We start from the raw sequence: 144,179 nt of genomic DNA on the forward strand, positions 1-144,179 counted from the left end.
TTAATTGATTGATTCTTATATCTAAATCTGAATTGTTTTCTTTATATCTTTTAGTGCTTGTTCTTTATATCGATATTGCATTGCATTAAATGTTCCCTGAGGTCTGCTAAAAAACAATTTGATTGGCTCCCACCTTCTCACCTCCATGTACTCGTTTAGTCATTACTGGTAATAAACCTCTACTTTTTCTTGGAGGTGCACTTTTCCTCGCCTCCTCTAATCTGCAGAGCTAATCAGATTGCCATAGTGACTCGGCATGGCCTTGGGTGGGTGACTCTGAGAGAGGGTGACCTGTCCTTGGGGAGTAATTAACGTGATTGATGTGTTTGCTTTTATCAGACTCCAAGCCACGGTCCTCTAAACTGCCAAATTTCCGACACCAACACAATGCTTCAGCACTGCTTAACACGCGCAACTCTTATATCTGGGGCAGCAGCACCCACGCGCGCGTTCCTGTGACCAGCTATTTCGAGACAGCTCTAAATATATCAGCACGCTCCTGCGCTGTCGTATTTTCATGAATGGGCTCCATTCTACTTCGTGTGGAGCTATTGTTTCCTTCAGAGGCGCCGCTCTTTCATGCTTTGGGCCGCTTTCTGCAGGTGAGAGGATGTGCGTCTGCTCGAGAGCAGAGACAGCTGGCGTACTTCTGAAGGAGAATGTCAGTGATGCGCTCCTTGGCCCAAAGAGATGCAAAGCATGATGGGATATGTTTTAACAATGGAAGGAGGATGCTACAGGTAAAGGAAGGGGCCAAACCATTCAGTGAAGCTCTCTATGTTGTGCCACCGTGCACACCCTCTCTTGGGGCCTCACACAGCAGGGATTTATAAGGCATAACCAGGGCAAAATGAAAGATTATGGCATGGCACATGCGAATGATGCATTGCCGTGTAGCCTGGTCCACCTTGCGATTGAGTGAAGCAGCATTATCAGCAAAAGCCTTTTTTTTGTGACAAATACCCTATGGATAGGGTGACCAGAATTTTAAAGCCAAAAACAGGAACATTTTACAAAAATAGAAGAAGGACTACAATTTTACTTCAAGCGAGCGCACAGAATGACAGCGCTTCTCAGCAGAGAATTACAGAACAGGCAGTAAGAACATACATAAAATTCAATTTTTAAACCCAGTAGCTTGCCTGTTAATTAAATTGCTTTCTTGAAACAACTGCTAACTATCCCTGCTTTGTAAAACATAAAAAAGCACCTCCTGCCATTTTCAGTCGACCTTTTTTAACAAGCATTGGCATAGCCAATAGGTCTCGCTTTTGGGACCTTATAAGTATTTAGTTATGCAGCACAATATCCTTGGTGCAACAACTGTTGCATGGCTAAACACTTATAAGGTCCCAAAGGCGAGACCTATTGGCTATGCCAATGCTTGTTACTGTTTTTATGTGTGCTGCATTAAGCAGCTCACATAGGAGTTTCAAATCTGCATTCTGGATTGTTTTGGTGCAGGAAGGGACACCTTCCTGCACATACACAATCATCCCCCCAACACAGACACACCCATGCACTATTGTGAAAGGGTGCCTGCTTTGACACTGGGCAGCTAGATTTAGTGCCAGTGCTAGGGGAAACGCAGGGGTGCGCCACATTCTTGTTAATACTGCGCATCACTGCGTTTTCAGAATGGCAAAATCTGTAGTTAGCAATTTTTGCTTAATGCTACGCTTCGTCATTCTGTTGTAAATATGGCCCAACAGCTCTTAAAAACACAAAGTAAGGGAAAACCATAACCGAGGTCAGGGATAGAAGCCATTCATAGTAAAGGAGGCCTAAAAGATAAAATGATGAGAGAGAGAGAAGTAAAGCGTGTTTATGGGCGTTGCTTTCATTAGTGCAACAGTTGCAATGGCACCAGGGCCAGAAGCATGAGGGGCCCACTGAACTCTGCTCATTGCTGTATTTTATCATTCAAGTAGCAGTCAGGGGTACATTCCCTTCCTTGCATTAGGGCCCATGTTACACTGGCTACGCTACTGAGCTTGTGAGAGAGAGGGAAAGGTCGTGAAGGAAGAGTGGATGTAAGGACGTATGGAAAGAAGAAAGAAGCTTTGAAGGGTCGAAAGCATTATGAGGTGAATGCATGGGTGACAGGACTGATGGGTGAAGTGTAAAACAACATTTGTATGGGTGGTTGAATGAAAGAAAACCGAGAATAATAAAAGGTTGGATGAATGAATGGATAGGTGGATGAAAGCCTGGGTGAACTGATAAAAGGAGGGTGAAATAATGGACGGATGATCATGAATGGATGTATAGATGGGGAAACGATGGATGAATGGCTGGAAGTGTGAGTGAAAGGATAGATGGAGGGACGGAGGAGTGTAATGATGAAAAGGTGGATAGACAGAATGGTAAAGTAAGGAGGGATGGAAGCATGATGAGATGGATAGGTGGATGGATGTACGAAAGGCTTAAAGGATGCAGAGAAAGGACAAAAGGTGGGATGAAGGATCCTCATATAGGGTGAGTAGGGCCAACTCGGTTCGCTCACCAATGGCATGCGTGGTATGAAAATCCGATTGGCCGCACTCTGCTAGTCCTACCAGCGTGTTACCCCAAAGAATTGTGGTCCATGAAGTAGCGTCGGCGGGTACGCCTATGCCAAAAGTTTAAAATGAAAAGTGTCGCGTTAGCCATCCCTGGACACGTGTTTCGAGGTAGTTGCCTCTCGTCAGCAGGGAGTAGGTATGTGTGTAGGGTTGCTGCGTAGGCTGCCAAAAAATATTCTCAGGTAAAGTACCACTCAAGGCGCGCAGGTGCGTAGCCATGGGCTCGTCAGCCCCACCGGCTCAAGGGAGCCTGAATGTAAATAAAAATCCGATTGGCCGCACTCTGCTCTTCCTACAAGCGTGTTACCCCAAAGAATTGTGGTCCATGAAGTAGCGTCGGCGGGTACGCCTATGCCAAAAGTTTAAAATGAAAAGTGTCGCGTTAGCCATCCCTGGACACGTGTTTCCAGGTAGTTGCCTCTCGTCAGCAGGGAGTAGGTATGTGTGTAGGGTTGCTGCGTTGGCTGCCAAAAACATATTCTCAGGTAAAGAACCACTCAAGGCGCGCAGGTGCGTAGCCATGGGCTCGTCAGCCCCACCGGCTCAAGGGAGCCTGAATGTAAACAAAAATCCGATTGGCCGCACTCTGCTAGTCCTACCAGCGTGTTACCCCAAAGAATTGTGGTCCATGAAGTAGCGTCGGCGGGTACGCCTATGGCAAAAGTTTAAAATGAAAAGTGTCGCGTTAGCCATCCCTGGACACGTGTTTCGAGGTAGTTGCCTCTCGTCAGCAGGGAGTAGGTATGTGTGTAGGGTTGCTGCGTAGGCTGCCAAAAAATATTCTCAGGTAAAGTACCACTCAAGGCGCGCAGGTGCGTAGCCATGGGCTCGTCAGCCCCACCGGCTCAAGGGAGCCTGAATGTAAACAAAAATCCGATTGGCCGCACTCTGCTAGTCCTACCAGCGTGTTACCCCAAAGAATTGTGGTCCATGAAGTAGCGCTGGCGGGTACGCCTATGCCAAAAGTTTAAAATGAAAAGTGTCGCGTTAGCCATCCCTGGACACGTGTTTCGAGGTAGTTGCCTCTCGTCAGCAGGGAGTAGGTATGTGTGTAGGGTTGCTGCGTAGGCTGCCAAAAAATATTCTCAGGTAAAGTACCACTCAAGGCGCGCAGGTGCGTAGCCATGGGCTCGTCAGCCCCACCGGCTCAAGGGAGCCTGAATGTAAACAAAATTACGATTGGCCGCACTCTGCTAGTCCTACCAGTGTGTTACCCCAAAGAATTGTGGTCCATGAAGTAGCGTCGGCGGGTACGCCTATGCCAAAAGTTTAAAATGAAAAGTGTCGCGTTAGCCATCCCTGGACACGTGTTTCGAGGTAGTTGCCTCTCGTCAGCAGGGAGTAGGTATGTGTGTAGGGTTGCTGCGTAGGCTGCCAAAAAATATTCTCAGGTAAAGTACCACTCAAGGCGCGCAGGTGCGTAGCCATGGGCTCGTCAGCCCCACCGGCTCAAGGGAGCCTGAATGTAAACAAAAATCCGATTGGCCGCACTCTGCTAGTCCTACCAGCGTGTTACCCCAAAGAATTGTGGTCCATGAAGTAGCGCTGGCGGGTACGCCTATGCCAAAAGTTTAAAATGAAAAGTGTCGCGTTAGCCATCCCTGGACACGTGTTTCGAGGTAGTTGCCTCTCGTCAGCAGGGAGTAGGTATGTGTGTAGGGTTGCTGCGTAGGCTGCCAAAAAATATTCTCAGGTAAAGTACCACTCAAGGAGCGCAGGTGCGTAGCCATGGGCTCGTCAGCCCCACCGGCTCAAGGGAGCCTGAATGTAAACTAAAATCTGATTGGCCGCACTCTGCTAGTCCTACCAGCGTGTTACCTCAAAGAATTGTGGTCCATGAAGTAGCGTCGGCGGGTACGCCTATGCCAAAAGTTTAAAATGAAAAGTGTCGCGTTAGCCATCCCTGGACACGTGTTTCGAGGTAGTTGCCTCTCGTCAGCAGGGATTAGGTATGTGTGTAGGGTAGAGCAGTGTGCGACCAATTGGACTTTTGGCATGCGTGGTATGGATGAAAGTGGTGGATATTTTAGGGTTCTGGCTACTCCAACAGTTGTGTTTGCTTTGGTCGCCCTAAGTTGGCAGATGATTCAAACGGCGTACCTTTCACGGATGGAACATAGCATCCTACCTGCAGTATTTTCCACATTTGTATTTCAAAATTGGCCGGCTCTATTAATATTTTTTTAATCTGCCTCACAAACTTGCTGGGACACCTTTACTGCGTGCAAGCAGCGCGGTGTGCATGACAGGCACACACATGGCATCAGTACACCTTTACTGTATTGTATGATAAGATTAGCAGACGAGTTCGCATCATTAGGAACTCTGGGGCAGATTTACAAGCCCCTTGCGCTACTCTTGTGCCACTTTGAACACGGGAAAAGTGACGCAAAAGTAGCGCAAGGGGCTTGTAAATCTGTCCCTCTGTGTTTCTGTCCTGGGTTTCCCCCTTCAAATCTTCGTCCAATATGAGCATCGTGACTACAAGTCCCAGGATTCATTGCAGAGTTAAATGAAATCTCAGGACTGCAACATGGTGTCCTTGATGACACGGGGTCATCTGGTAAATGGTCCTTTATTCTCAGAGTAGACATGTTACTTAAACAACACAATGTGACCTTTTCCCAAAAAAACGATTGGTTCTTTAATTACTCGTACAATTGTCGGAATAGGAATTGTAATGCGGCAGCGCTGGCTGCAATAAAGGGGCAGGAAGGCGGATTTCTCGTGAGTCAGCAGGGGTGCGAATCTATTTGTAATCTGAGGTACAATGTCTGCACTCGGAGGCCTTAATTGCATTTTCTTCCCTACAGTTCTGTCACCTAACCGCATTCCTGTGCTCGGCAGATTACAGCCAATCAGCGCATGCAGATGAAGCCCTTTTTCTCAGCCTCCCCGAGGGCAGGGGTTAAAGAAGAGAGGACAGTGGACGGGGCAGGGGGGATAGCGCTCGAGGGGTGGGTGGGATCCGCAAATGAATCTCAAAGCCATTGTGGCTTCAAAGGCGCCAGGATGGGGGTGACGCGGCCTCGCCTCTCACAATCAAGGTCAGAATAAGACCCTGTAAGTGCAAATGGCGGAGACAAAGCCCCCTCAGCGGGAGTGTTGGGGCAGGGGTGAGTGAGGGTAAATGGACTCTTATGTAAAGCATCAACAATCTCAAGGGTTTTTAAGGCGGCATGCAGATTGGGGTGTCAGAGATCACACCCTACCCCAAAGAATTCAACGAGACATTGTACTACAAGCCTAGGTTGGATGTAGCAGAAAAATGTAACCGAACCTTCAGGACATGATTTGATAAGTATGGGACCACACATTTGGTCATGTGTGAAGTAAAAGTGGGAGGCCTTGTTATACAGTTAGCACATAATAAACAAGCAGGAAGGGGGTGGCAAATGGTGTGCACGTTTGCGGCCGCTTTGATGTCCTCAGTTGCCGCGCGGCACGCTGAGGACATCAAAGCGGCCGTGAAAGTGATTAGGCAGTGCTTTTTAGGCTGCCAAATGGTGCGCGCGCCCGGCGCACATGCACTGTATTTGGAGGCCTGAAAAGCACTCGTTTGCACTTCCAGATCCCCCTTTTACAAAAGCTCTCACGAGAGCAGCGCTAAAGCGCTGTCTCAGGCGAGACCTAAAAACAGGGACATGAGCTAAATTTCATGATATTTCCCGGGACAGGTGGTGAAAAACGGGGACCGTCCTGGCAAATTCGGGACGCCTGGTCACCCTACCTATGGATCTCTACTAATATCATATTCTAACCTATGTTAGATTGACACCATAACATCGCTTCAACTACAACTTTTCAAGAAATTTCAATTTTTCTAACATTTAAAAAAATATAAAATAAAAACCTAAGGGGACTAGTCACAATGCCATTTAGGAAAATGTAGAATAGTATTCTTTTTGTATTCTTAAATGCCTAGGTGAACTGACCCCAGACATCTAAAATGGGTTTAGTCAAAGGATATTCATATACAGTTAGTACAGATCGAAAGGACTGTGCGTTTTCTGCTCTTTTGCTAAAATGGACTTGAGCGTTTAGGGGCGATTCACAAAGGCATGTAAGAGTACGTTAGAGACCAGTCCACAAAAGCATTTATGAATACAGAATACTCGGCAATCCGGCGAGCACAAGGTAAGTGTTTTTATTTTTTTTATTTAACTTTACCTCGTCGTCGTCTGTCCACTCCCCTCCACCCAGCCTCACAGCTCTTACTTGTTCGGGTCGGTCCTGTCCTTTAGTACTATTTTCTGTAGTTATAAATGCTTTTGTGAACCGCTTCCTGGGCAGTTCATGCACTCTGTGGAATCAGACCTCCTGCCGGCTGCACTGCTCAGGAGCTCACAGATGACATAACAGATGGAACTGTCCGCACCACCCATAACACATGCATTAATGTAAAAGACCACATCAAAGGCACCGCTAATGTAGCAGCGGTGGCTCCTCCACTAAGGAGAAAGAGCGCCGCTCCACTGCCCAAAGAGCAGTGCAAAGAGAAAATAAAATGATAATAACAGAACAAGACAGGGAAACAGTCTTTGCAACGCGATTTTTACATCGCTGTGCCTTTACTACGTATTTGTTACCCCGCATTTGTTTAGCACATATAGGCCTTTACGACGCATGCCTTTACCACACATTTAAGGTAAGCATGGGGGTCTCCCACTCAAAAAGATAATAAATAAATACATATATACACATATATATATTTATATTTAAACTTACCTTAGTAATGCGAGGTAATGGCATGAAAGGTAAAAGCGTATGCGTGCTAAACAAATGCAGGGTAACAAATGTGTTTTAGAGGCATGCAATGTTTTTACTAGCCATGCAACCAACAAGACATAAATCATGCACTGGAGGGACTGCATTTTTGTGTAAATGGGCTTACCATCCTGGTCTGCACCAGACACCCTTAATGAGGGCATGCACCACTGAAAACCAAGCACACGATTTGTAATGGGAGCCCAAATAGTGATCTCAAAATGTTTTCCAAAACTTTTGCTGATGGACGTTGGCAGGATGTCAATAATGTTGAGAGGGGAACTAAGCGGAGAGTTTGGGTGGACTGTTCCTATTTGATCTGGCCATAGTCTGATTTGCATATGACTGGTTTTGCACCAATAATAACATACTGGAAATCAGCTCTAAGTAATTATCAGTAGATGAGATTACTTTATGGATTCCACACAGTTTAAGTTTACCTTACTACAGTTTCCACACTTTTGTATTAGGATTTCCCAAAAAACAATACTAAAGGTCACAAACTATAAGCTTGAAGTACTTTGGAAAAGTTGGGATCTATTTGTTCAAACACATCTCCTTGATTTCTACTCTAACATGTCAGAGAGCTCCATTCATATTCACCTGAGCTGATGCAGATAAAGAATGTGCCCAGAGTGATGATGAAACTCTCAAACCAAGAAATGAGCTTCTTAAATGGACTATAAGCTTCACTTGGCCTTGAATTGTAGTGCTCAGCAAATTAACTATTCCTTTTCTTTTTAAAGTACTTGTCAGGCATACACTCTATCTCAGTGACTTTGTGCTTCATTTATTGAGCTCATTAATTACACTGGCAGAGAATCAAGTCTGTAAGCTATTCAACTAAAACGCTGTTAGGACTAAGACAATATTCTATGCCTTTGATTAATTGGGAGGATAGTGATTTAAAGGACTATGATTATTACACCCGTGATTATTTCTATTTCAGGTATTCATTGAAACACACAATACTCTCTTACATTTTTACTTTGTTGAAGCTTAACCACCCTCCTGCCATAACATCCCGAAGAAAATGTGTAGGCTTTCCAACAGAAAAAGGTACAACTTAGCAGAACATTTGCATATAATGTATTTGTTTCATAGTCTCTCCTAAGTGTTGAATGTGTTTCTGAATATACTCATTCCCCTGAACCTTAACATTATCTTCTTAGGTCTACTAATTCAGCTTACTTAAAAAAAAAACTGATTGAATACGGTATTTTTTTCTTACTTCAAGGTGAAGAAGTACTCTGTATTTTGCAATCAACGTTTTACATCTCTAAACCATGGAAAAGAGTTCTCAACCTATAATGTAGCCCATATTATTTTCCTATTCTAGGCGCATTCTGTAATTGGAATACACTTGTAATAAGAAACATAATGTCAGTAATGACTTGTGATAACTTATTACTAGCTAGTAGTGATGTTCTGACAAGTCAGGTGCATTTCCACCTTTGGCTTACCTGTGGGTAACTAACCACGCACATATATTACATCATGCTGTACATTTCAGTAGCTTATGGTTTGACGTAATACATGCTTTCTTTTGGCCACAGGTTTTATTGAATAAAGCATCCCCTACTAGGTACATCAATAGGATATATCAGTTAACACAGTAGCTCCATGACCTTAAAAAACTCTCTCGGTCTTCGGCCTCATACCTCTCCAAGGCCAAGGAACTCGTTGATGACTTGTAATATCCTTATTGTGTACAGCTAGTGTAAATTATCCCATGACTAATTTGACATTGGAAATCGGACATTTCTGCCTCTATTTTAAGGGTTTTAAAAGGAGTATGAATGGCTGTATAAGGCTTAATTGGTGGAAGACACTAATGACAAACTAATTTTGAATGATATACTACCTTTTGCCCTAGCGAACCTCTCGTACAACAAACGCTTCTCCATTAGCGAACATGTACTAAACATAAAATAGAATTTCAAGAAAAACTGTTGCTCCTTGGACCTTGTATTCTCTTCTTACAGAAGCCCACATTTGGATCTCTTATTAAAATAGAGCTGGGTTTAACAGCATCAGTGATGACAACTGTGGATTCAAATGTGGAAAAGATCTAAGCCCAACTATTAGCCCATATTTTGAACAATGGGTATACAAAAGGTGCATACAGTTAGACTACCTGTTTCACGAAATATACCCATGAATATGGTCTTTGCTCTCTTTAGGTCATAACTGGAATACATATCAAACATACAGTGGTCTTGAAATATAATTGCTGTATATCTAAGCACTCTGGCACGCTAGTCCACGTCATCAACACATGCCCAAGATAGACAGATTCAATAGTGAAAGTGGAAATGCGGGCATCTGAGGTTGATGCACTTCTTTCTGGCTCCCTTGTGCACTTTGTTAACTAAATGGAAACAATCTCAGATCTCTTTTTATCTTGCACATGTAAACTAGTATATCTTTTGTTATTTATTTATTTATTTATTTATAGGTGTTATATAGTACTAGGTAGACCCAGAGCACTTTACATTAAAAAAAAAGAAAGTAGCTTTACATATAATGCGAGACACTTAGATTCAAGTACAAGCATAAGTAGAGATATCTGGAGAGTGTGAGAAGTAAATATTCAGGTGCTTTACCCAGGTCATCTTTTTTTCTATTCCATCACTCTTCAAGACTACCGGGCCCAAAAGAAGCAGTTCAGTAACTTCAGTTTACGAAATGACTTTCGATACAGAAGATAAATCATAGACAATACCAGCATGTTGGATGATACTTTGTATACCAATGCAAGACTTTTGAGGGAATTGCACGCATATGCCAATTTAATATCGATGCAAGTTGTGTCACACCTCTACATTGAAAAATGATGAAAAGGTGTGTCAATTTTCTAAGAATTGTGAAGTGGAAATTGTTGTATATTTTGGTCAGCGCACTTCATGAACAACGCAAACCCAGTTTTAGAATTACAAAGCAGAGCTCTTGACCGTGTTCCAGAGACGGCCATACACAAAACAAGGAAGTCAATGTTTTAATTAATTTGATATTGCATTTTCAGAGAAAAACGAATCCAAAATGTTGTAGCATTTTTCAGCGTGTTTTGTATGCCTCGTGAAGACTATTTTAGCAGTCCAGACAGAAAAGTGCCAGATAATGGCAGCTGGGTGCCCTTTTATGATGAAGTTTCTAGAGCCTGGATTAATATTGAGAATCCTGCTATATTTTAATAGAGTGTGCCTATCTGAAGAAATTTCTTAACGATGGTAATGCAATAACAATATGGCAAGCTCAACGCAAGTCTGTGCCACACGATTGTAACACATATTGTTATGCTTTAGTTGGTTGTGTCTACTTGGAGTATGACATGCACAGTATTTACAAGCATTTTTCTGTGACCAGCTGGATACCATGTATGAGCACTACAAAACTTGGATGAGACAGCACAAGCAAGGCCAAATCTGATAGATTGAAGAAAAACAACACTCTACAAAGAAAAAATAAAATTATGAGAAATGACAAAATTGGATGTGGGTGCTAAGTATGATTGACTAGCGGTTCTTAACCTGTAGTGCGGGGACTCTTGGGGTCAGTGACACATACACAGGTGGTCTGCGAAAGCTTAGACAATCAAAAAGTTATATTAACAGACTAATAAAGTGTACAGACATAAAAACATGCATATTTGTTTTCATCAATGCTTGTTTCTGTAATTGCGTGTATTGTTTTACACTTCAAATCTTCACAGTTGCTAAGACCAGGGTCCCCGAATTCTGCGAAGGACTCTATGGGGGTCCCCAGATTCAAGTAATAATGAACTAGGGGTCCACCAAAATCAAAAGTTTAGGAACCATTGTGCTAGACTACCGAAGACTGATGCAGGCACCAAGTCAGGTTTGGCGGTACATGCATGTTTCCCCGTTTTAAAGAAATGATTGCCAATCCAGATGTATTCACACTGTATTACTGCTTTGTTACTTTTATGGTCAATTACTGAAATAAAGTATTTAACGAAGTGAATAAGATTGCCAATGCCAACCATGGAAATCATGAATGATCAGTAAACTATTGTCAACCCTGCTTCTAGTGCACGAGTGACACATGGATATCCGCTTATCATTGTAGGAAACTCCCCTTTTTCAATATTAGGAAGCATTCAGGATTCAAAGATGTCAGAATTTTCAGTACAAAAGCGTTATAGCCAGAATCCATGGTCCCCACTAAATCTGCTCTCCCTAGAAAACAACATTGTTTTACTTGAAATACCCTGTAGGTCCAGACCTATAATTGGTGGATTATGTATCCTAAATCAAGTAATGTATGAGCAGCATTCATCCTCAAAGACAAACTGCAAAAGGTGGTCCTGGGATTCTACAGCCTCCTGTGACTTTGTTGGTTTGTGGTGTTCCCTTGGTATTGCACCCCATGTTGCTCAACAATTCAGCACTACAAAACACCTGAAGGTATATGAATGGAGGCTGTGGCACCAGCCTATCATTGTGGACATTCATGTAGCTAAGTATAAGTCTATGGATTGATAGAGTTAGAAAATTGACATTAAATTTAATGACCGACAATAAGAACTTGCCTTTGGTATTGATATAAAAAATGCACTTTAAAATGGCATGTAGTAGAAAGGTGCAAACTGCACCAGACACTCCTTTTCACTGGTAGACCTCAGTTAGACTTCTCTTTCATAAATAGAAGCTTTTAGAAATTTCTGAACCATGCACACATATATTTGATAGCTTGCTCTAAATGTGACTTGCTCAGATTTTGTCATAACTGCAGAATGTCCTGAGTTTATAAAATGTATTCCTTTCTTCAGCTACACAATTTTGATGAGCCAAGCTTGAACTTCCTATATCATTTTCATATAATTCTGAATAGAGACAAACCCATTTAACAATTACATCTACTTATAAGAAAGACAAAAGCCATTACTTAGTTAGAAATCTGCCAGCAAATTTGCCTGCCTTTATTGTAGTTCGTTGTTACTTAGTGAAACATTTAATAAATGATAGAATAGACACTACACTAGACTTCCCCAGGAACCAAGGTTAAAACATTCCCGGTTAATCAAATGTTTAGTAATGTCTGTTACATATATGTTAAGTAGACTATGAACTCCATGTGTTTTTTACAGTCGGAAAGGATGAACGAAGCTGCTCACCATTGAAAGACGTCTTCTCATTGGACCGCAGTGACCAGATTCGCAACAAAGTTATTAGCACGTTGTTACGTCTTTTATATTGGTGCATGTTTCTAGTTAGGGGATCAGAGAACTCAACTCACTCATTCCTTTTTGAACTCACTTCTTTGTGGAGACTCTCACTTTCCCTTACACCCAGAGCTATTTACTGCAAGCTACTCCTGACACCTATGGTTGTTTTTTGACACCTTTTAGGGGATTAATTTTTATCCTTTCCTATGTAGACAGGTGTAGCTACTGCTGCATCTGTTTCCTCTATTTTTCTGTTGAGGCTTATTTTTGTACAGCTTGCTATTGCAAAGATATTTTGATTATTCTTAAAGACTAAGCAGGTAATTACGATGGCAAACGAACATCGTGTCGGGGAGTGGGACCGCCTGCCTACAAGGCGGCGGTCCCACAGGGAGTATTACGATGCCACCGCAACCGTGGCAGTCGCATCTGCTTTCTTTAACATTGTGGCGGGTGCTGCTAGCTGCAGCACCCACCACAATGTTGAAAATGCACTGTTTACCCTTTTGAACATGAACACAGCCCTCTCTTCAAGTTGGGAACCAGGCCAGCTTCTTCATCATCCTATTGCCGCAGGAGTGAAAGCGGGACTGGGAGTGTAGTGAGTGAGAGGACTACACTCCCCAGGGTCCTTAGCGGCAAATCGCTCCGTCGCGCACCTGTTGCCACCATCGGAGCGCCAGGAGGCGCGCTTAAAAGTGCCCAGGGGCTCCTGCAGCGCGGGACGCCTTTTTGAACCTGAACACAGCCCTCTCGTCTGCGCCCGTCCAAGTCAAGAGGTGGCAGGGCAAGACATTCTGAGCGCTGGATAAACTGTAAGGACATCTTATTGTTATATTATATTTTTCCAGGTAGACTTGCTTGTCTAGAAGTTGGTGCCTTATACTGAAGCCCTGGTCATGACCACTAAGGGGAACAGCCATTACAACGCGGTTTTTACCACGCAGTGCAGTTACATCGCATGCGTTACAACGCATGCGATGTTACAACGCTATGCCATCACAACACAAGTCTTTACATCGACTTGCGCTAGATGGCGTGCTAACATTACAAATAGTGTAGTTTACTATCCCAACACCTTCCCTACTGTTAAGTGGACTGGAGTTGGAATAGTAAATTACACTTTTTTAATGTTAGCACGCCATCTAGCGCAAGTCGATGTAAAGACTTGCGTTGTAATGGCATAGCGTTGTAACATCGCATGCGTTGTAACGCATGCGATGTAACTGCACGCGTTGTAAAAACCCGCGTTGTAATGTCATACATCCGACTACTAAACGTAAGGCCACAGGTCTGAGGGCTGGGGGAGTAGCGGGATCTCTGGACGCGTTCCTATCTAGGGCGGAGTCAGTATTAACACATGAAAGACACCTCACTGAAAAAAGGCTCTCTCTGGGCACTTACGCAGGGCAAAAAAGATCATCTTTGGGGGCTATAACCTTGGCCAAATCTCCCCTGGGTGCTATGCAAATTATGGATCACTTAAGCGTGGATACTATAGCTACAAGTCCGGCTGGGGAACTAGTTGATGGAAAAACCTTCAAATCAGGGGTACCGGAGGCGGACTATTCAGGCACTTTGGAATTTACCCAAAATCCGAGACTGAGTATATCAAAAGAACTGTTGATTATTCCACCTGAGGAGAAAACAGATATGCTCGTACCGCGTGTTCCATCCCTACCATATACCTTAATTACGTCCTGTGTGGCCCAAGGTGACTCTGCTACTAGATCTAAAAGAGCTGCTAGGGAAGGGGAAAGTGTGGTATGCTCTTCTAAATCCAGGTTAGGAGGGAATGGTGAGGGATGAAATGGTGAGCCGCCAGCAAAACGCACAAGGGGAAGCGTGGCATTGAGGAATAAGGCCAAAATTAAACCTAAACCTAAACCACAAGTTTTAGGGACACGTGAGATTAATTCCCCGAAACCTAATGGTGATACGCCTTTTTTTATAAATATTGACTCCCACACCATGGTGGATCTTGGAAGGCGATCCTGACTCTTGCAAACATTTGGAGACTTTAATATCTGCTCTCTTAGTGCCTTTTTTAAGTAAACTAGGGGTGATAGAAGAAAAACTGTTACATCTTTTAAAATCTGGTAATGTCCCAGTTATTCAGGAGGCATGTGGGTGCCAATGTGTGGCACGAGGGGTAGTTAAAGCACCTGTGGACCCGGTAATCCCAGAAGCCATTGGCCTTGTGGAGGGTAACAACAGGGAACTGGTCCACAGAGCAGGAATTGAGCTCACTGGTAATGTGAGTCCTGCTACGCCTCGACCATTATGTGCAACATCTGCCCCTGGGGGGAATACCGTACATTTGGGCACGGGAGGCCCGGGGTTAAGTGGTATGGTTAATTCCCTTTGTCCAGCTGACCAGATCCCACACCAGCCACTGGGTCTTTCGAGACCTTTACCTATTGATCAGGCAGAGGCTATCGCGAGAGCTGGTTATCACCACAGAGATGGCCCCATTGCGCTGAATGCTGTGAATATTAAGTACTCTGGAGATGTTTTAGATTTGCCCCCGGCCGCGTGTCCTTATGTTATGGTTCTGGCAGGTGTTCCTCCGCTCAGAGCAGACCAAACTGAATCTTGGATTCAACTGCAGAATAAAACCGTAGATTGGTTATCCAAACACAAGGGCTTTAGGGTGTCCATGAGCAACAATATTATCATGGTGCGCAGAGTTGGGTGGGTGGGCCGATCTGCAAAGAACTTCGAGGGGGACTGTGTGGTTATTAACTTTCGAAATCCTGCGGTTGTTCAGACGATGTTAAGGGCACAGGAACCATGCCCCATGTTTGCCACCTCCATCTGGGCCTTGCCACTGGGACATTTTTATAAGCCTTCTGTGAGAACCTCAATGTTGACTGTTCCCTCCATTCCCCTGTCCAACAGGTTTCAGGCACTTTCTGGTTTAGATGCTCAAGACTGACTGCCGGTCAGTAATGTAGTACCTTGTTTTAGACAATTTGGTGGAAATTTCAGATGATGTAACACATGTTCCCTTGGTTAGCTCATCGAATTTTATTGCGCCCTCTCCTGTCAAGCACCAGACTTCATCAATTGGTATAGTAAAACCTAGTTTTACTTCTACAATAACTGATGGGGGCATAATAAAAGTTTTAACATGGAATATTGCTGGTTTAAGGGCAAAAAAGGGTGATGCCAGTTGGTAACTTTTCCTTGCCACACATCATATTATAGCCCTTCAGGAAACGTGGGAGGCTAATGAAACCTACTATCTGGATGGGTTTTTATCTTTTTGTAAATTTGATATACCATCCATTATAGGCAGAGCAAGGGGGGGTTACTACTGATGATTAACCTCAAGCTGTCTTACAAAGCAAAGTTGATAGAATCATGTTCTCCCCATATCCTAGCAGTAGAATTGACAGGGAAGAATTTGCCAACTCTTCTATTGGTTAACTTTTATAATTCTTTCACCAGAATCGATGAGCTGGAGCATCTTAGAGCCCTTACCGTTTTCTTGGGTAATTATGGAGACAGCACCGAAACACACTATGGCACATTAGTCCTGGGAGATTTTAATATTCATTTTTGTCCTACCAACTGCCTAGCAAGCCTGGAGGAGGATTATGGCCCTCGGGGGCTAACCCATTTTGAACACACCTCTTCGGGTACTTTTAAAGAAAGTTTTTTATCAACCCATAACTTGATTTGCCCTGTGCTGTCGGTCAGACTAGACCCTGTACCTACATATGTTGGTCATGGCCGCCACAGCATAATTGATTATATTTTGGTCTCTTCCTCATTGATGTCGACACTAGGCACATTAAGTGCAACAAAAAATTGTTTTAGTGATCACAATCCATTGACACTGGACCTCCATATATACGCTGTAAACAGAGATAGGACCATGACCCAACTTACTAACGCAAATATTGTGCTTATGGATCAAGCACGTAGAGTGAGGTGGGAAAGGATTACCCCTGACAGTTTTATTGACTGTTTAATTACCAACTGTGCACAGAAGTTTCGGATTTGTTTAGACCAGGACTCCCAACCACTATCTATCCTTGATGCCTTTGACCGAATTACAAAGCAGGTCGCTTTGAACTTAACTGTTTCCTGTAGACGGAGGCCCCCAAAATTTAAAAAATGGTTTTACGAAAGCTGTAAGAATACCCATAAGGAACTCATGTGGGAACTTAACCAAAAACCCAGGGTGGTCGCACGGGTTAAGAATGCAAGAAGGGCATACAAATCGGCAGTGGAAAGACGGAAAAGGCAATTAAGGGAGATAGCGTGGGAGGAGCTTAGTCAGGCCAGCGTGCTGGCCAACAGCTCTAGATTCTGGTCTGTTGTTAATAGCCCCTTGTTTGACGACATACCAAACTCCAGTAAAGATTGTTTAGTTCCTACTGAGAGGTTGGTGCAACACTTTGGGAAAGTGTACAGTGATGTGACACCCGGAACTCCCGCAGGGACATTAGAAAGTGATTGTGCATGCCACCCTCTTGTTTTTACTATTGACAAAGTCAATAAGGCGATCACATCAACCTTAGGGCGGAAAGCTCCAGGTACCGATGGAGTACCGGCTGACCTTTACAAGGCAGATCCTAAGCTATGGGCTAAGGTTTTAACCTATGTTTTTAATGCAGCTTGCCTGTCCAGTTTTCCCCTGTCTTGGGCTAAGGCGGTTATCATACCAATTTTTAAGAAAGGAGCAAGGGACGATCCGACTTGTTATAGACCTATTTCGCTCCTTGACTCCGCGGCCAAAATTATGGGGAAAGTTGTCCTGGCCCGTTTAACAGATATGCTTGATCAAGCAAATATTATTTCCGATCTCCAATATGGTTTTAGGCAAGGAAAAGGCACGCTGGACCAATGCCTTAATCTCCATTTGGTGATAGGGAAGTATACAGTCGTAAAACGTAGGGATCTCCATCTGGCCTTTATGGATTTAACCTCGGCTTTTGACCTTGTTAACAGATCAAAACTCTGGGTGATCCTTCAGGATATAGGGCTAGATGCTGATTTAATTTCATTTCTGGCAGCCATCCATGAAAATACAACAGTGGCTGTGCGCTCCAATGAAGATGGTAGCCTGACTGATTCATGGGCAGTAAAAAGAGGGGTCCGGCAGGGGTGCATTTTGGCCCCTTTGCTTTTCACTCTCTATATTAATAAGTTAGGGGATTCTCTAATTTCTTGCAGCAAAGATATCCCCAGAGCCGGCTCCAAAATGCTTCGCGCATTTCTGTACGCTGATGATGCGGTGTTGGTGGCCAGGACTGCAAGGGGGCTGCAAACGCTTTTAAATTGTTTTATAAATTTTATGGAGTCATTGGACTTAATTACCAATTTTAAAAAATCACACGCTATGTCCATAGGGTCAAAGAGGGCAAGGAAGGTCAAATTCTATTGCAAGGGTCTAGAGTTAGTAAAAGTCCCCGTGTTCCCATATTTAGGGGTACTTTTTGATGACCAGCGCTCATGGTGCACGCAGCGTGCACACAAGAAGAATGTATTAGCTAGAGCATCGGGGGCCACTCTAGACTTTGCAAAAAGAATAGGTTCAAAACCAATCCCCGTACTTATGAAAATTTATAATGCTAAGTGTCTCCCTATGGCGACCTATGGGAGCGACATCTGGGGTTATACAGATTTTAGAGAATTTCAGGGGGTTGAAAACATTTTTTTCCGTAGATTAGTTTCGGTCCCTGCTTCTATGCCAGCTTTTAACATACAAGAGGAATTGGGAGCAGGCTTTATTTCTGACCAGATTGCGGTTGCCCCGTTATTGCGTTGGTTGAGAATTTGGGCACAACCTACTTCAAATCTTAATCAATTGGTTATCGGAGATTGTCTTACCCTGGAAAAGGTGTTAGACATTCCGTGGTTTGGATACATTAAGGACCAGATGGAAATTCTTGGCCGCCCAGACTTATTTTTGAGTCTCACAGCACTGGGTAAATCGGCCATTAGAGACCTCAAACAGCAGTTCTTAGATAGAAGAAGAGTACTAAGGGAGGAGAACGAGTTGAAAAAACCCATGGTGAGAAGATTTGTTATACTGAGCCTGGGTCGACAGATGCAACCATATTTATCTTATATAAACAAATCGTACCACCTTTTTGTTTTGATAAGATTTAGGTTGAATATGGATCCCTGGCTCCTTGCATTTCCCAAAGGGTATTTCAATGAGGGAACATTAAATCCTTGTCCTTGTGACAATTTCCCGGACCAGAATACTCTTCACATAATATTTTTCTGCGCATATTACAACTCACTGCGCAGAAAATGTATTATTCCCTTGCTTAGAGGATGTAACTTCGAGCAAGTCAGGCCGGCGCTGGTATACTTACAAATGCTGGCCTCACCCATGGTCTGTTTTGGGGTAGCAAGTTTCATAACAGGTGCAATCAGGTTATCTATGAACCTCCCTGTGGACACGGCCTTGAATCATGTTATTTAAAAATTTATTTTTACGCTTTTTTCTATGTAATGTTGGATAAGTCCAAGCTGGGCTAATTGTATCTTATTTATTTATCTTATTTATTTATTTATTCCCAGGCCTAATTATGTGTTAGTGGGCTGTATTTTCATTTTTTGTTGCTATTTTCTTCTGTCATGGATTCTTGAGGTGTGTCCATTTTTGTATGAACTGCTGTATCATTCGAAGGAACGTATTTTGTCCTATTGTGGATAATGAACTTTGAGTGGAGCAGGACTCTACGAAGAATAATAATAATCTTTTTATGGTTTTTATTGATTGTAGATTTGATTTGTCTTGTTTTGTTATTTGTACTTTGATGGCTATAATCAGCCGAATAAAGTTAAATTTGACTGACTGACTGGCACTTTTTACATTTCCCTGCACTACGTGGCAGGCACCAGGCGGTGCCTACCACATGGTGCAGGAAAATGTGCAAATCCATAGTGCCACTGCCCATGGGGGGCCTGCAACGGGCGCCCGAAGTCAATGCCTGCCAGACTTTCCATGGCAGGGGAACCACCATGGAAAGGCTGGCAGGAATCCAGCATCCAAATCTGGCGGGTGGTGCCTGCTAGGCACCGTCACCATTCTGAGGACGCGGGCGGGTCCGACAGGCAATCGTAACAATTGCCTCTGTCAGACCCGTGGCGGTCGGGCTTTCTCCCCGCCAGCACACTACCCTCCATCACAATCTGGCAGGCGATAAATGGCCTTACGATGGCGATGAACCCACCACCGACAGCCTGTTGGTAGCGGGTCCACTGCCATTGTAATCAGGCCCTAAGACTTGGCTGAGTTTCACCAAATTCTCTGTAGGTGGAACTTGGCTACTAAATTTTGAATTTGATGCTCCTTTGATCTCACTTCTTTTCCTGAATTCTTTATGAGTTCCATCAGTTTGATATTAAGTCGTTCGAATAGGGACTATTTCCTTTATAGAATACGGTTGTTGATTTGTATTATTGATGACTCTAACCATATTCTTCTTGATAATTTCTGTAAATGGACTTATTTGACTTAATAATTGAAAAAAACTAATTTATTAATTTCCTAAAGGGAATTCAGCTTTTAAAAGCTACTAAAAACTCTCATCATTGACTGAACTTAAATTGTAAATTATGATGATGATTGACTTGATTTGATTTAGCTTCCAGTAAAAAACGATGGCAAAGATCTTTCACATTGAAGAAGATTTAGCATGGAGTTAGAGTCCATTCTCGTAAGTCACTCAGTGAAATGGTCTTTGAAAGTACATTTTGTACTCTTTATTTCAAGATATCGGGATCGCGCACAGGCCACATGGTACATAAACTGTGCGGCATACATGCCTTCAACGTTCTGGGACCCTGTAGATAGTTTGGACTGGAATCGATCAACTGGAACTCTGACTATGAGGCCCCCAGATGGGATTCCTTCTGATACATTTTCTGTATCATACAACAAAATGACCCTCTAAAACTACCGATAGAGACTGTTGTAACCGCTATCAATATTTTGGAACTCATACTGAGGGGTTTCCAGTAGGGATTCAACTAATATCCCTCCGTGATTTGAATTCGATAGGACCACTGCTGACTGCCAATATTGCCCTGAAGAAGTTCTTTTGTAAAGAACGAAATGCGTTGGCTGATGTCTGACTGCATGCATTATTATAAAGAATAAAAGAAACTTAAAGGACTTCCTTATTAACTTTTGGACTCTTTTCCTGGTGCACCTTCCATTTTCTTAAAATTTCTTGTCTGGATTCCAGTGGAGACCAACTGCGGCAGACTTCGGAAGTGTAATGCACAGGACATTTACATTCATTGAACGGGGATTGAGGTGCTGAACCAAGGGTCATCCACAGTTTTTGGAGTTTGTTATGTCCATAAACTGCAATGTGTGTGCATTCATCACATTGCTCGTGCTGATAGCAAGATGGCCGCCCTCTTCCTGCCTTGAATGTGTTTTCACTAATCAACTGGGCATCTTTTTGTTCCTTGAACAGTTTGGGTTGTTACCTTTCAATTACTATTTTTTATCAGTACCCTTTTAAAGATTTTCAGAAATTATGTGAATCACTCCAGCTGTTGCATATTGAGCAAAATAAGGGCCATATTTCTGGTTGCATTGTTTCCTGTTTTAAATAATGAGCACAGACTTCTAAAGGGTTATTCAAAATGTGACTTTGTATTTGGGCAGCACAATGCACCTTGTTTCCCTGTTCGATATGCTCCAGTTGCGTAATATGTAAATTCCACCTCAGAAAAAGTCTTATTATGACCACAACATTTTTCATGAGCCAGAGAACGAGACCTTCAAATAAGAAAACCTGAGATGCAACTCTTAAAGAAGTCGACGCTGGGCGTCTTGTTGAAAGGTTAACTGCTTACCTTAGAAATTTATGGACATTTGATATGAAACTTGAAATGTCAGTTGTGTCACGTGGCACTGCTAAAGCGGTTGGGCAGCCATGGAGGCGGTGTTGTTTGTGAAAGAGGGAGTACTCTTTCCCTCCTTGATCTAATTTGTCATTTGCTCTGTGTTGATAAGGGATGGCAGCTGTCAAGAGTAAAGACAAGTTTGGAATAAACCCCCATTGAAGAACCAACCTAGTGCAACATACACTGCATTGTTGACAGCAGGTGCTCTTAGTTGACAAAAGGTTGGTAAAACTCATTTAGTAGAATTGAATGTGCAGGCGCCTCCCAATTAGCCGTCAAACACACAGAGTTGGATTCATAACCATTTTGTGCACCTAAGTTTAACTTAGAGGCATTCACAGAGACATTTGGGATTGTAAATTTCGCAATCCTGAACAGCAGACAGGAATTTTACAGTCGTAAAATGCTCAAACCATGTTGACAAATGTGTCTGTATGGATCAGCATGTGCAAGCAAGGCATGGCAGATTTCCCACCATCGTGTGTTTAGGGTTAGGGGTGCAAAGAATTTGTACTGGGGTTGTCTACTTAATTAACACACCTAAAACTTCTCCAGGGAAAGGCTGGAGTAACAGTAAATTCGTTGGAAAGGATTTTACTATGACCTTGCTTCGGACAAGGACATTCTCTGTAGGAAAAAATATTTTCCCACAGGAAAACAAACATAAAAAAAGATTTATGTGCAATGGCACACTCCTGCATTATTCAAAATATTTCCCACCTGGAAGACAATCTGCACAAAAATACTGGCTAGAAGGAGTAGCATTGGAAATTATGTTTTCCAGGACTAAGTTAGAGATGTATCGAAATTCCCTAAACGTTCGAAATAGATTCCAAACGAAGGAGGATACGTGTAGGAGTAGATTTCCCACTTTTTGGTAAATTTTTAGGATCAGGCCCAAAAATGTTGCTTCTTCTTCAGAATGATTCTTAGGGTATCAGAATAGCTGAATTGCGTGAAGACAGAGAACATGTTTGATTTCTTTATAGCATGCTAATTAAATAAGTATTGAGTGACTTAGAAAGTATTTGGTATACAGTGAGTGCTGCAAAGTTTAGTTAAATGTATACTGGTTGCAGTCTGCACCAGGTTTTCTGATATCGTGGGACAGATCTGGGTCGCAGACATACTGTTACTCATAGCACCCTGGCCCCAAAATATAGGAAATACTGGGAGCACTGTTCCTACATTTCAAAATAACAAAACCGCTAATACTGCTTATGCATGGTGCAAAGGGAAGCTGGAATGGATACAGTAGATAGATCATCTCCATGTGAATCTGGTGAATAGGAAGGTGGTAGGGACACGATAAAACTCGTTGTTTCATATCCTAGACTTGTACTCTGCAAGGAAGCCATTTTTGCCCCTGGAGGATGCAGCCATTAGGAGGCACTAACTTGTACACCAACATTCTTTAATATTGGAAAACTCTGATCCAGTACCAATCTTTTATATTCAACTGTAGTGCAGACCCCACCATTACCTCATATTGACACAAAGGTCTACACCAAACAGTGCAAGATTTCATTTACATAGAGGGAACTTTAAGTCCCAGCAACTGAGGTGACGAGGGAGGAAACCAGTCCGACGGAGTACCTCATGACCAAGCCAAGTACGAAGGTCCATGAGGAAATCAGTCAGTCTCTGGCAATGTGATTGCCTTTCTCTGTTTTGTCAACCTTCTGATGCAACAAAGCCGGAAGAAATGTTTTAACAATGTTACACACTGAGTTAGGGACATATTCTTCAAACTCTGTTGAGAGATTCTGGCTACTGGAGATGGTCCTGCACCTGCCCTCATGAAACATACCTGACTAACACAGCACCTGCTACCTTTCAGTCTCGGAATTCACCACTCCTTTAATACCCAAGAGCTCATCGTGCTGAATTACTCTTATTAGCTGGCTGGCAGTGCAAGAATATCTAGTATTTTGGCCACTCAGTTCTATATAGACAGTCTCAATACTACCAGTCCAATAAGCCATCTTAGAGTTCAACCTGGGGGATTCCAATCCATCGCCATTAGCAGCACAAAAAATAAAAATAAGAAAGGCCTAGCCCCGAGGGATGGGGTCCCGGGGATGAAATTGGCATCAGGAGGGGGGTCACGCGCCCCCTCCCTTTTAATTTTTTCATTTAAAAAAAGGGCTCAGGCCCCGGGGAATGGGGTCCCCGGGTCCCAATAGGGTCAAGGGATGGGGTGGGCACACAGCCCACCTTCCTAAAAAGAAAATGAAGCCAGCAACTCGCCAGAGTCCCTGCTCCCTTTCTCCACTAATCTCCAAACATGTCTCCCAGTGCGCTCTTGTTTGGGGGATGAAGTCCCCGTCGCTGCTGAGTGTCCTTAGGGGCCAACTAGTCCACCAGGTACCTCCAGTAAGCCCCACACAGTGGGATTTCTGAGTGGTGGTCGGAGGCCACGCCCCATTTTAAATAAGCCTGGGCAAAGCACTACGCTACGCTCGCGTAGTTTGCGAAGTTTGCGCTACTTTGCACTACGCGAATTGCACGTAGCACAGTGCAAACATGCGTAGTGTTGCATTGCGTAGTGCAGCGGTCATTTTTTGCTTGCTCGCGGTCCTCAACATCAAGTTGGCGACCGCGAGCGAGCAAAATGACATCCCGGAGAGACTTTTTCCTTGTTCGCGATCAGCAACATCAAGTTGCCGATCGCGAGCGTGGAAAATAAACATCCCGGCGAGATTCTCAACGCGAGGAGGTCAGGTTTCTCATTGCGAGTGGTCGCGTATGCTCGCGACTGCTCGCGATGAGAAACTACCAGTCCGCGTTGAGAAAGCTGCTGCTCGAGTAAAAATCTACTCGAGCGGCAGAAAACTACAGCTCGCACTGTGCAAGATGCCGTTTACAATGGTTGCACAGTGCCGGATGCTTGTCTGCACTGTGCAATCATTGAAAATGGCATCTTGCACAGTGCGAACAGGGTACTACGCAGTTCGCGAAGTGCTACGCGTAGCTCGCGTAGTGCGAAGTGCACTTTGCGTAGCTTTGCGTAGTGCTACTTCACGAACTACGCCCAGGGTTAATTTTAAACCACTCTGCAAACGCACCTCTTGGCACACTGCTGATGGGGTGATGAGGTCCCCTTGAGTCCTGAGGACCTTAGGACTGAGGTGGACTCCATCCCCCAAGCAGATGTGCGCCTGGAGGTGTGTTTGCAGAGTGGTGTAGAAAGGGGACGTGGCCTCTGACTATCTCTCAGCAATCCAGCTGTGCGGGGCTTGCTGGAGGTAACAGGAGGGCTAGTTGGCTCCCAGGGACCATCAAGAGGCAACGGGACTTCATTCCCCATCCAAGAGCATGCCTGGAGGCACGTTTGAAGAGTAGTGGAGAAAGGGGGCATGGCCTGCAACCACCTCTCAGCAACCCCACAGGTAGGCTAGTTGGCCCCTAAGGACCCCCAGCAGCAAAGGATACTCCATCCCCCAACCAAGAGCGCACCAGATGGAGTGTTTGCAGAGTGGTGGACAAAGGGGCATGGCCTGGTATCAGAATCCAGCAATTCCTACTGTGTGGGGCTTACTGGTGGTAATCAGAGGGGTAGTTATCCCCCAAAGATGTCCTAGGGGGCCAACTACTTCTCCTGTTACCTCCAGTATGTCCCACACAGTGGGATTGATAAGACGTTTTCGGAGGCCATACCCCATTTCTCCACTACTCTGCAAATGTGCCTGTTGGCGCACTACTGGTTGGGGGAAGAAGTTCACTTTACTCCTGAGGGACCTTGGGGGCCAAGAAGTCCTCCTGGTACCTTCTGTAAGTCCTATGCAGCAGAATTCCTGAGTGCTGGTTGCAGTGAATTTGAGTTTAAAAAAAAAGTTTATGAGTGTGCAATATACATACCAATGTGTATTGGTGAATCAGTGGGTTTATGAGTGACTGTATAGATGACTCATTGTGTGCATGACTGACTGTATAAGTAAGTGATTAGGTATCTCAGTGAATGTATGGGTGAGTGACTGGTTGTATGAATGTATCTATCTGTCTGTCAGTTAATGTCTAAGTTGGTGTATGAGTGTATTAATGGGTACGTGAATGGCTATACGGGTGATTGGTTGTTTGACTACGTCTTTATTTGTCTGGGTGTCTGTGTGTGCGTGAGGAGGTGTATGACTGCCTGTATGGATGAGTGAGTGGGTCAGTCGGTGGCTGTATGTGGTACTGTTGCATGTGTGAAAAGTTGGATGAGTGATTGAATGTCTGTATGGATGTGTCAGTGATTGAGTGCATATGTCAGTATGGGTAAGTAACTGAATATGTGAAAGGCAGCATACATGAGTTATGAGGCATATGAGTGACTGTATGCGTGAGTGAGTGAATGTGAGAGTGGCTATATAGACGAGTGCGTGCTTCTGTCAGTGACTGCATAGCTGAGTGAGTCCTATTTCTATGAGTAAGTATGTGGGTGGGTGTGTAACTATTTGGTTGAGTAAGTGGCTGTATTATTGACTGTATGGGTGAATGTCTAGGTATGTGAGTAGTTTTATGGGTGACTCAGTGTGTCAGCACCTGTATGCCTGTATGAGTGGATATGTCAATGGCTGTATTAGTGAGTGAGTGGGTCTATGAGTGGCAGTATAGGTGAGTGAGTGGATGTGTGTATAGATCAATGAATCAGTGAATGGGTGTGTAAGTACTGATATGGATTTGTGAACAGGTTTGTGAATGGTTGTGTGGGAGCGGCAGTGGGTGTATAACAGATTCCACAGTGGTATGAGTGAGTACATCTTCGGAAACACAGTGAGACTTACAACAGTGACATGGGAAGGGTTGCTGTTTTATATTTGTCTAGGCCCAACATTCTGAACAGTCAGTGAATAGTGAAGCTGCCAGAGAAAAGTGAGGTTTAAAACATGTTGGCAGAGGGATTTGGGATTAGGCTACTTCGTATGAGTCTCTGGAAAGGTACAATTCAAGTAGGACGTAAAAAATTAAGATGTCTGCTTGCAACAGGAAGTGCACTCTGTCAAGTTTAAAGGTCTACGTGCTCTCGTGACTCAGGTATGTGTCTACTTGTACATGTATTCTGACACATGCTGTGCATCTGAAGATCCTAGCTTCAAAAACTGGTAGCTTCTCACACAGGTGCAAACATCTTCTCAGTTCTGCTCCATCATTCGATAGCAGAGGAAGACATGTCTTATCTATGTAGGTGTCACAGAACCCCTCGAATAGGCTGTTGAATACCCATGTGCCCTCTATTATGAGCAGAAAGGAACACATACACCTACTACTACAGAAACTTAGAGAGCATGCGGTCTGAAACACAGGTATTCTACTGTTTCTAGGTTTCTTTTTATGTATCATGTCACTAGGAAAAGGCACAGACACACACATTGGAGCCTTCAGAAACATGGTGAGACTTACAACAGTGACATGGGAAGGATTGCTGTTTATTTGGCTGGGCACAGCATTCTGAACAGTCAGTGAATAGTGAAGCTGCCAGAGAAAAGGCTCTACTATTACACTCATCCAATCACTCAGGCACTATTCTTGCACTAAGTCATTCACTTAGGTACTACCCATGCACTTATCTGATCACTCATGCACTATCCTTGCACTCAACCATTCACTCACGCACTATGCATACACTCCTGCATTCTCTCAGGTACTACCAATGCACTTATCAGTAATCTGGGCACTTCCCATTCACTCTTCCAATCATTCAGGCACTACCCATGCACTCATCCAATCATCCAGGCACTATCCTTGTACCTATCCATTCACTCAGGCACGATGCATACACTCCTGCATTCTCTCACATACTACCCATGTACTTATCCAATGATGCAGACACTAATCTTGCACTCATCCAGTCCCCATGCACTATGCATGCATTCATCCAATCATTCAAGCACTATCCTTGCACTAAACCATTTACTTCAGCACTACACACGATCTCATTCTATCACCGAGGCACTATCCATGCACTCATCCATTCTCTCAGACAATACCCATGCACTCACCCTGTCATGCAGGCACTACCCATGCACTCATCCAATCTCTAAACCACTACCCATGCACTCGTCTAATGACTCAGGTACTACCCATGAACTCATGCTTTCTCTCAGGCACTATTCATGCACTCATCCAATCACCCAAGCACTATGCATGCATTCATCCAATCACGCAGACACTATCCTTGCACTCATACAATCACTAAAGCACTACTCTTCAACCCAAGCATTCAATCAGGCACTAACCATAAATGTATGCATTCTCTCAGGCCCTATGTTTACACTCATCAAATCAACCAGGCACTACGCATGCACTCATCCAATCAGTCATGCACTACTGATGCACTCATGAAATCATCCAGGCACTATCCATGCAATCATCCAATCACTCAGGCATTACCCTTGCAATCAACCATTCACTGAGGTACTACCAATGCACTCATCCTTTCTCTCAGGCATTACCCATACACTTATGCAGTGACTCAGGCACCACCCTTGGACTCATCCGCTCAGTGAAGCACTACCCATGCACTCATTCAATCACCCAGGCACTACCTTTGCACTCATGCATTCGATGAGGCACAACCCATGCACTCATCCAATCATTTAAACATTATCCTTGCACTCATCCATTCTTTCAGACACTACGCATACATAGACACTACCCATGAACTCATCCAATCAACCAGACACTACGAATGCACTCATGCAATCTCAAACACTCAAGTCATTCACTCATCCAGTCACCCAGGCTCTATTATTACACTCAACTGTTTACTCGGGTACTACACATGCCCTCATCCAATCACCCAGGTGCTAGCCTTGCACTCATCCATTCACTTATGCTCTACCCATGCACTCATTCAATCACCCAGGCACTACCCATGCACTCATCCAATCACCCAGGCATTACTGATGTACCCATCCAATCACTCAGTCAGCATCCTAGCACTCATGCATTCACTCAGGTACTACCCATGCACTCATCCAATCACTCAGGTACTACTCTTGCACTCAATCATCCACTAAGGCACTACCCATGAACTCATCCAATAACTCACGCACTATCCTTGCACTCAACCATTCACTCAGGTACTACCCACACACTTACCAAGTCACCCAGGCACTTCCCATGCACACATCCAATCACTCAGACACTTCCCATGCAGTCTTCCAATCATTCCCCTGTATCATGGCAAGGTAGCATCTTGCAGCCCATTTTTTATGGCAATTAGCATTTAAAAAAATGTAGACATTCACAGAAAAAAACGGGTTTCAGGGACGTTATAGTTAAGAATTAGCATTTAAGAAACCTTAGATATTCACAGAAAAAAACACAGGTTACAGGAACGTTATAGTTAGGCTGACATTTCACTCATACGAAACCAGAGAAATTCAGCTAATATGGTTAGCTGAGCTAACGATAACTCATGCTTTGCAATGCACTGATGATGACGTCACATATTACATTACTCATGACATCGTAGGTGACATCACTGATGACATTTCAAATTAAATCACTGTTGACATCACTGATGACATCATCCATATAATCTCTGATGCACCAACTCACACCACAATATAAACTTTCATACACCCACTCCAAATTTCAGACTACCATTCTTGAAACCATTGACGCACCAATAACAAAACATACATAACCACTCACTGATTCATAGGTCTACAGACACATCCACTCACTCACCCATACAGGCACTCTTACAGCCAGTCACTCACCAATACAGACACTGATATATCCACTCATAGGGCCACTCATATATCATCAGTCACCCATAGAGCTACTCACATACCTACTCCCTCACCCAAACACTCAATCACACAGCCACTTACTCACCCACACACACTTACTTCTCATACAGATACTAACAAATACTTACTCTCCTATACAGTCACTGACACAAGCACACACTCACCCATACAGCCAGTCTCACAATCACTCACACACACATACAGTCACTTACAGTCACTACAACTCTCACATATGCAGTTACTCACCCATATACCACTGAGACATCCATTTACTCACTGACACAGCCATACACATACTCACTCACCCATACAGTCCCTCACAGAAGCACTCATGAACCCATACACCCAGGGATTTACCTACTCATACATCCATGCAGGGAGTCACACACTCCCTCACCCACCCACACAGACACTCAGGCACCCATACAGGGACTCAGACAACTAATCAATAACCCTTATAGACACTCATGTACCTACTCACCAACCCATGCAGCCACTTACACACCAACCGACAGACTGATACACACATTAGTCACACATTTACAGTGATGGAAATGCTTCCGTTTTGCCAAGTTTAAGCTAACAGTCGCAATGAAATAATGTTAGACGCTGAACATACTTTGTTTACCTAACACTTAGACCATTTAAAGATGGCCGACTGTTTCTGTACCATGAAACGAGAGTGTTGTAACTCTCTAATATGTAGTCCGACCTCTATGTTTATGTTTTTTTGTAATCACATGACTTTATTTAAACAACATTGATCTTTACTACCACACTCGTGAACAAGGGTTTTTCCCGAAACGCGTAGAGTGGCCATCTGTTGCTAAAATAAGCAAGCGCATTTAATTTGAAGAGCCCGTGGTCGCTGTCTCTATTTTTCAGCATTGAAGAATTCAGCCCGAGCATTTTATATATATTCAGCATTATAACATTGTCCCGAGTGCATTATGGAACATGCAGGCTCACAGATGGTCACGTGACTTTACATTTAAATGCGTGCATCAATGCACTTGGCGGTCAACTTCCTTCCGTGACCAAGGCTCATCCGCCGAAACATGTTGGAACTCAGGAAGCTTTCGTATGCCGCATGACCCTGAAGAAAACCTCTCTCCTCAGTATTGGGCTTCTTCTTGTTTCATTGGAGTGATGATTTGACGGGACCTCTCCGTGCCCGCCTTAGAAGCCGCCCTGAAGGGTCAGGGACTCCATACCGGAGGTTCTTGTATGGATATGAATTAAGGAGTATGACCCACTCGCCGCGCTGGAACTTACGAAGGCAAGCTAATACAGCAAATCTCAGTGCTGCGCTGGAAGGGATTCGTTGTGGAGAACTTCCACACTGATCGTGCTGGGGACGCGATGCTTTGGACGGAGTCCAAGAACAGTAAGCATTTGCGATAACAAACATTCACGTGACTGCATTTATTTTAAGATGAAGTGCACCGGCAAGACGCAGTGAGCACGACATCAGCTGTGCCACAATAATTAAGAACTGTCGGGATACATTCAGCATTATAACATTGTCCAGAGTGCATTATGGAACATGCAGGCTCACAGATGGTCACGTGACTTTACATTTAAATGCGTGCATCAACGCACTTGGCGGTCAACTTCCTTCCGTGACCAAGGCTCATCCGCCGAAACATGTTGGAACTCAGGAAGCTTTCGTATGCCGCATGACCCTGAATAAAGCCTCTCTCCTCAGTATTGGGCTTCTTCTTGTTTCATTGGAGTGATGATTTGACGGGACCTCTCCGTGCCCGCCTTAGAAGCCGCCCTGAAGGGTCAGGGACTCCATGCCGGAGGTTCTTGTATGGATATGAATTAAGGAGTATGACCCACTCGCCGCGCTGGAACTTACGAAGGCAAGCTAATACAGCAAATCTCAGTGCTGCGCTGGAAGGGATTCGTTGTGGAGAACTTCCACACTGATCGTGCTGGGGACGCGATGCTTTGGACGGAGTCCAAGAACAGTAAGCATATGCGATAACACACATTCACATGACTGCATTTATTTTAAGATGAAGTGCACCGGCAAGACGCAGTGAGCACGACATCAGCTGTGCCACAATAAATAAGAACTGTCGGGATACATTCAGCATTATAACATTGTCCCGAGTGCATTATGGAACATGCAGGCTCACAGATGGTCACGTGACTTTACATATAAATGCGTCCATCAACGCACTTGGCGGTCAACTTCCTTCCGTGACCAAGGCTCATCCGCCGAAACATGTTGGAACTCAGGAAGCTTTCGTATGCTGCATGACCCTGAATAAAGCCTCTCTCCTCAGTATTGGGCTTCTTCTTGTTTCATTGGAGTGATGATTTGACGGGACCTCTCCGTGCCCGCCTAAGAAGCCGCCCTGAAGGGTCAGGGACTCCATGCCGGAGGTTCTTGTATGGATATGAATTAAGGAGTTTGACCCACTCGCCGCGCTGGAACCTACGAAGGCAAGCTAATACAGCAAATCTCAGTGCTGCGCTGGAAGCGATTCGTTGTGGAGAACTTCCACACTGATCGTGCTGGGGACGCGATGCTTTGGACGGAGTCCAAGAACAGTAAGCATTTGCGATAACAAACATTCACGTGACTGCATTTATTTTAAGATGAAGTGCACCGGCAAGACGCAGTGAGCACGACATCAGCTGTGCCACAATAATTAAGAACTGTCGGGATACATTCAGCATTATAACATTGTCCCGAGTGCATTATGGAACATGCAGGCTCACAGATGGTCACGTGACTTTACATTTAAATGCGTGCATCAACGCACTTGGCGGTCAACTTCCTTCCGTGACCAAGGCTCATCCGCCGAAACATGTTGGAACTCAGGAAGCTTTCGTATGCCGCATGACCCTGAATAAAGCCTCTCTCCTCAGTATTGGGCTTCTTCTTGTTTCATTGGAGTGATGATTTGACGGGACCTCTCCGTGCCCGCCTAAGAAGCCGCCCTGAAGGGTCAGGGACTCCATGCCGGAGGTTCTTGTATGGATATGAATTAAGGAGTATGACCCACTCGCCGCGCTGGAACCTACGAAGGCAAGCTAATACAGCAAATCTCAGTGCTGCGCTGGAAGGGATTCGTTGTGGAGAACTTCCACACTGATCGTGCTGGGGACGCGATGCTTTGGACGGAGTCCAAGAACAGTAAGCATTTGCGATAACAAACATTCACGTGACTGCATTTATTTTAAGATGAAGTGCACCGGCAAGATGCAGTGAGCACAACATCAGCTGTGCCACAATAATTAAGAACTGTCGGGACACATTCAGCATTATAACATTGTCCCGAGTGCATTATGGAACATGCAGGCTCACAGATGGTCACGTGACTTTACATTTAAATTCGTGCATCAACGCACTTGGCGGTCAACTTCCTTCCGTGACCAAGGCTCATCCGCCGAAACATGTTGGAACTCAGGAAGCTTTCGTATGCCGCATGACCCTGAATAAAGCCTCTCTCCTCAGTATTGGGCTTCTTCTTGTTTCATTGGAGTGATGATATGACGGGACCTCTCCGTGCCCGCCTAAGAAGCCGCCCTGAAGGGTCAGGGACTCCATGCCGGAGGTTCTTGTATGGATATGAATTAAGGAGTATGACCCACTCGCCGCGCTGGAACATACGAAGGCAAGCTAATACAGCAAATCTCAGTGCTGCGCTGGAAGCGATTCGTTGTGGAGAACTTCCACACTGATCGTGCTGGGGACGCGATGCTTTGGACGGAGTCCAAGAACAGTAAGCATTTGCGATAACAAACATTCACGTGACTGCATTTATTTTAAGATGAAGTGCACCAGCAAGACGCAGTGAGCACGACATCAGCTGTGCCACAATAATTAAGAACTGTCGGGATACACTCAGCATTATAACATTGTCCCGAGTGCATTATGGAACATGCAGGCTCACAGATGGTCACGTGACTTTACATTTAAATGTGTGCATCAACGCACTTGGCGGTCAACTTCCTTCCGTGACCAAGGCTCATCCGCCGAAACATGTTGGAACTCAGGAAGCTTTCATATGCCGCATGACCCTGAATAAAGCCTCTCTCCTCAGTATTGGGCTTCTTCTTGTTTCATTGGAGTGATGATTTGACGGGACCTCTCCGTGCCTGCCTAAGAAGCTGCCCTGAAGGGTCAGGGACTCCATGCCGGAGGTTCTTGTATGGATATATATATATATATATATACATATATATATATATATATATATATATATATACATATATATATATATATATATTCACTTAAAAAACCATAGGTTTCACACATGTTATAGTTAGCTGGACATTTCACTCGTAAAAACCAATGAAATTCCCCCGTTATAGTTAGTTCAGATAACTATAACTCGCGCGCCCGCAATCCACTGCTGATGTCGTCACATATTACATCACTCATGACATGGTCAGTGGCATCACTCATGACATCATCCTTGTGATAGAGTGGCGGTCGCGCGAGTTATAGTTATCTGAACTAACTATAACGGGGGAATTTCATTGTTTTTTTACGAGTGAAATGTCCAGCTAACTATAACATGTGTGAAACCTATGGTTTTTTAAGTGAAATTGCAAGGTTTTTTAAATGCTAATTCCTAACTATAACGTGTGTGAAACCTATGGTTTTTTTTAGTGAATTTGTAAGGTTTTTTAAATGCTAATTTATGTATGTATTATTATATTTTTTATATATTTATTTTACAATAAACTACCTATGTATATAGTTATAGATTGACTGTATCCTGTAATATGGAATGGCTCGTTTAAAATGTTTTTTTTTTTTTAAATGTTTTCCACCGTGCGTGCACGGTGCGCGAACGGTGCGCGCACCCCGCGATTTTTAAAAAAAAAATGTAAATTTTGTTTTCAGCCTTCAGGTGTCTTTCAGGGACCCCCTGACAAAGGCTAGGGGGTCAGAAACTCTCTACCCTGCCCCCTTTTCACATTCGCCACCTTCCTTTTTTTCCTGTCACACACAAAGCAAACAAAATGGCGGCCGACACTTCCTGATTTCGACCGATTCGAACGTTGACTGACATGTAACCACCAATCAGAATTACGCTCGCGCACGGTGCGCGCCTATAGATATTTATGTACTTTTAACTGCAATTTTCTCAGGAACTACTGAACAGATTGACTCCATATATGCAAAAGGCACATGCCTGACCTGAGGACTACCTCTCTGCCAAATTTCAAGTAATTTTGTTCAGCCGTTCGGGCTGTACCTTCGACTAAAGGTCCTATGGGAAAATGCATGGGGAAAATGTGTTTTGGGACCCCCCTTTTTTCTCGGCCCCTGCTTGACGAATCACCCCGAGACTTTCAGGATAGGAGCTGAGCGGAGCGCCCCATTAGTTTTGAAAATTTCGGGAGGATTCGTCAACCGGCGCCAAAGTTATTCAAAATAGAATTTTCAGATTTCCTATGGAAACACGGTCCTAACTATAACTATCTATTGGCGACCGCCAGTAGATAATATATATATATATATATATATATATATATATATATATATATATATATATATATATATATATATATATATATATATATATATATCACACATAGATCACCTCTTCAAAAGTAACCAGAGGACACAGCGGGGACATTTCTGGGAGTCCTTTTAATTGAAATGTACGGCATAATGCATTCGGCAGTGTTTCCTTCCTCAGATGCCTTTACCATCATGATCACACTCCCAACCTCCTTTAAATATCCTGCGGCACTCCCATTCGTGGGAGTTGAGCTGGCCCCAATTAGTTGATCTGAGATTTCAGCTGTAGTTCCTCATGTTGGACTGCAGCTCCCAACATGCATCGCAATCGGGTAAGTATCTCCCACGGGGCTAAATAATCCTCATAGTGAGTGCTGTTTTGCCTCATTAAAGGGGGTATCGTGTAGACGGTAGAGCCCAAATGCTGTCACTGTCCTGGGCCTCCTCGAGTCCCCAACGTCCTGCCCCAGTAACAAAAGTCTGCCAGGCCCTGGGACACTATTACAGTGAATGCAGCCCTCCGTGCAGTCACGGACTGCTCCTGGCAGCGGCCTTTGCTTGGCTTGCTCAAAGGGCAGTCCGAGGAAATTCAATACCTTGAATACAAACTTAAGAAACGCCAGCGAAGTCCTCGGACAGCTTGTGGGACGGGTCCTCTCAATGCGCTCCTGGCCAGCGCGTAAATATCACACATAGATCACCTCTTCAGGAGTAACGAGAGGACACAGCGGGGAAATTTCTGGGAATCCTTTCCATTGAAATGTACGGCATAGTGCATTTCGGCAGTGTTGCCTTCCTCAGATGCCTTTACCATCGGGCTCACACTCCCAACCTCCTTTAAATATCCTGCGGCACTCCCATTCACGTGAGTTCAGCTGGCCCCAATTAGTTGATCCGAGATTTCAGCTGTAGGTCCTCATGTTGGTCTGTAGCTCCCAACATGCATCACAATCGGGTAAGTATCTCCCACGGGGCTAAATAATCCTCATAGGGAGTGCTGTTGTGCCTCATTAAAGGGGGTATCGTGTAGACGGTAGAGCCCAAATGCTGTCAATGTCCTGGGCCCCCTCGAGTCCCCAACGTCCTGCCCCAGTAACAAGAGTCTGCCAGGCCCTGGGACGCTATTACAGTGAATGCTGCCCTCCATGCAGTCACGGACTGCTCCTGGCAGCGGCCTTTGCTTGGCTTGCTCAAAGGGCGGTCTGAGGAAATTCAACACCTTGAATACAAACTTAAGAAACACCAGCGAAGTCCTCGGACAGCTTGTAGGATGGGTCCTCTCAACGCGCTCCTGGCCAGCGCGTAAATATCACACATAGATCACCTCTTCAAAAGTAACGAGAGGACACAGCAGGGAAATTTCTGGGAGTCCTTTTAATTGAAAGGTACGGCATAGTGCATTTCGACAGTGTTGCCTTCCACAGATGCCTTTACCATCGGGCTCACACTCCCAACCTCCTTTAAATATCCTGCGGCACTCCCATTCGCGGTAGTTCAGCTGGCCCCAAAATATATATATTTTACCTACTGGCGGTAGCAAAACTAATGGCCTACACAGGTCAGCTCCTGTCTTGAAAGTTTTGGGTTGATTCATCAAGCAGGGGCCGAGAAAAAAGGAGGGTCCATGTTAATTTCCATAGGAAGCTTTTGTCGCAGCTACAGCCCAAACTGCTGAACGGAATTGCACCAAATTTGGTAGAAAGCTAGCTCCGATCTTGAGCTTGACTCTGATTGGCTGCCAACAGTTCCAACCAGGAAGTGTTGGCAGCCATCTTGTGACTCAGTTGAACCGAGTCACAAGAAAAAAGGTGAAAAAACAAGAAAAGGGGGAAGGGTAGAAACACCCTGACTCCCTAGGCCTGCTATGTGGGTCCAACAAGGACCCCAAGGGCCGGAAAAAACATTTTTGAAAACAAAATTCAGCAGGATTCACATGGGGTCCATGAATCCTGCCGAAAATGAAAACAACAAAACAAAGCATGGGCTCTCGCGCTTAATTTTCTTGAAGCCCCCAGGTGGGCCAGGTCCTGGGGGCAATGATTAATTAAGATGTGGGGGCCCGCTGGACCCCTGCAGCCCCGAGGACCACTACCTCCCAGGGGCAATGTTAATGATATGTGGGGGGAATGCAGACTGCCACCTCCCGGGGCTTTTTATTTATAAAAAAATGTATGGGGAGCTTCTGCCTCCCACACTGCCCGAGGAACCACCACCTCCCCTGGGGCTTTAATCATTATGGGTGGGAGGCCTCACAGGCCCCCCAAACACCGGCGACCACCACTGCTCCAGGGCTTTAATGTATTTAATAAAGAGCAGGGGGCTCCTGCCCCCCCCCCACATTGCCCCAGGGACCACCACCTCCCCGGGGCTATGAGGATTAAATGCGGGTGACCATGCTTTCCTCTGCAGCCCCGGGGACCGCCACCCCCCGGGCTTGTTATAAAAATTAAGTGTGGGGAGGCTCTAGCCCCCCTACACTGCCCTGGGGGACCACCACCACCACCGGGACATACTTTATTCAAATATGGGGCACGTTGTGGATCCCGTCCTGGGCACCACCACATTCCTGGGTCTATACCAATGCTGGGAGGGGGCCCAGGTGGCCCTGAGGCCCCTCCAGCATCCCTACTTGGCCCTGAGGCCTGCCACCCCCTAGGGCCGGCTCCAGCAATGTCCCAGGGTGACCACCGCTGGGACATTGCAGGTTGCTATGGCAGGGCAGGAGCACTGCTCCTGCCCTGCCATAGCAAACTTCTGCTTTGCTTTATAGAAGCGAGAGCAGGAAAACTGCTCCCGCTTCCATGAAGCGAAGCAGAATTCCTTTTGGGCAAAGGTCAGCAGCTGCCTTCTCCAAAAAACAATGCCGGCTCCCACAAGAGGCCGGGAGCCGGCAGGGACTACAGGGGCATTAGGGCTCACCCCGTAGGCCCCAATGTCATGGCCATGCCCCGGGGGATGGGGTCCCCTGGGCCAAAAATGACCCGGGAGGGGGGCCACTCGGCCTCCCTCCCTTTATTTAAAAAAAATAATGGGATGGTTGGGGACCCCGGGCCCAAAAGGGTCAAGGGAAGGGGGGCCACACAGTCCTCCTTCCTAAAATAAAAAAGAAACCAGCAACTTGCCGGAGGCCCACCCATCCCTGCACCACTCTGCAAATGTGCCTCCTGGTGTGCTCTGGGCTGAGGGTCCTTAAGAGCCAACTAGCCCACCAGGTACCTCCAGTAAGGCCCACACAGTGGGATTGCTAAGAGGTGGTCCGAGGTCATGCCCCTTTTTACAACACTATGCAAACGTGTTTCTTGGTGCACTGGTGGTGGGGCTATCAGGTCCCTTGTGTCCTGAGGACCTCAGGACTGAAGTGGACTTCATCCTCCAAGCAGCAGTGCGCCAGGAGGTGTGTTTGCTGAATGGTGTAAAAAGGGGGCGTGGCCTCTGGCCACTCTCAGCAATCCTGCTGTGTGGGGCTTGTGAGTGAATGCAGACTCCAGGAGGCAGCTTTAGGATTACAGGCCCCTTCCTGGTCCAGCCACAGCAGACATAACAAATCCCATGTTGAAAGCCATGTATCCCACCTGGATGCAGGCTCACAAGCTCTTATCAGTGAATGCACATTTCATTACAAAGCATGCATTTTGTGATATTGTTCATATCTTGGATTTTCCATCATCCTTTTGTGTTGCTGTAGTTGCCCTGAGTGGCTAAGGGTATGCCCAGAATTGGGCTCCTTAAAAGCTGCACGACTGGTTTCAAGCTAGCCTGGCTGATGAGGGGTGATACCTCGAAACCGGTAATAGGATGAATGCTTTCAGTCCGGGGAGGACCTGGCCTGGCAATTCAGGCTGGATTGTTCCCATGGGGAGCAGGGTCAATACTGATTTGCATATGGCTGGGACCAAACTGGGGTGTTGTGGCGAGCAAAATAACGATGGATTAAACCCAGATCTGTGACTGGGGATGAGTGTTTTAAAGGTTTCAACACACTGCCCATCAGTTTTTTGGGGATGTTGCTAAGCAAGACCTTCTCCAGTGTCACAGAGACACAACTATTTGGCTTTCAACAGAAGAGAACACTGCATCTTCTTCTATATTCCTATTAATGGTCCATGCCTTGGCATTGTTACTAGGAAAACCTCAGGGACTGGCTAGAATCTGTTTTTCCTTTCTGGTCATGGCATTCCTGGTCTGGTAGTTGAATCAGTTATCTATGAACTAAAAATGGCAGGACATGGGAATGTCCAGAAAATAGGCAAAGCCTAGAATTCCTAACTCTAAGCACTCTTAAAAAATCGCACAAAGTGCTGTAAGAATATTCTCTTATAAGTGAACCAGCACCATTGCAGAAAGGTCTTTATTACAATAACAAAGAATAAACAAAGGAGTTAAAACCCATGCGATATGCTAATGTAGGAATTCCACTAGCTTAACATAGCATTAAACATTTCCTTGATTGGACGTTGTTAGTGCAGGTGTTGATGGGGAAGAGCTATAAAGGGAGAACTGTGGTTATGCAGAGTTTGGCACTGAACTTACTGTATCTTCTAAATTATTGTTGCTTGCCTCCATCTGATGGCACAGAGATTCTTGTCATCACAATACTGAAACTCCAGGTCCCTATCCATTGTTCCTTACGTAAAGTGCACTGATGTCTATCTTTTTTTTTTAGATAATCAATTTTATTAACATTTCTAAAACCAAGGACATATGAAGACAGCCAAGGAGTGTACAATATAGCAAAGACCATCATCAGCAGACAACAGGAGGGTGAGCCACGGAGACCGCCCATAAACACAATGTCTCCTGCAGGGAGAAAAGCAGCCATGGAAAAGGAAAACAGACACAAAATTAAAAACAATAGATTTAACCATTTGCCCCATATCTTCTCAAACTTTTCGGGACACCCTCTGGCCTCAGAAAGGGGCTCCTCTTGGGCCGCGCACCAATCCACCCCTCTGCGCTACATACGAACAGTAGGAGGCCTGGCTTGGGACTAGGCAGCAGTGAAGTCTCGCTTGGCGACCGCCACTGCAGTACCCAAGAAACTCATGTCAGCCAGAGAGCCGTCCAAGCCACCGAAGACTCCTAAGAGGAGGTGTAGGGGGTCGTGGGGGACCTCACAGCCCAAAGTGTGTGTAATTTCAGACTCTACACCCGTCCAGAAGGACGTGAGACCGGGACATTGCCAGACCGTGTGGTAAAAATTGGCCGGGGCGTGGCCACAACGGGGACAGTCAGGTAAGGGGCGCAGGTCTGCCTAGTGTAGGCGTACCGGAGTCAGGTATGCTATGTGAAGGTAGTAGAGTTGAATAAGGCATAATTTAGAGAAGGTAGTTAGGGTTTTGGGAGCTATTAGGGCGTCTTGCCAGTCTGCTTCTTCTAGGGGACAGGGCGTCTTGCCAGTCTGCTTCTTCTAGGGGACCCACCCATCCCTCATAACTGGCTTGCAGCATATCTAAAGTGGCAGGGCCGTTGTTCACCAGAGAACATTAGATCGGCGATACTCCCCCTTCCCCCAGGTCGCCCATCATGACCTGCCCCTCAAGTGGGTTGAATTTGGGGAGTGAGGTACTGGGTGGGACAAGTGTATGGAGGGCGTGGCGGAGTTGCAAATATTTGTAAAACTGTGACGGATAAAGGGAGTGACGCTGCTGCAGATCCGAGAAGGCCCGGATGTGATCACCAACCCAGACATCCCCGAGAAGTGTAATCCCGATCCGGTCCCATTGTTGAAACCCTCGGAGAGCCAATACCTCAAGTAGCCAAGTGCCATGCCACAGAGGTGTGTGTTGGGTGAGGTTCTTGTTCCATTGTGTGTAGCGCAGGGCCGAGCGTAATGGGTGGGATAGTCTGTGGGATAGGGGAACCATACAGGTATGCCTAAAGCTGAGGGAAGTCCATAGTCCCGAGCTCGGTCCGGTAAGCTGGATCAGACCAGCCCCCAGAAAACCAGTCATGGATGACAATAAGACAGGTGACCAGGTAGTAGAGATGGAGGTTGGTCATCCCCGTGCCCCCATCAAAGGGAGCTATCCGACAGCGGGCTAGGGCCATACGTGGTCTGCTGTTTCTCCACAGAAACTTGGCAATTGCCCCATCAAACTCGCGAAACCAACTACCTGGGAGATGAAAAGTAATGTTCTGTAAAAGTATAAAACCCGGGGAAGGATCATCATTTTAAAAAGTGCCCCTCTGCCGAGGGAGTTGAGCGGGAAGGACTGCTAATGTTTGAGATCGGATTTGGCTTTCGTGACCAAGGGGGTAAGGTTGAGAGCCCATTCCAGCTCATGGAGCAGGGTTATCCAGATCCCCAGATATTTAAATGTTAAATGATTGTCTCTGCAGGGGGATTGTAGACTGCCAGTCAAAGCAGGATCGTGAGGGGTGAAGGGGGACCAAAATGAAGTTCGTCAGGTTGAGTCTTAGGCCCGAGACTTCCTCAAAGGACCAGAGCACCTCCAGACAACGTGGGCCGGCGATCTCCGGGTCAGGCAAGAAAAGCAGAACGTCATCCGCGTATAAGGCGATTTTGTCAGTCTGATGGGGCTCTCAAGACCACCCTCGGATCTGGGGGTTAGTGAGTATGAGGCACGCCAACGGCTCCATCGCCAGTGTGAATAAAAGTGTTGAAAGAGGGCAGCCTTGGCGAGTGCCTCTTCGGATGGGGAACGCCTCAGAGAAGGCACCATTAGTCAGGACCCTTGCTTGAGGGCTCGAGTACAGGACCTGAATGAAGCACCGAAAGCAGGGGCTGAAGCCCATCTCAGTCAGAACATCCCCTAGGTAGGACCAGTCGACCGTATCAAAGGCCTTCTCGAAATCTATTAGCAGCAGGGCTAGGTATGGGGTGAGCCGGTGGCGATGGGTTAGGGCCAGATGGAGACGGCGTATGCAGTGTCGGGTGCCACGGACAGGCATACAGCCGCATTGATCAGGGTGGATCAAGTCATGTAGCAAGGGGCAAAGACATTGAGCCAGGACTGTAGCAAATTTCATTTTGGTATTAATATAGAGATTGGGTGGAAATCCGTGCAAGAGAGAGAGGGTGGCTGAGTCTTTGGGATGACCACGATGGAAGCCACGTCAGTCTCCGGAGGGAAGGACCCCATTTAAAAAATGTGTTGGAAGAGATCAACGAGATGAGGAACCAACAAGTCTGATAGTATTCCTGCAGAAATCCATCAGGCCCTGGCGTCTACCCGAAATGTAATAAGGAAATAGCGCCCTGGATCTCTTCCAGAGTAAAGGGAAGGTCAAGATTCGTCGAGTTGGATTGGAAGAGGAAGGGGAGTCAGACCTCCGCTCGTTCCAATAGGCCAGCCAAAGTTGTCGTGGGGGGTCGAGCCGAGTAGAGCTGGGCATAGTACCCTGCGAAGGCCTGGATAATGGCTGAAGAGGTACAATGGCGGGTACCAGCAGCATCCCGGACTACAGGGATAATTCTATTAGCTCTGGGGAAGGAGACCAGGTTATGAAGTAGTTTACCATTTTTGTCTGCCCCACCCATAGACACGGTCCACAGAAGAGCGCCATAGCATCTTGGCCGAGTCGAGGGAGATCTGACGAATCTCCTCACGAAGCAGCGCAAGCTGTCTGTCCGAGTGGGCATCCTCCGCATCACCAGAGGTCGCCTCCAGCCGTGTGGCTTGCGCTTCGAGCTGATTCAAGCGAGTGGTTTGTTCCGCCGGTTTCGAGTGGACCAGGCCTATGGCCACCCCTCGTACCGTGGCTTTGCCGGCTTCCCACAGTGTGCCGACGGAGGGGACTGAGCCCATATTGGCCAAAAAGTAGTGTCTCAATTCTATCTCGAGCGCATCCCTGATCCCTGCATCCTGCAGAAACCATGCATTAAACCGCTAAAACCGAGCGCGTCCCTCCGGAAGAAGCACCAAAGCGAAGAGAAATAGTGGAGTGATCCAAAATTCCCCGTGGGAGGATAGAAACACCAGAGACCAGTTGGCAGTCGGTGGCGGGAAGAAAAAGCAAATCAATACGGGAATGGGTGTGGTGAGCCACGGAAGTGTGAGTGTACTGTTTCTCCCGGGGGTGCCAGAGCCTCCAGGCGTCACAGAGCTCAAGTGCAGATGACCAGTCCGAGAGGTATTTTGAACAGGTGAGGCGTGAAGAGGAGGTGCTCCCTGTGGCATCGAGGGTTGGCTGCAGAACCGCGTTAAAGTTCCCTCTGATTATGGTGTGGCCGTGGGGCAGGGCGGAGATCACCTCAGTAAGGCAGTGGAGGGTAGAGGGGAGCATGGCAGGGGGAATATATACTGAGAGGAAGTTAAAGACCTTTGCCTCGAGCCTACCGGAGAGGGACGCGTAGCACCCCTGTGTGTCGGTCGGGACATGTAGAGCTGTGAAGGGGAGGCCGCGCCGGATCAATATAGCTACCCCTCTGGAGCCATGCGCGAAACCCGAGTGTCAGACCCTGTAGAACCCATACCGGGCAAGGAAGGAGCATTGGGTTCCCAGAAGGTGTGTCTCTTGCAGGAGGAGGACGTCAGGGGACTGACGCTGAGCGCTCCTAAGGACGTCAGTGTGTTTAATGCGTTCTAAAAAACCATTGACATTCCATGACTGGAGGGACCTACCTTGTATGTGCATCTGGGGAGTGTCTGGCGTGAAGTGGGAAGGGCCGGGGGAGATCTGTGCCTCAGGCAAGAGGACGCAACATGGCCAAAAGAGAAGGACGGGGCTGGTGTCTGGCTGTGTACCTCCCGTTGGTGAAGACGGTACGTTTGTGCAGTGGGCTGTCATGGAAAACAAAAACCAACAACGTATGCAGAGCTGCATACAGTGACTCAAACAGAGTCAAACTAGACAAGAAATAGAGCCCATCCCAACACCCTCCACCCTATACTCCCAAGCCCAACGCATCTGTCGCCCAGAACAAAAACAAGAAGCTATCCTAAAACGGTTAGCAGGGCAAGTCATGGTCATGGCGGTGGACCCCTCCATTTAGTCGGATAATACATTGTCAACATTTGAATATCACTGCCACAAGCCCCATGAGTTCCAAATCAGTACTATCTCCATGGGACCTTCCTGTCAGAGCCCAGCATTGTATCCGGACTCCTGGAGCGCCGGGCTTCGAGACAGATTCGAGTCAGAGAGAGCCGGGCGCAGCATCGAAGTGGGATCCTGCTCACGGGCTATGTTCAGCAGAGAACTGGCCCGGCTGTGGTCAGCCAAGTTCGGAGGGTCGTCAGAGGAGATCAATATCTGCGAGCCCATCCCAGACGATCGTGAGTGGTCTCCACGCCGCTACCCCCTCCTACGGGAGCGATTGTGCCTCCGCTGCTGTTTGGGAGGAGGAGAAGGCGGTAGGGAAGGGCCCGACATGGGAGGGGAGGCAGGTTGGGCTCTCAGAGGCCGCTCTTCCGTAAGCCATGTCCAGACCGCCTGTGGCGTATCGAAGAAGATTGCCTTGTCCTGAAAAATAACTCCAAGGCGGGCCGGGAAGAGGAACCCATAGCGCAAGCCCAAATTACAGAGTTTTTGCTTAACCTCTGCGTATGTACGACGCTAGGCCTGAACGTCCCTCGTGTAATCTGGGAAGATCATTATGGTACTGTTCTGGTATTATAAGGTACCATGGATTCGGGCTTCTCTCAGGATAGCATCCCTGTCTCGGAAGTTGAGGATCCGGATGATAACAGGACGAGGAGGGGCCCCGTGAGAGTCTTGGCCGCCAGAGAGCGGTGTGCACACTGGATGGCAAACCACGGCGAGAGGGCTTCTTTAGGTATCCATGACCTGACCCATTTCTCATTGAAGGTGTCCCCATGGCCCTGTTCGACATTCTCGGGAAAGCCTATGAGGTGCAGGTTGTTCTGCCTCGAGCGATTTTCTGCGTCCTCCGCCCAGCGATGCAGCTCTGAGGTCTGAGTTTGCAGGCGGGCCACCTGTGTTTTCAACTGGCTCAGGTCATCTTCAGCAGTGGAGAGGCCCGACTCCACCTCCGACAACTGCGCCGTAGCATTGCGGAGGTCTTGGCGGGTAAGGGCCACATTGACCCACACCTCACCGATCTTGCTCTCCACGGAGGCCTGAGAGGTGCCAATCGCCTGTAGGATAGTCGAGAGGTCTCCTCCAGCCAGGGAGGGGCCACCGGACGCCCCCCCTCGACGGGCTTCTTTCGGCAGTAGTGTATTGGTCTATTTTAGTTTGAGTTTGCTGTGCTGGTGTTTTCGGGACACGGTCCCTGCCCATCTTCGCCGTGAACACCGGGCCTGGACGCCCCTCAAAGGTAGCTGAAAGGATTGTAGGTAGCTGACTCCTGCCACGGGGGGCAGACAAGTGCCCAAGCCGTCGATACTCAGGCTTGGGAGTCGAATCCACCCCGGCCAGAGATCGTAGGCCCCAGGGGACGATGGCACTCAGGGATGTGGCTCCTACCCCTGCCGCCCGAATTGATGGCCGATCCAGCAAGGGGACCCACGGAGCCGCCGGAAGCGGCCACCACCCGGCCGGAGAGAGATGGTGAGGAGGAGGGCTTGTTTCATGGGTCACTCACTGTTCAGTGGATGTGGCCATACCTGTCCCGCCACCGCAGCCCACCAGAGGAACGGGGACAATCCCGGGGAGCAATGGACCGGAAGTGAGGGTGAGGCCAAAGAGGGTGAGGAGCAGGCCTGGACGGCCCACCTGGCCAGGACGTCAAGCAAGGGAGGACGATGAAAGAGGTCTTGCCGCCCGATGCTGGATGGAGACTGCAGCACCTCGAGGCCGTCCGATCCGTGCGGCCGAATCTAGGCAGGGGCTCCCTCTCTAGGTGTGCACCTGGGTCAAGGCACGGAGTGGGGACCCCCGGTACGCCAAGGCGGGCCCGGCTGGCTCGGTGGACAGGAGGCAGGGATCCACAGCCCTCCTAGCCATCCGGGGAGTCGGCGCTGTGTCTGTCCGCTCAGCCTTGGTGCAGGTGTGGAGGAATCAGGCAGAAGCAGATGGGCTGTGCACCAGCCGGAAAGAAGCAGGGAGGTCAGGCCAGGTGCCGGCAGATGGATGCGGCCATGCGGTGGAGGGAGGGCACCCGGCCCGGAGGCCCCACCTACCCCCGTCGCCAATGGCCAACAGCCATTTACCGCCTCTCCTGTGGTACAGCAACTACCAGGCCTGGAGCAGGGAGTCAGGAGGTACCGCAGGCCCCCTCCATAGCATCCACACACATCCAGGAGCTCCAAGGGTGCCAGAAATCAGGGCACAGGACACTGGTGGGACAGCGGCAGATGGGGGGCTTTCACAGCCCCGGGCCTCGGATGCACCAAACAGCCATAAGGAGAGGGCCCGCTCCGCAAGTCCAGGCCCAAGCGGGCGATGCGCAGCACTTCCAGAGCCTCGGGCCCCCGCCAACAGCACTCAAGGGGCCAGGCCGGAGCCGGGCCCACGCCCGAGCCGATACGTGTCCAGCGGGCTCCGCATCCACGCCGGCACCCTCTGCCGCTCGACCCAGCGGCCGACTTAACCTCCACCGGAGGGACGATGAAGCAACAACTACCTCATCTCCCAGGCCGGATCACGAGCGACGGACCACAGCCAGGTAGGAGGGGGCTGGGCGTGTGCGCACCCAGGTCGTGTGACACATCTTGTGGCTGAGCAGGCAAAGTCCGGAGGCAAGGCAGAGGCCAGTGGTGGTACACCTCAGGGGGTTGCCAGTCCCGCGACAGGGAGGGCGGGTGGGGAGCTCAGAGCTGGGCTTTCATTCCTGGGAGTCGGGCGCTGCCATATTGAAATGTTGGAGGCCAGCGCCTCGGCAGAGTCAGCCCTCCGCGGACCTCTCCACTCAGGAAGCAGTTCTTAAGGGACCCCACACTCCCATAGGGACACTCAGGAGGTCGCAGGATGCAGTAGGGGCAGCGATGGCAGTGGATTCCAACGCAGATGACGGAGGGGTCTGGAGCACTATCAAAGTGTGACCGCCATCTTGATGCGCTGGCCACGCCCCCCACTGATGTCTATCTTAGGTAAAGCTGTGCCCTATAAAAATGTGAAATAAATACATATGTGGTGTCAGAAGTACTCTGCATAAGGCAAGATGCTTTCTTCGTGACAACTCCAATTTTGTCATCCAGATAACTTGGAGTAAATTACTTACTCTACCCAAAGAGTTAAAGATACTTTCCAGTTGAGAACCAGCAGTTTTGACATCTAACGAACATTTGAGGAGCCTTAATGAACCACTTGAAAGCTAGAACTTTATATGTGAGGGAGAAGTCAGAGTTAATTTACTGGCATTCTCAAAATGATATGGTATTCGAGGGTATAGGTTTGATTCCAAGAAAATTATGGTGTCCCTTTAACATGAGAAGTCAAGAGCAGCTGGTAGTACAGGGAGCAGGCTCTATAATAGAGGAAGGAAGAGCCTGGAGGAGGCAAGAAAAGGTCCAGTCTCAGGACAGGATACAGCAATTAGTAAGCAAACAGGTAAGCTGCATTCCATATACCCCACCTTCATCACAATGGCATGAGTGGGAGGTTAGTTCACATGGCACTCTGTATCCCCTAGACCTATACACGCCTCTTTCTGCTGCACCTTTGGATAAGCATGCTAACAGGCCACATCTGTGAAGGAGGTTTTACTAGCCATATTAGTGGTGACTGCTGATGGCAGAGGCAGTACACAGTCTTATAACTGGGCATATGGAAGAATAGGGGGCGGTGCACAAGCAAAGAAAGTAGTAGCAGGAAGAACATCGCCTTGCACCTGGACAAGCACATGGGAGATTGGCAGCAAACCAATGATGAGAGTCAGGCACAGAGGTCTAGGGTGCAGGCAATGGGAAGACTAAAAGTGTGCCAGCAAGGGCACAACAGTCTGCAAGAGAGGGTAACCGTAGGCTAACAAAGTCAACTTTAGGTTTTTGTTATGGTTTAGGTTTTGCCGCAAATATGTGGATGCCTAATGAGGCTCAGAACTTACGATCAGGCAGGTATTGAAGCAACTGAAGAGACCAGACATGCCTCATGTCCAACGGGGCCCGTGAGTGAGAAGAGGCTACGTTGGCTGGAGAAGGGGTTCAGGCCACAACTGAATAGGCTGGTTGCCTACAGGACAGAGTATGGAAGGACTCATGCACTTGCCATAGATCTAGAGTGTCAAATGAGGAGCAACTTGTGTGCTCTTGTGCAGTTCATTGAGCCTCCACTATGGATGGCAACATACGGTTGGGTGTACGAGAGCAAATGACCCAAAAATAGAGCAAGAGGATGAGGAAAGCCATTGGAGGTAATGATGAAATACTCAGAGGACCATTTGTCTAAAGCACGGCCAGGCCTTTTGTTAAGGAGAGGGTATCCGTGAGTGAGTGCGTAGAGAGGGGTGAAGCATTTGCAGCATCAAATATCAAGTAGGGCTCCAAACATTCAGACAGTGAAGTAAAATGTGTCAGCACAGTGCGTGGTGGGCGAAGGGAGATGGGTCAATGGAGACGCGTCCAAGGTGCAGTAGAAGTGTAGCAGGAATGAAGGTGGTGTCCATATTGCAGGGGTTAAGAGAGGAAGAGTGGAATAGGAAGCAGGCTCTAAGATGCATTCGGTAGGAGTGGCCATAAGGGCGAGAAAAGGGGCTCTATTTGGGGCAGGGCTGCAGCATATAGAATGCCAAGGAATGGTGCAGTAGTCTAATAATGCTATCAGGGCCAGGAAAAATTTAGAACTGCAATTTGTACTGCTGACTACAAGGGTAAAAGTGGAATGGACATGGTTCTGCCCTCTCGCTTTCTTGCTCAAGTGCTTGCTCTCTAACTCTCTTTGTCTTGTACCTTTCAGTCTTTCCTTATGATTCGCTTGCACGCTCTCTCTCTCTCTTGCTTCCTTTCTTCCAGTATCTTCCTCCCACACTTTCTTCACTTTCTGCATGTCTCTTTATCTCTTTTCTTCTGTTTCTATCTTTCTCAGCCAATCACTAGTACCCCCCCCCCCGCCCCTACTAAACCCCATTCATAAATGTATTCCAGGCCTATTCTTTATGAATTAAAAACTATACTCAATGATCTTGGTTTTTTTTGTGCTTAAGCAATATGCATCACGGTGATGCGCTGGAATGTGTTCAAGCTCCCGGTGCCAGATTTAATTTAGGAGTAAGAAAACAGGCATCACAGACCATGTCACAGAGCCTGAGATAACGCGGGAAAGCCGCATGCAAACATAGATAGATTGCCATAGCAACTAACTATGATTAGTCGGTCGGGGCAGACCTCCTGCTTCTTCGGAGACAGGAGAATCTCAGGAGCACCATCTCCTGCGGGAACGTGTCTAAAAACATCGACGTAAGAAGAAGAACCATGTTTTTCCCAGAATGAGTCGCCCTTCTCCCCCGAACATCTATTTTTGTATTTTGCAGTTCTCAAATCCGAAGAAATGATGAAAAATTCTTAGTGTAAGCCAAACCTAAGAACTAAAATGTGCAACAAAAAGTGTTTCGATATTTTTTTTTTGAAAAAAATATTCTGCGTGTTCTGTTTCCCATGCAATCCCAAAGGCAATCCCACAGAACATCAAATGGGAACTGTTAACTTGATATTCTAAATTTTGTAGCTCAAACTAGAGAATGCAGCACCCTGGGGAAAATTGGAACTATAATTATCTGAGCCAAATCTGTGCTCTTCGTTATAGTGTGTAGAGCTCATTATGCAAATATATATTATTAAAAAAAAATATGAAGCATACAGGAAATGCACATTCTCATAACACGCATGCACTAAAATCTGACAAACAGATGCCACCAGATGGTGCAAAAAAAGACTCTATGTACAGGGTCATTTTTAATATTGTATATACAGCTAACCCCTCTGTTTGCTCATTAGCCGTTTGTAACTGGCATCTAGCAATGCAGCGTAATACAAAACATTTTTTCTGAGTCTCATAATCAAGGAAGTGGCCAGACAATTAAAATACCCCGCACTTTGGTCCTGACCTCGAATTCTATCATGTGAGCAAAGCAAGTAAGCAGTGCTAGCCTCGATGAGCCCTTCATCCCACCTTGCGACCATGGATCTCTCCATTATTTAAGACTTTCATGCATCCATCTTTTCATGTTTCCATCGATGCATCCTTTTACCATCCCATCCTTCCATCCTTCCATCCTTCCATTCCCATTCAGTCCATACATCCTTTCATCATTACACTCTCCCATCATCCGTTCTGTCCATCCACTGTCACTTCATGGCATTCAGACACCCTTCCATCCATCCATTCTTTTTCATCCAGGGGGGGTTGGAGTGCAGCCGAGATGTTTGCCACGTCTGGTTATGGCCGATTTCGTTACAGCGGCCGATATTGCAGCTATGCTGCAAAAACGGCCCTGTAACAAAATCGCCCCCCAGGGGCCCAAAACCGGCCCCAAACCCTGGCGGCCCACCGGAGAAATGCCCGGTGCCTGCTACGGCCTCTCCGGCCCTGATCCCGACATTCATTTGTCCATCCACTCATTGATCCAGGCTTTCATCATTCCAGTCATTCATGCAAATATTGTTTTCAACAACCATCCATTTGTACTTTCACCCTTGCATGCATCTTTTCATTCATATTGGTCTTCCTTCTTCTTATTTTTTTTCTTCTTTTAATATGTCATTTATTTCACTCTACCTTCCAGCCCCCGTCTCCCTCTCTGACAGTCCAGTAGCATGCTAGTGTATTGTAACTGTTAGCGCAAGGCAGAAAACAGGCCCGATCTTGTATTTAAATGATAAAATACAAGAAAAATCTGAGTTCAGTGGGCCCCTTTGGCCTTGGTGGCACTGCATCTGCTGCAACTATGGAAGGTATGCCTCTGCAAACACTTTTTACCACTTTCTCTCATCCTTTCACCTTTTGGGCCTCTTTTTCTATGATTAGCTTTTTCATCCTGGAACTCTGTTACAGTTTCGTTTACATTGTTTTTAGGTCGAGCCTAGCGGCAGCGTGCATGTGCTGCTTGCTCTTCGAGGCGACTGTAGTAGGGTATGCACTGGAATCCGCACCCCCTCTCCGCCCATATTTGTCATTGGCTTGTGTCAATGTCCTTCGTAAATACTGGCTTCTGATTCGTAAATAGGCTTGTTAGTCCCTACTTGGTACAGCCTTGTCTGCATTTGTTACCTCCCATAACAACTGGACCTTTTACTGGTGGTGTTACACGGTCTGCTTTATAAGTCGGTGAGCACTATTTTCTTTAATGCTCTTCCCCTATTCCACCCATGACATCGCAGCACCCGCCCGCTTATAATATTAATGTATTTATTAACTTTACAGCACGGTTCGCTGCAACTATAGCGGCTGCACTTATTTATTTATTTAATTTATGGCACGGTCCACTTCCAAGCGGCCACGCACCTTTATTTTCTTCTGAACTTGCCCCTTTTTATATGTATTAATTAGTAAGCAAGGAACGCTTTTAATATAGCGTCTGCGCTCCTTCTTTTCCCATTAAGAAGTAGCCAATGGTGACCCCCACGCCTTTTTTTCAACAACAACAACCCCTCCCACCCACCCAATACCCGAAGGCATCCCTGTGGCAACCAGCAGCTGCAAGTCAGTCACGTTCGGAGTCAGATTTCACTTCTATGGGTAAATACAAATGCTTGTTTTACAAAGGGGTGTGATGTTGTTTTCTCTTGTGTTTGCCCTACTATAAAGGAGGAACCGAAGCCTGCAGTCATTGTTTGGGTTTGTAAAGTTAGTGGGTGTTATTGCGAAGGAAGTCTCCATCTACCCATCCATCTCCAATCATAATAGGGGCAAAAAGCATTTGCAATGCAATAGGTCTCACATTTATGCGAGTTTAAGTTATTGGGATTGTAAATGACAATGCCTTTTATTTATGTTTTAGAAACCAAAACATAAATAATAGGCATTGTCATTTACAATGCCAATAGCTCAAACTCGTGTAAATGTGAGACCTATTGCATTGCAAATGATTGTTTAAGAGCTTCTTCTGCAGAGCTGCAGACAGAAAAGGCTGGTAAATAATTATGTCAACCCCACCCACACTTAAGCTGTGAAACTGGAGTTGGGGTTTACTACACCACTGCCCATAATGACTCATTATTTATGAAATAAAGAACCCCCTTCCTGTACATTACAAGTAGATCACAAGAATATTGCAATTCACAAGGAGTAGCCATATTAAAGAGCACCGCAATACAGAATTCATCAGCATAAACCACACTGGGGTGTATTTAAGTTATTTTACTACATAGTCACACAACCTTTCCTCCACACCCCATTACTTCCTGAGTATCTTGCTCTCTCATGTCCTATGTGTAGGGGCATAAGCCTAGCAACTCTATGGAGAGAGTGACCAATAAGGGGTACCCAAGCATGTTTTATAACTACCAGAATCTCCTTCCACTACCACACAAATAGAGGACCTGACCACCAAATATATATTGGGCCACCACTAAGCCCACATTCCCTCCATCATATAATTTGATGTCCCTGGGAACTTAAGTCTCAGTTTATTAGGGTTAGGTACCACCCTGTCATTACTTTGAAAGTGGATTCTCTGTGTTGAACTGATTTATTACACCTCACTACTTCTCTCCATAATCCGTCCCAGGTCTTTTCCAGTATGTCTCTTTGTACACCCTCTTCAAATTTTAGTGTTTGGCGAATGAAGTAGTGTGCATCAGGGTGGCAAGCAACTTTATCTTTGACATCTTGACGGTATTCCACCCACCAAAGTTAGAGCTATCGGCCCAGAGATCATCACTGCACACTAAAGGGAACCATTAATGCACTAAAAGTTTGGTGGACAGCTGCCATCAGTTTTGACGGCCAACCACCAAAATGTTGACTTTTTGTTTGTTTTTCAGAAACAAACTCACAATGTGATAAAGGGTTTCTTTGTAGTGATGGACAGTGAAAAAAGGAATTACGCCACCCACCTTAAATAGGGCGCTTGTGCAATGTCTTTCTTCCGACAGCTCTGTTCAGCTGTCTTAAAATCTATCCCTCTTTAGATGCAGCCAGCATGACTCGTGGGTGGAGGGGCAGGCAGGGAGGCGGTTAGATTAAAAAAATAAAATAAACTTACCTTCCCGGGTCCAGTGCCGTCTCAGCTCCTGGCCGGGTCCGGCGGAACATGAAACAGGCAGCCTCCCTCCCCTCCCCTAAGCCAATCACAATGCTGCAATGGCAGTGTTGTGATTGGTGGGGACGCCGACCAGCCAGGCGTCTGTGGGGAGGCCATTTTCTCCATGTAGGCTGCATGCAGCCTACATGGAGATAAGGGAGAGAGTGAATGACTGGTTTGGTCAGGGCCCGCAGCATTTGGTAAGCCACTCCACACCCATCCCTAGAGAAGACCCGCCCATCCACCCCAAATAAACCCTTTGGCTTTCTCGCAGTGCGAGAAGCAGAAACATAAAATGGTAGTTTTACCATTTTATGTTTCTGCTTCTCGCACTGCGAGAAAGCAGTGGGCGATGCCCCTCTGCCCTAATGGAGGAGCCGCCCCTGTTAAGATGAGGCTGGTGGACCAAGGGTTTGGCAGGCAGGGTATTCTGTTGCATTTACATTGTCCGCCACACTTCTTAACCAGGCCCTTGTTCATATATTTCCATTTAAATGCACTTTGGGATGTTGTGAGGATTTTATATATATATATGTCATGTGATCAAGGCTCTTGAGGAGCTGAAATGTGTAATGGCGGCACCTGAATAAAACGGAAATATAGCACCTATCCTGTGGTTCATGTCCGTGTGTGGTGGAGGAGAATCCGATTTCCGACGGAGAGCGTGATATATACGTGTATATATATATATATATATATATATATATATATATATATATATTCACTGACATAGGTTTCAGGGGCGTTATAGTTAGGTTTTGGCATTTAAAAAACCTAAGAAATTCACTGAAAAAACCATAGGTTTTAGGGGCGTTATAGTTAGCTGGACATTTCCCTCATACAAAACCCTAGAAATTCCCCCGTTATAGTTAGTTCAGCTAACTATAACTCGCACCCCCGCAATGCACTGCTGATGACATCACATATTACATCACTCATGACATGGTCAGTGACGTCACTGATGACATCACTGATGACATCTCAAATGACATCACTGATGACATCACGGATGACATCATCCAGTGAGTATGTGTTTCTGTACAGTTTTAATATGTTTAATATATATAGGGAAAGGTCTGTTGAAGAATGAGTGGGTGTACAAGTGTGTGAATGGATGATTTTCTAGGTGCGTAACTGACTCTATAAGTGAGTCATTAAATGTATCTTACTGCAGACTAGTGACTAAATTATGTGAATGTCTGTATGTGTCTGTGTGTAGGTGGAAAACTAAAAGTTAGTTGCATTAAATGCAACAAAGTACTATGTTACGGCGAGCAGTCAATTGAACTAATCTGCCGAGCGCAGCAAAACCACAAGTGCTAAACTTGTGTTTATCTTTTTTTTTGCAGAAGTTGACTGTTTTGTTCCCCCTGTTGTCTTTTTCCTTTTGAAAAAAACAAAAAAATAACAAAATTGTTCCAAAAAGTACAAAAAAATTAAAAAACAAAAAAGAAGAAAAAAAAAGTTCTTCTAAGAACTAACTTTCCTGGTTTAAAAAAAGCTATATTTTTTTGTTTGTCTGTGAAAGTTTAGATGAATGTATGTGTAGTACGTAATTGACTGAACAAATGCATTAGTAGCATATGGTGAATGTATGAGTGCAGAACTATGAGGAAGTGCTGCAGCATCACACAGTAACCTCATTAACTACAGTGAGCTGTAGTAGTTCCGAAGCACAGGGATGCAACATATGTACATAAATATGTTGCAAATCTATGCTTCTCTCTGCACGGCTGCTTAAACTGCAGCCATGTGGTGACACAGGCACCCTTGCACCATAGTGCAAGGATATCTGTGTCATGTGCTGTTTGTTTTTGTGCAGGAAGACACACCTTCCTGCCCAAAAACAATCAGTAAAGGCATTTTTCTCCTTCAATGTATGCTGAGCATTTTAGCATGCATTGAAGATGTAAAAATGTGGAGAAATGAAAGCAATTCTCCTTGTTGTGCTTTCCTACACCAATTTTAGAATGGTGCAGCATTCACACACAAATCGAGTTTTATGATTTCTGACAAATCTAGACATGTGTCTTGTTCTATGAGTATTCAGTGCAATCATGCACAACAACACTTATAGAACACCCTTTCAACACAAACTGGTGTGCATAATGAGGTTGTATTTACATGGAGTATAAAAAGTGCACAGAGTGCCTTTTCCTCTCTTTGTAAATATGAAAGAGTGTCTTGCGCAATAACTACATTACAAAAAGTGCCATATTTCCAGTTTAAAAATTCCTTGCGAATGATAGAAGGTAAGCACAGAGTTTTGTCTACAAAGATGTTCAAAGAAGAATGATTGAAATAATTGCGGTCCTTCAATAGCTACAATGGGAAATATTATGAACCCCTCAAATCTCTTTTTTTGCAGGTCACATGATATCTGATTTAGGTCAGATTTCAAAACTACATAGGTATAAACAGAGTATTTTTAGAAACGTGTTTCAACTTTGTAGCTTCTTGCAGACCTCCTCATTCTGCATATTGAAACTTAGTTAAACTTACCTTCACAGTAATAGCAATAAAAAATGGTATACATTTTTTTCAGATTTTCATTGCAATCTAAATTCATATAAATTGCTTATTTTTAAATTTGGATCTGTGAAAGAAAAGAAAAAAAAAATATAACATGTGATAATACATTTTTTACAACACAGCATAATTTCCACAAAGTAATTTGTTTGCCTTTTTTGCTGTTCTCAGAATATATTAAATTTCACTAAAAATAGTGATTTCAATTGTACTCATCACTTAACAGCGGGCAAAAAAAAAAAACAATCAAAAAGATTGTTAAAAAAAACCAACATGCTATTCTCAACAAAATACCACAAGATACAAATCACAGATATATAAAATGCTTACAGCTAACAAAATTTTATAAGTTTAACTTACAAAAACTGTAAATGTTGTCGCTTTAAAATATTCACCGAATCTAAGGATGAATTTTTGGAGGACGCACCACACCCACAACGTTTTCCTTCAGTGGTGTGGAAATTTTTTACTTTTCCCGAGGGGCAAACAAAGATCAATGCCACCTTGGTCACGTGCAAGATTTGCAAAAGAGTTCTGTTGCAAGGGGATTCTAACAAGAAATACTCGTACGGCACGACAAGTATGATGAAACACCGAAGGACCCTTCATCCAAACAATCTTGCACGAGAAGTGTGCAAAAAGATGAGAAACACTCCTGTTCTGTATCTGTAAAAAGGAATCACAAATAAATGTATATGAATAACTTTCAAATTTATACTATTCCATTACTGTACAAACACATTTTATATTAAAACTGACTACGAAACTATAGCCCTGAACCACAAGTGTGACGATGGTTAAAACACTACATGCATAGTGCATACTACTTTGAAACAGTTCATACCCTAAAGCCTACCTCACTAAAAGACTACATGCTAACTGACTGAATGATTACAGTACAATAAGAAGACACACTGGGTGAGTGACAGGGTGTTTGCTAGAAGTGTATGAATACTGACTGGGGAATTGAAGGTGTGAAAGACAACTGTGTAGGTGGTTAGAGGCCTGCATGCATATTGAATAGGCATTTGAAGCAGTCTATGTGCTAAGGCCTGGCTCACTGCAAGAGTACTTGCGAACTGACGGAATGATTAGAGTACAGCAAGGAGAGTGCCTGGGTGAATTTATAAGTGGTTGACTTTTGACACAATGAATGGATTAGTACTTGGTACTGAATGGGTCACTAGAGGAGTGCAAAGGGAGTGACAGGATGTTCGCTGGACTGTATGGATACTGACTAGGGAATTGAAGATGTGAAAGACAAGTGTATAGTATGTTAGAAGACTGCATGCATACTGCACAGACATTTGAAGCAGTCTATGTGGTAATGTATGGTTCAGAACATGAGTACTTGGAAACTGACTAAATCATCAGACTACTGCTAGGACAGTGCGTGGGTAAAACTTTTAAATTTTCAGTTCTGGCACAGTGAAGAGAATAGTACATGGTACTGCACTTTAGTGTCAAACCCTGACTCATTTTATCTATGCATAAGCAAAGAATAGGTTCTAAAGCTACTAAAACTTGACAACATGACCGATTTTAAAACAGTTATCTGTCAGCAAATACACCATGTTACCAAACACTTCTATCACAATCCTTACCCAAATGTACACAGACTCACAGTGTGATTTTAGACAAGCAACACTATCCCTAGCAGTTTACCAAAACTCATTCACTAGTCTAGAAGAGGTAAGGGTACTGCACACAATCTACATATTTAAGTACAGCACATTAGTTCCAAAGCATGACTCATTTAATCAACGCATAAGCAAAGACTGGCTTCTAATGCTACTAAAACTTGACAACATGACAGGTTTTAAAAGAGTTATCTGCCAGAAAATACACAATGTTACCAAATGCTTCTCTCACAGTGGTTCCCAAATGCACACAGACTCACAGTGTGATTCTAGACAACAACCACTATACCTAGGAGTTTACCAAAAATCATTCACTACTGTGGAAGTGATAAGGGAACTGCACACAATCTACATATTTCAGGACTGCACTATTGTGTCAAAGCCTGACTCATTTAATCAAAGCATAAGCAAAAACTGGCTTCTAATGCTACTAAAACTTGACAACAAGACAGGTTTTAAAACAATTATCTGTCAGCAAATAAACGGTGTTACCAAATGCTTCTCTCACAGTGGTTCCCAAATGCACACAGACTCACAGTGTGATTCTAGACCAGCAGCACTATCCCTAGCAGCTTACCAAAACTCATTCACTACTGTGCAAGGGGTAAGGAGACTACACACAATCTACATATTAAAGTACAGCACATTAGTGTCAAAGCATGAATCATTTTATCAATGCATAAGGAAAGACTGGCTTCTAATGCTACTAAAACTTGACAACATGACAGGTTTTAAAAGAGTTATCTGTCACCAAAAACACAATGTTACCAAATGCTTCTCTCACAGTGGTTCCCAAATGCACACAGACTCACAGTGTAATTCTAGACAACAACCGCTATACTTAGGAGTTTACCAAAAATCATTCACTACTGTGGAAGTGGTAAGGGAACTGCACACAATCTACATATTTCAGGACTGCACTTTTGTGTCAAAGCCTAACTCATTTAATCAACGCATAAGCAAAGACTGGCTTCTAATGCTACTAAAACTTGACAACATGACAGGTTTTAAAAAAAGTTATCTGTCAGAAAATACATGAAGTTACCAAATGCTTCTCTCACAGTGGTTCCCAAATGCACACTAACTCACAGTGTGATTCTAGACAAGCACCACTATCCCTAGGAGTTTACTAAAACACATTCACTACAGTGGAAGTAGTAAGGGAACTGCACACAATCTACATATTTCAGGACTGCACTTTTGTGTCAAAGCCTGACTCATTTAATCAAAGCATAAGCAAAAACTGCCTTCTAATGCTACTAAAACTTGACAACATGACAGGTTTTAAAACAGTTATCTGTCAGCAAATACACAATGTTACCAAATGCTTCTCTCACAGTGGTTCCCAAATGCACACTAACTCACAGTGCGATTCTAGACAAGCACCACTATCTCTAGGAGTTTACCAAAAATCATTCACTACTGTGGAAGTGGTAAGGGAACTGCACACAATCTACATATTTCAGGACTGCACTTTTGTGTCAAAGCCTAACTCATTTAATCAACGCATAAGCAAAGACTGGCTTCTATTGCTACTAAAACTTGACAACATGACAGGTTTTTAAAAAAGTTATCTGTCAGCAAATACACGATGTTACCACATACTTCTCTCACAGTGGTTCCCAAATGCACACAGACTCACAGTGTGATTCTAGACGAACAACACTATCCCTAGCAGCTTACCAAATCTCATTCACTAATGTGCAAGGGGTAAGGAGACTACACATAATCTATATATTAAAGTACAGCACATTAGTGTCAAAGCATGACTTATTTTATCAATGCATAAGCAAAGACTGGCTTCTAATGCTACTAAAACTTGACAACATGACAGGTTTTAAAACAGTTATCTGTTAGCAAATACACAATGTTACCAAATGCTTCTCTCACAGTGGTTCCCAAATGCACACATACTCACTGTGTGATTCTAGACAAACAACACTATCCATTGCACTATACCAAAACACATTTCTTCATCTAGAAGGAGTACTACATTTTAATATAGAAACATAACTCATTTCACAAATTCATAAACAATGACTGGTTTCTAATTCTACCAAAATATAAAAACAGCACAGTTATCTGTCTGCAAACACATGAAAAACACAAATGCTTATCACAGAATGGTTTTTACATGCACACACACTGTCAATAAGATTGTAGAGAAAAGTACACCCTACATTTTAGCAGGAGAAATACATTAGTCTGATTAAAAATAAAATCAAAATAGTCTACATGCATCCCCTCACAAGTAAATAACTCACCTTTCAAGTTGTTTTGTAGATTAAGAAGTATATCAGTCACACACCAGATTTTCTTTTACAGAATCTCTGCACTGTGCAACTCTCAGCAAAAACAAAGAATGGAAAAGTTTCCCTTTCATTTTCCACACATATACATGTAAACATCAAATCACAATCCTTCACACATAAATTCAAAAGCAAACTCACATTTCTATTGGTTAAACATTTCAACCCTTTCCAAATGAAATACATTTCAACCCTTCCCCCAATCTGCCTTCTGCCCATTACCATAGAAACAGATCATGGAACACTGTACTGAGCACACAGGTCACAAGTTCAGCACACAATGTTGCTAAACAAGACAGCAAATGTGCTTGACTTCTCAACATATCAGCTTATCATATATAATGTTCCTTACAATCAGTTTTTGTTAACCAATAAGAATCATGCCTTTAAAAAACAGAAATATACACCCTACCTTTCAGTGTAGAAAGTTGTCATACAAAGCGGTACAAAAGGGGGTGGTGATGAACGGAGCATCAGAACCAATCAAACACTCACACCCAGTCAACATATCTGGGTTTGATCCATCACCGTTCTTTAGCCCACTCTGCCACCCCAGTTCAGACATGGCCATATGCAAATCAGTCTGACCTTGTGCCTCATGAGAACAGTCCAGCCCGAACTGCCAAGCCATGCCTTCCCTGGACCGGAAACAAGCTTCCTAGGACCGGTTTCTGGCATTTCAGCCATCTTCAGCCAGGCTTGCTTGAATCCAGTGGTAAAGTGAGCAAGGGACTCACGTCTGAGCATACCCTGCCAACTTATGGCGAACAAAGCGGTACAAAAGGGGGTGGTGAAAGTTGTCATACAACCAATGATTTCTTGTCTTTTTTCAATTTTTTTTTCCTTGGATCTGCGCACCCAACGCGAGAGGATCCATGCACCAAACGCGGTAGGATGCGCGCACCATGTGTGCATTCCGCCGTTTAAAAAAAAAAAAAGGGGGCCCCAGGGGGTCCTTCTGGGACCCCCTAAGCACCTCTAGAGGGTCAGAGTATTTCCACTCTGCCCCCTTTATATGTTTTACACACTTATTCCCCTTGCTTCTTCAGCCTCGCTTCTACCGAGGCAGAAAATGGCCGCCAACAGTTCCTGGTTTCGAATGTAGACAGACACTCGACAGCCAATTAGCATTCAGCGCGCGATCGGGAGGGTGCGCGCTCGGTTCGGGGAGGGTGCGCTTATGGTGCGGGTAGGGTCCGCCGATCCTCCCCGGCCATAGATAGATATGTACTTTTAACTCTAATTTTCTCAGGAACTACTGGACGGATTCACACCATTTATGCAAAAGGCACGAGTCTAAACTGAGGACTACCTCTTTGCCAAATTTGGTGTAATTCCGTTCAGCGGTTCGGGCTGTAGCTGCGACTACAGATCCTATGGGAAATTGCATTTGGAAAACGCGTTTTGGGACCCCCCTTTTTTCTCGTCCCCCGCTTGACAAATCACCACGAAACTTTCAGGGTAGGAGCGAAGCGGAGCTGGCCAAAAGTTTGGAAAATTTTGCGAAGATTCGTCAACCGGCGCCAGACTTATTGGGAATAGAATGTTGCGGATTTCCTATGGAAAATAGGTCCTAACTATAACTATCTACTGGCGACCGCCAGTAGATAATATATGTATATATATATATATGTGTGTATGTATGTATATATATATTCACTGAAAAAACCATAGGTTTCACACACGTTATACTTAGGAATTAGCATTTAAAAAACCTTGCAAATTCACTGAAAAAACCATAGGTTTCACACATGTTATAGCTAGCTGGGCATTTTCCTCGTGAAAAACCAATGAAATTCCCCCGTTATAGTTAGTGCAGGCAACTATAACTCACGCGACCGTAATCCGCTGCTGATGACGTCAGATATTACATCACTGTATTTACACATTTATATACCCATGTCTTCTTCCTTTTTTTTTTAGCATTACATATATATATTTTTTTTTTCAGAAAGACACATATGTCATCAGTGATGTAATATCTGACGTCATCAGCAGCGGATTACGGTCGCGTGAGTTATAGTTGCCTGCACTAACTATAACGGGGGAATTTCATTGGTTTTTCACGAGGAAAATGCCCAGCTAACTATAACATGTGTGAAACCTATGGTTTTTTAAGTGAATTTGCAAGGTTTTTTAAATGCTAATTCCTAACTATAACGTGTGTGAAACCTATGGTTTTTTCAGTGAATTTGTACGGTTTTTTAAATGCTAAGTTACTTTACGCCGTTCGTGCCATGCGCGCACGGTGCGCTTCGCGCACGTTGGGCACGCGGTGAGCTTTGCGCACCGCGCGCCCACTTTACGCAGTTAGTGCCGTGCACGCACGGTGCACTTTGCGCACCGTGCACGCACGGTGGGCACGCAGTGCGCTACGCGCACCGCGCGCCCACATTACGCTGAATGGGCCATGTACGCACGGTGCGCTTCGCGCACCGTCCGCACAAGGAGGACACATGATTCGCTTTGTTGTTAAGGGTTTTGGCATAAACTTTTATTTCAATTAATAAGCAATGCACGCACACTGCGCTACGCGCAGCGTGCGCACACGGGGGGACTGACATTGCAATTTTATTTTTAAGCATTTACACCGTGCGCGCGCGCTGCGCGAACCTCGCGGAATTTTTTTCTTTTCTATAGTGCGCGCACGCTTCGCGCACTCGGCGATTTACCGAAAAAATTTTTTTTTTTTTAATTGCCCTTGGGGGACCTCCTGGGACACCTTGACCCCTGCTAGGGGGTCAGGAACTGTCCAGCGTGCCCCCTTTACATGTTTTTCTCCTTTGTGTTTCACCCCCCTCTCAGTGCGAGAGACAAAATGGCGGCCGACACTTCCTGGTTTCGACCGATTCGAATGTTTACTAAGAGGTATCAACCAATCAGAAGTGCGCTCGCGGACGGCCGAGTGCGCGCACCCTGCGCGCACGCTGCGCTTATAGATATATATATTGATTTAAATGCTATTTTCTCAGAAAATACTGAACAGATTTACACCAAACCTGCAAAAGGCACCAAACGGACCTTATGGCTACCTCTCTGCCAAATTTCACGTAATTCTGTTCAGCCGTTCGGGCTGTAGCTGCGACTAAAGTCCCTATGGAAAAATCCATGGGGAAAACGTGTTTTGGGACCCCCCCTTTTCATCGGCCCCCGCTTGACGAATCACCCCGAGACTTTCAGGGTAGGAGCGGAGCGGAGCGCCCCATTAGGTTTGAAAATTTCGCGAAGATTCGTCAATCGGCGCCAAAGTTATTCAAAATAGAATTTTGAGATTTCCTATGGAAACTCGGTCCTAACTATAACTATCTACTGGCGACCGCCAGTAGATAATATATGTGTATGTATATATATATATGTGTGTATGTATGTATATATATATATATATATCCAAACTTCCGAATCAAAAGCCTCACAATCCCTTGGAGACAGACATGGAAACATACTCCAGTTTTCCCTTGTGGAAAATGTCATTTATTTAATCCAGCTCAGTGCAAAATCCACCATGACGCATTTCAGCCCCTGGAGGCCTTGATCACATGACGTACTTGTGTTTTCTTACATTTTTAAAGTGACAATTCTCATAACAAAAACTGAAAACAGACTGCAAGTCCATTCTGCTACAGCATATAGCATATAATGTATGACTAGCTGTTAAATACACATTTAATTTTTCTGATAGCGGTTTTAAATACCATAATGCACCTGAACATAAACCATCACATTTCCTAATATCTAATTTGAGATGTAAAAATTAGAACCCTATTCCAATTGATTGTTAAAAACCCATGATAGAACTTACTAATGCCTATTCCGAGTTTAAACAAACAAAAATACTCCTTTACAGTAAAATTAGGTTGATAAAACAGAGTAATGTAGTTAAAACTGCCCCATATATAATATTTACTGTGCAAATTACGCATTTATACATAAAACCAGGAGATATAACCATATATCTGTACTTGTTCAAAATAGCTCAAATTCAATGTACAAAAATGCAATTATTTCGTGCAAAATTTTGTCACATTAGAAAAAGAGAAAAACCTATTACATAGATTTTTACAAATTGCAGTATAAATACTATATGTGCAACTGACGCGTTCCATAGTGTAAATTAAGCTATTTAAGATTATATGTTCCTGCTGTATAACCTCAATAAGTGCTCAGTGCAAAAACCCAATTTAAGTGTGTAATTGCAGTACCAACTCATGGTACCCAATTACGTGTGTTAAAAACAGTTTTGGAAACCAAAACCGGGGGAGGAGAGACTCCAAGGATGAAATAGTAGTGTATAAAACAAGCCAAATTGATAAGATTGTATCTATATGAAATTGTCAATTGTGAGATTGTTCAACACAAATTGATATCTAAATGCTTTCATAAAAACTTATTAAAAAATATAGCATGAATATCAGACATTGATCTATGAACTTTAGAGCCATGTATGTAAATCCTCCGTTGTATTTAACCCATTAGGATTCTTTTTTTTTTTTTTTTTTTATTTTTTTTTTTAAAATAATGCTGTGACCAGAAAAGTTTATTGCTTTATTCCTGCATTAACATTATAATAACAAAGTAACAATAAGTTCAGTTGCGTATTTCTATTAGAAATGATTTAAGATATTGAAAGTTCCAGTGACATTGACGGCTTATAATCTACTATTGAATTATATGGTGATACCCTGACAAAGCCCACTGGGCTAATGTTTTATTAATGCATTTCTCCTGTTTTTTTTACCAGGATAGGAAGGATATTTGGTTTTGGTGGTTATGCCTTTCCAGTGTACAGACCATTAGAAGTGCCTCCAACTTAGGATGATCAGTGTAAATTGAGGGGTTACTTGAGCTTGTGACCTGTCTTTATTCTGCATCCCCTGTAGGTGTTGACATCTTTTAGAAGGTATCTCCGTAGGCCTTTCTATATTCCAGAATGAATATATTTATTAATTTGTGCAAAAGGTTCAGTTTTGTGTCCTATGACGTGCTGTTCCTATTTATAAGTTAAAGCTCTCTTTGGCAAGCAATATTTTGAGTGATGTCTGTTGCATTGGTGAATTCTGAGTCTTTAAGTTGCAGAACTTCCCCGAGTAAGGCTTAGACTGCTCTGCTTCATTCCATTGCCTGAGTTGGCTGAAAACAAAACACAGCTAATATTTCTCTTGACTTAAATGCCACCTATAATACTGTCATCTCCACAACCCTGTTGGAAAGGCTGGAACAAAGCATAGGAATACCATGGATCTGCTCTGTCTTTGATTTCTTTTTTTCATTAGAACCACAGCTAAAAAGTAGGATTATACCAGTCTATTAGCTACATTTGTCATATGCCTGGTCCTTCACCCAAAGATCCTCCCTGTTTTGGTTGTTTTTAAATAATGGAAAAAGACCCTTTTGTATGGTCACCCCCATTTTGTGCTAGATTTTATTGCAGTTTTTGTACCTTGCTTGGAGTCTGCTGTCCAGTGCCAAGTATATGTGCTGTGAACCCTAAAACATGTTAAAGTGTCGAAATCCCTGATTAGGAAAATATAACATACCTATAGGTCCTCTGTGTGTGGTACAAAGTGCACCCAAGGCCTGTAAGTTACACAAGTGTAAAATGACAATCCAAAACATTACTGCAGACCTGCCACCAGTAGCCTGGTTGTGAAGGTTAAAACTACCTGTTCGACCTATCAAAACAACATCTTTTAGCCAGCCTAAACCTTCCATTTAAAAACGAATAAGTCACCCGTAAGTAAGACTTAAGTGGCCAGAAGGCAGGGTGCATTGTATGTAAAGGTAGTACATGTAAAAGGTTCATGTAAATCAGGAACCAGATACAAATTAGCTCTTCAACTTTCTTTTTTTTTTTTTTTTTATATTTTTATTGAGCTTGATCTGTTTCATTCAAACAAACAAAATATATATATTCTTAGTACAACAAGAAGTACATCAGTTAAGAAAAACAAAATCATTACAGCACAATACGAATGCACAATTAATATAAAATATAGAAAATGCAAAGTAAATCTCTACATGTTTTACATCATCAAATCATATCAGCCCTTCTCTCTACAGGGGGGTGATCATACATTTGAATACCAGTTGGAAATTGGGGCCCAGATCTGGGTACCCCGGAGTCTTGTTTTCCTGCCTCTTGTACTGTATATAGCTGTCTCCTGCTTATAGATGGCAAGAAATCGGCTAAGCCACATCTGAAAAGTAGGTACATTGGGATCTTTCCAACAAGCAGCCAAAATGATACGAAAAACAGCTGTGCCCAGGAAGACAATCCTCTGTTCCTCCAAGCTGTACCCCAAGGATTCGTCAAAACCTAAAAGAAATAGGGTTGCGGAGGATCTAAGAATCCGCCCGAATATTTGAGTCCAAAATCCTCCAATCGATGTTTGCAAATTATCCAATTTTGGGCATTCCGCAAACATGTGAATTAAGTTTGCCTGTCCCTGGCTACATCTAGGGCAGCTATCATCTAGTCGCATTCCCCAGGTAAAAAGTTTGGCCGGGGTAAAATAAAGGTTGTAAATAGTTTTAAAATATTGTGCTTTGAGATTGGGCGCTAAAAATAATATTGTGTAGAGAGTTAGGGAGTAGTCAATATCTACATCTGGGTTTCCAAGTTTTTGTGCCCAGGATCTCTCCACACGATCTAAATCGTCTTTAGAGGATTGAGAGAAAATATCATATAAAGTGCCTATCCTAGTGGTTTGTTTCTCAATAATAGAAAAAAAGGGAAAACTATCTAAGGTGATATTAAGTTTTGATTTCCGTATATTAGTAAAGACTTGAAAATATTTTAAATAATCTGTAGATGGAATATCAAATCTCTGCTGTAGTCTCTCAAAAGATGGAATAAAATTTTGTCCTAGAAAATGACCAAGTGTATATATGCCTAAATTCTCCCATCTCCTAGAGACATTATCTATCATAGATGATGAGATGATCTTGCTATGCCACAGAGATGTATATCTTGTTATTTTAGGTATACCTAATTGTTTTGCGGCCAGTTTCCAGATTTTCCATGCGTCTCCAATCACCTTGAACTTGGTCTTTTTATAATAAGACGCTTCCAATTGTCTCAGAAATAGCCCTTGACATTTTTCACCCAATCCCAGTTCAAAAATGGAAGGAATATAGGAGTCTATGTTGGGTAGGTTGGCCGGTTTAACTTTAAAGAGAGGGCCCATTTGTTGGAGTAATGTCGCCCAGAGATAAAATGTCAGGTTCGGGATACCAAGGCCACCTCTATGTACGGAGAGAGTTAGTAATGGTAATGCTCTCCTTATTTTACCATAGTTCCATATAAATTTAGATATCGTGGAATCAAAAATTTTGATAATACTAACGTCGGCAATCAATGGAATAGCCCGGAACAGATAAAGTATTCTGGGAAATATACTCATTTTGATATAATTCGCCCTCCCGATTATTGAGAGATGTAGGTTATCTACCCTCTTCAGATCTGTTTTTACTACCTTAATCAAAGGATCATAATTAAGCCGGTTAATCTCATTTACCTCAGGAGAAATAATTACACCAAGATAAGTTGCATTTCTCACTTTGTAGGGACTTTCAAATATGGTATTATATGGTATTATTTGTACATAACACCATAGTTTTGTCTCTATTGAGTGAGTAGCCGGAATAAACACCAAAATCCTGGGTTAATTGTTCTATTTCTGCTACGGCTTCGTCTGGATTCGTTGTAAGCACAGCAATGTCATCGGCATATGCCAATATTTTTGTAGAGTATGAGCCCACCGTAACTGGTTGTATTTGGGAGGAGTTAAGGAGCTTTAAAATTAAAGGATTAATCACTAGGGCAAATAATATCGGGGAACAAGGACAGCCCTGCCTAGTGCCTCTTTTTACCTCAATAAACTCCGACTCAAAGCCATCAATAAATAGTTTAGCTCTAGGGCTGACATACAGAGCTTTTAAAGCTTTGACAAAGCCTGGGCCGAAGTTATTATATTCCATTATTTCCCATAAGAACCGCCAAGACACTCGATCAAACGCCTTTTCGGCATCGAGTAAGACCATTGACATCTCTCCCCCCGTGACGCCCATGATGTCAAATAAGGCAATAACTCTACGGGTATGGTCAGTTGTTCCTCTCCCCGGGATAAAACCGTGCTGCCATGGGGATACAAGATGTTCAATGATCCCCCTCATTCGGTTTGCAAGTATCTTGGAATATAGCTTTGAGTCAGAGTTTATAAGTGAGATAGGTCGATATGAAGATGGAAGCTGGGGAGGTTTCCCCTTTTTTGGAAATATTACTATGTTAGTATGTTTCCAAGACTCTGGTGTAGCTGAGTGATGATTGTATTCCCAAAAAAAAGTCTAATAAATAGGGGAGTATCTGTTTGCCCAGCACCTTATATAACTCTAAAGGAATCTTGTCAGGACCAGCCGCTTTCCCATTGGCTAGATCCGACAAAGCAATTTCTAACTCTACCATTGTGATTTCTTTCTCTAGTTCTTCTCTATCTCCTTGATCAAGTACTCTAGATAGCTCTGATTCCGACAACCACTCGCTAAGAAAGGTTTTCATGTCTCTTGTAGATAGATGCTCGTTATCATTTTGATATAGTTTTTGGTAGTATTTTCGAAAGACATCTACTATATCTTGAGGGGAGGTATACTGTTGACCCTCATATTCTATATTCTTTATTTTGTTGTATGTCTCTTTCTGTCTAGTTTTGAGAGCTAGTTGCCTCCCTACTTTTTCCCCTGCTTCATAGATTCTGTTTCTATTGGCTTGATATATTTCCGCTGCTTTTTGCGTTAACGAGCTATTAATTTCGGTTTTTAAGATCAGTAATTTTTGTAGTATGTCAGAAGTTGGTGTTCCTTGCTGGATTTGTTTGGCATGTACTATTTCCAAGTTAATAAGTGCCGCCTTATGTTGCTTGTTAATATTGTCCTGAGTTTTCTTACATTTAGCAACATACGCTATAGTCTCTCCTCTGATTACTGCCTTAAAACAGTCCCATACACTAAATCTGGATGTACTATATTGATTACAGTCGAAAAAAGATTGAGAAACTGATGTAATATAGTTAATATAATCTGGGTTCACAAAAAGCTTCCGGTCGAACGACCATTGGAAATTAGATCTATTAAAACTATCCAAATCAAAAATTAATGTAAGTGCATTGTGGTCAGAAATAGTTTTGGGATCTTTAATTATATCAATTAAGGCTGTCCTATGTATTGATGTCATAATATAATCTAATCGAGCATACTTATTATGGGGATAGGAGTAATAGGTAAAGCCATTATCATTCTGCCTCAAAGTGTCCCAAGTATCCCTTAAATCATGAGTATCCATCAGACAAGATATTGCCCTATAGACTTTAGGTTTCCGGCCACTGTAATTCCGTGGGAGTCTGTTGTTTACTAATTTTTCTATATTAATGTTAAAATCGCCACACAGGATAAGTGGGCGAGCCCAGGAAGCCAATTCTAGTTCAAGTTCAATAAAGAGTTGTGGGTCATCAAAATTAGAACCGTAAAGTGAGCAAATGGTTATATCCAATTCCAGTTGAACCACAACCCACCTACCAAGTTTGTCGACAAGGCCAAAATAGCAACCCCACGCGTTTTAGATGTTTGAGATGTTGCTGCCATCAGGTTATATCCAGGAAATTTTAATAAATTTTTGTCGCATCCAGCTATGTGAGTCTCCTGAATACACAGAATGTCCACTGGGTCCTGACGTAGCAGTTGAAACAGTTGGGCCCGCTTTCTCCCATCATTGAGACCCGCTACATTCCTGTGCTGGAGCACTCTGCAGGTTCACAAAAGAGTGCTCCAGCACATAAGGGCCATTACTAACTCGGATGAATCCTACCCTGTTGCAAGGCATTTTAAGGGGACTCATTTGAATGACCTTCAACATTTCAAATATTTTGTAATCAACAGCATTCCTGTCTCCAAGCGCGGAGGCAACAGGGAGGCTAGTCTCAGGCACTTGGAGACAAAAAATATTCTGGAATTAGATTGCAAGAATCCTAACCCATTAGGATTCTTGCAATCTAATTCCAGAATATTTTTTGTCTCCAAGTGCCTGAGACTAGCCTCCCTGTTGCCTCCGCGCTTGGAGACAGGAATGCTGTTGATTACAAAATATTTGAAATGTTGAAGGTCATTCAAATGAGTCCCCTTAAAATGCCTTGCAACAGGGTAGGATTCATCCGAGTTAGTAATGGCCCTTATGTGCTGGAGCACTCTTTTGTGAACCTGCAGCTTCGTACTTCCGACATATTGCAGGCCACAAGAGCACTCCAGCACATAAATCGCATATACAGATTTGCAAGTCAGCCACTTGTTGATAATGCAAGGCCTGTCCTTGAATGGGGAAATATATGAAGTTTTATTTATCCCACACTTACAAGCCTTACATGACTGACATTTGGCAAAACCTTTCCGGTTTGATAACCAATTGCTCTTAGATTTAATTTCCGGGCTGTTGTTCACTACCAGATCCCTGGTGCTAGGAGCCCTTTGATAAGTAATGACAGGAGAGCTAGGTATACTCCCACCTATCACGGGGTCACTCTGAATTAGATGCCAATTCTTCTTTAGTATTTTGTAAAGACTGTCTTTCTGTTTATTATATGTGAAAATGAGCCTCGGGTTGGTATTACTGGTGTTGCACGGCCCTGTGTTTGCTATCGCTTGTGAGCTTTTTTTGGCAGATCTTGATTGTTATTTCAAGATCTCACTGCAGGTGATACTCCTAGTGCGTTTTATGGCCTCACCTATGATGTGTGATTAGCATAGCTCCCATAGCTACGCCTCTTATTTGATGGTACACAGTCTGGTCGAACAAAAAATAGTTGTTGTCCAAGCAAAATCTTGTTAGATCAATGAGTAACTTATTATGTGTATAAAACTCCATGGGTCATTTCCCCAAAAAGTAACTCAAAGCTCTGATACCATTGTCATGTCTAATAGAGGTATATAAATTGGATACATCTCATGCAATAAGTAAAAAATCATTGCACCATTCAAACTCATAAACTTGTTTTAAAAGTTTGTTGTATCCTGTACAAATGATGGGAGGTTTCTCACATGTTCTTGTAAAAAAGAGTCTATATACACAGAAACATTTTCCAACAGTCCCTGCTTAGTTATACCTGCTGCTCAGCGTGAGGAAGCTGTGGAATGTTGGTGAGTGAGAGAGTCAGTTGGAGGATGGGCTGAGTAGCAGGAAGGCTGCTACTGGAAGGGCTCTTAATCTTAACATCTATCATAATAAATCAACCTACTTAACATACGTGGACTATGAGGCGTCTTTATTACAACATATTTTTGCGACGATTTTTAAAGTAGAACCAACGCGTGCGAATGGATTGGAATAAGTAAAGATCAAAATGAAGTTTACATCAATCAAACGTGAGGAAACTACTGAAAGAAGATGTTGTAAACCACCATTAAGAAACTTGCAGTTCAGAGAAAGACGATATGCCCTTTAGCCCTACCAATGTCCTACTGTACTGGACAGCCTAATATCCAGGGCATGCTGGAACTCAATTCATTTTTTTTCTACGAGATGACTGGGGCACACAAGAAGCAGATCAAATTGATGAGGTATCATCAGGAACCTATAGTGCCAGTGGATGGTGTCAATTACAGCCACGGAGTAGCTGTGGAGGAGAGTGTAAAAGAAGGGGATGTTGAGAACCAGAGAAAATGGTGAGAAAACTGATGCTGATACGTTATGCAGCATTTGAAATGGCAGCCACATAATATGTTGATGAAGCTGTTGCCGTTAGGGTATGCGGCATTTGAAAGGGCCGTGATATACCGTTAAGTTGACTCTTGCACACCTTACCTGCCACCGGTGTTGCGTAATGGGGCTGCGCAGAAGTCCACAGTTCCGTTGGTTTTCAGCTCGAGCGTGTAACAGCGAACTCAGGAGTGCATCTGCCGCGTCCACGTCATGATGGTAAAAAGCGCTGTTCTTGGCGAGGCTCTATCCTGCATGCTGTTAGGGGACTCCCGGAAGTCACAGTGGAAGCTGCGTGAGGCTGTGCGTTCCGAGTGGTATGCAAGTAAAGACTGGTGTGCGGACCCTCATACATTTGCAGGTTATGCTTTTGCGATGCTGTTCAACCATCACGTGACACGACATATGGCTTAAGTATTGTACACTGATTGGAGCAGAGTGCAGCAGGATTCCTTGTGTCACACTGCATTTAAGGATATCCCAGCAGCACCTTCAGTTTTCATTAGCCGTGTGGGGGTACCGGTGAGATCATATCATTGTGACATTCCAGGCGTCGTAGAATTGGAAACCGGTGTGCTTTATTACAAGGGGAAGTTTGGCAATGGCTACCAGAGTGTTTAATGTCCGACATGAGACACCATTTGGTAGGAGGACACTGTACTTTTTGAAGTTTTTCATCGCATCGCAATGTGAGATACCAACCAGGTGGCGATCACGGTTTATTTTGATGTTTTTATTCATCTTGAAACCTGTGCACTACGGCGTGATGCGCGGCAGCAGCAACATGGAGCTCGTCTACAAGTATTCAGTATGGGTGAGGACTTCGGGTGAGAGATCGCTCACTGGAGTAGAAGACTTTCTATCTACTTTTATTGGAATACATGTATGCTGCATGCTGAGTGGTTGTTTCTTGACTCTATTTTGGGATCCTGCCTATGTGTATTATGCTTTTATGGGTCCCTTTGATTTGAGCTTATGACTTGTAATGGTGTGTGGTATATGTTTCTGAATGGTTGTAGAGTCATGTACTCCATCATGGGGTTGTTTAGTTTTCTATGCTGCCCCTGCCTCGTGTGCTTAATTTTTGTGTGCCTGTGGTTCAGTTCATGTGGTTGTGGAATGGTGCAGTAATACCACCCACTGTGGAGTTCATGGGATGTGCTGTAATATCTCCCAATTTTGGATGTTACATTGATGATGATTAGTGGTTAATGATTGGATGTGTTTTTAAAATTTGATTCCACTCACACTACGGGTTTGGGTGACGGACAGTGTAGATGTCGAATGACTTGGTGTTTAGAGTGTGGAATTTTTCCACCCTGCCTATGGGGTAAGGGTGAAGGGCAGACGGGAAGCCACATTTTTGATGTTTTTCCACCCTTCCTATGGGGTAAGGGTGAAGGGCAGAGAGGAAGTCAAATTTTGAAGCTTGATTGATGCCATATTACTTGTGATTGCAGTTTCCACCCTTTCTACTGGTCTGGGTGAAGGGTAGTGAGTGGCAGAGTGAAGCCACAGTACGTGTGACTGCAGTAAGTTTCCACCCTACTATGGGCTTGGGTGAAGGGCAGGATAGATGCCAAATTGTTTTTGTGGAGTGGTGTTCCACCCTTCCTATGGGGTTAGGGTGAGGGACAGAGTTTAAGCCACACTTGACTTGTTATTGGAGTTTTTTTTGTTCCATCCTTACTAAGGGTTAGGGTGAGGGGCAATGGTATGCCAAGGTGTTTTATCTTTTTCTTTTCGCAGTTGTTTGGACGATTCATTACTGCACTTTGTAGTTGGTACTCTACGTACTACTTTAATGTTAGCCTGGCCAGCAGGCATGTTTTGTGTTATCAGGGTTTGGATTGATATTTTGTGATGTGGTAGACTGTGTGTTTTGTTTGGTTAGCAAGGGAGATGATGAGGGTGAGTGTGTTCTGGAGGGTGGGTGTATTCTGGAGGGTGAGTGTATTCTGGAGGGTGAGTGTATTCTTCTTATTATTATTCTTATTTTCAAGTATTATGTTACGACATGTTGTCCTTATTGCATTCAAAGTTTTCCATCGGTCTTTGTAGGCACATTTACAGTTAATGTGTTACGACATGTCATCCATGAAATATCTTCCATCTTTTATTTTCATGCTTTCACATTAGTTCTCACTGTTACATTGTAAACATGCATTCAAGAGTTCAAATGTTATTCTGTATAAAGAAAGCAGATGTGTTATACCTGCTGCTCAGCCAGTGTGACTGTGATTGTGGAATGTTGGTGTGTGGGTATGCAGGGGAATGTTGGTGAGTGAGAGAGTCAATAAATCAATCAATCAATCAATCAATCAATCAATCAATCAAGGGGGTTGTAAAGCGCGCTATTCACCCATGAGGGTCTCAAGGCACTGGGGGGGAGGGGGATGCAGTTCCGGGTCAGTTGAAGAGCCAGGTCTTGAGGTCCTTCCTGAACATGTGCAGGGTCGGGGTGCGTCTGATGTTCACAGGGAGCTCGTTCCAGGTCTTGGCTGCGATGTAGGAGAAGGCTCTCCCGCTAGCTCTGTTTCTGCGGATGCGGGGGACCTCTGCCAGGGCGAGGTTAGCGGAGCTGAGGTTCCTCTTGGGTATGTGGAAGGAGACTCTCTTGTTGAGGTATTTGGGCCTGATGTTGTTGAGGGATTTGTAGGCGTGGGTGAGGAGTTTGAAGGTGACCCTGTTCTCGACGGGGAGCAGTGGAGGTCTCGTAGGTGTTGGGTCATGTGTTCGTGACGCGGTGTCCCAAGTAAGAGTCTCACTGCGGCATTCTGGTGTTGGAGAGTTCTGTTGATTCTGGCGTATAGGGCGTTGCCGTAGTCCAGCCTACTGGTTATGAGCGCGTGGGTGATAGTCCTTCTGCAGTCAGGGGGATGCATTTGAAGGTCTTGCGGAGGATGCGTAGGCAGTTGAAACTGGTGGAAGCAACAGCGTTGACCTGGTGGTCCATGGAGAGGGAGGAGTCAAGGATGATGCCGAGGTTTCGGCCATGGTCTGTGGGGGTGGGTGGGTTCCCGAGGGCGGAGAGGCACCAGTTGTTGTCCCAGGCAGAGGTGCAGGGTCTGAGGATGAGGACCTCAGTCTTCTCTGAGTTGAGCTTCAAACAGCTGTCTTTCATCCAGGCTGCGACATTCTTCATTCCTTCATGGAAGCAGAGTCTGGTGTCTTCACGATTCTTTGTGAGTGAGAGGATGAACTGGGTGTCGTTGGCGTAGGATACTATGCTGAGCCCATGCTGTCTGGCAATGGCGGCGAGGGGGGCCATGTAGATGTTGAAGCGCATGGGGATGAGCGATGATCGGTGGGGTACTCCGCAGCTGATCACGGTGGGGTCAGAGAGGAAGGGAGGGAGTCTGTTCCTCTGGATTCTGCTGGAGAGAAAGGATTGGATCCAGTCGAGGGCGGCTCCTTGTATCCCTGCGTCGTGAAGTCTGGCTGAGAGCGTGCAATGTGAAACGGTGCTGAAGGCTGCGGAGAGGTCTAGAAGGATGAGGGCCGCAGTGTGAACCTGGTCGAGTAGCATGCGGATGTCGTCAGTGGTGGCGAGGAGGGTGGTCTCGGTGCTGTGGTTACTGCGGAATCCAGACTGGGAGGCATCGAGGATGGAGTTCTCTTCGATGAAGGCGGTCAGCTGGGCGTTTACAAGTCTCTCGGAGATTTTGGCTTTGAAGGGGAGGAGAGAGATGAGTCGGTCGTAGGTTTCTTGAGGAGGGGTTTAACCTCCACCCGCTTCCAATTACCTGGGAAGATGCCAGATCTGAAGGAGGCGTTGATGGTCCGTTCTAGTTCGGGTGTGATGGCGGCAGTGGCAGGGGTCCATTGGGGCTCCTGAGTGGGTTTTCATCATGATAGAGGTGATGTGTTCGAAGGTGGTGGGATCCCAGGTTATGATGGTTGGCTTGTCGGCGGCAGTGTAGAGTGGGGTGGAGTCTGGCGCCTGTTCGTTGTAGTTGTCTTAGAGGGCCTGGATCTTAAGATGGAATTAGAAGCTTGTCACAGAGTTCCTGGGAAGGTGTGGTGTCCGTGGCATCACTGGGGAGTTTGGCAAACTGCTGTATGACATTAAACAGTTCCTGGCATTGGTCGCGCTGGCCTGGACTTTGTCTTTTATGAAGGCCCGTTTGGTGTCTCTTATGCGCTGGTGGTATTCCTTCAGGGCGCTCCTGTGGTTGTTCCATGCTTCCATGGTTTTCTGGTTTTGCCAGGTTTTCTCTAGGTGTCTGCAGGAGCGCCTGGCTTCTTGTAGTTCTGTTGTGAACCAGGCGGACTTCAGAGGGCATTGCTTGGTGGGGTGGCAGAGGGGTGTGAGCTTGTTGGCGCAGCAGGAGATCCAGCAGTGAAACTCTTTGGCTGCGGAGTTGGTGTCGGTCGTGGTCGTGGCGGCAGGGGGCTTGGTGGAGGGTGGTGGTGAGGTGTTCCTCTGTGACCTTGCTCTAGTTCGAGGGTGTGTCCAGCTCTGTGAGTGGCCGTATTGACCAGCTGCTTCAGTCCGAGGTCGGCGAGGTTGTCGAGGAAGGTGGTGGAGTCAGGGTCGTTGCAGTTGTCGAGGTGGATGTTCAGGTCCCCGAGTAGAATGTAGTCCGTGGAGGTGATGGTGTGGGGTGCGGCGAGCTCGGCGATGGTAGTTGCGGACTAGTTGCGAGGTCCTGGGCATCTGTAGGTGGGGGTGCCACGTAGCTTGGTCCTGGTGCTGGTCTAGATCTGGAAGTGGAGGTGTTCTGTGTTGGAGTGGGGGTCACTCATGCTGGATATGGAGATTCGGAGGGGGGTCTTGTGTGCAATGGCAAGTACTCCTCTTGGGCGGTGGGTCGGTCCTTCCTCTGGATCTTGTAGCCTTCGGAGATGGCAGTGGCGATGTTGGAGCCGGAGGTGGCATTGATCCAGGTTTCAGTGAAGAAGGCGACGTCGGGTGAGATGGTGTTGATCAGGTCCCAGATCTCTATGGTGTGTCAGTGCAGGGAGCGCACGTAGAGGAGGATGCAAGTTAGAGTTTCGGAGGTGCGTGCATCAGGCGGGCCTTCGGCGGTTGTGGGGGCTTTGTCGATGGTGAAGGCTCTACGGCAGTGTCTGCATGAGAACTGTCCATGGGTGGTGTTTGGCGAGGATCTTACGCAGTTGGTGTGTCTTCCGGTATTGAGTGCGTGGAGGGTGGTTGAGTCGTAGAGGTGGTGTCTTGGGGAACCAGGGTTCCTGGCGCTGGCCGCGATCAAGGTCGTGGACGGGTGCAAACGGAATTGCCTTAGACGCGCTCTTGGCGCGCCAGCAGCATGACCACACAGCGGCCGTCATTAAGTAGGGGGAAGTGAGAGGGGTGTGCAGCAGGTGGGAGGCGGGGGCAGGAACGGCGGGAACAGCAGGAAAAAAAGATGCAAGGGAAAACGGAAGGCGACCAGAGAGAGGGGCACAAGCGACAAAATTAAAAGCAGGCAGCAAGTTAAATGTAATACAAAAGTTAAATGAAATACAGAACGCAGAGGCAAAATGAATAACAGTTAGGAGGAACCAACGCTGAGACGTGGCAGCTACTGGCACCGGGTCTCGAAGCCTACCAGGGTGGGGCTCTGAACACGGCGCAGTGGCAGGGCACAGCAGAGCTGCTGGGGAGAAGATCGGACCTTAGACCATGGGTCAGAGGTCTCCAGAGTCAGTTGGAGGATGGGCTGAGCAGCATGAAGGATGCTCCTGGTGGGGTTCTTGATCTTAACATCTATCATAATAAATCAACCTGCTTCATATACGTGGACTGCAAGGCGTCTTTATTACTATATATATATAGATAGATAGATAGATAGATAGATAGATAGATAGATAGATAGATAGATAGATAGATAGATAGATAGATAGATAGATAGATAGATAGATAGATAGATAGATGGATGGATGGATGGATGGATGGATGGATGGATGGATGGATGGATGGATGGATGGATGGATGGATGGATGGATGGATGGATGGATGGATAGATAGATGGATAGATAGATAGATAGATAGATAGATAGATAGATAGATAGATAGATAGATAGATAGATAGACAGACAGACAGACAGACAGACAGACAGACAGACAGACAGACAGACAGACAGACAGACAGACAGACAGACAGACAGACAGACAGACAGATAGATAGATAGATAGATAGATAGATAGATAGATAGATAATATTAACCCATGTTGCTCTTAAAATGCTTTACTGTAGTTCAGATTGTATCCCCTACCTATTTGCAGGCTGCAAAGCCCTGCATGAGACTCATAATACCAGAACCTCTTCTTTCTTTTCAGCATGTTGCATATCTTTTTACAAGTTTTGAATGACATTGATAAGACACTTCTCAAATAAATCACTCAAAATTGTTCAATCCCCATCCCTCCATATTTTATTCACTACTCTATGTATTAAGAGGACATGGTTATGCCATTAGTTTCTTAGACATCACAATTGAATCACAAATGTCTAATAGTCTAGGGGTTTTCTAATAGTGTACTGGGTGTTCAAACAGAATATCAAAAACAGAAATATTGTGGGACAAAATATTGTGTCAAGAATATCGAAGACAAAATATTGTGAAGGTAAGTTTCTATAGGTAAGCACCGTTTTATCTATATATAACTCCACATATATGTACCATGCCAATATATATATATCTTCAAGGTACGTAGATGTGGAGTTAAGAATAGTAAATCTATACTTACCTATTTGCACTTACCTTCTCGATATTTTGGTCCTCGATTTTATTTACACAATATTCTGTCCACACAATATTTCTGTTTCTGATATTCTGTGAGTGAGCCAGTGTACCGGTTAGCTTCCTGTAGTAGATCCTTGAACATCTACTCTGTTTAGGAAGCAAAATCAAAAAATCAAAAAGAGTTTATTGTTTCAGTTAATTAAAACCATACCAATACAATTACTTAAACAGAATGCTGCGATTAAAAAGAATTATTATTATTTTTTACCCCTTTTTTTGGGTTTCCTAAAAATAGTGAAAAGTATTTTGTTTCTACTAAAATTACGTGTGAAGAATACCATGAAACAGCGCATGTCTAACGATAACACGAGGATCCTCTGTCACGTCATTGAAAAAGCCAAAATGCTCGCAGCCCCGGCCGTAGCCATCACCCTCGACGCAGAGAAGGCGTTTGACAGAGTCTCCTGGTCTTTTCTCAAAAGCTGCATGTCCGCCTTTAATCTGGGAGAAACTTTCACTGATTTGGTTATGGCCCTATACCGGTCACCTTCCGCACGCATTGCTATAAATGGTTCATTGTCGGACGCCTTTTCCTTAGAACAAGGGACTAGACAGGGATGCCCCCTCTCCCCTTCACTTTTCCTCTTGGCAATGGAGCCCCTAATTGCACATATAAAAAAAAATGATAACATCAAAGGGGTGGAATTCGGGGATAAGTGCGTCAAACTCGCCGCCTATGCGGACGATATACTGATTATAACGGAATCACCAGAATCTTCAATCTCTGCACTAATGTCCACCATAGACAGTTACTCTTCCCACTCTGGATACAAACTTAACCGGGATAAATCCGAGGTCAAACCACTCAATATTTTAACCACCAAAGAGGTGCTGGGAGTCTCAGGGCTATGCTGGCAACCAGAGTTTGTGAAGTACCTAGGTATCGAGTTTGGTGACTCCCTCATGGAGACCCTCCATCGAAATGAAAAAATCACTTTAAATAAAATCAAGACGCAACTAGAGGGATGGTCCCCCCGTTTCATCACTTGGTGGGGTAGGGTGGAAACCATCAAGATGATGATTTCACCTCTGGTTAATTACCTCATATCTATGCTCCCACTAACCCTCACACCAGACTTCTATCACAAATTAGACATGGCCATCTCTAATTTCCTTTGGAAAGGGAAAAGAGCAAGAATCAGCATAAAAAAGCTTTGCTTAGACAAATCCGCGGGAGGGGTTAATTTGCCAGACTTTAAGAGATATGAGACCGCTTTCCTAGCCAAACAAGGAGCCCACTGGCTCGCTCCCTCACCTGACTACACCCCAGTATGGCTCGAAATTGAGGAGGAAATTCTTAACGGTATCTCCCCTAGCGCGGCCCTCTCATCCAACCTGAACCAGCTGACCCATTCTAAATCGATATTTCATAACACAAAATCTGCTCTCCTAAAGTTTGATAGAATCCTAGAATTCAACATCAGAGGCTCACGTTGGGAATCCCTCTGGGACAACCGTACCATTTTGTACAAGGGTAAGCCCATGCACAACGAGGCATGGATCAAAAAAGGCATACTGTTCCCACACCAGCTGTACGCGGGGGAATACCCTATTCCCTTCAGAGACCTACAAATCAAATACGATCTTGCACCAATTGAATTCTATAACTTCCTCAATGTAAAAACGGCTTTATCCAAACTCAAACTCTCCCCGACGCCGCCCTCACTCCCACCATACCTTGCCAGACTAAACAGACTAGGACACCAGGTTTCCTTCCTCTATAAACTCAGCCGTCCCCAACAATCGGGCCTTACTGCCCCAATCACACAATTCTGGAATAACCTCTCGTCTAGGCCAATCACAGACTCGGATTGGACCAATGCATGGATATCCTGCACGCGACACAAAATCAGCCCCACACTATCACAAACAAAATACTGGCTCTTGCACAAAGCCTTCTGGACCCCTGCACGTTTATTCGCACACAACCTCTCCCAAGATGCCTTTTGCTGGAATTGCAAACGCGCGGAGGGTGACTTATCACACATCATCCTAGACTGCGACTGCGTGGCGCAGTTCTGGGAGAATATATTCGACTTGATCTCAAAGCTATTCCACATCTCACCGGTGAAAGAGCTCCCCTACCTAGTTTTCGGTTTCACCCAGAACCCATCCCTGGATGCAGATGATAAGGCATTACTTGACCTCCTCCTCTCGGCTGCAGTTAAGACAGTCCTCAGCAACTGGAAAGATACCAGCAAGGCTAACTACGCAGGGTGGTTGAATTGGATAATTAGTTTACGTGGAGCAGACAATATTACACTCCGTCAGACACCGTGGCGACCTGCCACGAGAAAACTATGGTCGACTCTTGATAACTACTTCACGACACGTAAGCCACCTTAGATGGGCCCACACACCGCCCACGACTCACCAACACAGGCTGCCCGACTGCCTTCATTGCACTCCTAGCCACCATAAATACTTGTCCTTAATGAATGAGTAAAATGCTGTTGAAATACAATGTCTGTTACTGAATTGTCGTGAGTATGTTATACGTACTCTACTGTTGTACTTTTGTACTGTCATTTACTATGATGTACTGTAGCGTACAGTAATTTTGATTCGTAAATCTATGACTCATATTACACTACTGGACTTGCTTTATATATGTCTATGCTGTAACAACCAATAAAAAACTTTTGAAATAAAAAAAAAAAAAGAATATCGAAGACAAAATATTGTGAAGGTAAGTTTCTATAGGTAAGCACCGTTTTATCTATATATAACTCCACATATATGTACCATGCCAATATATATATATCTTCAAGGTACGTAGATGTGGAGTTAAGAATAGTAAATCTATACTTACCTATTTGCACTTACCTTCTCGATATTTTGGTCCTCGATTTTATTTACACAATATTCTGTCCACACAATATTTCTGTTTCTGATATTCTGTGAGTGAGCCAGTGTACCGGTTAGCTTCCTGTAGTAGATCCTTGAACATCTACTCTGTTTAGGAAGCAAAATCAAAAAATCAAAAAGAGTTTATTGTTTCAGTTAATTAAAACCATACCAATACAATTACTTAAACAGAATGCTGCGATTAAAAAGAATTATTATTATTTTTTACCCCTTTTTTTGGGTTTCCTAAAAATAGTGAAAAGTATTTTGTTTCTACTAAAATTACGTGTGAAGAATACCATTACTAAAAAATGGAAAAAATATTAACGTGCGTTGTTTACAGTTTGGTAAGTCTGGAGCGTTGGAGGATTGAAGAGTGTTCCCCCCAGTGTTCTGGTATTATTCTGCATTGTGTTCGGGAGTACGATCTACTTCTGAGCAGACCGTCTTATTTGCTTTTTGTGAGCAGGGCACAGGGTTCCTTTTTAATGCTTGTGCGTGAGCTGAGCGGCTTTAAGTTGAAGTAGGTGTGCTGGTATGAATGGTCACTTTTTGTCGTAAATTCAATTGAGAACTGTTGGAGAAAAGGCAGTAGTGGAAGTGATACTGCTGTGTAGTCGAGCCTAGATAGTGTGGTCCCTCCAAGATGAGTGTGCTTTGGAGGGTAATCTTCTGGAGTTCTACCATTTAGGACCCTCAGGCCCAGATATTCCAAGGTTGTTGCCAGTTGCTGTCCTACTGGGTCGGGACAGTCTGGTTTGAACTGGTATTGGGGTTGCACGTTCCAGAACTCGTTATCTGCTACTAGCTTATCGTCCTCTTCTGGAGTGTGGATTAAGTTTGAATTAAAGTCACCTGTTAAGATGATTTCCAGAAAGGGTTGGTATTTCGTATGTCATTAATCGTGATTATTAACTGGTTTATCTGGGCTTACTTCTCTTTTGCGTATGGGTGTATATAGATGTTTGCTAGTAGTACGGGGGCCTCTCTGCCGGGAAAATACAGTTTTATTAGTTGCACGTTTGGCCCGTGGGCTATTTGCTCAGATCTGATGTTGATGTCTGTCGCAACGTAGACTGATAGCCCCCCTTTTGGGCGGCCATGCTAGCTGCTTTTTTCTGCTGGGGTGCTAAAGTGCGTGTACCCGACAAGCGGCAGCTTCTCTAGTGCCCAAGTCTCCTGTAAGGCGATTATGCTGCATGATGCTCAGTTTTTAAGGGGCCAGCCGTCTTCTAACCATTTCCTGGCACCAGCTTTGTTCCATGATATGAGGTGGAGGGTGTCTTGACAGTTGTTCGTTGGCTGTTTGTGGCAGGGTCAATTGTCTTTCTCCTTGTTCAGCGTGCCTGCTAGCCAGCTCCAGTAGTCTAGGGCTCCTTGAGTATTTCCTCATCTTCCGGAGTTGTCCACGCTGCGTCTTGCTGGTGGTGGGCTGTTGTACCCCCTTGCATTCTGGAGGACTGAGTGTACCTGTTCCTTTATCTCTGGCATGCGCCCCACTTTTCCCTTCACCACCGATGAATCCCTAAGTTGCCTGTGTAGCCTAATTTGGCCAGTCTCGAGAGTCTTATGCCCCATGTGTCGAATTGTTGCTTAAAGGTCATTATTAGCTGAGTGATCTCCTCCATTTGCCATGTAGCGAGAGTTTGTTCCAAGGTCTTGTTGTGTTCTAGCTTACAAAATTCCACTCAGAGTAGGTGGGCTGAATTTAGGTGTTGTAGCCACTCGAGATGAGACTGCAGAGTGTGCGCTACATGTCCGAAATATTTTTTCTTTTAAACCTGTAATTTTTAAACCTGTAATTTTTGTACTGGTTTTAAACTGTGCTTTTACATGTGCTAGCCCTTGCGTTACTTGCACAAACATACTGTGAATGTGTCAATCACTAGCTTACCGCGTTAATCTGCCCGCCCCGGTCCATCCCGGCTGTGTGCCGTTTGTGTGGAGGGCGGGACAGAGCGTGTCAGTAAACATCAATTCCGGTCTTGCGGGCAGAGGCGTGACTTCCGCCGGATTGCCTACTAGAGACCGATGTGCTCGCCAAAGGCGTGCCTAAGGCAAGCCCGTCTGCGCCCGTCCGCGCCCGTCCGCGCCCGACCGTGACCAAGGGCCAGAAACACTGGCGCTAAAGGGATAGAAACAAGGACTAAGTACTCCAAAGAGGAATTACTTGGATTGCATTTGCCTGCCAGCACTCTATGCAAACATAGTATGAATGTTGACAACATGGCACCAACATGTAATCACTGTAAAGTAACACTCATATGTAATACACTTACTATTAAGGAATCCAAAATACAGCTGGCTCTATTAAACTGCAGGTCAATGGCCAAACATAAGCATGAGATCCATGATCTACTTAGTGAAAAATCAATTGATGCATTATTCTTGACTGAGACATGGCTTAATGAGAACTCAACCCCAGATGTAATAGATGCCATCCCGACTGACTATCTCCTAGTAAGGCAGGACAGAGAGGGCCAAAGAGGCGGGATCGCCATAATCTACAAAGAAGACATGAAATGCGATGTCAAACAAGCAGGCCTAGACAACTGTGAGGCATTCTTCTTTACTCTGTCCGTGGCAGAGGGAAACACCATGGATTTCTTATCTATCGCCCACCTGGCCAGAAAACACAGTTTGTGGCTAGTCTGGAGGAAAAGATAGTACACCCAGCCCTGAGACATAATAAATTCTTGATATTGGGGGACCTAAACATACACTTCGATGACACAGATAACCAAGAAATAAGTGCAATTTGTAAGGATCTGCTCATGCTAAATCTAACGCAAAAAGTGGAAGCACAAACACATCAAGGGGTCACATTTTAGATCCCATCTTCACAAATTCCTCTGAGGTAGAAATAGGAGTACCTTGGCCAGTCCCATGGTCAGATCACTATTTAGTCCCGTTCACAGTGCCAGCGCACAGGAGGAAGGCACAACATCCTAAAGAGGTAATCACCACCAGAAAGTGGAATAAATTTAACACTGCATCCTTTACGCAAGCTCTTGGGGAGCAGAAGCTAACGCTGGACAAAAATATTAACACAGACAATGATCAGATAGAAACTTGGATCACCAATGCACTAGACAAGGTAGCACCTTGGAGCACAAGAATCCCTAAGAGACCCAAGGTAACAGCACCGTGGTTCAATGATGAACTAATGAAGGCTAAAAAAAGGTGTAAATAATCATAACGAATATGGAGGAAAACCTACAGTAATAGGTCAAAAGAAGAATATAAGAAGGAACTAAAAGCTTATCACTCTTTGATTAAAAAAACTAGATGTGAATTCTATACGGATAAAATAGAAAAAGCTAACAATTCACATAAAGAAATGTTCACAATTTTGAAGTCCCTCAAAAACCAAAAAGAAAAGAAAGATATTACAACCTCTAAAGAAATTTGTAATGAAGTGGCAGAATTTGTTTCTAATAAAGCAACTAAGATATATGAGACCATTCCAACAGAGGCACAGCTGGGCAGCAATCTGCCCGCTGTCAACCCTTGGAAGTTTGTCAGAGTAAAACTGAATGAATTCAAAATACAGGATAGTGAGGAACTAAAAGCCACAGCAAAAGGAATAAAATTGGGCTCCCCTCTGGACCCGGCACGACCAGAGAGAGTAATGAAAGGGATAGATATGATCTTGCCGTACATCGCAGAACTTATTCTCCGCTCCTTCCAGATGGGAACAGTCCCAGTTAGATGGAAAAAGGACATCGTTAAACCACTTAGGAAAAAACCCTTGCTTGATTATACGGTACTAGATAACCTACGCCCTATCTTATTACTTCCATTTGTGGCAAAGATCGCAGAAAAAATTACAAACAAACAGTTGGTGGAACACATCAACACTAATGACCTATTACACCCTTCTCAGTCAGGTTTTAGAACGGCACACTCCACAGAATCAGCACTCCTAATGGCGACAGAGACCCTGAGAAAATATGCTGACGAAGGGCAGACAGCCGCGCTGATCCTGTTGGACCTCAGCCCAGCGTCTGATACCGTCTCGCACCCATTGTTACTTTAAAGACTAGAGGCTTGCGGCATCAGGAGTTATGCTCTTAAATGGCTGACTTCGTTTCTATCCGAACGGAGCTTTCAAGTTGCCCAACTATCACATATGTCTGACAGCCACCCTTTGCCCCAAGGGGTCCCACAGGGATCAATTCTGAGCCCCACCCTCTTCAATATGTATGTGGGACAACTGGCAGACTGTGTAGAGAAACATGAGGTATCGGTCGTATCTTATGCAGACGACACGCAACTAATCGTAATGTTATCCCAAAACAAAGATCAGGCAGCGATCCGCTTTACCAAATGCTTAGAGGAGGTTGCGGACTGGATGTCAAACCACTGCCTCAAGCTAAACGGGAATAAGACGGAGGTGTTAGTTGTAGGTAAGACACCAACCATATGGTCATCTGCGTGGTGGCCAGAAATACTGGGTCAAGTCCCCCTCCCTAAAACAGAGGTAAAGAATCTTGGAATCTGGGTCAACTCCAAACTGTCTTTCGACGATCAGATCCGGAAGGTTGTGGGGAAGTGTTACAGGGCCATGAAAACCCTGAGGAAAGTTATAGATCTGTTACCATCTAAAGCCAGGAGAACCATAGTTGATGCAGGAATTACCTCACAATTAGACTATGGAAATGTACTATATTTGGGTGCCTCCAAAAAAGGATTAACTAAACTACAAAGGGTTCAAAATGCAGTGGCGCGCCTGGTCCTCAGCCTCCCAAGGAGAACTAATACAAAGAAGGCCTTAACTACCCTACACTGGCTGCCAGTGGAGAAGAGAGCCGTATTTAAGGCAATGTGCTACTGTCACCGCATCCTCTCACACAAAGGTCCTAGATACCTTCAAACACTATTGACCAGATATATCCCTGGACGAAATCTAAGATCCATGGATATGGCCTTGCTGACTGTCCCTAGAATATTTAGAGCCAGAATGGGGGCTCTCTCCTTCAGGTACCTAGCAGCTAAACTATGGAACACATTGCCAATTACCATTAGAACAGAACCCAGTGAAAGTATCTTCCGCAGACAGCTGAAGACATGGCTGTTTACAAAAATAGAATAATGAACAGCTCAATAGCCACCTAGTTACAGCAGTATACTCATCTTATGCGTCTCAGCGCGGGGACACACCGTCGGTGTAACCAGGCGCTCTATAAATGAATAAATAAATAAATAAAATAGTCCTTGGATGTTTTCAAACAGTTTGAGTATGTTGCCCCTATTTAGTGTGTCGTGCAACCGCTGGGTTTCATGTTCCGCTGTCAGTAGCAGTTGTTGGAGGTGTTGTCCTTCCTTCCTTGTCCTGCTGCAGGCGCTGGCTTCATGGTCTGTCCTACAGCAGGAGCTGGCTTCATGGCCTGGTCCCGTCATGGTGGGTGTTTGTATTGCACGCTTTCCGTTATTAGGTTTGGTGCTTGTTTTGGCATTTTGTAGTGTAATTATTAGCAGTGGCTGTTTAGGAAGCAATATCACGCCCACAGGGCTATTCTTCCACCACTCAAACTGTGTGCAGGCAGTGCTTGTTACAGTATATGCAGGTCTCTTCCTCCGAAATTCATAAAAGGGCCTCACCTCCTTGCTGGGACTTTTAACAGAGCTACTAGAAGCCTCGGTGATTTCCCCTGCCATACAAAATGTTACATATGTCTCTGGAGGGACTGAAATATGGCTTCTCGGTGTAGATCAGGAATACCTTGAATACATGCAGCAGTCTTAGTAGAACGTGCATTTTAGTAGCTGCTACCATACCCAATCAGGAGAATGATGGTATTTTTCCATCTTCTTAAGTTAAATGTAAAGCGAGATGCTAGAAATTACCCTGGAACAATGACAATTTTGCAGAGGTCTCCATCAAGGCCAGACTTACATTTTCCACCACTCTTTCATTTTCCACGTGGGCTGCAGGCTTGGCAGGCTGCTTTCTGGGGATCATGGGCTTCCATCATCAAACTATGCAGTCAAGGCCCCACTCTAGTTGTGGCCACTTAGGTTGTGGGGCTGATTTGAACAGTTTTATTGTGGCGGATTTTAGTTTTTAGTCCCACCCTAGTGAACATGAAGTGCCCCCCTAGAAAGCTTTAGAAAAAACATGGTCACATGTTTTTTTTTTTTTGGGGGGGGCGCAGTTTTCATATATGTTGCATATAAGTACAATAGTCCTGAAGGAGAACTAATGCCACGTTCTGATACTTTCATTTTCTGCCAACCACCTTTTCTATTCCCATGATGTTTTTAGGATTAACTGTCCTCAGACAGCATTTTAATTATTTGTGGCAAAACAGTGCATTTTCAGCAGACTCATTACTAGCTAGAGGTATTCCAGGCAGTTCAAAAACCTGCATATGAATTTCGCCATGGCCTGTTATTTTCATAATGTTTATAGCATTTTCTAACTTGGATATTTCACATCCTTTAGATTTTCTGCTCTGCCTTTTGTAAGTAGATTTTATGCTTATGGCTGAGAATCCACCTTGAAGAAGTCGGTGAAAGATTCAAAACTTTACAAATGTCACAATCACAGCAGAGACAGTCAAATCTAAAAGGCTCATACAGCAGGGATATTAATCTCATGCTTTTTATGGTATTACCATCACAGAAAGCATTATCACTATTAATGCTGAAATAATGAAACACAAGTAAAGAAACACAACCACAGCAGTAAGTGTCCTCTGATACCAAGGAATCAAGATGATCTACGAGCTTTGCCAACAGGCTGGCCTCTCCTCCCCATGAGATACTTTTCCTCCACTGCCAGGATTCCAGAACTGATCACCTTCCCTGCCTCCTGTTTCTACTCCCTTCCCCCATTCCCTTTATCCTCTAGTGGGGATTTGTTCTTCTATGTTTGACTATTCTTTTTCTTCCTGACCGCTGAGACCTGAGCAACATGGCTGATGCCCGGTGGAGCTGCTAGAGAGCTATAGAGGAAATTGGCCCTGGTTCACCCCCTTGACCGTCACCTACCCAGCCGGACATTGGGCATAGTTTTCCGTGTCTCCCCGCTGTGTCTCCTTCCTCCCTCTCTGACCGTTACCACTCACCGTTGAGACCTTGCTTTTTGACCGATGCCCGGTGGAGCTACCTTGATAGCTATAGAGGAGAGGAGCTGTGGACTTCCCCCCAGCCGTCTCCTACCCAGCCGGACTTTGGGCAGACTTTCCTTTGTCTCTCCGCCGTATCTCCCTCCTACCCTTTTACCTTACCCTTCCACGCTCCTTTTATCTTGTCTTCTATGCTCTTTAAATGCTTGCAACAGATGTGATTTGTAACTGATGTATTTTGGAACAATGTGGAACCTCATGTAAAGCGCTCTGATACCTCCGGGTCTAGCCAGCGCTATATAAAACTCAAATAAATAAATAAAAAATAAAACAGATCATGCCTGTGCTTAAGCATGAGTTAAAACACAGAGAAATGCAACTGTTTTGTCAAAAAGTAACAGTTTTTCATTTGGTGAATATAGGCTTTTCAATGTGAAGAAGCTAAATTATCCGCCAAACAAAATCATGCCATTTCAATAAAATAAATATTGTATTTCCTGAAATACTGGCTTTGAATGTGCAATGATTAGCTGTTCACCAAATAATCATTGTCTTGAAGTACTCTCCTGTGCTACTTCCACACAGGGACAGACATTGATTTTCATAACATGTGACAGGCAAATGACAGAAACGGTCATCAATGTGGATGAATTCCCATCATCATTATAACAGGAATAGCCAGAGACATATCTATAATGCCACATTATGTCCAACATAGCTCAACTATAATAGTGCCTCCAAATGAAACGTAATCAGCATTCATTCCAAGGGAAACTGGAGTCACGCCATTGGGGTATTTATTCTCAAGAAAACTGATTTAGTTCATTTCAATAATTTACCATATATATAAACAGTATTATCAATTATAAAATGACATTCAATAGGTCAATAATCTGATCAAATAACCAAAACTCAATAACAGTTAACCTGTTGTGTGCCATAATATATACTATAGTTTTACAAACTTTGCAGTTAACTAAATTTACAGGACAAATGTGATATTTATGAGATCTGGCATATTTTGGGATAGCGTAAAGCTTCAATGATCTGCTGCACACATCTATATGCATACAGCAGTTCTCAGGGCACTATACTGAGAAACAGCCCTGGTGGTTAATGCGCTTACTGCAAAGTGTGTAATCCCTGCTCTCAGACTTGGATCACCATGAAACAGGCTAGGGAGGCATTGTGACTGCTGCGGGCAATACCATGTTATCTTGAATGTCAAAGTTGTGTATACTAGTCAGAAAAGCCTGTGAGTTAATTTTTTTGTTGCATTGATCTTTGTCGAACCTACAGTTCAGAAATTCCAATTATGGTATAATAGCTTACTGGATAATACTTTTGCCGAAAAACATCTGCATGTAAACTATAAGTGACAATTTTTATTACTTGGAAGATTTACTTCTATTTTTCACTCTTCTGTAGTCAATAAACTAAATTATAGAGTTTTGTATGGTAATTACAGCATACTGATAAACTGCAAAAACAATTCGATTTGTATTTTGTGCTATATGATTAGTCTTCAATGGTACATTTACCCACACATAGGCCTACATAATGTGAATTCAAACATACAGAGTTTGAGAAATTAAATTTCTTCCATATCCCGGTTTATCTCTTTGTCAAACTGCGAAGAGGCACACAGGGAGCATCTTTTCCCCCAAATAGGCTGCTGAGCCTGGAAGGAAGGTTTGTCACAGTGAGGGTGTCCAAAATGGCTGCCCTTGACTTTTCACACAGGTGCCCATCCAAGACCCAACTCTGACAATAATAGCTGCTGCGCACGGAATCTGACTGGCTCCCGAGCCAGCACTGTTCAAAATAATTTTGGACTGTGGTTTTCATAGTTATGTTGAACTCAGCCATTCAAACATCATTTTCACCGACAATGCGTCTCTGAAATAGTATTTGGGTTTGACATATGCGCAGTGGAAGCAATGCAAAGGAAATTTCAAACTTGTTTGTCACTCTCTCTAGTCTACTACAATCGAGTCCTGAAACAGAGCTACTTTATCTGTTTTTGTAAAAGAAAGCACACCGAGTCTGAGCTGGTCATTGATAGTGATGTATTGTCTGCTCTCCTCATTGCAGCGACCTACATGGGATTCTTTTTCGTACTAGAAGTTGTGAGCCAGACAGCGATTCACGAGGTGCTGTGATAAAATTAACTTTGCTGTTAGAATTCTGAGTCATTGCAGTCACACCATGCATAAGTATTTTCAGAATGTGAATGACACTGCCCCGTGTCACGTGCAAAGACAAGAACATTTATGCGTACAATAAACTATTTTAGGTAGATATTCAAAGTTTGAACAAACATTCTCTGTTGATTTGCAACTGCTGTCATTATCCACAGAATAACAAGCAACACACAGCGGTGGCTGCTTCATGCTGGTTAGTGGGGTGGGGAGGAGGTGTGGGGGGGGGTAGAAACAAAAAAAGAAACACCTGGCAGCCGGCCTGCTGGCCGGCCGCCACCTCTCCTCGGTCCTCTGCATCCTCCCCAGGGCTGGCATTAGTGCTGGTGGCGCCCTATGCGGCAATGTCTGGTGGCGCTCTCAATGACCACCTCTGCCACGGATTCCCTCACTAGCACCCTTTAAGAGTACCTCTCAAGTCTCCATAACCACTGTCTCTCAGATATGGCCTGGTACTACCTATACCCCCTCCTCCCTTGTTCAGACCCACAGAATATCAGAAACAAGAGTTCAATTGGAAAAGGGGGTCGTAGATAACCTCCGGCCGTATTTATTAACAAAATTAATCAAACATTGAATAATAATTTTTTACAAAATTTCTTACGCAGACAATTATATCATTGACATTTGATTACATTTGATATGTACAGATATCAGATAGCTATCCTTAACATAACTCTAATACAAGTTATTCCTATCCGAATCTAAGCATACATCATTCATAATCATAATGGCAATCATTTTCTGCGTATCCATGTTTGAGCCTACGTCAAGGTCAATAACTGGTGTCAGATCCTTATCAGTTAAATCCCGCCCTCCCGCCTGAGTGCGCATGCGCAGAGGGCCCGTTCACCGTGAGGGTACTTCCCCCCCAATTACCCCCGTACGCCCTGTATACTCTCTCCATCGGGGGCCCTTGCAGTTCTGCGCCCTTTACTGGCGCCATTGTGCACGTGCGGGGTGGCCAACCAGCCTAGGAAAAGCGTAACTCCCCCCTCCCCCGCACCCATACAGCCACAACGGCTGTAACTGCCCCTGGAGAGTTCTAGGAGGGACGATTTGTCCCTCCCCCTTGGGTGACCCCATTCAAGAAATGGCGCCGCCCCCTAAGGACCTTAAATTTACTGCTCACCAATCATGACCTTACGGCCACAGGCCAGCATAGTTGCCCGACTATCTGGCCCCACTAACCTTATGCTAACTAGGAAGTCATGCCCCGCTCCTCAAGCCCAACAACCACGCCAGCAGATTCTCTGATAGGATTGCATTCCCCACAGTTGATAAATGGACACCGTCTTTTAAGAAGCACAGGTCCCCCCTGATACACCCGTGGGCGATGGGCTGCAAATGAGGAGACCTAAACAACCTCTCTATCTTGTTGTTGATACATCTTACTGAGTGGTTCAGTGCCTTTACAGACTCCCCACCTGCTCCATTGACATCTAGGTACCATCTGTGACCATGCGATGATGCATCCTTGGCATGTTTTTGCTAACCAGCCCACTTCTGTGATTATGGATTCCACCAGCCCCCTTCTCCCTAGCTTCACCAAATCATTCTCTCCCAGGTGTAGGATAATGATATCAGGACGGGGACCCTCTTTCTTCTGCAAATCCCCTATAAAAGCCCTGCACTGACTCAAACACAGGCCCCCCTCCCATGGAATGCAACTTCTAGACCAGCCTGCTCTGCCCTTTGTCTGTAATTCCCTGAACAGAAAAATGGCTTCAAACGTGTCACATAGGAATGGCCAATAATCCAAACCACCTGAGTTCCTGATGTTGGCATAGTTGCACGTCCTTCTTTCAGAAAAGACATGCATCAGAACAGCGCACATGGCCTACCTACAACATGTGCAGCCGCACATAACGTTTATAACAATTGGAGGACCACCTCCCAATTCTCTTGACATTGCTGCTGTGTAGCCCCCTCGCCGTTGCCTCGGTCGCAGACCCTATCCTAAACTAATGAGTTCCAAAGCGCATAGGATCCAAACCTACCCACAGAATTGCCATGTCCATGACCCTCTTAAACTGGAACCGGGTGAGAGGTGTACCGTCTGCATGGATTAATAGATTCCCACACCCTATAGGAGATCTCTGACTCAAAAATGCTTCCAATTGTGTTACTGGGCAGCATGGATTGCCATGTGCTCTGTGCAAAACCAATCGTTCACCGTGGGCCTCCTGGTCAGTTTTGGACTTTTTAATGCATATCAATATGGCATCGCCCTGAATTTTCACATGGTCCAACTGTAAACCCCCCTGAGCATCCCGCATATTCTGAGCGACCAATTCCCCCACGCGAAATGCACCATAAAATGCCAATGAAAAGGCCGCCCTGAATAATAAAGCTTCCCCTTTTGTCGTGCAGACGGCGTCCAATGTCCCTAGTACGGCGGCTAGTACCTCCATTCCAATCGGACGCCTTGAATCGGGTGTAGTCCCCTGAATGCGCTGCCAACCTTTTAAGGCCTTCCTGACTGTGAAGCTATCAGTGGGATCCCCTCTGTCCTTAGCTTGGGCAAAGAAAGATATCGCTGCCACGTGTCGCCTGGCTGCCGCCACTGAGCGTCCCTCATCATGCAATATGCCTAAATAGCGCAGCAATGCCCTAGAGGTGTGCCACTCTTCCGCCCAATCCTACCCCAAAAAAGTGCAATATGCCCAAAACGCCCCCTCATAGGCTTTCTTGGTCCTGGGAGCTAGGCTAGCTGCCACGAGGTTCGGTAGTTGGGGGCACCAATCAGCCAAAGTACTTCTGGGAAGGGTGTTGGGTTCGCCTCTGCAGAAGGGAGGTGTGTTCTGAAAACCTGCATCTTGGAGCGAGAGAGTGCATCAGCAGCATTATTCAACACACCTGGGACATGTTTAGCCCTAAACAGTATATTCTCCTTCATACACAAAAGGACAATCTCTTTTAACAGGCGGAGGATCATCTTACATCTTGCGGCCTGCTGATTGATACACTCTACCACAGTCAAGTTGTCCGACCAAAATACCACCGATAGGTTACGCAGCCTGTCAGGCCACACCGTGAAGGCGACACAGATAGGGAACAATTCTAAGAAACCAATGTTGGCTGTCAGACCAGTCTGCACCCATGCGTTTGGCCACCTGTGCGCCACCCACTAATTGCCGAGTATGGCGCCAAATCCCACACTACCCGCAGAGTCAGTCCATAAACCTAACTCTGCAGAGGTAGTGGGTGGACTCGACCAGACCACCCTGCCGTTGAAGTCCTGCAGGAATGCCATCCAAATCCGCATGTCCTGCCTGACCTCAGCTGACAGCCGGGTATGATGATGTTTTTCTTGAAATGCGGTCATGGCTTGGGCGATAGAGCGAGAGAAAGGGCGTGCCATTGGGATCACTCTTAGGGCAAAATTCAACTGTCCTACCGTTTGCTGCAACTGATGCAAGGTCACCTTCTCCTTAGCTAAGCATTGCTGTAAGGTCATCTTGAATTTCTTAATCTTATCTTCTGGCAAGCGGAAACACCCTTGAACAGAATCTAGTTCAATACCTAAGACTTCTAACTTCATTGTTGGTCCAACTGTCTTACCTGGCGCCAGGGGAACCCCAAAAGCCCGCATGAGTGTGCAGAATTCCTGCAATGCCCACGCACACTTCCGGGAGCCCGCTGACCACAGGATCAGAAAGTCATCTAGATAGTGCATAACAGACTGGTGCCCGGTCACACGTCTAAGAACCCATCCCAAAAATGAACGGAACTTTTCGAAATAGGCACAGGAGACTGAGCAACCCTTGGGCATACACATATCCATGTAGAATTTGTCTTGGAATTTGAAGCCTAGCAGGTGAAAATCCTCCGGGTGAACCAGTAATAGACGGAATGCCGATTCAATGTCAGGCTTTGCCATCAAAGCCCCAGGGCACAGCTCCCTGAGCATATCAACAGCCTGATCAAAAGACGCGCATTTCACAACTTTCCTCACTGATGGCATCGTTTAGTGAGTCACCTCTAGGTGCAGATAGATTATGGATCAACCAGAACTCGCCCTCCTCTTTTTTGGGGACAACACCCAGTGGTGAACAAACAAAATTCTGTACCGGGATGCAATCAAATGGTTCCATTATTCTGCCCAAGCGTAGCTCCTTAGCAATTTTATTTGCTGCCACTCCAGGGTTAGTCCTTACTGACATCTGATTTTTGCAATCAGGCGTCCCTACATAACCAGGGACAGGAATCCTAAACCCATATGTGAAACCTTCCTGCAGTGTCCTAGCAGTAACATGACAGGGATATTTGTTCAGCCACGGGTTCATGGTTATGACGTCAATGGGGGAATGTGTGACCCGGTGCCCAAAGTCCTCAATCCTGCTTTCTCTTACCTTTATCTCTTGATTTTTTGAGACACTTGGATTCTGGGTGGGAAGGATTTGCGCAGATAGAGCAGGCATATTTGAACTTACATGTGCCTGGCGCCCTAGTACATGTTCTTCTGTTAAAATCCCAACACGTGCCCTTTCGCTCCCCTCCCCCACCTGTGCCATAGGTAGGGCCTGAGTTCTGCGCAGGCCGAAAGGGCTGATAAGGCTGAGGGGCTGAAACGCTTGACTTGCTTGTCCTCTGTTCCCCTGCATTGTGCTAAATTGAAAATTGGTCTGAGGTGCGCCAAACTGGTCCAACCAAGATATCGTATCTACCATGTTCCAAGATAGCGCAGGGTCTGATGCCTTTGCCCTCCTGAAGTTAATGTCATACAGTTTCCAACCCCACCCCCCCCGTATTTATCATGCGCCATGGTAATGCGGTCCTGGTAACACGCCATCTCAGCCTGAATGTTTGGGAAACGCTCTGCCATTACCGCCATAAATACTGAGAAACCCCTGATCCAGTTGGTTAAGTTCTCCTCCACTCTGAATCGCAACAACTTGCTCGCCCATTCTCTGGGGAGCATCCAATCTTTCTGTTTCTTAGCTTCTTCCCTCTCTCTTTCATCAACTAGCAAAGAAAACATGCTAACATAGCACCCTGACCAAATGAGTTCCTTCAACTCGCGTGACACATGCCTAGCCACATTCTCCCTCCCGGTCTGAGATTCCCCCACGCCCTGCATAGGCAGTGTTTCCTGCTTACCTGCTGTGCTCACGCCCACGGGCTCCGCCAGCTTTTCTTTCACCTGGCTCACCACTGGTACTTCTTTGTTGATGCCCCCTGGAAAAACGCCATTACTGGGGCTAGGGAGAGAAAGAGGTGCCTGCCCTGTTTCTATCGGTCCTACAAACTGTGCGATCAACCTCCTTGCCTCTGTCTCGGGGTCCCCCTGCATGTCTTTTCCCCCTACAGTTTGTGACAATATCCCTGTTTTCCCCAACCAAGGCAGCACCGCCGCTAAGTGCGCCACCAAGTCTGTTGGGACCGGATCTATACCTGCTGTACTATCTTTAGGAACCCTGCGCCTTGCGGGGTGTTGGTTACCGGGACTGCGCTTGGCGGGATGACTGGTAATGGCCCAAGTAATGGTACCCCCACCCCGCATTGGTAGTGTCGGGACCAGGGGACTCTCCGGGACCCCCCCTAGAGGGACCCCTCCTGAAGGTCCAGGGGCCTCCCCATCATTAGGCTGCAACACAGGCGCCGTTGCTTTAGGCTTAATACCCCCTTTCTTTGCCTTAACCCGTTTTCGAAGTGGATCTAATTCACCTCTGGGCTTGGGGGGTATTATGGTGTGCCTAGGTCTTTCTACAATCCCTTCCTGACCCTCAAACCTCTCCTTGAGGTCTGCCAAATTCTTCCCCAATCTATCCACCTTCTTCCATTTCTTGTCTATGCTAACCATTTTTCGCATCATTGTCTCCATCATGAACTCCATGTGAGAGCGCTTGTCGCCCCGCTTCACTTTACCTGCCATTGCCACTTATGAGCGAAAGGCTATGACCCTAGACTAACACCGCGTGTACAATGCTAGCTTAGTGCCCACCCCCAGTGGTGACCCCACCTGTCCCAAAGTACTAACGTAAGAATGCTCTCCTGGTCACTTAATGGTCCGCACTGTATCCTTTAACCTATACAACACTTTTGTGAAAACAATCTACGAGGATCACCTACGCGCTGTTAAAATATTAAATGACCCGGAAGTGAATTCTTTCACTTCCGGGCCATGACCTGTTCGCCAATGAGTGGATGGCGAGCCTGTCGCGTCACACTGTGTTTGACAGGCCCGCCTCCCTTGTCGTCGGGGGCCGGCAGGACCGCCATATTATCGGCGGGTCTGATGCCGGCCCCACCTTACTATTCATTTAGTTTTATAGCACCACTCATACCAGTGTAAGGTGTCAGAGCACTTTACACCACACACACATTGCACGGAGACAATCATATGTGTGTAAATCAGTGTATGGGAAATATTACATCAGACAGTGCTACAAGGTGTAGTGTAGGAGTAGCATGTCATCAATACTGGTAGGCAATATAGTTTAAGTTCTTATTCAGGAAAAACACAAATTCAGAATTTAACACCATTGTTAGGGGTACTCTTTCATAAAAATAATTATTTTCTACCCAAATGAACCCTTTTCACAAGATTAGGATGATGAAAGACTGGGCAAAAAAACATATAGCTCTAACATATGCCTTGCAGTTTGCATGCAGCACTTTGATGACAGTTAATAGCTCAATGTTTTATATTAGAAATTTGTCTTATAAACGAAAAGTAACAAAAGGAGCTCTCTTACAGAAGCAGTAACCCACTGACCTATTTACATTATTTGCACTTCCTTATCTTCATGGTACATGTTCTTAGCAGCAGACATTTTAAAACTCTGCGCTACCTTAGGATGAGTCAAAACCTCCACAAGACAAACCTACTTTCCGGGAAGCCTTTCCAGGAAGACGATTAATCACCGGACTTCTCTTGACATTTTAATTGATGTCTGAAAGTTGCTGGAGGCCAGGAACAAGGCAGCAGGTGCTTTTAAAATAATAATACACATTTGCAAAAATGACACCCCCACCCCAAGTCAACGCCAGGTGCGGTCGCACTAATCACACCGCCGTAGAGCCAGCCCTGATCCTCCCATCCTTCTCTTTAACAGGAGGCAGAATCAAGAAGCACCCACCCAGACTTCCTTGACCAAACATAACGTTGCAATGCAGTGTTGTTTTTGGTCTGAGCATCGTCGTTTAGCGCTCAGCTAGGGAATGGAAGCCTGGGGCATGTTCTCACCCAGGCTGTAATGCAGCCTGGATGGACAAAATGCAATAAACGCATGAGTGGCCGGCCCTAACATTCACGCTCACTTGGCGTGGGCAAACTACTCCTCCCCTGCTCTGCTGTGTGAGCAGGGCAGCCCACAGAAAAAATAAAATGACAATAACCTTGTGTTATTATCTTTTTATTTTTCCATTTTTATGCAGTGCTGCAGGCAGTGGGGCTATGCTACTCCACCTTGGCGGAAGAGCCGCCAATGGCAACACATAAGGACCATAAGTGGATAGATGAGAAGGCGAGGGCAGGTGACAGGACATACGATTGAGATAATGTAAATCAATCCATTTCCATAGCGGCATTAGAACACACCAAATCAGTGGTGCTCCTCCGCTAAGGTGGAGGAGCGTCGCCCCACTGCGTTTTAGCAGTGAAATGAAGGGAAAATAAAATTATAATAACTTGCATTATTATCATTTTATTTTGTCATACTTCTGGCAGCTTTATGGGGCTGCTCTCCTCACAGAGCAGGGCAGGGGAGGAGTGGTAGCACCGTCCTAAGTGTGCAATGACTGTTTGGCCTGCCCACTCGGGTCGGCAGAACATTCATGCGCACTTCATATGCTCTCCATTAAAGCTGCAAAACAGCTTGCGTGGAGAACATGCCCGCCACCCAGTCAGTGTCTGAGCGGCGAACCACGGTACTGCTAAGACAGCGTTGTTATTGGCTGACTGGGATCCTGGGTGTGCTTTCTTTTCAGGCCGAACAAGGGACTATGGAGGAGCCACGAGGTGAGGAAACGGCGAGAAGGTAAGCTTTTTGTCTTGTGTAATACCTGCTTCCCCCGCTTCCTCCCACCTCCTGCCCCTCCCCCTACCTCCGATCCGTTCCGGCCTCCGCTGCTAATAACTTAAATAGTTATATATATTTCACAGAGTGGCCCAGTGGGTGAGTAACATATAACATTGTTGTAGGATTTTACAGACCAGTCAATACACTGCCGGGCCTTGGTATCCCCTTAGTAGATCATGACATTATCACAAGTGTTCAATGGTAGCTCACACCATTATCACAAGTGTTCATTGGTAGCTCAAACCAATATCACCAGTGTTCCTTGGCAGCTCACACCATTATCAACTAGTGTTCATTGGTAGCTTGCACCATTATCACAAGTGTTCATTAGTAGCTCACACCATTATCACTAGTGTTTATTGGTAGCTCACAAAATTATCACAAGTATTCAATGGTAGCTCATGCCAGTTTCACTAGTGTTCGTTGGTAGCTCATGCCATTAAAACTAGTGTTCATTAGTCCCACATGCCATTATTACTAGTGTTTTTTGGTAACTCACGCGATTATCACAAGTGTTCTTTGGTAGCTCATGCCATTGTCACTAGTGTTCATTGGTAGCTCATGCCACTATCACAAGTGTTCATTGGTAGCTCATGCAATTATCACTAGTGTTCATTGGAAGCACATGCCATTATCACTAGTGTTCATTGGTAGCTCATGCCATTATCACTAGTGTTCATCGGTAGCTCATGCCATTATCACAAGTGCTCATTGGAAGCTCATGCCATTCTCTGTAGTTTTCATTGATAGTTCATGCCATAGCTCATGCCATTATCATTAGTGTTCATTTGTAGCTCACACCATTATCTGTAGTGTTCATTGGTAGCTCACACCATTATCACAAGTGTCCATTGGTGCCTCATGCCATTATCACAAGTGTTTATTGGTAGCTCATGCCATTATCACAAGTGTTTATTAGTAGCTCATGCAATTATTACTAGTGTTCATTGGTAGCTCATGCCATTATTACTAGTGTTCATTGGTACCTCATGTCATTATCACAAGTATTCAATGGTAGCTCATGCCATTATCACTAGTGTTCGTTGGTAGCTCATGCCATTAAAACTAGTGTTCTTTGGAAGCTCATGCCATTATCACTGTTGTTCATTGGTAGCTCATCCATTATCACTAGTGTTTATCGGTGGCTTATGCCATTATCACTAGTGTTCATTGGTAGCTCACGCCATTATCACTATTGTTTGTTGGTAGTTCATGCCATTTTCCCTAGTGTTCGATGGTAGCTCATGCCTTTATCACTAGTGTTCATTGGTAGCTCACGCCACTATCACTAGTGTTCATTGGTAGCTCGCTCCATTATCACTAGTGCCGTTGGTAGCTCACGCCATTATGATTAATGTCCATTGGTACCTCACACCCTTATTACTGGTGTTCATTTGTGGCTGATGCCATTATCACTAGTGTTTGTTGGTAGCTCATGTCATAATCACTAGTGTTCATTGGTAGCTCATGCCATTATCACTATTGTTCATCAGTCCCACATGCCATTATTACTAGTGTTTTTTGGTAGCTCACGCCATTATCACAAGTGTTCATTGGTAGCTCAAGCCATTGTTACTAGTGTTCATTGGTAGCTCATGCCAATATCACAAGTGTTCATTGGTAGCTCATACAATTATCACTAGTGTTCATTGGTAGCACATGCCAATATCAAAAGTGTTCTTTGTAGCACACGCCATTATCACAAGTGTTTAGTGGTAGCTCATGCCATTATCACTAGCGTTCATTGGTAGCTCATGCCATTATCACAAGTGTTCATTGGAAGCTCATGCCATTATCTGTAGTTTTCCTCGATGGTTCATGCCATAGCTCATGCCATTATCATTAGTGCTCATTTGTAGCTCACACCATTATCAGTAGTGTTCATTGGTAGCTCACACCATTATCACAAGTGTCCATTGGTACCTCATGCCATTATCACAAGTGTTTATTGGTAGCTCATGCCAATATCACAAGTGTTTATTAGTAGCTCATGCAAATATTACTAGTGTTCATTGGTAGCTCATCCCATCATTACTAGTGTTCATTGGTAGCTCATGTCATTATCACAAGTATTCAATGGTAGCTCATGCCATTATCACTAGTGTTCGTTGGTAGCTCATGCCATTAAAACTAGTGTTCTTTGGTACCTCATGCCATTATCACTGTTGTTCGTTGGTAGCTCATCCATTATCACTAGTGTTTATCGGTAGCTTATGCCATTATCACTAGTGTTCATTGGTATCTCACGCCATTATTACTATTCTTCTTTGGTAGTTCATTGTATTTTCAATAGTGTTCGATGGTAGTACATGCCTTTATCACTAGTGTTCATTGGTAGCTCACGCCACTATCACAAGTGTTCATTGGTAGCTCACACCATTATCACTAGTGTTCATTGGTAGCTCGCTCCATTATCACTAGTGCCGTTGGTAGCTCACGCCATTATGATTAATGTCCATTGGTACCTCACACCCTTATCACTAGTGTTCATTTGTAGGTGATGCCATTATCACTAGTGTTTGTTGGTAGCTCATATCATAATCACTAGTGTTCATTGGTAGCTCATGACATTATTACTAGTGTTCATTAGTCCCACATGCCATTCTTACTAGTGTTTTTAGGTAGCTCACATCATTATCTCAAGTGTTCATTGGTAGCTCATGCCATTGTCACTAGTGTTCATTGGTAGCTCATGCCACTATCACAAGTGTTCATTGGTAGCTCATGCAATTATCACTAGTGTTCATTGGTAGCACATGCCATTATCACTAGTGTTCTTTACAGCTCACGCCATTATCACAAGTGTTCATTGGTAGCTCGTGCCATAATCACAAGTGTTTATTGGTAGCTCATGCCATTATCACTAGTGTTCATTGGTAGCTCATGCCATTATCACAAGTGTTTATTGGAAGCTCATGCCATTATCTGTAGTTTTCCTCGATGGTTCATGCCATAGCTCATGCCATTATCATTAGTGTTCATTTGTATCTCACACCATTATCTATAGTGTTCATTGGTAGCTCACACCATTATCACAAGTGTCCATTGGTACCTCATGCCATTATCACAAGTGTTTATTGGTACCTCATGCCATTATCACAAGTGTTTATTAGTAGCTCATGCAATTATTACTAGTGTTCATTGGTAGCTCATGCCATTATTACTAGTGTTCATTGGTAGCTCATGTCATTATCACAAGTATTCAATGGTAGCTCATGCCATTATCACTAGTGTTCGTTGGTAGCTCATGCCATTAAAACTAGTGTTCTTTGGTAGCTCATGCCATTATCACTGTTGTTCGTTGGTAGCTCATCCATTATCACTAGTGTTTATCGGTAGCTTATGCCATTATCACTAGTGTTCATTGGTAGCTCATGCCATTATCACTATTGTTCGTTGGTAGTTCATGCCATTTTCACTAGTGTTCGATGGTAGCTCATGCCTTTATCACTAGTGTTCATTGGTAGCTCACGCCATTATCACAAGTGTTCATTGGTAGCTCACACCATTATCACTAGTGTTCATTGATAGCTCGCTCCATTATCACTAGTGCCGTTGGTAGCTCACGCCATTATGATTAATGTCCATTGGTACCTCACACCCTTATTACTAGTGTTCATTTGTAGCTGATGCCATTATCACTAGTGTTTGTTGGTAGCTCATGTCATAATCACTAGTGTTCATTGCTAGCTCATGCCATTATCACTAGTGTTCATTAGTCCCACATGCCATTATTACTAGTGTTTTTGGTAGCTCACGCCATTATCAGAAGTGTTCATTGGTAGCTCATGCCATTGTCACTAGAGTTCATTGGTAGCTCATGCCAATATCACAAGTGTTCATTGGTAGCTCATACAATTATCACTAGTGTTCATTGGTAGCACATGCCATTATCACTAGAGTTCTTTGTAGCTCACGCCATTATCACAAGTGTTCACTGGTAGCTCATGCCATTATCACAAGTGTTTATTGGTAGCTCATGCCATTATCACTAGTGCTCATTGGTAGCTCATGCCATTATCACAAGTGTTCATTGGAAGCTCATGCCATTATCAGTAGTTTTCCTCGATTGTTCATGCCATAGCTCATGCCATTATCATTAGTGTTCATTTGTAGCTCACACCTTTATCTGTAGTGTTCATTGGTAGCTCACACCATTATCACAAGTGTCCATTGGTACCTCATGCCATTATCACAAGTGTTTATTGGTAGCTCATGCCATTATCACAAGTGTTTATTAGTACCTCATGCCACTATCACTAGTGTTCATTGGTAGCTCACGCCATTAACACAAGTGTTCATTGGTAGCTCATGCCGTTATCTGTAGTGTTCATTGGTAGCTCACTCCATTATCACAAGTGTCCATTGGTACCTCATGCCATTATCACTAGTGTTCATTGGTAGCACATGCCATTATCACTAGTGTTCTTTGTAGCTCACGCCATTATCACAAGTGTTCATTGGTAGCTCATGCCATTATCACTAGTGTTCATTGGTAGCTCATGCCATTATTACTAGTGTTCATTGGTAGCTCATGTCATTATCACTAGTGTTCATTGGTAGCTCATGCCATTATCAGTAGTGTTCATCGATAGGTAATGCCATAGCACATGCCATTATCTGTAGTGTTCATTGGTAGCTCACGCCATTATCACAAGTGTCCATTGGTACCTCATGCCATTGTCACTAGTGTTCTTTGGTAGCTCACGCCATTATCACAAGTATTCATTGGTATCTCATGCCATTATCACTAGTGTTCATTGGTAGCACATGCCATTATCACTAGTGTTCTTTGTAGCTCACGCCATTATCACAAGTGTTCATTGGTAGCTCATGCCATTATCACTAGTGTTTATTGGTAGCTCATGCATTATTGCTAGTGTTCATTGGTAGCTCATGCCATTATCAGTAGTGTTTATCGATAGGTCATGCCATAGCTCATGGCCATTATCTGTAGTGTTCATTGGCAGCTCACGCCATTATCACAAGTGTTCATTGGTACCTCATGCCATTATTACTAGTGTTCATTGGTAGCTCACACCATTATCACAAGTGTTCATTGGTAGCTCATGCCATTGTCACTAGTGTCCATTGGTACCTCATGCCATTATCACTAGTGTTCATTGGTAGCTCATGCCATTATCACAAGTGTTCATTGGTAGCTCATGCCATTCTCACTCGTGTTCATTGGTAGCACTTGCCATTATCACTAGTGTTCTTTGTAGCTCACGCCATTATCACAAGGGTTCATTGGTAGCTCATGCCATTATCACTAGTGTTCATTGGTAGCTCATGCCATTATTACTAGTGTTCACTGGTAGCTCATGTCATTATCACAAGTTTTCATTGGTAGCTCATGCTATTATCAGTAGTGTTCATTGGTAGCACATGCCATTATCACTAGTGTTCTTTGTAGCTCACGCCATTATCACAAGTGTTCATTGGTAGCTCATGCCATTATCACTAGTGTTCTTTGTAGCTCACGCCATTATCACTAGTGTTCATTGGTAACTCATTCCATTATCACTAGTGTTCATTGGTAGCTCATACCATTATCAGTAATGTTCATTGGTAGCTCACGCCATGATCACTAGTGTTCGTTGGTAGCTTATGCCAGTGTCACTAGTGTTCATTGGTAGCTCACGCCATGATCACTAGTGTTCGTTGGTAGCTCATGCCAGTGTCACTAGTGTTCATTGGTAGCTCATTCCATTATCAGTAGTGTTCATTGGTAGCTCATGCCATTATCAGTAGTGTTCATTGGTAGCTCACGCCATGATCACTAGTGTTCGTTGGTAGCTCATGTCAGTGTCACTAGTGTTTATTGGTAGCTCATGCCATTATCAGTATTGTCCAACAGAATGAGATGAGGTATCATTGACGACCTTTCAACAGGACACATGGCTGCAGATTATTTCCAAACAGAGCAAGGGGGTGTTAATGAGGATGTGTTTTCTGAAGCAGGAAAGAACCACTACAACCTGAAGGCCATTAAAGGCATCAGCGCTAAGAGACAGAGCTAAATTTGAAAGCAGAGGGGGTCATTCAGGACGAGAGAGATTAAGTGGATAAGCTCTTGGTCATGTGGTCACAGACCTCTTTCCAGCTTATGGAGAGACATTTAAAAGTCGCTCGATTGAGAGTGACCTGGCCCATAAAGAACAGTGAAGGTAGCTATGGGCTGCCGGGAGGCTGTACACATTGTGGGTGGTACAGTTGAGAATAGTCTGTAGGGCAAACAGAACGCTGTAAGGCATATGAAGATGGTTTATGAATAATCCATTTGATACGTACTCCAAAAAAGGTCAGGGCTCTTCCAGAGTGGTATAAGAGGGGGGCTGTACCTTGTGGACATTGAGAGGGCGGAGATAGCAGACGTAGAGGTATAGTGATGCAGCAGGAAGGCACATTTCAAATCGAAATCCAAGGTTTCAGGCTGAAGTATGATGATAAGGGGAAAGTATGAAAGGGCAGTGTAGTCAGAGAAGAACACGAAGGTAAATACATAAATTCCACTTTGAGCGATTTAAGATTCATGCACAACAGGCCAACAAATAGCAAACAGTGACAATTCAGTCTGGCACAATTGTAACATTGTCTTGATTCACAAAGTTTGGGAAGGTGAAATAAAGGAGGATTTTGGATGAAGTCTACAAAAGGGGGACCGCAAAAAGGAATGAGGAGATGATGCTACCAATAAAGACAGTGTACCCGTAGAACAACAGGACCCCATAATTTAACTATAACTGGCAAATTTCAGGGATTTTTCTGCTTTCAAATGTTAGTTCTTGTCTCATTTTATCACTTAACTATAATGTCACTTTAACCTTTGTTTTAGTAAGTGAGTTTGTCTGTTTTATTTATATCATATTCAAAGTTGAGCATATGCTCAACTCTTTTAGGCAACCTCAATCAATCAATCATTTAGATGTTTATAAAGCAGTCCTACTCACCCGTGAGAGTCTCAAGGCGCTGAGGCAACCTGTGCCCAACCCTCTTGCCAGGCTCTGATGATAAGGGGAAAGTACAAAAGGGCAGTGTAGTCAGAGAAGAACACGAAGGTAAATACATGAATTCCACGTTGAGCGATTTAAGATTCATGCACAACAGGCCAACAAATAGCAAACAGTGAAAATTCAGTCTGGCACAATTGTAACATTGTCTTGATTCACAAAGTTTGGGAAGGTGAAATAAAGGAGGATTTTAGATGAAGTCTACAAAAGGGGGACCGCAAAAAGGAATGAGGAGATGATGCTACCAATAAAGACAGTGTACCAGGAGAACAACAGGACCCCAGAATACAACTATAACTGGCAGATTTCTGAGATTTTTCTGCTTTCAAATGTTAGTTCTTGTCTCATTTTAACACTTAACTATAATGTCACTTTAACCTTTGTTTTAGTAAGTGAGTTTGTCTGTTTTATTTATATCATATTCAAAGTTGAGCATATGCTCAACTCTTTTAGGCAACCTCAACCAATCAATCAATCAGAGCTTTATAACGCACTCCTACTCACCGGTGAGAGTCTCAAGGTGCTGTGGCAACATGTGCCCAACCCTCTTGCCAGGCTCCCCACCCAATCCCCCAAGGGCAGCCACCTCCCAAAGTGCGCGGCCGTCAGTGAGGTGCAACATTGGTTTGGCCTGGCGCTAAACTCTCTGCAGGCAGACAACCCCAGGAATGCCATCTACGCCCTACAGACTTGAGTTTGGCCACACGGTCTGGTGTATGACAAGAACCTTCTCATTTTTTCAAAGGTTATTTCATTATGGCTGTACCAGTACTGGTACCACAATATCTCACTGGGGGCCTTGCTAGGCACTGCAGTACCAGGTACTTGTACTGTGGTTCCTAGAAATGGTAAACCAGAGTCTGGCCTTTACCAGGCCCTGCAACCAACTCCCCACCCTTGTTCAAGCCCATGCGGTGCTCAACCTCTGACTAACTCCCCAAGGGTGTCCAAACCCCTGCTTTGCATAGCCAATGGCCATGTGCAGCAAGGGGTTAAGTGCAGGACCTGGCCTTGAGGCAAGCTTGGCGTTCACCCCACGTGGGCACCCAACCCCATACAGCTGTGTACAGAGGAGGGTGGACAGTACAGCCAGTCCTCTGTACAGGCCTGTTGCCCAACTCTCCAAGCCACCTGCTGTGCACTGCCTTCAGAAGTTTTTCAACAGTGGGTTGACCCTGTGCCCAACCGACTGCAGGCAGCCAACCCACCACCCTACTGCGTAAATTCTACAGCCTGCACAATGGTGATTGGCCAAAGGGCCTGGTATATGACCAAACCCTTCCCCTTTTTTATCAATTTTTAAAGCTTCCTGTTGTGCACAGCCTTCAGCCATTTTGCAGCAGTGGGTTTACCCTGCACCCAACCCACTGGAGGTAGCTCACCGACCCCGTCCACTGTGTATAGTCTACATCCTGAACAATGGCAATTGGCTGCATGTCTTTGTCTATGACCAGACCCTTTTTTGCATTTTTGTTCTTAGGTACTGTTTACTACGCTGGGTACTGAGGTACAAGGTGCTGGTGCCAAAGTAGCCATAATAGGCTTGCTTTTTTCTTTCTTTTTAGTTCCGACTCTACACGTCTCTAGGGTCAGTGCGTGCCCACCTTGTCTACTTATCTGGTTTTTGATTTTTTTTTCAGGACTTAGGGATTGAGTCCTTGAGTCCTGTATTGGCTGCCACAACACATTCTCCAAGTTTTGGCCAGCCAGTAGGCCCTTCAGATCATATTTGGACTCAAAAGGTCCGGATATCTCTACATTTTTCTAGCATTAACACCTTCATGCCCAACTAAGGACCTTTTTAAATGCTAATTTCTAGCAAATGAATGATCATATTTACACCAGCTAACAAAAATCACGCTTTCTGAGTAGAGTTCTAACTCACCGAATTTGGTGTAATTCCATTCAGCCACTTTCTCTGTATTGGAGAGCAATACATTTTGTATGCATTGTGTTTGAATTTTAATGGTTGTATTGTTTTTGCATCTACTTTGCTTCTTTTTATTAATTTGACTTGAGTCCCTTGCAATTCCTATTATGAAATTTCCTGTCTCCTATTCCTTCACATTTTTTCATGCCACATACCTCTCAATATTAACTGCCAACTATGGGGCCGATTAGGATGGCGGGCGGACTTTAATCCGCCCGCCACCCTAGCGGTGCTGCGACCGACCACCATTGGTGCTGCGGTCCCACACCTGCAATTAGGATGCCACCGCCACCATGGCGGTGGCATCCTCCATTCCCAGCATTGTGGCAGGCGGTGCTCACAGCACCGCCCACCACAATGCTGGGAATGCACTGTGTGCATTGTCATGCACCAGGTGACAGGCTCCGCGCGGTGCCTGCCACCATGTCCATGACAATGTAGGGGGGTACCATGGGTACCCCCCCATGTGCACCCCCCACCCCCATATGCAAAATCTGCATGCCTTTGTTGCCGCCACGGAAAGGCTGCTTCCCACTGCCTTCCTAATATGGATGGTTGTGTCTAGCAGACACCGCCACCATATCAGGCCCCTTTTCCGCCCGGTCACCTGTGTGACCAGCGGAAAACCGGCGGACGGTCTTTCCGTCCGTCGGGGTCCCCCCGCCATACTAATATGGCAGGGGGGAAATGGGTGGCGGGCGGGGTGTGTTGTAGGGCAGATAGCCACCGCCATGCGGCGGTGGCGATCCACCCTACATCCTAATCGACCCCTATGTATCATTATCCCCTTAAACATCTTTCCATCCTGCATCAATGTATTGTCAGATCATCTAGCTTTGGTAATGGCATGTAGAGACAGGTTTCCACCTCGTCTATGCCTGTGTTTCTGAAAATGAAAACCAATGAAGAAGCAACGGTCTCTGGTCCCTGTACTCCTCATTGCCTTTTTGACAGACATCTTGGAATGGACAGTGCCCACTTGGGCCACTTTGGATTCAAAATTGTTTTCTTTACCTTTCTCATCTATTTATATAAGCAGCATTATTAAAATCTAAGATTATTACTTTGTATTTCATACACCATTTAGAATGATTCAAAATGATGACATACAAAAAACACATTTATGAGGCGATGGCTCCCAGTGAATGGTAGCCATTATCCTCACAATGACTTCAAACTAGAGACAGGATTGAAGTCACATTTCTTTGTAGGTTTCATAAAGCCCTTGAATCATATATGCAATTTCATTATATTCCACATTAGTAGCTAAAAATCAGTTTTTGAAGAATTTACATAACACATCGGAATTTGCAAAAATGTCCAGGCAAAAAAATTCATATAAATACTAATGGCATCTATAGCCAGCCGCGGTCAGTGCAGGTAACAGCGGTGTGGCAGTGGGGCCAGGAGAGGGGGGGATTTCAAGGGACGATGCTGAAAAAAAACCAATTATTTATTTAATTTTCCCTCTGCATCATCCCTCGAAATCCCCCTTTACCCGGCCCCACGGCTGTTACCTGCACGGATTGCGGCTGTCTATAGCCATCATTTATAACTCTTCTGTAGGATAATCAGATCTTTCATAAAGTTGCAGAGCCATTCCTTCACCTACAGCATGAGTTGCTAAACAAGAAAAGCTAACAGATAACCAAAAATCTAATTAAATGGGAAAAATAATTTATATTTTAGAAACTGACACTTGATGATGGAAATATTTTAAAAGGTGAACTATATAGAGTTTTGGCTACTGGTGGAGATTGCTACACACGAGAAATGAGAAGGGATGAAGCCATGAATATTAAGCGTGCACTCACTGGGAAATATTTAAAGCAACTATTTAGAGACAATGCTAACATAGGCCAATGAGAGATGATATCTATGAAAGAATGTAATGATATTGTTTCCCCTATGTTGATGTGGTAAAGTAATTGATATCATCTACGGCCAACGGTTAATCAAGTTGTTTAAGCTGCAATGGTCCTGAAAGTTTTACGTGGTCTAGTCTTGCTACCAGTTTATAAAAAGGTGTTACATTTAGTACAAGATTTATTGTATGGCTAGCCGTACTGAGTTCTCACAGGAAACTTTGGTTAAAGGTCTTCTGGTAGGTCTCCAAGAATGGATAAAAACAAGCACGATCATCCTCTTGAAAACTCAAGCATGTTTTCGCTAAGGACAAAGGACTATCATAATAAAAGACCCTGATATACAGCCACCCTGGTCATTTGTAGGAGCAAACCACCCATTGGCAGTATACGAGAACACTGTCAAAGGTGACACAGGTTCAAGCCATCTACCCATCACAGCCATGTGGTTTAGGATGATGCCCTGTTGAGAACCTCTGTTGGGTGAATCACATCACAGGTCAATGTCTACATAGAGCATCAAGATCTCAAATTATTGGTGACTATTGTGCTACACTAATACCTAATGATAGAACATTGGCTCCTTTTTGGCATTTTCATGAAGTTACAATTAGATTGAAAAAAACTCCCTTTTTACAGTGAATATGTGACTTTGAAACAGCATTTGATAAATTAATCAAAACACTCTGGTGAAAACATATTAGTTTGGCAATCCCACTGCCATTCAGCTTCTAATGTCAGTAAAATGGACATGTGCTCATCCTTGAAGATTGAAGTGAAAACTACTAATATTGTCATAGCGTGAATCATCAAATTTTCCATTTGTGGGTCTTGGTGCTTGCGAAGGCAAGGACTGTTACAGCCCTCTGTGTTGCCATCTCCCTACTGTAGATGAATGGGTATGCAACACAAGTGCAGCTAAAAATCTCTCCTGTGGGGTGTTCTAAAAATGGAGGAGAGGCACCAGGAACCACCAGCGCACCACCATAACATATTGTCCGATTACATCTTCAGTACCAAAACAGGATGAGCCCCCTTACACAAGGTAGTTCCAGAAGATGTAACACTAGGAAACAGTTGGTGTAGCAGTTGGCAAGTCTTTAAGCTTACTCTACAGAGATCTTTTCCTTGTAGGTGACCATGCAATTCCACTGTCTAAAGTAGAAGTCAAGCATTCTATTGACATTGAAAGAGCAATGATAAAATGAGCAGAGTATGTAGTTCTACCAGTTTAATCCAATTTAATTTTGACAATATTAACCGACTAGTCCCCATTATTATGAAACATTTGTCCCAAATAATCTAAATTTGCTACTACATAACGTTGCATGTTATTGAAGATTAAATCATGAGCAAAATGCTTTGAGCTCCTTAATATCAAGTAGGTTGCATTTGACCCCTTGTAGAGGAGACACTTTCAACAGTTTATTAACACATTAAAAGTTCACAAAAATCATTACAGCACCTTCTACGTACAACAATCGAAGCGTGGGTGCAGTGATGCAAAGTGAATCAGAGAGGATATCTTATCAAAAATATATTGGGTTGTGGATAATCAGATTAGTAACTGCTGGGGCCAAAATTCAGATATTGCAAACTCCTTTACCAAGTGGAATTGCCACCATTAGTTCACCATTCCTGCCAAAACAAGCCCTGTAATAAGAATTGTTATGAACAACTAGTAGCAATTCATTAAGCTCAAGATCCAACCTTTGTTCAATTTTGATATGAATCATACATTGATCTCATCACGTGGATCTTTGCTGAAGAAAGCTAGACAGAGCTGGCAAATAGGTCCATGAGACATATATGTGGCCGCAATATAGGTCTCATGGACCTATTTGCCAGTAAAGGGGGGGAGGGGGGCAGAGGACAGAGGGTGGGTAGGGTGGAGGTAGGGGGGTTAGGGGGGGAAAAAAGAGGGGTAAAAACGGGAAAAAAGGTGAGGTAGGGTCTAAGAAGCAATACAGGAGAGCACAATATATCACGCAGGGAGTTTACATTGTACAATACAGACTAGACACAAGGGGGAGGCTACATGATAACTATCAGATACACTTTCAAAACAAAGTGATAGATCGAGCAAGGTATGCAGAGCTGGACAAAATCTATGCTGTATTTTAATGACTTGCAGGATTGCTACTATTAATATCTGTGGTCTCAACGACCCAGGTAAGAGACTTAGGGTGGCGGCATTACTTAGGACACTTAAGTTGGATTTGGTTTGCCTTCAAGAAACACATGTTGAAGCTTCTAAGGGCTATCTAATGGACCACCTAGGGTTTGCCGTATTAGCAAATACAAAGCAAGGGACAAAGCATAGGGGAGTGGCTGTACTAGGGAGATCCACTGACGTGGAGGTGATAAGGAAAATGGAAGATCAATGGGGAAGGTGGGTAATAGTGGAAATAAAATGTAAGGGGGAAACATGTACTATAGTTTCTGTGTATGGTTCAACATAGGACGACCCCGAACTCTTCCAATTTTTAGACACTGAGTTGGCACTATGGCCCGAACCAATTATATGCTGTGGGGACTTTAATATTCACGATCCCAGTACCTCATTTGTACACCCGGGGAGGACATATGCAGGGAGAAAAAAGAGAACCCATAAGGCATTGTCAGATATGGTGTCAAACAATTCTCTAGTGGATCCGTGGATTAAGTTGAACCCAGGTAGCGATGGTAGCACCTTCTATTCGGCCCCCCATAAGGTACTTGTCAGATTGGACTACTTTTTGATCTCAACTTCCCTGATGTCAGAGGCACAAATAGAAAAACAACCTCGAATTGTTTCGGACCATAGCCCTCTGATTTTAACTATTAGAATGGGTCAGACATGGCGAAAGGATATGCAGTGGACATTTGATAGAGCCCTTTTGAGGGATGAAGGATACAGGGTCTACATGACTGATTGGATTAGGGCCTATTGGGAAATTAATAAAGGTACGGCTCCACCGGGAGTAGTATGGGATGCCTTTAAGGCCGGGGTAAGGGGCGAGACGATGAGCTATGTGTTTTCATCCCAGAAAAAGACAAGACTTAAAATTAAGGAGGTTTACCAAAAGCTGTTAAGGATTGAGGAGGAACTGGTCCGGGACATAAGAGATAAGGCACCAATAGAAGCTCATTTATTAAAATTAGTGGCTCTTAGGGCAGAGGCGGCAGAAAGCATCTCAAAAAAAGCAGCAGAGAATTACTTAACTAAGAGGGAGGCTGTGTACGAACTAAGCGAGAAGGTAGGCCACTTATTAGCAGTACGCACCAGACAGAAACTAGTAGCATCAGATATTGAGGAGGTTACGGATGGGAATGGAACTAGGGTCACTGAAATGACTGAAGTAAGGGAAGTGTTCAGGAAGTTTTATCAAGAGTTATATACTAGGGACAGGGGAGGATCTATAAGTGAGGTTCAAAGCTATCTCAGCGATATCATTCCTCCAGGTCTATCTATGGAAGAAAAGGATAGGTTGGACTCCCCCTTTAGTCTGGAGGAATTTCACACGGCATTAAATATGTTACCATCAGGTAAAGCAGCCGGTCCAGACCAGCTCCCGGTGGAGTTTTATAAAGTGTTTAATCAAGTTATGGGAATGGACATGTTTTATGTTATGTTGGAAGCGCAGAAAGGGGATATGATCCCTGAATCATGGGGGGAAGCGGATATTATTGTTATCCTAAAAAAAGGAAAAAATCCGATACTCCCAGGGTCATACAGGCCTATTACACTGATGAACGCAGATACTAAGGTGTACTCCAAGATACTAGCAATAAGACTGGCAGAGGTAATAGAGGGATTAGTAAGCCAGACTCAGCATGGGTTTATTCCAGGCAAAGGTACCACACAACATATTAGACAGGTGATTACAGCTTTCGATGCGGCGGGTGTCTTGGGGGACCCTATTGCGGCACTTTTTTTAGACGCCGAAAAGGCGTTCGATAGGGTCTCCTGGGAATACTTATGGCAAACACTAAAGTGGAATGGATTTGGGAATAGTTTTATAATCGCAATGCAGACCCTGTACAAGAATCCGTCAGGAAGGATTAGAGTTAATAGGGGTAAATCGGCAGCAGTTAGTATTGGAAGAGGGACTAGACAGGGCTGCCCATCTTCCCCATTACTATTTGCTCTTTACTTGGACCCATTGATAAGGAAAATAGAGGGCAATGCAAGGATTCCTCCAATAAGGTTGAATGGATGTGAGGTAAGTCCTTCGCCTATGCTGACGACGTGGCCATTTTGACGCCCAACCCCAGCATGGCCATAGGAGAAATTGAGTCCGAAGCACAAAGATTTGGGCAAATATCGGGGTACAGCCTAAATAGCTCTAAAACGCAAATAATATGTAACCATCATATTGTTTTCAATGATCAAAGAGTCATCGATTCAGCGGTATATTTGGGGGTTGCAATTACAGCGGATTTAGACTCACTGATACAGAAGAACCTGGCGCCCCTGATGTTAAAAGTTAAGACGGATCTAGATCGAATGAATAATTTGCATTTGTCACTAGTGGGCTGCACCAATGTTATAAAAATGCTAATACTGCCAAAATGTTTATATTTCTTTAGGACAATACCGCTATGGTTTGAGATGAAATGGTTTAAAGATCTTGATAATATGTTAAATAGATTTATTTGGGCCCATGGCAATACCCGCAGGGCATACCGTTTCATGTCTCTGCCTAGAGAGAGAGGAGGCTGGGGAGCCCCTGATTTCAGACTATATTACTGGGCAGCTGCACTGCAATATATGCGCGGGTTGATAGGCGGGGGTGGCTTGGATGTTAGGACACTAAATGATTCATCTAGGATATACTCCATAGTGTTGGGACCAGAGGTGGAGAATTTGTTTCTTAAATGTATTGACTTTGCATATTACAAAAGAACCAGTTTTAAGACAGTCCAAGCCGCAATTAAGATCTGGAATGCAGTGAGGAAAAAAATTGGCTTGGGCAGATATAACAGATACACCAGGTTGTATGAAAATGTCTCCCTCCCAAAGCAGATTTTCTGGGATACCACAATGGCGGGCTGGATGGAGAAGGGGGTAGTACAGATTGGGGATCTGAGGAATACGGAGGTGATGTTTCAATTTATGGATTTAGTGAACACTTTTGGACTAGACAGGAGGGATTTTTTTAAATTTTTGCAGTTAAGAAGTTTTCTGGGGAATAAACAGGGTGGAAGGAATGGGTTTGATAAGGTAGAAATATTGGAGAAAATAAGGTTGGGGGGGACTGCTCTATTAGGAGTTTCTATGCGAATCTGTTAGCAGGAAAACCAGACGATATGGATAAGTATATGGAAAAGTGGGCAGATAAGCTGGCAGGGGAGGCTAGCTGGTTTAAAGAGTCACTGGATTTAGGGCGCACTCTCCTCTGCTCAGCGCCGTTGCAATCACAGCAGTATAAAACCCTTCTCGCTATATTTCACTCCAGCAAAGATAGCAAAGATAGCAAAATGGGGGGGTACCGCTGGTACCACATGCCCAAGATGTAGTTCCCCTGATGCAGATCAAATCCATATATTTGCGGTTTGCCCGCAAATACAAACAGTGTTAAAAGATATAGAGAAATTTCTTGATGCCTCCCTGGACATCCAGATTACCTTAAATCCCCCAGAAATATTGCTAGGGATAGTCACGGACACCAATATTATTCAGAGGGAGTTTATCTTCGTCGCAATGGCAGTTTTTAGGCTCTGCATAGCCAGGGCCTGGCTGGATAAAAAAAAAACCCGAAATGCAAGTTTGGCTCGCTAACCTGCTGTCTACTTCTAATCTGGAAAAAAATATATATGCTCGGAAAGGCAGAACAGGGAGAAAATTGGGGTTAAGGATATGGGACCCCATTATAAAATGGAAGGAGGGCCTGGGTTTGAGAGATTAATTTACGAGAGCTGGGATGAATTTGAGGCATCTGGTGTTGAAATTAGTGTTGATATCAATTCATTGAAATAAGTAGGATGCTTTGATGAATATTATGGTTATTTTTTTCTTTTCCTCTTTATTTCTTTTGGAAATGCTCTGATATGTATCATCTTATAATAATCTAAATGTACTATTGGAGATTGTGCGATGATATGTGCTAACTGTGCAATGGTGAAATTAATAAATATATATAAAAAAAAAAAAAGAAAGCTAGACAGAGCAAGAACTTTTGTAGGGTCAGATGAGTCTAAAACATTGGTCTATAGTGTCTGTAACGTTACAGGCACAACCGTGAACATTAAATAACGTCTTGATATAGTAAACTGGCAACTGACTTAAAAAAAACTTTAAACGTTATGTGCAGCAGGGTGACTGGTGATTAGACTTTCTCTCTCTTTGTAAATTCAGATGTTCCCTGTCCCTCCCCTGTTGATGGAATCCTGCCCACATTGAGTATAGTTTAAAGACCTGAATCAAGAAAGGACTTTTTTCAAAGAGATATACAGGTATTTATTCTAAATTATTGCCTTCCCTAAGGTTTTTAAGAGCAAGGGCACTATATTCTTTCTTTGGTGTAAAATATGGGATTGAACCAATAAATCTACCTCCATACCTAGTGTGTTAGAAGGTCATCCTGTTCTTTCATCTAAAAAGAGCAATAGTGGATAATACAGAAATCTTCACACATTACTATTTGTGGTGGCAAATGCTGCTCTGTAGCACGAGGAGGCTAGCAAACGTTTTTTGCATCTTCTTCTCCCTCAGCTCTATGAAGTTCATGCTATTATACTGCTGCACAATGATGTTTTCTGCTGGTCGGTTCCTCACTGGTTCAGTAAAGGCACAATAAGCTTTGTATTTGAAAGGATCATAGACATAAAGATCAGCAATAGAGTCTGCAATATGAGGATCCAAAATGAATTTCAAAATGCCCTTAATGTCTAATATAAAAAACAGCAACACTTATTCTAACGTATTAAAACAAACATTTAATCCCTCAACTATCCGTAACCCTAGATCGCCAGTGAAATCTATACAATAGTAATAACACACTCCCTCCCTCCCTCCCAAAGATCTACAATGTTAAGACTAAAGAGCTGTGATCAGTTTCAGTTCATTGGTCAGTGTGGAACACCACAAGATCTCCCAATGCTGCAGAGATCATTCAGTAGGAAATCAGTCTACTTCTATACGAATGTCTTAAATGTTGCAGGGCCTCAAGAGAACGCTGCTATTAATGCTACAATCCTCTTTGTAATATATCATGTGCACATGAGTCAGCTTCTTTGTTTGGGAAGATTAATTTTGCTGCAGGAACACCAAGGGAAATGTCAGAATCCCTCTGACCAGTGATATTAATAATATTTTCTCAAATCTCTCATAAGGTCACCCATGATCACAATAAATGATCTTAAACATGCCTTTCTAATAACCCCCATCTTTCAGATTTTGCGGGTACACTCTTAATAACATAAATTATTTTCTATGTGTGCAGTTTGAGTTTTCGTTGAGGCCTACCTTCCTGGTAAATAAGTGGTTGCCTGGCCATCTAAAGATTTAAGGCCTTATTTAGAGTATGGAGCAGGATATCTGCCACACATTGGAGGATGTCCTACCTGCCCTCTTAGAGTGCAGCTGATATCAATGCACTCTTCATATGGTGTTTTGGGTGCATCTGCCCAATCCTAAATACGTCTTTTACTACCCAAACCATTTAGAGAATCTGATCATATAATGGGCGTCCAAACCGAAAGACCATCAGGTGGCTTTCTTTTCCTAGTTTACCAACATAATAAAAAAAAAAAGAAAACCATCTTTATGGATTTGATTCAATGACCTGGTCTCCTGATAGCCAGTGACTTTATATTCACACGCATACTTGTGTAATCAGGGTCTCCAGCTTTGTTATTAATGCATGCGATATTCCAGGACATTCGGTTTTTCTAATTGTGTGTTGGATATTTTGGCTGCTGACACCACGATAAGGTCCCTAAACCATGTAATGATCTTTTATTTTCTTCGATTCATGAACCATATATACCCATGGTCAGACTGGGCAGAAAATAGCCTGGCACCCAAATTGAAAGTGGCCCCCATTAGCCAATGAGATAGCTAAACAAGCTCTGGCAAAGTCAAAAGGTCTTGCCTCTGTGAAAGCTACTGGCATTGCCAATGTATGTTAGCCTGCTTGTCAAGCAATGTGGCTGCTGTTCAACATGGCAAAAGATTAGTGGTGAGGCATGGAGGAGAGTGGTGTAGGGTGGAGTGATACAGAGTGGCGTGGATTGGCATAGAGTAGTGTAGATTGTATTAGAGTGAAGCAGTGCAGAGTGAAGTGGCATGGAGTGGCATAGAGTGGAGGATTGTAAAGTAGAGTGGCATAGACTGGAGTGGCATAGTGTGTAGAGGCATAGAGAAGCATATAGTCTTATTGAGTGTAGTAGCATACAGTGGAGTGACATAGAGTAGAGTGACAGAGTGAAATGGTGTAGCGAGGGGTGGAGTGAGGTAGAGTAGAGTGGCATAGATTACAGTGCTGTACAGTGGAGTAGGGTAGAGTAGAGGGTCATTGTGTGGAGTGCCGTGGAGTAGCCTAGAAAGGCATACACTGGAGTGGAGTGGAGAAGAGTAGAGTGGGATAGATTATTGGTATGGAGTGGAGTGGTATAGGTTAGATTGGCATAGAATGGTGCAGAGTAGAGCAGTGCCATTGAGTGGAGTGGTGTAGAAGAGATTGGCATGAAGTGGCATAGAGTAGAGTGGCATTGAGTGGAACGACATCGATTAGAGTGGCCTAGGGTGGCATGGAGTAGCGTAGAGTGGCACTGGATAGAATGGTGTAGATTAGAGTAGCATAAAGTGGGGTGACATAGGGTGGGTCGGCCTACAGTGGGGTAGATGAAGTGGCAAAAAATTGTGTTGAGTAGCGTGGATTGTCATGGAGTACAGTGGAGTGGCTTAAAATAAAGTGGAGTGGATTACAGTGGCATACAGTAGAGTAGCATAAAGTGCCATGGAGAGGCATTGGGTAAAGAGGAGAGGCATAGAGTGGCATAAAGTAGAGAGGAGTAGCGTGGCATTGTGTGGAGTGGAGTACAGTAGAATGGCGCAGAGTAGAGTGGTATGGAAAAGCATAGAGTGGAGTGGTGTAGAGTGGAGCAAAATGGCATAAAGTAAAGTGGCATAGAATGGAGTGGCAAAGAGGAGGGTGGCATTGTGTAGCATGGCATGGAATGGTGTAGAGTGGCATGAGTGGAGTTAAGTGGAGTGGCTTATAGTGGCATTGTGTGTCACAGAGAGGCATAGAGTGGAGTGGAGTGGTGCAGAGTCAAGTGGAGTGGCATAGAGTGTGGTCTAGAGTAAAGTGACTTAGAGTGGAGTGGCATAGAGTAGAGTTGCATCTAGTGGTTTAGAGTGAAGTGGTGTAGAGAGGAGTAGCATATTAAAAAGTGGCATACTGTTGTACTGTTGCGGGTGCAAGTAACTAAAGCGTCCATAGAGACAGCAGATAGGGGGAAAGCACAATGAATAAGAAGTTGGAAAGCTCATTGCATGTCCAGAATAATAGCTAGCAAAATGCTTATTAACAATAGAATGCATAGCAAAAAGAAGAGGAGGAACATGTACTTGGTCAATGGTCTAGGGAGGAGATAACACAAGAAAGGAAGGCAAGCCTACGGGAGCTCATCAATCGAAATATTGCAAATGAGAGTGACAACGGAAACAACTAATGGTATGCGGTGGGCAAGTTGTTAGCCTACTGAGTTGCAAACAATAGGTCTCGCAGCACAGTGCATACGCTGGGTAAGCGTGACCTACAACTGTCCCACATTTGCCAATCAGGGCATTTTTAAATCTTCAAAGACAAACTGTGTTAGTGTTTTACGAGGTATAGGAGACTGCATTCATTTGTGGTTGCTGCAGACAACGTTTTTGATATCAGAGAAACCAACAGTAAACTGTCCCTCTAAGCCATAAAACAGTCCCACAAACATCCAAAAACAGCCCATGTACTGGTCTGTGGGACCAGCCCTTAGCAGCTGTTGTAGAACTGACACAGTTCAGAAAAAAACAGACATTCTTAGGTAACTTGTGTATGCCAGTTTCCTCCTCATGGGCTCATGTCTCACTGAATTGCACCTTCTGCTGACAGGGTGTTAGGATGTGAAAGAGTGGCGCATCATGTCCCCGTCTCCTTCCATCACATTTGACAGCCGGCATTTTATGAGAACGCGTTGGCAGAGGAGGGAGCATACAAACCACAGGACAAAGTGACATGACTTTAAAACGTATTGAGCGAGCTGCAAGAAACGAACCTCAGAAAACAGATAAGGAGGCTGCAGAATTTAATTCTGACCTCATAAAAGCATAGCCTTGTTCTAAATTCAAATACTGTTTCTGAACCTCGGATCGAATAAATGGTTAGGTAGGCTATCGCTGATTGGTTGTGTATTGTTTACAGCAAAACAACCATGAATTGTAATCCTGCTGATGCAAAAAACCAGGTCAAACAAAACAGATTGAACTAAGACTGTTCGCAAAAAAACGTATAAATAGACCATATGGTTATAATGGCCCCTTCACTACATACCATGAGTGTCATTATTACACAGCGTATGATGAGGTGGTCTTTCAAGGATTCAAACTCATGCCCTGCAGACGACATAATATCACAGCGGCAAAGAACTAACTTCCTGACCCAATTCTGAAGAAATCCCATTTTTCTGGAACTGCTAGGACTTAAGGGCTCATGTTTTTCTGCTGAGTCGAATGTAGTGCCAATCAGAATGGATCACATTCCCCAATTATCTACTCCTGCTTAATTATCAAATATGATATGAAAATGCATGCCAAGCAATACATATCTCAATAACCTACTGTTAAAACGTGCCAGAAATGCTCAGTAAAAGATAGGAACTAAATAAACTAAATAAACCGTGCACCAAGCAAAAGGTTGCTGAGTTAACCGAGATACATGAAATTTGTGCTTCAGATGCATATATGGTTGATGTTGCGTATAAAATCTTTACAGAAAACATATACACTTAACATAGCCCTCTCCTCGATGTAGGCCAGAATACATAACCACAAGAAGCATGCATTTCGAAGTGCAATTGTGAAGTATTCGACATATTCAGGGTGTTGAGTACAGTTTTTCCACTTCCGCTACAGTGTGTACAAAAAGAGAAAGCCACCATTACACCAAGGTCACTGTGATTGTGCCAAGGAGAGTCACATATATAACTGGGTCATCATGGTGCCAGGGCACTAAACCATGACACCAAAGAAGGTCACTATATGTAAGGGAAGGCTTTGTGCCATGGTTCACCCAATAGGTTTCCCTGGTCCCACCAATACTGTGCACGTAAATAGGCAGACATCCGCACACATGTCCAAAATACAAAAAAGCTATTGATGACCCCCTGGTTAGCTGGAAAGTGTCCAATGGCCCTGATCCTAGCTCAATGCATGCTTCACTTCAGGCAGATATGGGATGAGAGATCGGATCTCAGGCATCTGGGTATGCTGGGCCGGAGCACCTTTGTGTATGGTACTCAATGTGTGGGCTCTCCCTCCTTTCCTTCATTACTCTGCTGCAGTACTTAGGTGCATAGCTACAAGGACGTCGATAAATAAATGCAAAGCGCGCTTAGCGCTTTGTTATTTATCGCCGTCTATCTCTGGAATTTCTCGCCCTGGTAACGCGTTATTAACAACGCGTTACTCCAGGGTGATAAAAATTCCAGAGATAGCGGGGAAATCGCTATTTTGCAGGGAACATCGCTGGTTTTCCAGCGATGTTCCCTGCAAAACGGCGATAACCTTGCTGCTACGACCCACGGGGTCGTATCAGCATAATCCACCCCAATGGCAAGGATAGGTAAGTCTGCATTTTAGCAGACGTTAGTTTATGGAGAAAACAGCGGTTTTCTCCAAAAACGAACATGTGCTAAAATCCTGTGGGCTGCCTTGTAAATATGGCGATGTGAACATCAGCGATATTTGCAAGGTAGTCCATCCGGGGTACGCCCATTGACACCCACTTTGCATCTCATTAGAGATGCAAAGGGAGGCGTTGGGAAAAAGGGTGCTAACATGCGTTTAGGCATGTTAGCACCCTCTTGTAAATAGGGTGATAGTTTTATCTCCACTTTTTTGGCTTTTTAAGCCAAAAAAGCGGAGATAAAGCTCTTGTAAATATGCCCCTTAGTTTGTAAAAGAATAAGTGCCAGGGCCCTAGTCAGGAGGACACTGCAGCTTGCATCAGCCATGCCCCTGTCAGCTCTGCCAGTGACAGTACCAGCACAACGACTAACCGTCTCACTCTTCCAAATGTGACAATTGATATTATTCCAGACCTCCAAAGCTATAAGAATGACTTGGTTGGCAGGTATCAGTCAATGTTAATGTATATTGAATTAATGAACAGCTTTTTGCGTTCATACCTAAATTATGGCAGACAGTGCCACCTTGTGGCAGACTGTCATATGCGCTGGTGCTGAGCACTGGAAAAAAAACGGGCTCAAATTAAGCACTGCTCTGTTGTGTTTGACAAAATATATAATAAGAGAGATAGGATATTCACCATGTTTGTGATAAAGTACCAGGCCTGCCAAATTGCAAACCAGACCCTAAATACCCTCTGCTCTACGATGAAAGAATGTTGCAAGTCCCACCGGACTGCCATGACTTTGGTCTTCAGCCTTGTTCCGCTAAAGGGTGACAGAACTCTTCACTGACTTCGTGTAACCTTACACTGTTTGGCAGGTGTACTGTAGCCCATATATTAAGATTTAGGACAATAAAAATGAGGTTCCTGTCACTATCTTAGAGAAAGCATTGGGTTTCTTATGGCGGGTCCCTGGTTTTCTGCACGCCTGCAATTGGGCTGATAAATTAGCTCGCCATTCCTTCGTGTTCTTCAGCATAGTGCCACAGGGCGTGGTGACAGGACCGGAGAGGGCTTTCAAGTGTGGGCTGCATAGGTATTTAATTGTTTTGTATCGTTTAAACCTCCAGAGAGTAGAAACGTTTGTGTATGAAATACATTAAAGTGTAGCTGCCAGTTACCTACTAAAATGTCATATCAATGTCTGCTTTAGCATGTCTTGGAGACCAGAACCACAGAGGGCGTCCATGCTGGGTTTTGCGGTGTTTCAGAAGACATCTCCTCTTGCCTGGGCACGCCATTAAGAGGAGACAGTAATGAGGACACCCTCGGGTGTTAGTGACAGCCGCATTCGCTTTATGCTTTCAGCATTCCTTCTTGAAAGTAAGGGAAGGCAGGGGGAATCATGAGCTCCCGTCCTTGTGAGGCCTGACATGCAGCTGAGAAACACCGTCAGAATGTGCTCTTGACTTCTGTGGAGGAAGCCTGTGCTGAACAGGAAAACAACCCATTTGGCGCGGTTGTGTGTCTCGGTGCAATTGCAATGGGAGCCCGTGACAACTGGGATTCCTGGCTGCATCCTCTGTCATCAGCTGCCGGTGAAAGTGGCACGCCTCTGTGCTGCTTTAACCTGCTACCTTTCTGCTAGGAAGTTTCTGATTATAAGGGACGCACGTTTCAGCACTTCCATGAACAGTGATGTGGTTGTAAATATTAGAAATATTTGTGACTATTACTCAATAGATTCTAAACCTGAAAGCTGAATGACTTTGTAGACTGGCGATGCACACAAGCTACTTTGATTTAAATGCTAGTATTATTTATCATTTTGGGCGGCTATGAACTCCTAAAACATGGCACTGCTATTGTATGGTCCCTTCAGCTGACATCATAAGGAATTGCACAGTTCCATATGCAAGTGACGAATTCCTTCAGCCTCAATCAGACGAAGTTCATTCATAGGTTACCAATCAGAACCTTAGCTGAATGAAAGTTGATACAGTAGCCACCAGCATACACAATATAATAAAATAAAATGCACTCAGTGGAACTGTGTTTACAAATGTGAGCTGCTGCTGGCACTCTCTCTGGCTTCATTCCATGGCACTTCTGGGAATAGAATTCCTTGCAACTAGCAGGTTGACATCATCTGCCCCAATGCAGACTGCTGAGTCAGACCGTGACTCAACAGGAACAAGTCAGCTTATCAGAGGAAATGCCATTCACAAGAATCTCTAAGTTGGATTTGGAGGTTGTTGCTAGTGATGAAGCGGATCATTCAGGGAAAAGATGGAAGCACAATGAAGCTAAGCAGTGAGGAATGTGCATAAGTCTCACCTGCTCTTGGCTCACGTGAGAGAGCATCTTTTTGAAATTAGAACTAAGAATCGGTGCTTCTATCCATTTGGAAGAACCGCTTACACTAATACAACAATTAACTTTCTTTCAAGTAGTTTTGAGAATTTTACAAGATACCTGCGCTGTATGGGCAGGATTATACTTTTGGGAAAACGGAGTAAGAAAGGTTTTGATTCTGACTGGTAAATCTCCTGATTGAGCTCTCGAAATAATCAGTGATCAAAGTATGGTTAAGAGCCACCAGACAAGAAAACTCACGTCCAACGAGATTTAAAGCAGGGCTGCTTTCTCGCTCGAACCCGCTTCAATTTCTGACCTATGATCCCTGCCGGTGCTCCAAGAACTCACAGAGAACATCCCTGTTCTTCTTGTGATGAGCATCTCTAACTTACTCCATGCAGATGACTTTGTGGTCTTAGCCAGAACACCCAATGCTTTAGAGAAACTCCTTGAGCAGAAGGTGCCCACTGCAAATTCAACTCCATGGAGATAAACAGACTGACATCAATTGTTTTGGTTCGGCTTAGTATGTCTAGCTTGCAGGAAAAAGCTGTTTCTTCTGGAGAAAGTCCCACTGCATAGGAAGACCAAGAAATATTTTCAAGTAAGGGCCTCATTACAATGTCGGTTGGAAAGGCTCTGAACGGCATTCAGATTTTCATAACCCGAGTCAGAAGCCATGTTTCCAACTGACTTGGAAACATTTCCAACCGACCGATTACGATGGAAGGTAACCGTTCGGTCTGTCCATTCCAACTGGCATTCAGAGTCTCTGAGTCGGTCGGAGCTGAATCGTTCAGCTCTATGGACCACATTTCCGACCGACATATTATACTGTTGGATTCGGACATTTTGCCTGACATGGAACGGTTGTCGGAAACAGTCTTTGGGGTCCCCTAGCCAGCCCCCCCTTCACCCATAGGCCTCCGGTTGGGGCCCGTCGGGGTGCCCACGGGACCCCTCTTTGCAACCATGCACAGTGTGGCAGGCATCATGGGGTGCCCGCCACAGAGTGCAAGGTTTTCCACAGCCCCCTTTTCTTCAATGGGAACCTGTGTTGTCGATCGGAACACATGCTCCCATTGAAGTCAATGGTAGTCCGACCGAACGGTGTTCGGAAACAGTGTAATCGGTCGGTCGTACTCTCCGAACCCATGTCGGTCGGAAACGATTCTGACAAGGAGTCGGTCGCAATGCTTTCAGACCGACATTGTAATGAGGCCCTTAATGTCTTATTATAATTTATGACCTATCTGTACCGCTGACAAAGCACCAAAGGTGGATGTAGTTGCCAATGAAACACAGTACAAGGCTTAACTCTGATACCTTAGGCAATGTCCAAATACCCTGGACCCTGTGCACTGCCATTTTTGAAAGCAGGCATTTAGGATTCTGTTAATGCCCAGACATTCAATCCTGGTGGAGGTATGCGGTCATTCCGAAGTGTCTATTTAAGCAGGAAGGCTACTGGCATGTACATTCAAACGATACAGATGTCTGCTGGAGATAGATTCTGATGGATAATGGTCCCTCTCCTTCAACAGAACTGTCAAGCTTGAATACTGAGGGGTGATATTCCCACAAGAGCATATAGCAATCCCTAGGGATATTGCCAACAAAATCAAAAGCGAGTTTTGCGTTCAATAGGTATACTCCAACCCAAGATCCTTAGTTCCTATGTCCACCAGAGATGGCACTGTCACTTTAATTTGGAAAGAAATATTTTAGTAGCCCTATTTCAGTGATTTTATTTTCCCAGAATAACTTAGATTGTTTGTCCTGGCAGGAACAACCTATCAAAGGGTTTACTCCACTGAAATCTACTCCATTGACAAGATGACATGGAAATTTTAGATCTATATTCTCGTAGAAATCCATCGAGATGATCATTCTCTGTGCACTGATGTACATGCTGTGGGACAACTCAGATGTCACAAAAAGATGACCTTCTTCTTAAGTTATGTAAAAAAAGGAAGCTGAAAACCCACTGATGAACCAGAAACAATATGAGATCATGTTAACTACACATTTACTACCTGTCTTGATAATGTTGCAACAAAGATTGCTAAGCCTGGTGACAGACCCGATAGAAGGAGTACTCATCTCAACTAATGACCAGGTTTTCCGCCTTGTGTTAATTTACTGGAGAACTGTTTTGATTGGGAGGGATAGCATTAACGTTGCCTTCGTTGACTCAAAATCGGCTTTTGATTTGATTGCTCGACCTGACCTTTTGCTGACTTGTAAATGCCCCCCCCCCCCATATTTTATCACATTTAATTCTCCTACATAAGGTCAATTATGTGCATATCTGCTGGGGGGAGGGGGTCGGGGTAGGTCAGGCCCAGTTGATGGAAAGGCTACCAATTTGCAAAGGCGTTCTCCAGGGCTGTATCTTGGCTCCTACTTTGTTCTCACTTTTTATTAATGACATTGTCTCCTTCTTGTCACAAGTGGAAGCGTATGCTCTATCTCTGGCTGGTACCAAAATTCCGATTCCCCTTTCGCAGATGACACCTTGTTGATCTCCAAGACTCCGTGTGGGCTTCACAAACTTCGGACTTGTTTTAATAAGTTCTGTGTTGCACGTGACTTGGAGATCAACACTCTTAAAACGAAGGTGATAATCTTTAATCAACACAGACCCTTTAAGGGCAGCCTATACTTGGTGGGAATTCCCTTCAAGAGGTTTAATTATTTTGCATATGTAGGGGTCACATTCACAGAGGGCATGTCCTGGCACCTTCATATCAATAAGGCAATCACCAAACTTAAACAGATTTCGGGTGTGATACTCAAGAAATTTTCTCTGTCCAATAGCAAACCTATTTCACTGGTACTTAAGATCTGTGAGGCCAAGGCTTTGAGTTCAGCTCTATATGGGGCTGAACTATGGGAGTTTTCTAAACATGAGGACCTTATAATAACCAAGAAAAAAATCCGTAGGAATCCTGCATCTCTTCCACCTAGTACCATGTTATAGCCATTTTTTAGTGATATGGGAGGTACATGGGCATCGGGTAAAATCTGTTTACGCCCCCTATTGTATTGGAGATGCCTCTGGACCACCCGAGCTTCCCCACTATGTGGACTATGTAAAGGATGTCATGAAGGCTGACTAATTTAACAAAATTCCCTGGCTCTCAAATGTGAAGTCAGCATTGTACTCGTTAGGACTGTATGACTTCTGGGATCGCCCTGCCTCAACTGTCTTTCCATCCAAGGCCGTGTAAAAAACAAAATATTGGTCAATGTTGGCGGCTGAGGAATCTTGGAGAGCAGCTAGCTTCAAATTGACAAGTGACTTTATTGATATCAAGTCCAGAAATGGGATTGAGCCATTGTGAGATCTAGTGTCTGTTCCACTCCATAGGAAATTATATTTTCAGTTTGATATAGGCGCCTTATCCCTCCGAGCGTTTACTTCTGGGTGGGTTGGCAAAGAAGAAACTTGCTGTGCTACCTGCAATTTCCCGAAAGAGAGTATTTCCACGTATTGTTTGTCTGTCCAAGTTATACATACCCTCGTCATACTTAGATTGCACCTGTATGGCGACTGTTAGGAGTACCTACCCACCAGGAAGCCCTCCGTATTCTTAGATCTGATCCCCACCCAGAAATAGCCACTTCCATCTCCAAATTCCTGAGTGCTATGTGGGTGTTTCATAGCAAAGCTCTTTACCGCCATGTTACTTGATTCTATCTGTGTACTGTTACTCTGCACATTTTTTATAGCCATTTTGCTAATAGCCTTATATAAAGGTGCCTTCTCTTATTACAAGCAATTGTGTACACTTTTTACACAACTATTGAATTTAATCATGAATTAATGTGCTTTTCTCCAATATTTGTAATGATGGAAGTACTTTTATGTCTTGACTCGTTCCATCTGCGAATTTCCTAAGTATGATTTATTTATTATATGTATTTTAAATTGTCTGGTGGCCGAAATAAAGTGATTTTAACGGAATGGAACTGTATTGCACTGTAATTGCATTAATATAGCGCTTACTACCCCCGACGAGGTTTTCAAGTGCTTTACGGTGGATAAAACACTACTCTGAAACCCAAGAAAGTGGTAAATGAATCAACAAAAGCACTTCCCAATATTGAAGGTAGTTCTCTTTAGAAAACTATACATTATTACCCTGAATGTGATTCAGTTACTCTATCATCCTCAATTGCATTTCAGCTCAGAAGAAAAATCTAGTTTAATTTCAGAACAGAGAGCGGATAATACAGAGATTGTCAACAGGAATATGTGTACGGTATCAGAAGTTAAACTTCAAGATCCTGTCTAGCCATTCTAAAGATCTGCTTTTGATTGTAGATATCCAACTCCTGCAGTGTAGATTAAGGCCAGACGTTCAACCAGGCAATCTAACAATATCTGATGTCTCTGTTTTTCTCTCTCTTGTATCATTCCCCTTTCCCCAGGCCTGCTGTGAACCTAGGTGGCAGCCATGTGTTCTTAGTTGTGGTTTGGCAAAGTGTGGCAGTTAGATGGCCAAATATTGTGGGAAAAATATTGTGCTATAAGAGTATCCTGTCAGAAATATCGTCAAGGCTAATCTGTTGTGGGACGGAATAAAGAATGTAAGCATATCGTTTTTTAGGTTTATAATATCATTTTTGAAGCTATTGTATATAATATTGTTTACTTTAATTTAATTGCATTAAATATTGATTTTTAGGAATTAGCATCAATATAATACTTTTGTATTGTTTTACTAATGTTTGTAATTTTTATGTGTAATTAATTTTTTTTTGCATTTAATTCTTATTTTTCTTTATTTAGTAGCAGGTTGTTGGGTTTGTAGGGGATTAGGCTGGCAAGTTGTAATGCATGTAAATTACTGTGTTTTACTTTTAAATAGCTGTTATGTTAAATAAATAATTGTTAAATAATTATGTTAATTGTTTAATTCTTATGTTAAGTGTTTTAGTATAGCGTGTGCTTTTTTAAATTGTAATTTAAGTTTTCAAAATTTACATTAATAAAGTTTTTATTTAGAAGTGGGTTATTGAGTTTGTAGGGGTATTGAAATGGACATTATTGAAAATATAAAATATTATTTTTTATTTATAATGAGTTTTTGGGCTAATAAAATATTAGGTGTAAATTATGTACATTATTTAATTGGTTACGTACAATGCTAATTATTTGTTAATTTTAATTGTTTATTTGTAGATCATTGTATCTAGTAAGACAGTTTTGAGAATTATTTTCCTATTTATTATTTGTTGTGATATGTTTTTATTTAATGACTAACCTTAATATTAATATTGGTGTATTTATAATTTGTATTTTATTTAGTTTGTTTGTTGTTGTTTATTTCTTTAATTTATTTGTTTGTTCGTTTTTTGGTAGTAGATAGGGAAGTGCATGTATTTTAAATATTTTTTATTTGTTTTATATAGTTCAATTCTTTTTGCAATATGAAAGTTATTTCCCATGATATTTAATTGGATTTGTCTATAAATGCATATATTTTAAATAAGTTTAAATATTTTTATTTTGTTACGTATTTAAGTGTTGTTTTTAAGTTTAGGAATTTGAATGGTATATGTAACCCTTCCAAAATAGAACACTTTACTTATTGCTGCATAGATTGTAGTGGAAAGAGTAATTTTAAACCCTCCAAATTCAAACACTTGCCCTGCTTTTGCTTATTTTGGAATGTGAATAATACATTTTAACCATCCAAAGTCCAAACCTTGCCCTGATTTTGCTTACATTAAAGTGGGGAAAATAAACCTAACCTTTCCAAAATCTAGCACTCTCCCTACTGTTGCTCAGATTGTAATGGGAGAGCAAATCCAGCCAGTCCAAAGTCTAGCATTTTCCCTGATTTTGCTTAGATTGGAGTGAGAATAGTAAATCTAACCCCCTCCAAATTCCAAACTTCCCCTTCATTTGATTAGATAGGATTGGGAATAATAAACCTAATGCCTCCAAAGCTCAACACTTTACCTGATTCTTTTTAAGTTGGAATGGGAATAGTCAATCTATCCCCTCCAAAGTTCAACACTTTCCTTGATCTTCCTTACTATGGAGTGAGAATAGTAAATCTTACTTCGAAAAGTCCAACACTTTCTCTAAGGTCATTCTGGTTGGAGTCGCAATATTAAATATAGCCCCTCCCAACTCCAACAGTTTCCATGATTTTGATTAATTTGCAGTGAGAGCAGTAAATCTAGCCCCTCCAAAGTCAAATATTTTCCCTACAGTTGCTTAGATTGGAGTGGGAATAGTAAATACAACACCTTCAAAGACCAACACTTTCCCTTTGTTTGCTTACAGTTGAGAGGGAATAGAAAATATAACCCTTTCGAAAGTTCAACATGATCCCTACTGTTGCTCATGTTGGAGTTGAAATAGTAAATGTAATGCTTCTGAAGTCCAACACTTTCCCTGACATAACTCACGTTGGAGTGGGAATAGTAATTCCAACCCCTCCTATGCACAATACTTTCCCCACATTTTCCTAAATAATACAACATTAGTGGCCTGATTACGAGTTTCATGGTCATGGTACTGCTGTCAACACTGCATTAAATGTACTGCTGAAAAACCAAAGGGGATGATGGACGGAGTGTTGAACATTGCAAGCACTCACCCCACGTTGGCAGGGTATGCTCAGACGTGTGTCCCTTGCTCACTTTGCCACTGGATTCAAGCAAGCCTGGCTGAAGACGGCTGAAATGCCAGAAACCGGTCCTAGGAAGCTTGTTTCCGGTCCAGGGAAGACATGGCTTGGCAGTTCGGGCTGGACTGTTCCCACGAGGCACAGGGTCAGACTGATTTGCATATGGCCATGTCTGAACTGGGGTGGCAGAGTGGGCTAAAGAACGGTGATGGATTAAACCCAGATCAGTTGACTGGGGGTGAGTGCTTACAATGTTCAATACTCCGTCCATCATTTCCTTTGGTTTTTGCTTTGTTCGCCATAAGTTAGCAGGGTATGCTCAGACGTGAGTCCCTTGCTCACTTTGCCACTGGATTTTAGCAAGCCTGGCTGAAGACGGCTGAAATGCCAGAAACCGGTCCTAGGAAGCTTGTCTCCGGTCCAGGGAAGACATGGCTTGGCAGTTCGGGCTGGACTGTTCCCATGAGGCACAGGGTCAGAATGATTTGCATATGGCCATGTCTGAACTGGGTTGGCAGAGTGGGCTAAAGAAAGGTGATGGATTAAATCCAGATCAGTTGACTGGGGGTGAGTGCTTGCAATGTTCAACACTCCGTCCATCATTTCCTTTGGTTTTTTCAAATGTACTGCTGCCCAGTTGGCAGTCCGCCCACTGAATTACGATGTTGAGAGGTGCTGGAGGGAAGACAGCCAGAGTTTCGCCAATGTTGCCAGCCTTTCGCAGACCGCTGCAATGGTGGTAGGGGGAAAACAGCTGTAAGAGGGCAGTACAGACAAGGTTACCGCCGTCTGTATCGCTAGTTGCCTTACCATTCAGCAGACTGTGGTGGTGAGACCACCTGCTTCGAGTCGGCGTAATCAAAGGAAATGGGGTGCAAACACACCCATTTCATTTTCTTCCCTTCAGTCTTCCACGTGGATCCCTTCCTCCTGGGCCCCCCTACACAGGAGCAACTTGACCCTGAAGAAAAAAATCCTGTCTGTTCTGAAATCCAGGTAAATCCGTTTTGCACTTTTTGCCCATTGACTGAACTGGGCAAATATGGTCTGGACCCCAGCAATGGCAGTGTACTTGAACTAGGTATATTTACACATGTGTCATGCCTATGTGTATATTTAACACTTGTGCAGTCAAACTGGAGACACCTGCATCGACAGATATGGAAAAATATACTCTGCCATCAGAAACACCACCGCTGAGCCAATGGGAACATCATAATATGGTGGGCGAGAGCCCGCCAACTCGGCGGTGCACTTGGGAACGCCACCGCAGTGGTATGGTGGAAAGATGGCCAAACTCGTATTCAGGCCCTTAATCTGAGTGCTTCAAAGACCAACACTTTTGCATATTTGATATTTTTGTTATTTATTGCTTAAATACATTATTAAAAATTTATTTTTTATTTACATTTTAAATGAATGTATTTTTTTTTAATAAGTTTGATTAAGTTTGATACATGGTTGTAGTTTACATATAATTTTAATTCTAATTTTTAAGTTATTTTTTATCTATCAAATCCGATATGTTTTTAATGGTTAAACATTGTTTTTTATATTTCTCATTTATAGATCTGTGTGTGTGTTGTGTGTATGTTTGTGTAAATATTATACACATAAATATAACTCATTTATATTAACTAAAACAATTTGTATAATAATTTGTTATTTATTTAAATTTGATGTTTAATATATTGTATATATATATACATATCTATAAATATATATATTTGTTCACTTTAATATTTAAGTTATTGTTAATGCTTAACATAATTTGCAGTTGTTTATTTTTGATATTTTTAAAGTATATATGTTTATATATTTATTTAATTTACATTAATTAAAAAAATGTATTTTTTTTGGGTCATTCTTTTTAAAATAAATTACATATAATAATAATATATATATATATATATATATATATATATAGAGAGAGAGAGAGATATAGATATATATATATATATATGCGTGCAAAAGTTCTGTGAAGAGCCGTTCACCCTCCTATCGACGCCGGTGCCAGCAGCGGACACAGTTCCGCTAAATTTATTTTCCAAAAGAGTAGTAGTCCAAACTTGCGGAATAACTCTCAGCGGCACACCAAGGGACGAGTTCAATAAAGATTTATTGCCTCAAATACAAAACAGTGCGACGCGTTTCGGCGAAGCCTTTGTCAAGGCTTCGCCGAAACGCGTCGCACTGTTTTGTATTTGAGGCAATAAATCTTTATTGAACTCGTCCCTTGGTGTGCCGCTGAGAGTTATTCCGCAAGTTTGGACTACTACTCTTTTGGAGAAGAAAAAAAAAAAAAAAAATATATATATATATATATATATATATATATATATATATATATATATATATAGATATAGATATATAGATATATATATAGATATATATTCCACAGCAGGATCCCAGGGGTACCACCATCCAAAGATAGGCGCAACACCAAGAAACAGACTCCAAAGGCAAAGTTGAGAGTTAAATGATGATTTATTCAAGCATCAAGTGTCCAAATGACGTGTTTCGCCCGCCAGACATGCAGCCTTGATCACATAGCCGTATATATATATATACACACAAATATTTTGATATATTAACTTTTTTCACAATATATTTAACACAATATGTTGGTGGTTTCCATACAACGTATGTAAGCTCGATATTTTAGTAGAATATATTTTTGACACAATACACATGATATTTCTGTAAATTATATTTTGGCATGCACCTGTATCAGCCGCAGCCCGTGGAGGGAGTTCTGTGGGGCGGTAAGGCGGGGTGGGGGAGGGGCAGGGTGGGAGGTTCTAAAAACCGGAATATGGATAATTACAGGTAAGTAAACAATTAAATAAATAAAACGAATTACGTAGCGCGCGCGGCATCGCATTTTGCGATGCCGCGCGCGCTACGAAATTCGTTTTATTTATTTAATTGTTTACTTACCTGCAATTATCCATATTCCGGTTTTTAGAACCCCCCACCCTGCCCCTCCCCCACCCCGCCTTACAGCCCCACGGAACTCCCTCCACGGGCCGCGGCTGACATGTATGGTAACTACCATCGCTCTTGTTGGACCTTGATGGGAATTGTTAGTGCATCTTGACTGATTTCTGCTACAAGTTCCAAGCAAAAATGGCTGCTCGTATGGTGGTGATATCCACTTTGTTAATGAAAACACCACACCATGGCAGAGATCCCTAGATCGAGCATATTTTTCAGCATCATTTTAGTGGGTTGCTAAATCTGCTTCTAGTGTGGAAGTAAAGGTTCTAAATCAGGTCATAGATTTTGAGATATATTTGGGGGGATAACAGAAATTCTTCAAGATTCCAGAGGAAGTGATAAATCCAGAGGAGAATCCACTGATGGAAATCTGCCACTGTAAGAAGACTATGGTGGGAAAAAAAATACATCAGTGGATTTTTCTGCAGATTTAGTACTCCCACAACATTTTCTGTAAGCACCGAACTCTAAATCTGACAATGAGTTGCCTGAAATCAAAATGTATGCTCATACTCCTTTTAATGCAACAATCCGTATTCTAACTGGTGTACTAATAATGCACTCAATGGACATTTGCTTACAATATTTTAGAGTGTAAAACCTGGCATGCATCATGTGGCTGTTTTTAGCACATTAGCCCCTATTTGGAGGTTCAAAAATCAGAACTCTAATTAGCTACTTAGTAATACCACAACCCACATTTGGTGCAAAATGTTCACATTAAATTAACAGCAACTTGTATCTTTTTGCTGCAATTTCTTGGGTGAATTACCAAGCATAATAGACGGACTCTGGTGGTCGATTTAGATGTGGCAAAGTTTATTACTTCTGGTAGTCATTTTGGGATACTCTTTTCTGCTGCAATAGCATTGGATAAATGTAGCACCCTAGTGTGTTTGGGAGTTGCTCATTGTCACCACCACATGCAAACCCAATATTTGCAGCTCAAGGCTGAGATTAGTGTCACTATAGCTGCATTGAGCTGCATTCTTAAAATTGATGTTCACACCTATCTTTAATAAGATCATCAATGCTTAATTTGTGCCTGTAGTTGCAAATGGTGGGGAAAAGCAGGGGCGTAACACAGCCCCTGTGGTGCGGGGGGCCCCAAGCTCCAGGGGGCCCCCTCAGCACAGCACTCTTGCCGGAGAGCTCTTGATGGAACACGGAGGGGGCCCCTTCATGTTCCTTGCAGGGAGGCCCCCTCAATTTTCGTTACTCCAGTGGGGAAAAGCATTCATTTTGAGGAACGAACATATTTCTTATCCGACTTTGACCAGGAACATGAGTGAGAAATGCAGAAAAGGAAGAAAATAGTAGGAAGATGGGTAAACAGTGACACAGGGAGAAAGCAGGCTTGGATACCTTCAGGAGTGAGATAAAGAGACAGAAAGTTGAGGATGGTTGAAGAAAGAGGCATGAGGTGGAATCAAGATAAGGCAGCCTTGGCATTCAGCAATTCCAGCATTCAGCATCATATGCAGATCATAGCTAAGAAATGTGGGGCCCTGAATTTAATTTTTTTACAGATTAAGCACCAAAGATCATTATTAGAGCTGTCAATATTTTGACGAGATGTGCAAGTTTTCCCAGGCTAGAAACCTCAGGACTATTTACACACTTTTCAGTTGTTCAAATACAACTCAGACCCCATGAAAGAAGCAGGACATACACATGGTTTAATAAATGAACTCCCCTGATACTCCACCTTCCATGAAATGATCTGCTCCTATTCTCTGGGCCGGCCATATACTCTCCCTTACGTTTGTCTACGAAAACATCTCATAAAACCTGTCGGCACTTGCATAGATACATAAACCAACCACAACCAGCCCTTTACATTCAAGTACATCCCAGAAAACATCTTGCCAAATCAAGTGTCACTGTTAGATATTTCCTGCTTAGCATTAGTCAATTTACATTAAATAACATCACCTATATCATGCCCTAGCCACCCTCTACCCCTCGAACTGATAATTTACCCTTTCCAGGAAGTGGAATTTGATATTGTTGCCATCTTCAGAAAGCTGTGTTACCCTATTGTACTATGTTCAATGGTGGTGGTGAGGTTTTTATTGAGAAAATATTACAGCTCGGTATCACCCACGCCTTTAGTAATGACGCGGAACAATGCCATTTTTGCATCTGCTGTACAAACGTGACAATGTAATCCGGTGGAAAGTGACATGGAAATGCATTTCACAGCAGGACTATCCGTGAGCTATAAAATCAATTTGTTATCTGGGACGGCTCTGCTGACTAAATTACCTGGAATTACATGATTTCTGTGATAAGACTTCAATCTAATGTACCAGTCTTCATTCTTTTCTGAGAAATGTAGATCTGCGTGACATTTGAAAATACAAGTTTATAACTCTTTTCATCAACCTGATGAGTAATACAGGTTTCATCAGGCGGAGATGAGATACAAGCAAATGTTCCGATGTCTCTTTTAAACTGGCTATTAATAGAAATACAGGTTTGTGTTTTGTTCAAACTGTGCTATGTTTCGATTATGCATTTTTAGAAGGAATTTAGTGATTGGCTCCGTTTACAAAGGGTCCATCACATATAATTAAACAACAATGTTTAAAGAAATGTCAGATTAAACTAAAACGAGTTCCTGTAGCTCTCCCCTAAGAATCTCCTAGCTTGACTCTGAGCCATGTTCTCTGTTAATAACACTAAAACCCCCCGACACCACACATCAAGGGCCTAACTCCAATTCAGCAGTGCTGAGTGGGTAGGCAATGGGCGGAGGGAACACAGCCCCACCTGACTCCAAGGAGGTTGATGTTGCTGTATACTAGAAAGAGCCGAGTGCAAAAATATCTGAATTTGCGGATGTGGAATTGTTCTGGGTGAAACTTCAGGGACAATGGAAGAGAAAAGAGGGTCCGAGGTTCAGGAGGTTGGAAAAGACTGTGGACGAGAGGAGTCTGATGGTCAGTTCCAAGGATCTCATGTGACAGGTATTCTGCTGAGAAGACCTTGAAACCGGCGCCTGCTGTGAGGAGCCCCTTTCAGCAGATGTTAAGAGGACTAAGACACTAAAACAGCGTTTTCATGAATGAGGTCTATGTGTTGAGGTTGAATCTCTGAGACTATACTATTTTTCAGTGACTTTCATGCAATTATACCTATTACAGCAAAACTCAGATTCGTTTAAAGTGCAGTGGTATATCCGGGTACATAAATTCCCTAGCGCAGATAAGACATGAGTGGTCACTGACTTTGTGGGCCTAATTTTGTTTTTTTCAAAATAAAGAGGATACAGTGCCTGCAATTGGATAATGCATCCTGTGATGTATTTCAATATAACCTGTACAGCAAGTGCAAACACAAGTACTATAGCACAGAAGCAGGTTTCAAAAGACGTTTCTACCCCTATCGTGTCACTGTCCTAACGTTCAAATAATATAGTTAGGGTGCATTTCACTCATTAAACCTTACCTTTGAGTACTTGTGGGTGACAAGGCACTTTTCCTCATCAGCAGAACTCATGGACTCTGAGATGTCTTGGCTGCATGTGGAAAAGGTGCAACGAGAAAGGACACAGAGAAAGCTTTAGGAGGTAGAGCGTCTTCAGAGCCGAAATGAGGTATTACACTGTGCACTTTGAGAAAGAAATGTCTCGAGGGGTAAACACAACACAACGCCATCAAAAGATCTGTCATCTGTTTCTTTAAAGCCAAGTTGAAGGTTGGGAGTTAGCAGAGATCGCAAGTTCTCGCCGGTGAGATGTTCGGTCAGTCATGGCTGCTTTGAATACTACAGTTTACCTTTTTAGGTCTTCTCATATTATACATGTGTGACCATATATGCTAGACTGGAAATGCGAAACAGTCGTATCTGGTTTAACACTTCTTCAGCCAATACACCAGGATCTATCACAGACAGCTCTGGGCAAACCCCGAACTGCCCTCCCTCTACCTCCCAAACACATAGTGAAAACAAAATAAAACACGTTTTATATTTATTTTTATTATAAATGTAGAAAGACACTCACAAGCTGTACGTACGGAAAACTCAAGTAAGTCATTTACTGCTCCAGATTCAAACTATTTATGCTATAAAACTGTTTTTAAGGGAGTTATTTACACACCACCATATTCAAGGAACACTAATATTGGCAGATATGGTCACCAACACAAAAACTGAGACAGAGAGGCCCAGAAAATGACACAGAGGGGGATATTCACAAGGAAGTGGCGGAGAGAGGCGTTAGCCTTCTTGGCTTAACGCCTCTCTCCACCCCATCGGTAAAGCAAGGCTGCACCACATTCACAAGGACATGGTGCAGCCTTGCTTTTCCCCCTGCGATGGCGCTAAGTTTCACAACTTAGCGCCAACGCAGGCACCCTTGCTCCAGAGTGCAAGGGTGTCTGCATGCAGGGAGGTTTGTTTATGTATAGGAAGCTGTCACCTTCCTTCACATAAACAATCCTAAAATGGCAGTTTGTAACTTACATGTGTGTTGCTTCATGCAGCACACATGTAAGTTACAAAACGGCATTTTTAAAAAAAAAGGTTTGTTTATGTACAGGAAGGGCACCTTCCTGTACATAAACAAACCATGGCATTTTGCAATTTCCATGTGTGCTGCACAAGCCAGCACACATGGAAAATGCAAAAACGAGGAGAAATAAAGCATTTCTCCTCGTATCGCCAACTTAACACCAGGGTTTTCCTGGTTTTAAGTTTGGCGTTAAATCCTATTTACTCTGCCCTTGTGAATAGGGGGCAGCGTAAATATCAATGGGTGTTGTGGTGGAACACCCACCACAAAACCCACTGCACACCCCTTTTACACTAAACACAGCGTGAAAGGGGGCCTCTTCACAAGACAGTGTTAAGCCATGTTAAGTGGCATAACGCTGCCTTGTGAAGAAGGCGAGGCCCCTATCGCCAGCACAACGTCACTGAAAGTGATCTAGTGGTGGCGATAGGGGCTTATGAATATGCCCCAGAGACTACAACACTGGGGATAAGAGTCCACATGTGGATGCTAGAACAGGATGATTCCGGGACCGGGAGAAAGACACCATGGAAAATAGAGTAAAAATCATCAACACAGGAACACAGACAATGCAACAGAGGCATCTGGTTACAGAGACTAGGACAGACTGATTGCAAGACAGGACAACAGGTGGTCATAGAAAAACTGATAGTGGGAGACACAACACCTAAAGAGTAAGGCACTGACTGACACTAGGATAATTAAACACTGACAGGGAAAAGAGACCTTGACTCTGGGACATGAAGGAACAGCGACAAAAATACCCAAACCCTAAAACAAACTAACTAAAAATGGAATTGACACTTACAAGGGATCACACAGGACAGGAACACTGAAAATTATCATCCTATCAGAGGAGCACACACTGACACCGAGTGTTTGATAATATTGTTACAGGGGGAAACACCCTTGCAGATGAACAGGAAACTTCACTATTGGATATGGACACATTCAATTTAGGAAAAAGAGCACATGGATAATGAAACGAGGAGACACTGACTCTAGGACAGAGATACGTTCACTGAGCTCATGAGATGTCAGAACTGAGACACTGGACCCGAGCCCTAAGGCGGAGTGAAACAGTCCACAAACAATGGGACACATGAGGTACACATTGTTGCAAGGTCATGTTGACATGGGAACACAACCACACCATGATACAGAGGCACCAGAATGTTGAAACACTGAACTGGGAGACACAGCACAACCAGCCAAACGCCTTCTGAGGAGCACATTTATGAGGGTATCAAGGGTAGTTAAAAGATCTTAACCCACTTCCCCCCATGGGGCACTAATGGCAGGGAAACCCCAAACCAGTAGATGTGTCTCTACTTAATAAGGCAACCAAATGCTCATTACACGACTCCATCTGGAATCCTCATTCTTTTAGACCACCTTTTGATTTAATTTAAACCGACGATAATGGCCACCAACCCCCTCGAGACACCCTTCCCTGTTCCTGAAGAGAAGTGGACTTAGAACTCCGCCAAAGAGGCTGGTGCAAACACTAGACTTCTACATGGTCCCAGTGGCTGCACACATGCAGGTGTTGGAGGGTTTGCAGGTCCTGACAACGCTAGCTCGCCCCTCCCCCCTAAAATCAGCAGTCATTACTCCGTTAATCCAAGGCAGCTGCCTGCACCAAGAGGCTACGTACATGAAAAGCATAATGGCGTAACACAACTGCTTAGCATGACGTGATGTAACAGTAGATAATCAATCTAAATTAACGTTGGCTCTGTGGGAAATTTTGATAATGAAGCTCTATGCACCCCATTCAAGGCTTTAGGGACTGTGGATCCAAAACTCGATAGAACACCTCACACCATTAATAGTAGTTTTTTTTCATGGAACAGGAGATTCATTAAATAACAGGCTCCAGCCTCTGGTTTGATACAGGGGCTTCCATCCATTCAAGGACCGTGCAACATGCGTGGATTCGCGTTATAGTTCCAGCGGCGTACATGGGTTGGGTCATCCTTTGAAGTGATGCATGGACCAAGGAAAGGATTTCAGCACAATGTGTCTACTGAGAGGAGTAGTAATGGTTTAAAGGTATATGTGTACTGCCCGACGTTCTAGAAAGCTGCATGGAGTGTGTGTGTGGGTACCCGATAGGGCTGGCGTTTGAAAGTGAGCCTTGGCACAAGAGTGATGTATGCATCAGGCCAGGGATAAAAAGTGTCCGAGTTTGAGAGAGTTGCGAGTCTTTATCCAATGAAACAACGGGATGCATGAGCCGGCTGAGGGCCAGGAGGGTATGAGAGCTTACTTAAATGGACCATGGCACCCGTCTGTGTCTATGCTGACTATGCTTCAAGGCACGGTGGAGTTTAGAGGTCAGTGTGGAGTTCAAAGCTGTGTGTACACTGGCTAAGCATCAATGTACTACCTGCGAGCATCACAAATGCTAGACAGAGCAGACTTTAGTGTTACATATGATGATTATTTTTAGTGTTACCCAAACAAAGACAGTTTTGGTAAATATCCCCGGGTATGAGACGGGTGCATACACCAGGCCAGCTTAAGGGTTAAAGGATTCAGAAGCAGGAATGGATTGAGCAGAATTTCGAAAAGGATCTATAGATACTGCTGGATTTCCAGGAAGATGCATACCACATTCTATGGCTCCGAAGGAGCGTGGGACTTCCACAGCTGCCTCTGTGCTGGTGTGGACCCAGCAAAGTTCTACACATAACAGTATAGTGGGTAGGGGAGAGAGCGCGTGAGAAAACAGGCATCTAATGCTACCCCGTGTTATAAATATGGAGAGCTCATCTGAAGGGGCACAGAGTCGCAGTGCTGCTTAACAAGCATAGGCACAACCTCAGGGAGGGGCATGCCCCACTTTCCTCCATCAGAAATAAAAGGACTCTCCCCAGCCCTTTTTCAAATGGACAGGCATAGTGAAGGTTGGCCATTTATGGTCATTTCAAGCACCATGGCCTTGTTTAAAAGTAACAGATTGTGGAATATGCTGTGCCTGGCTGCACTCACCCATCTTGAGATCTGCTGGGCTCTAATCAATCTATCACAGCATAGGGAATCTACTTAACTCCAAAAGAAGATAGAGAATCAAAGTTATGCGACGTTCTTCTAGGGAGAGATGAATACACCTTATTTGCATGGTTAAGAAAACAATTAATTACGATATTATTATGTCCAGGGCCCGTCTCATTTTCGAATTATGAAACACAAATATTTCCTTTTATATTTCAATTTTTAGCAGGCGGATATTTCTAGCAGAAACAAACACTTTCTCTAATTTCAACCAATTTTTCAATTTAATCAATTTATAATTTCCCTCTTGTCAGTGTTGACCTGATTCAGACTGGATTTGTTTATTAGGTCTCATCAGAACGCATACACTGGGACCTGCAACCAAATGACTAATGCAATTTTTGACAAAAACTAATTAAAACAATATTATCTACAGTGTTGTTTTATATGTATTTGCATTTAGCAAACATTTACTGAACATTAATTCAATCAATCAATCAATCATTTGTAGAGCGCACTACATACCCACGAGGGTCTCATGGTGCTGGGAGGGGGGGGGGGGGCGCTACTGCTCAAACAGCCAGGTCCTGAGTAGCCTCCTGAAGGTCAGCAGGTCTTGGGTCTGTCATAGATTCAGTGGGAGGGTGTTCCAGGTCTTGGCGGCGAGGTAGGAGAAGGATCTCCCGCCGGTGGTTGTTCTTCGGATGCGAGGGATGGTGGCGAGTGTGAGGTCGGCGGAGCGGAGCTGGCGGTTGGGAATGTAGAAGGAAAGTCGTCTGTAGAGGTAGATTGGGCCGGTCTTGTGGAGTGCCTTGTGTGTGTGGATGAGGAGCTTAAAGGATATTCTATGGTTGACGGGGAGCCAGTGCAGGTTTCTCAGGTGGGGGGTGATGTGGCTATGGCGAGATACGTCAAGGATCAGTTGTGCAGATGCGTTTTGGATACGTTGCAGTCGTTTGATGAGCTTGGTCGGGGCTCCAGCGTAGAGGGCGTTTCCGTAGTCGAGTCTGCTGCTGACGAGGGCCTGGGTGACTGTTCTTCTTGTATTTGTCGGGATCCACCTGTAGATCTTGTGGAGCATGCAGAGGGTGTTGAAGCAGGAGGAGGAGAAGGTGTTGACTTGCTTGGTCATGGAGAGCGTTGAGACGAGGATGATTTATAGGTTGCGTGCGTCATCGGTGGGTATCGGGGCTGCCCCCAGTGCCGTCGGCCACCAGGAGTCGTCCCAGGCTGAAGGGTTGGAGCCGAGGATGAGGACCTCCGTCTTGTCCGTGTTCAACTTCAGTCGGCTGATCTTCATCCAGTCGGCGATGGCCTTCATTCCTTCGTGGAGGTTGGATTTGGCGGTGATGGGGTCCTTGGTGAGGGAGAGGATCAGTTGAGTGTCGTCTGGGGTATCGCCCTTTGTAATTATGGACACTTTCAATACACATCTTTGTTATTCGGGCGAGTGCCCTCATTTATTAAGTAGCCTACATATAAGAAACAACAGACGGCTCAGTTAACCCATATTCATGGTAATAAGACACTCAAGAAGGTCATACAAATTTCAGGAGTATACTAGGGCCAAGCTTAAATGTATTGGTACATAGTCTTAAGGGAGCAAATTGGTATCCATGTAGTTTTGTCATTTTAGGTGGTGGCTGTAATTATTACATTTTAAACTAGGTCAAAAATACTTTAATTCAGATTGAACCCTCATAAATGTTAGTGTTCTCGTTCGAAACACATTACAAAATGTGAGTCGACTTAGAATCATTTCTCGACCTCATCATGTTTACAGGTGAGCTGTCGTATGTGAATGCGTCATTTATATCATATATATGGACAGTCCGGATATGAAAAGGCCTTGGTAGGCCATGTTTCTGGAATTTAAAACCTGCCTGTATTGAGAAGAAAAAAGCTCTCTCAGTAAGGGTCGCAATAGTGGGTATCTGCTGAAGTATGCGTTTCTTATGTTGTGTTTACTGTTCCATCAAGTTTGGAATCAACTGAAACAGAGTCACCTTTAAAGTGGGACTTAGGGTAACACTGCTATATTCGTGAAGCCTCCTTATGAATGTGCAAGGCCATCAGGTAGTGTCTTGAGTCATACATAACAAACCCACTGGTGGCTGCCATATTAGGTGAGAATGATACAGCTAAGTCCATGTTTACCATTGAGCACATGAAGATTACAATATATACCTGTAGTATAAACATTTAACGAAGTGGTGAAGTAGAGCTGAGATGTTTATTCATGCTCCTTACAGCAGCACCAGGTGCAACTGTCAACCTCGAGGAGAACCTTCCGTGAGTCACCGGTGGAACACTGACCATCAAGTGTTCCACACAAAGCTCACATGCACTTAGCAAATTACTACATCTCCCTTTTTCCCAACCAAAACATAAGAAGAAGAAAACATGTCTAACATGGAAACATGGCCCGATATAAAAAATGCTCAAACACCACCTGTCCCTTTCTCCCTACCACAACACAACTAAAAACACATGTTAATGATAATAATAATAAAAATAGAGAAAATTAATAACTAAATATATAAGCACCAACACTATTGTGAGCATACACACATCGGTAGCGAATAGCTTACATATCATAACCATTTAAAAAAAAACAATACTGTGGCTTCATCAGTATCCTAAAAGTTTTTTGATGAAATGCTTTTGCCGCTCCTCGCTCCCGGAAGGAAACACATCCCTCCGATACAATTCACTTTCACTACATCTATCATCCGTATCTTCATGATCAACCTTCACAACCCTTGAGCTATTCCACCACTGTTTACCCTTCACCCTGAGGGAATGCCCGCTTACCGCCTCAACCTGTTCTGGTTTCCTGAATCTAGATAGGCCTTTGGGAACATGAGCATGTTCTTTTATGCATATCCAATCTTCCTCAATGATTGCTTTGCTGTGCCTTTTCTCCCCATATTTGTTGTTAAAATTAAGTTTTGTCTTACTTTGTGCTGTTTCTACCAAAGGATGAATACATTTGTCAATATAACATTCATGAGCCGAAACAGGCCTGTTTTCTTTCGGCCATGTTGGAAAAAAAACACTGGCAGGGACCCGACCTCTCATAATCTTAAATGGTGTCTTGTTTGAATTCGCATTACGACTGGTACAATGGGCAAAAAGCATATCTTCTACTGCATTGGTTACATCCACACAATCAAATGTTTAACTGCCCACTCAATACATTCCACCAAAATGCGATTCATCCTCTCCACCAAGCCATTGGCTTGAGGATCATACAGGGCCACACTTTTGTGTACAATACCCGCCTTAGATAGAAATACCCTAATTTCTCTAGAAACAAATTGCACCACATTGTCAGAGACCAGCTCTTTGAGCATGCCTTCTCTTCGAAAAACCTTTTGAAAAAAAGTAATGACTGCATTGGTGTTTGGTTCTCTTACAAACTCCACCTCCTACCACTTGCTGTAATAATCTACCAGAACTATGGCATATTTGCATCTAGTGGGCAGGGCACTAAAAGGTCCAATAAAAACACTGCCAGTTTGGACCAAGGTCTGTCCGGCAGCTCTACAGGGTGTAAGGGGAGGCTTGTGATTTTAAGAGATTTATCACTAGTTGCACAGATAGCACAACCTCTGACCATCCTTACAATTTCTCTGTCCATGCTGGGCTACCAATACACTGACCGAATCCTTCTCTTAGTGACCGTTACCCCAAATGACCTTCATGAGCTGCTTGCATAATACAGCATCTCAAAGACTCTGGTGGAGCAAACTTGTCACCCCTCATGATGAGATCATTATCTTCCAAGCATAACTCATCAGCCATTTTGAAAAAAGGTTGGACAGTGGGATGAAGAATGGATTACTTCAGCCAACCACATACCACATACTCACGTACCTTTCTCAAAACCTCATCTTTGCCCACTCCATCCATCCATTCACCCTTATCAAAAGCACTCTCAAACATGTATTCATTGCAGCTATCAGGCACTCTTTGTCTTCCTCCTCAGGTTCAACTTCCAACTCCTTTAGGGGAGACCTTCACAGGAAGTCTGCTCTGACATTCTTCCCACCAGGAATGTGTTCACCTCAAAGTTGTATTGGAGACGTTTCGCACTTTATCTCGCAATCCTTGGTGTTAAGTCTCTGATAATATCTCCACTCAGAATACCCAAAAGAGGTTTGTGATCTGTGAATATTTTAAATTTCCTTCCCCACACAAAACA

This window comes from Triturus cristatus, chromosome 1_2, assembly GCF_964204655.1.
Source record: "Triturus cristatus chromosome 1_2, aTriCri1.1, whole genome shotgun sequence".
Classification (NCBI taxonomy): domain Eukaryota; kingdom Metazoa; phylum Chordata; class Amphibia; order Caudata; family Salamandridae; genus Triturus; species Triturus cristatus.